Genomic DNA, 101,907 nt, shown 5'->3' with positions numbered 1-101,907 from the left:
ATTACTGTTTTTTTTTTCTAATCGCGAGTCAAGCTTCTTACAGTCTGTCTAAACTAACACCATTGTAAATCTATTGTCATTCAAAAAATAATTACCTCAATATATCAATCCGTCAAGAAAAAATGCGATAAAATAAATTTCTTTACAGCAAACTGTCAATTCTTAGTACCCAAACATGGTAAAAGTAATTCAAAAAATAGCAATGAACAAGAATAATTAGATTTGGAAACGTTATGTGTTAATGTATGGCAATTATTGGCAAGATAGGTTGAGTGTAAGATTATCACTGTAGCAAGTGACCTAATCTTTTTTAATCAAACACAAACAACTGGGCTATAAAAAAATAATCGGTGACAGCGCATGACCGTTTTTGCTGAATAAGTTACAGACAGGCATACTCAGTGAGATATACTCTACATATCCTGGGATATATAGACATACTCGAGGAGATACTCGTAAAGCACTTTCGAGGGAGGAATATATGGCAAGCCGTTTTTATATTTATTCAATTTCAAGATTTCTTATAAAGTAAATAAGATATCTTATAAAGTATATAAGATATCTTCTAATGTTTATAAGATATCTTATTTAATTTGAATCTAATAAGATATTTTATTTATTTTATAAGATATCTTATTTATTTTATAAGATATCTTATTTATTTTATAAGATATCTTATTAACTTTTAAAGATATCTTGTATAGTTTATAAGATATCTTATATCTTTTTAGAGATATCTTTTAAACAAATACTTTATGAGATATCTTGTATAGTTTATAAGATATCTGTAAAAGTATATAAGATATCTTATTTACTTTATAAGATATCTTATTAACTATATAAGATATCTTATTAGTTATACAAGATATCTTATATGATTTATTTATCAGATATCTTATTTAGTTAATGAGATATCTTATTTAGTTTATCAGATATCTTATTAACTATATAAGATATCTTATTTTAAATAGCATTAGTAAATAAATTCAACAATGAACGCTCCCTCTTGAACTACGAGGCAGTAAATAGATCATGTGATCGCACTTTCAAAATGGCAGTTGAGAAGAGTCGGTTATTAATAAATATTCGAGATGTTAATATCCAGAAAGCATATGGGTGTATTAGAAATGACAAACTGCGACCTGAATTAATTCTTGGCCTTGAGATTAATCGCGCTACAGACACGTTAGCTGTTTCAAAAAGTGTATATTAACTTTTGCAATCAGAATAAAAACGATTTTTTGGCGTCCTAAGGTATGGTTCTTGAGCTCTCTTGTATAGTTTATGTTTGATGTGTTTGAGCTTTTGATTTTGCCCTTTTGATTAAAGGGACTTTCCGTTTTGAATTTTCCTCGGACTTCGGTATTTTTATGATTTGGCTTTTTTTCAAGCTATTTGAAATGTGGCATATTATCTAAAAAAAAAAAACCAGTTACTGTATATAAAATCTGTTGACTTTGATGCAAGTGATAATTAAGGAAAGATCGTGATGAAAAACACCATCAAAATATAATAACCGTAAGCTTACAAAACGTTTTTTTTGGTCATATTTGGATAGAATAAAAGAGAGGTATGGTTAAAAGTATATAAAGTATGTTTATAAAAAATGTAGATCAAATATGACCATGCCAGCTCAAGTGACTGCTTTAAAGAATTTGAAATATCCCCTATTTTTTGTATCATTTCAGTTTTGTGGACTAAGTCTCATTCCTTTTACTATTCCTGGCTGCCGAATTCTGAAAGGAAGAGCATTTTGAATTTATCAAAGAAATACCCCCCCCCCCCCCCAAATAAAACCAAAAAAAAAACAACTGGAATTTCATCAAATATTTTAATTCCTGATAATAATTTCGTAAATTCTTATTTCTAGATAAACAGAAAACAGATTGAAATGAGATTGGCAATACATTTTAAGTGAGACTTATATAGATATATTTCATTTTAAATAAAATATCTTTTACAGTAATTAAGATATCTTATATATTAAATAAGATATCTCATTCATTAAATAAGATATCTTAATTATTAAATAAGATATCTCTCTTATTAAATAAGATATCTTAATTATTAAATAAGATATCTTAATTATTAAATAAGATATCTTAATTTTTAGATAAGATATCTTATATATCAAATAAGATATCTTATATATTAAATAAGATATCTTATATATTAAATAAGATATCTTATATATTAAATAAGATATCTCATTTATTAAATAAGATATCTTAATTATTAAATAAGATATCTTAATTATTAAATAAGATATCTTATATATTAAATAAGATATCTTATTTAACAAATAAGATATCTAATATATCAAATAAGATATCGTATATATTAAATAAGATATCTGATAAACTAAACAAGATATCTTATATATATTTCATATATTAAATAAGAATCTACAAAACAATAAACAATTATAATTCACTCTTTATGATATTAAAAGCAGGATTACCTAGAAAAAAATCCCTGTTTTCCTATTGGGATTTTCTTTGCTGGTAGTAAACTGTTATTTTCATATCATTGCAATTTTTCCTGCTTGAAGCACATTAAACAAATTTCATTCATATTGATAGGGAGCAATGAATTGTATGTCAACAACAAGCACTTCCATTTCATACAGCCGTGAATAAATGTTTGCCAATAAAATTTAAGGCTAAATTGATAACAAAAATGGAGAAAACAAGTATTGAAATAAAGCTTAAGTGCACAGTAATTATAAACATAATGCAGATGATCAGGGTTGGAATATCCACAGGTATCATCAGTTGTAATCAAATCAAATAGACCGTTGTTAACCAATAAGAAATTTTGGTTATTATATGGGTGCATGCGAATTAAAATGAAAGATAATTTTCTCTTTTTATTGTGAAATTAAATATTAGTTTTACATAACGGTGGCGAAACAGAAGTCATTTTTATTGATATATTATTGTCTAGTGAGCGGTGAAGGACACTTAATTTTTTAGTCTACTCCATTGGAGGTGTGCCTACACTGGCAGAATCTATAATACAGATACAGATACAAATTAGCAATCTCGATCTGAATTGCTATTGATTTTATGATTGGTCAATCATTTTTCCAACATAAAGGGATACTTTATTTCAATCTTAAAAAGAAAGGAAGATATCTTATTTAGTTTAAAAGATATCTTATTAAGTTTATAAGATATCTTTATAAGAAACTATATAAAAGATATTTTATATAGTTTATAAGATATCTTATAAACTTAATAAGATATCTTTTAAACTAAATAAGATATCTTATTAACTAAATAAGATATCTTATATGTTAAATAAGATATCTTTATAACCAGTTTAATAAGATATCTTTTTTAATTATCAAGATATCTCAATTCATTTATAAGATATCTTATCTAATTATAAAGATATCTGATTTAACTTAATAAGATATCTTGAAAGTGAATAAATATAAAAACGGCTTGCCATAGGAATAGACTTTGGAATGCATGTAAACAAATATAAACAAGAACAGGTCGGTAGGAAAATGTGGAAACTCAGTTTCGTAAGGAATTACAATTCTTTAAGGCCACAAGAAGCTTAAAACATATCGATTGCCCCGTGGAAGCGGACTGGTCTCGAGTAAAGGGGGTCGTGAGCTCGATCCCTGGCCTGGTCTTTACAACTAGTATTTTTTTATAGGCCATGGAGCTCGTGGAATTAATTGTAAGAGCAACTACTTTTGAAGTAATGTTTCAGTAGAGTGTCACGTTTCTCTGTGGACTGTTAACTTGTAAGTTACCATGTTTAAAAGTCTGGCTAATCATACCCTTCAATCCAAAGCAGGTTGTAGTCATATGTTAATATGTTATTGTGTTTCGGGTAATGAATACGATGTAATATTGGCCGATGGACGTTGAGCATTCGTTAATCAGTCTATTGCAGGAGTTTTTATTGCTCATCTGACTTCTGTACAACTGTATTGACATCCTATAAGTTCATCTAAAAAGGAAATGTCCAAAATACCATTATTCATATTCTTGTTAATTTATATTTGCAATACAGGTTGTAAGAAAAAATGTAAATATATCCATAGGCTTGCTGTCCAAATTTGACTGTGACATCATAAAAATTGGTGATATGAGAAAATATACTAAACTTTTGAAAACCACGGGTTTATCTAGAGACATTTTACAATAAAAAATTAACAATGAACGCAAGCATCACCCAATAATATATTTTAAGCAGCGAGGAGATCCATAAAAAAGTGTAATAAGATCCAGAAGTTTCACATGCTATGGTAATTTCTTTTTAAGGTTTGCGATCTAAATGTTTTTATATTGAGATTTGGTGTAATTTCGCCATTTTTACTGTAATTTTATGGTTCTATAACAGACAAAATGGAACTATTTTAACAAAGCAGTATTGTTTTATTGAACGATAGTATGGAACTACTTTAATCTAAAATGGGAATGATATTGATGTATAAATTTGATGGAATTCTATATAAAACATAGTATATCTTTCCGATTATATTTACCGATAAAAATAGCAGTTTGATAATACCAACTTCTTTTTAAAACGCAGACAAATAAAAAAAAGAACTATTTTCCTAGTTGATATACCATAAATTCTCGTTATATGTACCAGCTACACTTTAAATGAAATGAATTTTAGAAAGTTTGCATTTGCGTAAATAGAAAATGGAAACTATCATGACGTTACAAGGTCACTAGATATTAATCGAACCTGTCGGATGCAGTTTGCTAATTCTAACAATATCATCTTTTAATACAACCATGATATCGTTCGATATGCCTATATGCTGTAAAAAATGGAATACAGTCATTAATTTACCTTTTCAAGATTCTACTATATCAGTTTCACATTGAAAACTCTATACAAAAATAAACGAAAAAAGAAAAATTTGTCGTTCCCCATTGATTAAGTTTTATTTTTTGACGGCAATATTCCTTTGGTGCCTTCTTACGATGTGTATTCTAGTATTTTATATCAATCGCTATGACTTTTTAGATTGCAATGAATGTAATAATTATAATCTATGTTTAACTGATAATTTATTAGGCTGGGGATTTAGTTATCACAGATGACAAAAAACATTTACTAAATATTTTCATAGAAAGAAAGAATTGGTTTGAAAGTGAGGTTGTAGGAACCATATCACAAACGGGAAATGACATCATTTTTTTACGGGGATGTTGTTTATAGAGCCCGTAAATTAAGAGACGATCCAAGTAAACGTATTTTCCTTCGAATAAGATTTTTTCTAAACGTTATCAATTTAACTCTTTAGTAAGAGTTTTGAAAATTGTCTTTTATCAGTACTAATATTGATTTTGTTTTTAATGAATTAAAATAAAACGAAATATGTTTTGTGGTATACAGATAAGGACATGTATGGCCGCACATCCTGTCGATTCTTATATTTTGGCATTGCACAAAGTCATGCTTTTCTCAGACTGCTTATTCCTACCGAAGGTCGGTGGTTCTCTCCGGGCACTCCGGCTTCCTCCACCAATAAAAAACTGACCGCCACGAAATAGCACAAGTGTTGAAAGTGGCGTTAAACACCAATCAATCAATCAGACTGTTTATGACGTCTTTACACTAAATCCGTTCGATGTGTAATATGATTAATATTGTAGTCTGTGGAACATGATATTTTAATTGGTTGTAATTTGTTTTGAACTTTCTTTCAGTAACTGCGAGTACTCTCAGTTCGGTACTTTGTGTCTTTTGTCTTTTTGTTAGTTGTTTTGTGCTTCGTGTCGATCTGATGAGTCAAGCTCTTTTAAAGTTAATTTTACAGTTTGTTTTGTTGTTTTGTAACATCACTATCCCAGGTTAGGGATTGTTTGAGTGCTCACATATATGCGATATTGTTGGATTGAACACGTTCTCGTCTAAATTTCATGCTTCAAGTTTCAAGTTTTTAATTTCTCAAGACCCTTAACCAGGGTATGTGAATACAATTGAACATAAATTAACACAATTTAACAAAATAGGTTGATTCAATGATAATATACATGATAGGCATTTCCAAACATATGGAAGACGGACATATAATATAAACATAAACATCATATTTGAATAAATGTATGAATATACAAACTTCAATCATTTTACTAAAGAATGTATGATTTTACAAAATTTTGCAGCTTTGAAAATAACATTATAATTGTCTGAGTTGAATAAAGCATGAAATTTATCAACATTTTGATTTGAAGTGAATTCTTTTGGCAATAACATTTTCCTCTCGTTTTTTAAATAAGAACATTGGAATAAATAATGAGCTACAGTCACAAATATCACAAATTCTATCATCTCTTGCTATTGCCCAAAACCTGCCCTTTTCAACTGGCAGTTTATTATCAACACATTTAAAATTACATAAAGATTTCCTAAAATCTGTAGGAAGTTCTATTTAATATTTTTCAAAACAATGGTTTCTTTTAAAAATTCTATAATTGAGACAGTGGTCACATAACCTTTGCTATAGAATCTTAGCTAGGTTGACAGATTTAGACACATTTTGAGTTAACCAATAATCAGAACAACCACATTCATTTAGAGTATTTTCAACACAACTTATCCATTCTGAATGGTTCATATTTCTGTTATGCATGGTGTATAACAATTTATACAAAATAGATGAAATCGTATCTTGCTTACTGCACATGAATCTTTTCCATAGACCAATCATCTTACTTTTAATAAATACATCAATAGGATATCTACCTAGTTCTCCATATATAATACAATTTGGAGTTGACTTCTTAACATATAAAATAATCTAATAAAACTGCAAGAATAAAGATTCAACAGTATTATTGTTACTATAACCCCACACTTCATACCCATATAACAATATAGGTGCTACCATTGTGTCAGACATTTGTAATTGCAAATCAGTAGGTAAATCCTAGACTTCTACATTTTCGTAACATACCATACATGGCTTTTCTGCCTTGTTCTAACAGTTTATTCTGATTATTTTGAAAGGAACCGTTATACATAGATATAATACCCAAATAAGCAAATTCATCAACAATATTCGAAACCTTCCCATTCAGTGTAAATAAAGGTTTATCAGGGGATTTACGTTTACTAAATACAACAACTTTTGTTTTTGTATCATTAATTTCAAGTTTCTATGTCTTACGATATAAATACATGGAATTAAGTGCAGCTTGTAACTCAGCCTAAGATTCAGCAAGTATAACAGTGTCATCAGCATATAATAATAGAAACAATCTCAAATAAACAGAAATTTCATTAGTATCAAGAGCAGTATGAACAGCATTACAAACATCTGACATTAATCCATCATATGCATTAGATACAAACTGGTCTAAATCATTAAGAAACAGTGAAAAAGCATAGGAGACAAGGTTTTCTCACTATCTATCAGCATCATTACTTTGAAAATAATCTGACATTTGACTACCCTTTAGTACACAAGATTTAGCATTTTCATACATAGCATGTACAATATTAAACATTTACCATCAATACAGTTTTGCAGTCACTTATTCCATAAAGCTGTTCTATTAATGGAATCAAAAAGCCTTGCGATAATCAATAAAGACACAATATAATGGTTTATTCTTGTGTAAGTACAAATCTATTAAACATTTAAAATTGAATATATGATCATAAGTTCCATAATTCTTTCTAAAACCTGCCTGTTCTTCACAGAGAACATTCATATTTTCAAGATAAAAATTAAGTCTGTTATTTTGTACAGCAGTAAAAAGTTTACCATAACAACTAAGTATTGCAATCCCCTAGTAATTAGCAGGGTTAGTGACATCACCTTTGTTTTTATAAATAGGACATTTAACACCGACCATAAGTCTGGTATAATACCAGCTTCAAAACTTATATTAAACAGCTTTACAAATATAGGAATCATTTTATGACTTGAATGCTTTAAAAACTCATTCAAAGTTAAATCTGTACCACGTGATTTGTTATTTTTCAGACTCTTAAATGCATTTACAACCTCTTGTTCAGTGATAACAGCATTTACATTATTATTCAGATTAGTAACAGTATTTCTATCTACCTCTACAAAATCACAATCACGATCCTCTTGTGCATTGCTTAACATCTTAAAATGCTCAAAAAACATTCATTCAACACTTTTTCAAGTACCTTATTTTAATCATTACAATTTCCTGACCTATTTATCAATGTCCGGTAAGACTTTGGATCATTCCGACTAAGATTTCGGAGTTTCTTGACAAAGTTTTGTCTTTACTCATTATATTGACAATTCAATACCTTTTTACAATAACTACATCTGACTAAGTTATTCATACAATCAGCAGTTTTGAAACGCCAATTATAACATTTGGCTTTGTGATAACCACCCCTATTTCTTTTACAATCTCCCTTAAACCATGGTTTATTAACCTTACACTTTTAGGTTTTTTTCTACATTTTTTCTCAGAAACATTTATTTCTTTTAACATATTACTATCAGTAGCAGCAGGAATAATAATATCATTACATTCAACAACAAGATCATTAATCATATCTTTGGTAACAGATGTAACATCAAGTGAATCAAGTCGCTCATACAAGTCATTGATACTATCAGCATTTAAAGCATCATTAAACCGTTGATAGTTATTATTATCCCATTTAGGTTTAACAATATTGTTTTCATCAATATTTTCAATGTCACATGTAACAATTGGATTACATAACAATTCAATATGTAAAGCATTATGCACATCACTGATCATATGATCAAAAGGTAAAATATGAAAGTCAGAAACAAAAGAAAACAAATTAGGTGATAAAACACAATAATCACAGTAGAACATTTTTTTCCTCACAAATACAATAGTCCCCCCAGATTTACATTTTGCATTTGACGATTCAAAGGAGGCAATGTCTTAAAATTTTCAATTTCAATGACAGCATACTGATCCAATTTTGATTCACAAACGCACAATACATCATAATTTGCACACAATTCCTCTAGATCTGGTGCTTTTAATCTGGATTTGATATGATACCGCACACATTCAAAGACCAGATTTTTATAACACTTTGGGAATTTACATTATCAGAGAATGACCCACTTGCATTTTCCACACTATTTCCATCAAGAATACTAGGAATTACAAGCACATAATTTTCCTCTGAAATTTGACAGGAATGCTTTGACACAGAATTTATAATATCGATATTTTCATTACTAAATTATAAAGACACACTTGCACTTCCTTCATCTCAAAAACTAGAATTGACTGATATTTCACTATATTTCCGGGCTTTCGAGCCCAGCGCTACTTAAAGCCTTCCATGCCTGTACTAATCGTTAAGATCTCCCATTCCAACAATACTTTAATCCACGTTGTCCACGCCGATCTCGAAAAGATCGTCAGGTGATTCGATAAGAAACTTAGAGTTGTTTTTCATCAAGCAATGCATTTTTCCGTCGCGCGAAAATACGGATTTCACTGTTTTCATCATCTTAACAAACTGGAACAACTTGAATCGCATTGTAGTTAGATCTTCATTTATTGATATCGACTTATAAACAGGGTTATCCTTCAAAAGTTTTTTGTTAGTGAACATGTTAACTTTAAAGTCACGCCTTGACCGTAACATAATTATACGTTGTTTACTGCTGGGCCCTTGCCCTTTAGAGCCTACGCAGTGACAAATTACAATTTCTGAGTCTTTTAAAGTTACTTTCATGGCTTTACATAAGTCTTTGATAATGTCAATTAAATTCTCACCTTCATTTAAAGGTATGCCGAAAATTCTGATATTCTCTCGTCGACTGTACTGATTTTGATCATTAATCGCATAACGATTAAGTCGCACAGATGCTGATACTTTATCACTTTTCACATTTTGCGCTTCAGAGGTCTTGTTGACCATCCTCGAAGATAAAACACTTAAGGCCGGTAAAAGAACTTTGATAACTTTAACTGCAGTAATGTCCGACTCGTTTAAACCCTGGTTACCTTCGATGGTTGCGCGGAGCAAATTTAGCAAGTCCGTTGTAGGGTCACTAGCTTTCATTTTATCTCTAAGGCCAGAGCAGGCCTCTGTAAAATTGTTACAAACTTCGTTGAACGATTTATTCTTGGGCGGCATTATTTGATTTTCGTTTCAAAAGCTTTACGATAATAATCCTGAATTAAAGTCATTTTCCAACTGACAAGTATTGTCCTAGAAGTTCATTAATTATGTTTTCAATGTTTTATTTCAACATATGATGGCGATGATACTCGATTTAAAACCCATGTCCAATATTTTCGTCTGCCATTGCCTTTCATCAACCGGATTTATAAATTCTCATATGCCACATGTCTCATTTTTTTGGTGAAAAAGCTACAAATTTTGGCCTGACTGTCATATTTCGCTTTAAGAAAGTCTCTGTATAGCATTATTTATTTTTGCTTGTCATTTTCTTGCAAGCGTTTGGGTCTTTTTTGTTAATGCAAATTCCAAACAACATTATTTTAGCGAATATAATTTTTCCTAGGATGCTAGAATGAATTTTTTTCACCACTCAGGAAAAAATTGAAGAGATAAAACCTTCAATATACAAGATTCACGATATTCAACTGTTTGATAAAAAATGAAAACATATTTTCCTTTGTTTTTCTCGTACATGTATTTGCATACGTTTGTCTTATTGACAATAAATCGGCCTATTTGAGTATGAATTATGACAAATGACCGTTAATGAGAATTTCTAATTTTAGATAAGAACGTATGATTGAAATTATAACTGCTACAAAATTTAGAAAATCATTTGATAAAAAAGAATAAATCTACCTCATGAAAAGTTCAGATTCTTTGTCCAGATTTGGCTATACTTTAAATCCTTTTTTGTTTGATCAGCTCTTCAACAACTGCATCAGTTTTATTTTTCTTTTTTTTTCTTTTTTAATTTTTTGCCTCGAGCATCACTGAAGATACATTTATTATCGACATGCGCAATAAGTTAAATCGGTACCGGTAGTGTTATTACACATGGAACCCTATTAAATTTGTTCATGTGTCTTTCCCCAAGTCAAAAGCCTGTAATTCAGTGATTGTCGTTGGTTGCTGTCTGCCATATTTGTTTTCCGTTTATTGTGTTAGCGTTTATTAGGCTGTTGAATTTCTCGTTTTAATTTGTGTGCACATTTTGTCATGTCGAGGCCTATTGTGGCTTACTATACAGTCGTGCTTTTGCTAAGTTTTGATGGCCGATAGGTACCATAACACTCTTAAATCCACGTCATGTGGTCTCTGGTGAATAGTTGTCTCATCGGCAATCATACCACATCTTTTTTTATTTTTATATCAATTGATTGTCTGGCATTCCCTACATTCTGTTTATTGATGCAATGATTTATATCACAAAAGAAATGGATAATGACTAACATTGCATTTATATTGCATCTCTTTTAAAATAAAAGCTATCTTTCTGCATACAAAATTATTTTGATATCATCAAGACAGAATTGTTTATTTACTAATAGCATGCACACTGAAATATATCTGCAACTCTCAAAATATAACGAATGGTCAAATATTTTGAATTTATCAATAAAATCTAATTAAATCCTACGTGATGTAAATACATCACAGGAAAAATTGCATCATTTTGATAAATAATTAATGACAACAAACTTTCAAATCTTCGATCATTTGTTAATACACATTGTCACGCAAAACTCTGAACATAATGATGCACTTGAGGAATGAATGACTTTCATTGCAATTAATTTATATTGCAGGAAAATAGAAATAAAAGCGGCGTTTATTACCTGTATAAATTTAAATCAAGTGCGTATAAAATTTTACTGTTACTTTTAACAAGCAATGATTTTATTTTCACAAATAAAGAACTAAGTTTTTTTCATTTATATTTTATACATATAAGGGAAGGGGAAATATGATGATAGGAAGTTTCAGGAGTCAATTCGAAAGTCAGACGACAAAGAAGACAAGACAACACCATATCAACAAGAGGGGAAAAAATACACAAACAGATAGACAAGACCACAAAACAGTACATAGAAAACTAAAGATCGAGCAAAGATCTGTGGTTGAACTCATGTGCTTTAGAAAGATAAAGATTTCCTGCTCCTTAGTAATGGTAGGAAATTTTCCCTAATTGTAATAAACGAAGAAAAGAGGACTGAATCGCAGTTAAAACAATATCATTGGTCATATGTGAAAAAGATATTAATCCAGTTCTTTTGTGTCAAAGTAATAATTTCACCTTTACCATGTAAAAAACCGTGATTCAGTTGGTTCCTTGTAAGCAGGATCCCATTTAAAAAGATAGATGATAGAAACCACAAGTTCTTAAATACTGTATCAACTGGAAGATATGTTGAAGAATCAAATATATGTCCAGCCTCATATATGTAATAAAAATATGTGGTCCCTTTTATATTGAATTTACATCTGTGACTTTAGGTTTCACCTCAAATCTATCTGAGCATTTAGCCATCAATGCTGCATTTCTTATTCAACCATCATACAAAATGTGTAGGAATAGTGCTGAAATCTCATACTCTAGTGTACTGCCATTGTTCAATTCTGTCCTCTTTCCCTGGTGCCATTTAGATCTTACTTGATGGTTTCAGTAGCTGTATTAATCAGTTTAGGCCATTCAAATTACGATATATAGAATGACTTGGTTTTACACGTCTTCTACCCTGTGAAAGTTACCAGACATAAACATATTCTTATAACGAGGCAAAACTTTAAGAGGCGAAAGATACGAAAGAGACATTCAAACACAAGAGTTGAAATAAACTGACAACGCCATGGCTAAAAAAGAAAAAGACCAACAGACAAACAACAGTTCACAAAACACAACATAGAAAAACCAAAGACTAAGCAACACGAACACTACCAAAAACTGGGGGTGATTTCAGGTGCTCCGAAGGGTAAGCAGATCCTGATCCAGATGTGGCACCCGTCGTGTAGCTCCTGTAAGAACAAGCGCGGTGATAAGTCTAATTCGGTAAGTCACATTCGGGTAAAAGAGGATGGGATTGTAGATACGACAGTTGGAACTTATTAATTTACGAAGGGATGGTTTCAACTTCACCACTTGGAACTCTTGGTTTAGTAGCTTCCTTGTGAGCTGCATTCCTCTATCAAGATATCATGATGAGAAATACAAGCCCTGGAATATCGTTTCAACTGGGAGAAATATACTCCGTATCCAGTCGCTGCTGGAATGTTGCTACATAGAAATGAAAAGTTCACAATTGGGAAGATAAAATCATCTCTTTTGTCGTTAAGTTTTGTTTTCAACCGACCCTCATTGTCAATTTCTAGATGTAAGTCAAGATATGACGCAGACTTAATTGTAGCTGTTGTATCCTTTATCTCAAGTTCGATAGGGAAGATGCGTTCAAATTTCGAATTATTTATTGAGAGAACATCATCTATATAACAGAAAGTAAAGTTAAATGATACTGATAACTTCTTTTCTTTCTTCCTAAGAAGTTCATGTATGAAGTCAGCCTCAAATGAGTAAAGGAACAAGTCGGCAAGAAGATGAGCACAGTAGGTTCCCATGAGAATGCCGTTTGTTTGTTGAAAAACACGTCCTCCAAACGTAACAAATATGTTGTCAACCAAGAAATCAAGCATCTTGATTGTGTCAGTTTCATAGAATTTTTGTTTGAATCAGTACGATTTATTCCTCCCTAAGACAAAATACTTGTATCTATGTTGGCCATTCTTTTTTAAGGAAACAAAGCAGGACCAACTCTTTCAATTTGTCTTTTAGTTTGGAATGAGAAATACTTGTGTGAGGTGTAGATAAGTCAAATGTTTTAATACTATTGCAAGATGAAAGAGCCTTAGATTGTATGTACACTAAAAGATCTTTGGAATTTTTTAGTATCCACATCTGATTCACGCACTCTAGAATAGGTAGTTTAACCATTACCTGATTGAAAAAATGCTATACTCTTTAAGAAAAAAAAATATAACCTTGAGTTGAGCAAATATACAAATGCATGGCAACAAAGGGTACAAACAAATGTGTATTTCCGATATTTGTGACACAATACACGACAGTGTATGACCTGGCGAAAAGGACACAGATTTGAGAAGAAAAAGGACGAAGAATCGTGAGGTCTATGACGCAATATCGGAAAGGACATAGATTTGATAAAAGCACACGAATTTGAGGCTAGACATAGAAGTGACTCTTACATAATATTCCATGTTCATGTGCTGCCTGAATGTTGCTACACAGAAATGAAAAGTTCAATATCAGATAATTGAAATTCAATCCTTTGTCGTAAAAGTAAGTTTTTAACTGATCCTCAATGTCGATTAATAGGTGCAAGTCATAGTATCATAGCTAGTTCTATCTGTGTTATTCGTTATTTCAAATATAACGGGATGGATGAGATCAACATAGGTCAGACTTTGATTTTTTCTGTGAACAGACAGCATCTGCCCAGCGAAACTTGAAATTGACAGATAATGCTACAGTAGCTTCTTTTTATTCTTTTTTTTTTGCCACACAGGACGAAGGGAACAAACTTACATATTATCTGTAAATAATCCATACTTTTCGAAATAAACCAATGACATTTATCCACATTCAGTCCGCTAACCAAAATCTAAAGTAAGATGTGATCGTCATCTTATTTTCTATTCTCAGTATTGATTTAATTGATTGTTGTTTGCTCATCAGTGGCAAATATTTTATGCATGTTCAGAATGAGAACCAATTGTTGGTAAAGATCGCTGCTTCGAATGCATACATTCTGCACAGCCAAACTGACGCCCCGATTTGGCAAGGGTTTTACTGCTGGTAGGAAGAAGACCAAGGGAAGACCATACTTCTTTACCCCAGTCATCCTTGTCTAGTCTCAATATCATATTTTCCCGTAATCTGTTTACCAAAAATCTAAGCGCTTTCCTTTCCAGTTGTTTGTTTTTTACAGCATTGAATCGTATACTCCATTGGCTTCTTCATATGTAATTTATTATTTATGTTGTTTCGATAAGAATGTTTACAGATGTCATTGAATGTACTTTTTATATCACTAAATTAAGTAAAGTTTACAACAGTGACTTGTTTAAATCTTTACTGAATATTATCACCAATATAGAGAATTGTTAGGGAGGTATGATTTAATTAAATTAATTAAAAGTGACACTTCACTTACAGCTTTGTACGGGAATATTAATTAAAAAGGAACACAGTTAGAAGTTATTCTTTAAATATTTCTGTTTGGCATAATAGGCTTAAGTTATCAATAAAGTTAAAAATGATAGTATTGTTCAATAATTGCGTTCTGTATTCTCTGAGGTTCAACATCAAATGGCTAATTTATTGTAAGAAACAAGACTCAAGTGTCTATTTTCTTTTTTCCAGTAGTGAAATATGTTCAGATGCATTCTGATCATTGCACAAGATCACATCTTCCTGAAATCATTATGCCGCTCCTGTATCTTATCATTTCCGATTTACAACCAACGATTTCAGGATGGCATAACTTTATATCAAAACATTAAGTTTTAATGCAACTAAATATAGAGAGAGAGTTTAATTGTTAGTATGTACTCTAGAAGATATTTCGAATTATTCGATTATCTTATTTAAACCACTAAGAGTAACTTGTAATTGTGAAGCTTGGTTTTGATTGCTGATAATAAAAGATGTTAGTGTTTTGGAAAGAGGTGTCCTGAAGTTGTTGGTAGACTTAGACGGTGCTCGTATATAGTATCTAGCTCTTCATCTTCAGTCGTTCCGAAAATAATGGTTTCATCAAGTGATTTGATCCTGTCGATAAATAAACACGTTGGTTTTTTTTTTGGTTTTTTGTTTTTTTTTTTTTTGCTTGTTCTATTTTATTTTCCTGAAAATGTCTGGTTAAAGGGGCATTCATTAGCTACGAGATATAAAAAAAGTGAAATATGATTTTTTTTTTTTTTCAATCCTTAATGATAGTGAAATAGTGAAATAATAATTCGCTTTTAACAACCAGTTTGGTGCAGTTTTGTCAAAATAAGCAAATAAACATCGCAAATGAATTATTCACTTGCAAGTGAATAGTTCGACCTCATTGAATCCGTATTCATGTGAACTTTAATTAATTTCTATAGCTAGAGATGGGTTACGCATGAACTAGGCGTGTTCAGTTATTTAATGGAAAAGAATGTAAACATTGGAAGTGAAACAAGGATAAACCATTTATTTGACTGATTCGATCTAGAAAAACTCATTCTTATACAGGTAAAAACGATTATTAACACATTTTTTAACCTATAATATGAAATCAAACAGACTTAGAAAAATCCAATTGCACGAGTTCGCAATCTATTTATATCTATGTTTATGTTTATATCGGGTTATATGACCGTCGGCAGTCTTCGGAGATCACCTCGATGGTCAATTAGATGACGTCTAGACTAAAATACACACGAAATGCTGATACATACTATTGATGCTATGCATCGTAAATTGTTTATTTTAGACCTTTTATAATTTGAATATCCGTTTTAGTATGTTGTAAGTCGAATATGAGAATTTGAGTCAAATCGGTGAACATGAATTTGACAGCTAATGCCCCTTTAAACGCAGGAAATTTTGTTTTGTTAAAAAAAAATAAAAAAAAAATAGAGAGGCTCATTGAACAGAGGTTGTCAAATAGCATTTTTTATGGTTCAATTGAGAATCTGTGTTGTCGTAGTCCATTTCACGGTCCAAAATGGTTGTAGTTCTTTTCATGGTTATTGTAAAACTGCATTTTTTTATATGAAACTCATTGTCAGATAAATGCTTAAAACAGTTTTTGACAGTTATGCTTTCTTTACACATTATATGATCAATATTATTATCTTATTAAACAGAATTGTTTTCATCAGATAAAAAGTTTTTCGGCAAATCAGAAAATGATTATATATGCGTGTTCGTTGCAACTTGATACAAAACCTTACAATAATTCCTAATACGACACCAAATATATGATTACAATAATTTTATTGACTTTGTTGATATAGACGGCCAATCAGCAAAACTGGTCAGGGACAAGCTAATCGTCAACAGAAAACTGATATGTCCTTAGACAAATGAATATAAGCACTTAAAAATGCTTAATCAATTAACTGAATACGCGTAAACGGGACTTCCACCTTTACCATGGCGCTACTACTAACAAAACTAAGTCGATTCAGGCAAGTCATGAAAGAATTCCATCGCAAACTACCATTTAGAAAACCCTACGGTTCATGACAAAACTTATTTTTATATTTGAATTTAAGTTACTATACTATGTGAAGAAGCTGGTCCACAGGTAAATTTTGTTATCGCAGTGGACGTATTTTGTGGTTTGTGTGTACTTTCTTTTAGCTAGACCTCATCTATTAATGTTGTTAACGTCATCGATGTATTTTGTATCGTGTGCATCCTTTTATATTTGTTTGTGAAGAAGCTGGTCCTAAGGTAAACTGAATTTGCGACAGTATACTACCGATGGACGTCCGCAAAGCTTCAAATACAATACAGTCATATCTTAATTAATTAATGAGTAGGAGGGCTGGTTTTCGTGTCTTAGATCATTCTTTTATACTGTGTCTATCATTTTAATTTTTGTTGTCTGCGTCCTTTCGTTTGTCATACAAAATTTTCGATTTGCGTTTTTTTTTTCTCGTTTTTTTTTTATTGTAAATTTTTCTTCTCTGTTATCTTACTATTAAAAGTACCCTGATTCAAATATCAGAAGACATCAGTGGTTAATGGTTTTTTTTCTAATTATTATGTTCATTTTCATCAGGTATCCATGTTTAGAATTTCAATACAGAAAAAGAAATAATTAAAGTAGCGTTTCAAATTGACTATAAGCGAATCGATATTAATGAAAATAAATACTAGCTAAGGCCGTGTTTTCACAACAGTTTAAATTAAAAGATTGATTAAACGTTGGTTTAATTCTCCCCTGCAGCAGTAAAGAGCTATATTAAGGCAACAATAGTTTACCGATGTTCAAATCTCGTCAATCGCAAATTGAATAAACAAACACTGTGTGAATAATATGATCTGCCAAAACAACGAGACTGGGTGCGTCGACAGGGTAAGCGTCTCCTGCTCTGCATGCAACACTTGGCATGCAAATCCGTACTCAGGCCAAATTTCAAGATCGGGAATAGGACAAAATCGGTAAAATTACAGATCAGACAACTATTCTGGAAATTAAAGATCTAAAACCGCAAAAAACATGTCGATAGTGAGTTGAGGCACATTCGCAACGTATAGGTTGATCAATTTGTTATGAAGACCGTAAAATGTATGTAGTGTCGATTTTATTCGTTCTTCTTATAACTCTTTTGGTGCAGTTTTTGTGTAAGAATCACACCCTTGTTAATGAACTCCGTATAGTATCAAAATCGAGGAAAAAGATCAAGATATGAAGCACGCCATTCTAGTTTCGGTAGTATCCTTAGTCTCAAATTCACTTTGATATATGAGATGTAAGCTCTAAGGGAAATATGGGTTACTGAGTGACAAGACATCATCAATATATCTGAAAGTGAAATTAACGAGCTTTCCTAGATGCACCTTTTTCTTGTCTTTAAGGCATTTCCGTATGAATTCAGCTTTATACGAGTACAAAACAAGTCGGCCAGTAGAGATGCACAATTAGTATTCATTTGAATACAGACTTTCTGTTGAAACATCAATTTAGCAATCACAACAAATATGTTGTTGATCAAAAAGTCCAGCATTGTGATGATATCATCTTCGGTGTATTTGTTGTTGGAATCAGTGTGGTTCTTCACAACGTAAGACCTTTCATGACGTTAAACATTTTTGCAGATAAAGTGCTGTTTTAATGGGACGATATAGTCGATCTTTCAATTGAGCATATGGAATAAAAGCGTAAAGCGTAGAGAATCATTTTGATATTACTTCAAAATTGTAAAAATAGCGTTTGAAGATTTTGGAGTAAATTCTTTGATTTATTAAGAATCTACATCTGATTGACACCGCTGGTTGAATATATATTATCACAATATTTTCAAAAGTCATCTTTTATTGTAGAAATACTAGTGGTAGAAAAATATTAAGTCGAACATCTTGACATCGCGGCTTTATATCGCGGAGATGAACATTGAATGAATAATATGAAATGAACATCAAATTGGTGATATAAAATGAACATGAATGTTTACAGATTGATATTTGAGTCTTGGAAACATAATATATTTATTAGTTGTAATTAGCTTTAAATTTGAACTAGCTTTCATGAACTGCAAGTGCTGTTAGTAGATAAAGGCAACAGTAGTATACCGCAGTTCGAAATTCATATATCGATAGAGAAAAAACAAATCCGGGTTACAAACTAAAACTGAGGGAAACACATCAAATATAAGAGGAGAACAAAGACACAACAGAAAAACTAAAATGCAACACACACACAGAAACGAACTATAAGATAACAATAGCCATTTTTCTGACTTGGTACAGGACATTTTAAGACAAATGGTGGGTTGAACCTGGTTTTGTGGCTAGCCAAACCTCCCGCTTTAATGGCAATGTTAAATATAACACTAAAATGACAACATTACATGACAGGACTACAATACAAATAAATGGAAGAACATACAGGACAGAGAAACACACAAATAAACAATACAATAGAACATTACGACAAGCTAATAGTTATCAAAGGTGCCAGGCCTAAAGATGAAGAGTAGGTTTGTTTTGTGATTTTGATGAGTCAAGCCTTTCAAGCTGATTTTTTATAGTTTGGTCTTATTTTACACCACTAACTCCGCCACAATTTAAATGTGCCTGTTTCAAGTCAGGAGCCTATAATTCAGTCGTTTTCGTTGGTTAGTTTGTCGTATATGTTTTTCGTTTACTGGTTTATCATATAGCACAGTCCGCTATAAAAGAACCTGACATGAAAATGTGAAAAATTCAAACGATAAAACCAAACAGTCTGATTTAAGACAAAAAAGTAAACAAATAAGAAATATACCAGACAGAAACCAACAACAACCTCTAAATAACATGCTCGTGACATCGAACAAGCACATATAATATGTGGCAGGGTTGAACTAATATACATTATTTTAGGGAGCAGCTGAAGCCCGCCTCACGGTGCGGGATTTTCTATTAGCGTTGAAGACCCATTGGTTGCCTTGGGCTATTTTCTGCTCTGTGGTCGGCTTTTGTTCCCCGTTTTCGTTTTGTTGTAAGCGTGCAACAATCCCCCTTACATAAGAAAGTGGTTTTAGTATCACAATTTAAGAACAAACAATAAAATCAGTTGAAAATGGCTTGACTCATCAGATTAGTTCGGAGCGAGAAAAAAAAAACTCAACTAAAATAAAGACAAAAGACACAAAGATTGATCTTGGAGTTCTCGCAGTTACTAAACGGTAGTTCAAAACCTATAACAACTAACACATAAATCATGTTCTCCCAGACTAAAGTACCAATCAGTACATATCCAACAGATTTGGTGGTATTTAAGCTTTATTTATAAATAGTAATCTCATAAAAAGCCTGTTTTTATTAACTTCAAATTAGTGGAATTTATACTTTCAAACATGACTTTTACCTTGGTTTTGTTTATTATATATCAACACCCATATGCTTGATTTGAATACAATTTATAGGACAAATGAGGGCTTTATCGATTGTGCCATTAAATATAAATGTGTGCGTAATTGTGATGATGCGAGTTCTTAATAATTCCGTAAGAGATCTGTACAATCAAATAGTGTTATTAATCCGACTAGGTGGTTTCTAACGTTGAACACAGACGTACAATATCCTTCTTATTTGGAAACCGTTAGATAATTACGCTAGACCACAGCACAAATAGTTTGCGCTGATGTTAGGTTGTTCGAACCTGACACTTCTCAGTTTCACATTGATATTTTTCAATGCAACTTGACGTTTCTCAGTTCGAAGTTGACATTTTTTCAGTTCCAAGTTTACATTCCACACAATTTGGAACTTGAAAAGGTCAAATTTGAATTTGGAAATGTAAAGTTGGAACTGAGAAATGTGAACTTGGAATTGAGAAATGTCGACATTGAAGTAAAAAATGTCAACTTTGATTCGAAAAGTGTCGTGTTTGAAATGAGAAATTTTGTATCCGTGTAAACAAGCCAACACTCCCACCCTTAATATCTGTAGAATAAAGGGATGGCAGAAATTAAGAAGGTTTGTTCTAACAATAGAGCTAGAAAGAAGACTGTCATACTAGTAATCGAATGATACTGAATGATCATCGTGTTTTCTCTTTAGTCACTTTGACATAATATGTATATCGCTAATTAATTGCCAGGTGAGCTATACAATTTTTATTTGTTTGTACTTTTGAAGTCTAATTGTAGTTTTTATTATTAACTCAGTTTGACGCAATAACACTTGATGATTGAAAGCTGAATTAATTGTTATTAAAAATATGATAAAAGCTACAAGGACTTTCTTTAATAACTGATGTTGAAATCAGTTTACAGTATTATGAAGAATGGCACATCTGAAACACCAGCTGTGGATGACAACATTATTACTGACACAGTCAAGTGAATGGCTCCTCTAGTTGGCCAGCTCAGTATAACAATGTATCCTTAAATTAATTTACTGACTTTTACCTTGGTTTTGCTTATTATATATTAACATCCATATGCTTGATTTGAATACAATTTATAGGACAAATGGGGGCTTTATCGATTGTGCCATTAAATATAAATATGTGCGTAATTGTGATGATGCGAGTTCTTAATCATTCCGTAAGAGATCTGTACAATCAAATAGTGTTATTAATCCGACTAGGTTGTATCTAACGTTGAACACAGACGTACAATATCCTTATTATTTGGAAACCGTTTGCTAATTACGCTAGACCACACCGGATATAGTTTGCGCTGATGTTAGTTTGTTCATCAATCCAACCCTTATGGTAGTGTTCTGTTCTATAGAAAAGCATTAAGGAAATATCTATTTTTTTCTAGATTCATCAGAAAAAGTGACCAATTTATCACAACATTACAAACGGTTTGATTTCCACTATCTTACTTCGCGGTATATGGACTTATTGATAATAACGAAAGGAAAATAATTGATTTAACCTCACTAACAGAAATAGTGAAAAGCGCTACACGCTTGTTTAAACACTTTCTGCTCGGAAAGATATTATAAGAGTTCCCTCTACGACAGCCAATTAACCAAAGTAAACATGATTTCATTTGTTTTAAATTTCACAGATAAAACAATAATCTGACATACGAGGATAGATGCGAGCAAAAAATCAATTGGCAATGCAGAGAGTGTTGGAAACCTTGTCTTTTCCCGGAGTTTTATTGAGACACTGAATTGTTGGTTATCTATTAGATTTTGATGAATTCATGACCTGGACGATATACATCTTCCTCTGGGTATTGTTTTCTTATCGTGATAATATGAATGGATATTTAACGTGGCACGCAGGAATGAATCAGTGGACACGACTAACTTTTCAAAGGATTTAACCATGAACAAAACTCAGTTTCTTATTTTTATATTTTTAATTCATGAATGTGGAACTACTAGACAAAATGTTACTATTGCAGCAATTTTTGATATACAATATTATGACCATTTTAGTAGAATATTCTTTGAATATGTCACGGAAAATGTCACCCAGGAAGTATATTTACATGGAATTGCAACTGACTCGAGGAATAACATAGACGGAACGTTAAGAGGAATTTGTTCTTTATTTAAAGACAACAATATAGTATCATTTATAGTGATAGGATCAACACAGACTATACAGTCTGTAAGTCTAGTGACAACACCATTAAATATCCCAGTTCTGAGTTACAACACTGATAAAAACATGTTCATGCCTAAGGTAAGTACAAACAGATCATTAAACAATGTATGCTATCCCGGTATCGCTCCTCTTGGAGTTCATACGATTTTCCCAGTTTGTGTTTGTACCTTGATTTGTCTTTTTAATCGATTTTTTGAGTGTCGGTAAATTACTGTTGCCTTTATTCAATGTGTGTAATTAGAGATAGTAATATCATGCGCAGATTAATTAAAAATCAGCGTTTAATAAAATTTTACTGCAACAGCTGTTTTCGATGCTCAACAAAAAATATCTTGACGTGTGTTGTAACTCCACAAACAAAAAACGTGCACTGATTTAATTGCAGTGTCAACAGAGTATGTCACAAAATATCAACATATGTTCCCCCTTTGCTGATCGAAATGGTTTTAATCTATTTCAAAATATGTAAATATAGTCAAAACTATAGAGGAAGTTCATACTTTATTCGATATTGGACGAACATGATATATTGCTATTACAACATTTTGTAAATGATTAAAAATTATACTATAGTCCTTTATTGGTGTGACAGATTTGAACTTTTTCTCTAAAGTGTACTACAACAACTATAATTGGAATTCTACAGGCCTTTTGGAAGTAATAATGACAACATTGCCATGCTTCAGCTGCAGATGATGTTATACATGACAGCATATAGATTTATAATGTCATGCTGTTTTTCATTGACTTTCTTTTCCTGGTATAACTCTCAGATGCAAATTAATCTAGACCCGCTTGCCCTCGTCGATAAAAAGCCAGTAATGTTTAAGTGCTTGCCAAAGAGATCTCTATAATCATTAAGCTAATTCTTATAGACATAATTACGTAGAGTGCACAATTTGCCAATACCAGTTTCAGAAACTAAATGCTTTTATTTGAAATTAATGTAAATTTTCAATCGTACGAAGTGCGTAAAAATGTAAAGTTTGTTCATTATAGCTGAATCTGTTTTACGTCTATATGTTCCTTTTTTTTAAAAAAACACTTTTTTTTCCTCAATACAATTAAATATCTGTATACATTTTTAAGCATATATTCTTGAAACATTGCACAACATCCATTGCGCCTGGTATAATTTGATAAGGTTTACAACCACTGTGTCAATGCCACTGTTGTGGGCGTTTCGTTCATAAGGATATAAATAGGCCAGTCAACACTTCTCTGTAAATTAACTGTTTATAAAACTTAACGAGAAAACGAAACATTTAAATTTGTTCACCCTCTTGTATAGATGACCATAAACAGATTTTGCACAGTTTTTTTTAATGTTTGCTGTACAATGCTCTTCAATTGATTTGGCCTTCCAATTGTTTTGATTCGAGTGCCTTTAATGAGTCTTTCGTAGACAAAAACGCGCGTCTGGGGAACTGAATTATCAGCCTGGTATATTTCATGATTTTATACAACACGTTTGACGCTACTGCTGTTGAAAGTTTCGTCCCCATGGGTATAACCAGCTTAGAATTCAGCACTGTTGTGCTGACAGGCAACTCATTGATGGTGTAACTTTCTGTAAATCCACTGTTCCTTAAACTTCAATATTCTTCGAAACACTGAGGTTTTAATTTTCTAACCTAGGCAAAGATGACTTTACCAAAGTTTTGCACAAATTGTTCATTATTTCAAACATCGTCTAGCTTTGTTTTCTGTCGAATTTGTTTATCATCTCCCGTCGTCAAACTTTGTTTCTGTCAGATTTTATCACTATCTCGCCCGACGTCAAGCTTTGTTTCTGTCTGATTTTATCACTATCTCGCCAGTCGTCAAGCATTGTTTCAGTCGGATCTGTGCATTATCTAGCCAATCGTAAAGCTTTCTTTCTGTCAGATTTCTTCATTATCTCTCCCGTCGTCAAGCTTTGCTTCTGTCGGATTTGTTCATGATCTCACCTGTCGTCAAGCTTTGCTTCTGTCGGATTTGTTCATTATCTCACCCGCCGTCAAAATTGTTTTATGTCAGATTTGTTCATTATCTCACCCTTTGTCAAGCTTTGTTTCTATCGGATTTGTTCATTATCTGACTCATCGTTTAGCTTTGTTTGTGTCAGATTTGTTCATTATCTCGCCCATCGTCTAGCTTGGTTTTTGTTGGATTGTTCATTATTTCACCTATCGTCTTGTTTTGTTTCTGTCGGATTTGTTTATTATCTCCTTCGTCGTCTAGCTTTTTTTGTGTCAGATTTGTCGTTCGGTGAAATGATTAAACTCCCACAATGTTTTGAGATAACATCTGAAAAGAAATCAGTGGTATAAGTGAAAACAACAAAACTTTCCAAACGATAAAACTTGTCTTAGGTCTAGTAAAATGTGTATTGGTGTCCTGGAATAATATAAACAAATGCACTCTAAGTTAATTTTTAATTCAAGTGTTTCAGATACGTATAATGTCAAGGGAATTCATTGGCTTTTACTGTGCGTATTGCTATGTGTTTCATTATTCTACATTGGCTAGAGGTATAGGGGAAGGTTGAGATCTCACAAAACATGTTTAACCCCTCCGCATTTTTGCGCCTGTCCCAAGTCAGGAGCATCTGGCATTTGTTAGTCTTGTATGTTTTTTAATTTTATTCATTTATATGTTTTGGAGTTTAGTATGACGTCCATTTTCACTGAACTAGTACACAATTTTATTTAGAGGCAAGCTGAGGACCACCTCCGGATGCGGGATTTTCTCGCTGCGTTGAAGACCCATTGACGGCCTTCGGCTGTTGTCTACGCTTTGGTCGGGTTGTTGTCTCTTTGACATGTTCCCCATTTCCATTCTCAATTTTATCATTGTACGATTAGTTCCTATTTGATTTGTTACTTGGTAGGTTTTGAGAGATGAGTTATTGCTGGTTAAAATGGGGATATTATCTGCATGTACAAATCTCGCTTAAATAAATTCTTTATCAATTAATTTGATGATTTGATGTCTCAATTAAATCTCTTAGTACTAGTATTAAGCACATTTAAAACAGTTGTATACGCCATGGCTGTAATTCATAGAATATTTGGGAACAATTAGCATGTGATAGAACTTTTATGACTTAATGAAAGTGGTAATTTACAAGAACGGGCATAATTTCCTGTTTTATGTTTAAAAAAAAATACAATAATGTAACCAACTTAATAACGAGTTTATACACAGTGCAATTTGTTCTGGGAAATATGACTGCATCATATGTTGCGATGTCTAAGTGAGTCGATGCTATTAAATAATGGCTAGGGTGTAATAGAGAAGTTAAACTACTTCGAATCTTATTCTTTTAGTCCCACGGACAAATGTCTTAACTCTCTTTGATCGGTTCTAGTTCCCTTTTAGATGCTACAGTGTACTTTCAGCAGCATTTTACGGTGTTAGACGTAGAGGTCTTGTATATAATTTCATGTTTTCCAGTTTTAAAGATGGAAACTATAAATACTCGTTTTGAATAATGAAATCTATTAAAAATAGTTATTCATGCGTTTAGTTGTAGATGATACGATAAAAAAATATAGTTATTCTTTTTTAATATTACATACTTTTATTAACTTTTGTTCATAAAAGAAAATGATTAAGTTTTGAAAAAATAATGATATGAAGACTTCTTTTTTTTCCAAGACTTATTTTTTTAACAGTATACTTTACATACATATTTCATATTTGCACTAAATTTGACATAAGAAATGATGTTTAGCAAATTCCCAGGAGACTGTAATCCAGTCAGTGCCATAATGTTTTTATTATTAATCAGACCGTTCGTTTTCTTTTTTGAACTGTTTCACAATTTGCAGGGAATCTTTTATAGCTTGCTTTTTTAGTCGAGCGTCACTGATGAGTCTTGTGTAGACGACACGTGCATCTGGCGTACACAACTTTAATCCTGGCACCTATGATGAGTCTATTTACTTATAGTATACGGTATACATGATATACGTACGACAATCTAGTGTACGGTATACGTACGGCAACCTACTATAGTTTATCACATCCTTGTTCATTGGTCTTTTATATCAGTGGTATGAAAAACAAATAGAATTCTTGGCTAAAACATTGCTCTGTCGTAGTACATTATCTATTTATTATTGGTAAGGTAACCATGGACACATTTTCTTCTTTTTGCAAAAGTTAAGAATATTTTGTCACCATATGGCAGGTGTGTAGAAATGTCTTTACGTTTAACATGTAAACAGGAGATGGACATTACATTTTCATTATGTATATTTCTGCACTTCTGGTGAAGTCATTCAACTTTAACCTTCAATTTGTATCAAATTAATCGTACAAAATCCTCAAATGAAATTCTTAATGGCCATTTTATTGGATTATTCCTTACTTACTTAGCGCATGGTCTAAAATTTGTGATTGTAATGGGTTTAAAAATAAAAACATAATTGCTAATGGTGTATACAACTTTGCGTTTTAAATGACACAGAGTATGTATATACGTTGATTAAACGTCAGTTAGACGGCAGTCTGCCAATACAAACCAAAAAGGCATTTAGAGGTCAACATATTATCTATACTGATAGACAGTTATGTCACATTAAGAACTATCTAAACGGAAACACATGAAACCACACACTTTTCCTGTCTGGACCATGCAGTGATACATTTAGTTTGCAATCGTCTGTCAGTTAGCTTGACTAGAAATATCTGAAATCAAAGTTTTTTTTTACTATTTCCTGTTAGGAATTTAGCCGATCTATCCATAACCTAACCTCAGCTAGACGATCAATTATTGATTCGTTTGACTTTGGTTTGTGCTTTCAATTTACCGTAAGCGTACTTCATTATAATGTTTATACTAGCATTTGTACACGGATGATCATGCAATTGACTTTTCCATCACGTTTTTATTTTATGTGCTGTTAACTGAAGTTCCCACAGAAAAGGTGTTCATATTTATCAGCAAAGCAATGTTACCCTTGTCCTATTGTTTTAAAGGATGCTGTATTTTTCTGTATATAAGGGTTCTTGAGAAATTTTTCTAACAGTTTAGATTTTTTGGATTTTTTCATCAAACTTATTATGTATGTCGGGGGTCAGCCATAATGTTGAGTCTGAGAGCATAGGTTCGGCGTGCCCTCTTTCAATTCAAAAATACTTGAAAATCCAAATGATGATAACTTGAAATTCTTTTCTCGGTTTAAATTGCAACTTATATTGATGGAAGATTTAGGGAAGGACACTTAAACAGCCCTATCTATTTTTAGGTCAAATGTCAAGGTCATAGCTGCTAAAAAGGACTGAAAATTATAGAAATATAAAGAGGATTTTTTGTTTCTGTGTCGATAATTTAAGGTACACTTCTTGGATTAAAAAAAAAGTTAAACAAGTGGTAAGTGTAAGGGATAACACCTATTGGTTCTGATTTCCATATTTTTCATCAACCTTATTTGGTATGTCGGGAACCATCCATCAATATATAGACTTGGAGCATAGCTTGGCCGTTCACACTTTAACCTAAAAAATATTTGAAAATCTAAAACGTAATACAAACTTTGAAGAGCTGATGTACCCGAAAAGGACCAAAACATATAGCCAACTCCGGATTAGGAATCAGAGCTATGCACGAGATATACACTTTGCTATTAAAAAGATTTCTTATAAGATTTACAACAGCAAAATTCAATAAAGAAATAGCCGTATTTTCATGCTGAATACAAAAAGAGGTAGTTCCCCTATATTTACTGTACACACAGGGTGAAATGAGAATGCTGTTGAGACTAAATGAAATACTAGTATTTAAAAGAATTTTCTTTATATAACATCTATCTACAACATCAAAGTGTTATCTAATGCTAAACATTGTTGTTTGTAGATAAAAGAAAAATCTGTCGCCTGGGTTTTAGGCTGAAAAGCGCTAATTTAAATGACTGAGGATTGTTTTTACGCAATAAAATCTTAAGAACTATGTAAAGCTGTAACTATTATCAAAAGTTTTACCTTTTAAAAAATTCATTCTTTGTGAAAATAAATTTTCACTTATATAGTTACTGACATTACAAAAAGTTTTACATGCTAATAAAATTGAGATATTTATTTATTTAATCAATGTGTCCTCAAATTATCGAATTTATCTTTTACCATAAAATCAATTTGTAAATTTTATAAGTTAAATAAGAAGTGATGTCCACTTTTTTCCCTGTCACGAATCGATTAGGAAGATACAAAAAAAGATAACAAACAAAAACTGGATGAATCGCATAAACTCCAAAATAAGCGAGACCGGTTGATTGAACAGGGTACTAAGTGTCTCCTGATATGCATGCACTACCCGTCATGCGAATCCATACTCAGTCAAAATGCCACCATTGGTAAAATTACAGGTCAGACAACCATTCTAGTATCTAAAGATGAAATATTCTTTGGATTTGGACAAATATGGAAAATGCTTAATCTTGCTCGAATCAAAATTTTAGTTTCAGACATTCCCATTACAGCGCAGTCATAATAATTTAGATGTAATCAGTTAGTCTGTATATGTCTGCTCGATTTAATGTTAACGTATTCGGTAGCCATACTTTCTTTCCCATTACTGAACCGTTTCCAATATGATAGAAGAGTCTAAATTGACAAAACATCCGAAAAATATAGGACTACAATACAGATTTCCGGAAAAAAAACAACAACTATTATATTAGCAAGCCAAAGCTGCAAAATATGTTTAGTCTATGCATGCGTAATTGAGATTGAAATATTCGTTTTAATATAAAATTTACTTACTAAAGTTCTGTTATGGGGAAATTACAGGGGTAATGTTATTTCACTGAATTATAACAGTTACAAGTTAACAGTCGTTTTAATTGGGGACAAATGATGGGGACAAAATCATTTGCCAAAAAACTTCCTCGTGTTAATTTATGGAAGGAACCTTCCATATCTAGATATGTATTTCCGCCTTGACTTTTTCAACATGATTTAAAACAATGACCTCTTTTGTCGATGTTTAGGTGCATTTTGTTTTTTTACATTGATACATAACTTTAGAAATAAGAAGATGTGGTATGATTGCCAATGAGACAACATTCCACAAAAGTTTGTCCAATTTTGAAACTTATATAACTCTGAAAGTATAGAAATACAAGTATTTTTCGATATTCGGATGCAGTCAATCGTCCTTCATGGTAAAAAAAAAAGAAAAAAGGGAAATAACAAATTGACATGCCTCTTCTTATAAAGCTGTAAAATTAATATATACTCTAGGTACTTTTTTCTCTATTTCTTAGTTTTGAAACTCAAAAATACAGATATAATACATGAATACTACTAAGTACAGACACAATACCTACTAGTAAGTCTTTGCGTTTTTCCTGGTAGAACCACAATATGGGCAATGGTTTGGAAAGCAAGTTTAGTATAAAACACAGTAGGATCAAAGGATTGAAAGTAAGACAATAGGCAAAAAGGTTAACGGGTTGAGCGTTCGCAAAAACGTTTAAACCCGCCACATTCTTTATGCGCCTGTCCCAATGTCAGTAGCCTGTAGTTCATTTGTTTTTGTTGGTTCATAACTGTCATATTTGTTTTTCGTAAATTATTTAGTAGCCTTTTATAGCCGACTATACGGTATGGGGTTTTCTCATTTGAAGGCCGTACGGTGGCCTATAATTGCTTACATCTACTTCATTTGAACTCTGGTGGATAGTTGTCTCATTGACAAGCATACCACATCTCTTAATTTTATAACGATTTATTAGCCTGATGGAGATAGAGCATTAATTCTAGTAAAACTAAGCCGTAAATGCATCTAAAAGTTATAATCAATCATTGGTGTTCGGTTTACATTAGTGTGAGGTTGAAAAAGTTGGAAAAGTATTCTATCAGGCTTTGTCTCCAACTTGTATGGAAATATATAGGTGTCAAAACGTTTATATTATGAAAGTTTCAAGTAGTTGGTTTTTTTATTATCATTAAGGACATTATAAAATTTTTAAGAAAACTTATTTTTGGTTGATAACTAGTTAAAACAAATGATTGTTTCATAATAATGTATATAAACTCAATGTTTTGTGTAACCCGAATAATTCAGTCCCTCCCCGTAATCGATCTCTCCTGCTAAATGTTAATAGTAGATCAGCGGAATATAACGACTGAATTATTCGGGTTATGTTTTGTGAAGACTATTTGAACTCGATACACAATTATGCCATTACAAAGACTAAAATTAATTCGATTATGTCCCTTAAACAAAGTAAATTATATTTGAAACTGAGGGCTAACCTATATTTGTATTTTGTGCCGTTATGAATTGACAATTTTACAGGAAAAACAATATGTTAGCGTGAAATTTTAATTTTATACTATGTTTTCCTTTTCAAATAAAATGGAGTTGTCTGTTTTGATGTTTCACACTTTGCTGTGGTTATGACCATATCAGAAAACGATTCAATAAGTCGTAAGTGTCTTTTCTGGTTAAATGTTAATATTTTCTGCTTATATAAGTGTTTTAATATTTTAAGTACTTGAAGACTTTAGTTATTATATACCTCTGAGGAAACATTTATAAAATTAAAGGGATGTGGTATTATTGCCAATGAAACAACTATCCACCAGAAACCAAATGATTTGTTCCATTCTGTTACTAAACAAATGCACATTATATATAAAAATAAATCTTTGACAATTAAAAACGTGCGCGAAATAATTTATTTTGGACAATCAAAATGTGATAAATGGCTAGACGATGACTATCTATGTAAACTTCGATATTCAATACGGTAAAGACGATAATGAAATAAAGAAAATCATAAGCCAGCAGACAGATTTCCGATAGAAACTGACCACAGTTAATATTCAATAGGACATGATGCTTGGTTAGGGTTTCTTCAGCCATTCCTGTCAATCTATGGTTTCTTTTGATCCTATCAGTTATGCTAGATTGCTCAAAATGGATGAAATCACGCTAACTAGTTATTTCTATCGCACTATAGAAATCCTAGAAAAAAATTAGTATCGCGTGAGATAACAAATCGGCGTTGAACTTCATATTTTTTAGGAAAATGTACAATAAATGCAGAAATAATATGTTTTATAGAAAATGTCTACAATATTTACATATATGCATAAACCATAAACAAGCATCTTTCTGTAGGTTAAAGAGAATTAGAAATTGTGTGTTTACACATACATGTATGATGTTTGTATGTAAAGTGCTGCAAACGTTGCGAATGTAATGTAGAAGCTTCTCGTATGTTGCTCCTGGTGAGTTCTTCTTACTTTTATTCGAATTGTAATTTTGCCAACCCAGCTTCTAATATGATGTAAAGCGCATCTGTATTTTCGTTCCCTGGCATTACTTGTTGAACAAAATCAGATGTTAACCAAACATAAGTAAACAATCTTCCTTAGCCCGTCTATTTTGAACACAAAAAGTCAATTTTACAGCTTTTAATCTGTTTTGGTGAAACAATTCGGGTTTCTGACATTCTATTTGAACTATAAATAAATGTTCCATGAGTTTGGACAGGAGATGATCGTACAGGTTTGAGAGAATAACCATCTATATTGTTGAAACAAGTGCAAGACCATACATGTACTTTCAAGTCTTTGCAACAACTTTCGCTGAAATGCGTCCGTTGGCTGAACTGGATGTATAAATACCCAGTAACTTGTATTCAAAGATGCTTACGTAATTAAGATGATTGATTGATGTTTGTTCAATATATAGCTACATTTTTCATAGGTGTTATAAGGACAAGAACAAAACAATAAATAAAAAAGGTAACTCCTCAAAGTGGGATGCCCGTGATAAAAGGTTGGAAGATAGACTCTCAACCAAATATAAATCGAATATAATTATGATGCGACATGATAGGAAGTTTTTCTTTCAATATGCCATTACAGACGCCGCAGAAATGATTATATTCGACGAAAGATATTCTTTTCAAAATCGGCATGGAAACCCGTGCTAAAAATGTGTGGTTCAGTACACGTACAACAGTTATTATGATTTTGTTTTTAATGAATCCTATATCAGTTTCAGAACAAAAACAATTTTATAATGCTGCTGTTTGAAAATTCGGTACTTCTGATAGTTTTGTAATGCTGCGTTCACACGTAATTCGAATTCGATTCGCATTAATTAGTTCGAATAAGTTTAATTCGTATTCGAAAAGTTTTACGTCCGAACGTAAATTTTGATACGAATTGCAATGCGCGTCAAATTAGCTTTACTGTCCGAACGACGTTAATTTTTAATTCGCATTAATAATTAATTTACTTTAATAATAAATTATAATTTAAAACAAAACAACCATGTTAGAGCCAATAACATCTCCAAACTTGCTCTTTTGATCTGATATGGCATTTATTGGAATCATTTTCCTTCTCATTTCAATAACAGGGCTAGGTTTTTCCTATTTTTTCCTAGAACATTTTTTTCCTGTTATTTTGCACAAAACATTGTTAAACGAAAAAAAAATGACATCATTATAGATTTCGCCTATGATATTTTCGCGGACACTAATTACTAGTGTGACGTTTTCAATTTTAAAGAATCAAGAAGTAATGATGATATTCTTTTAATTTGTCCGTCCAAGCACTTGTTCGGGTAATTCGAATTACAATGTCGAAAGTGTCCATACCATAGTTCAATTCGAATTGAAACGAATTAATTAATTCGCATTAACAAAAACGCATTTCTAATGCGAATTGGATAATGCGAATTAGCCAATTCGAATTCGATTCGAATTAAAAAAAAAAAGAAGAGTGTGTGAACGCGATTAACGAATTCGATTCGCATTCGATTCGAAGTCAATGCGGATTAAACGTACGTGTGAACGAGGCATAATAATCCATGATCATTTATTTGCAACTTGTCTTTACTGGTCTTTTTCATAACTTGTTATAAAACTATCTGGTTCTATATTGGTCCTAGTATAGATTCGAGGTCAGATGTATTAACCCTAACGGTTGACAGCTGAAACAACAGATAAAGAATTTATACATATATTTACAAGTTTGATCGTTTATATAAATATACATTGTTAATTTCCATTGTGTAATGCAATGTAGGCGTACATATAATAATAATTTTGCAACTGATATAATAGTTTTAGGTAAATAAATTGAAGAAAAACTACGGTTTCTTATTGGTGCATTCTGAATAAAATTCGGATCTATCATAACTTTCATTCGTATACACCTCTATGTCTTGCATTGTTCTGGACATAATATTCAATTTCATGTATGATAATATAGTATAACATATGCTAATCTTACTTCGAGCATACGGATTCATTTCATCTCTATGGGTAGCAGATTCTGCTGAACAAATTTTATTGGTTTTAAAAAATATGGGATGCCTATATAATTCTTTCATTACCTTTTGTAGTTGAGAGGTTGTTTTATACAATAAACAACTATTATTTTTGTATACAGGTTATTTAAAAATGTGTTGCGGATTATACAAAATAAATGGAGAATGTGTACTAATGGACACAGATGATGCCCCCGCTTGCATACAACATTATAAAGGGACATAACTCAAGAACAATAAAAGTGACGCTACCAAAATTTGTACTTGATCTTAGTTTTGTGGTAATAAGTATTGTGTATAGGTTTCATGTTTAGTTGGGGCAAACTTAAGTCACAGAACGGAAACTAAAAATTTTGCAATTTTTCGATTTATAAAGGGGCATCACTCAATAATGGTTAAAGTGACACTACCCAAATTTAACTTGAACTGTGTTTTATCAGTGAAGGCAAAATTAAACATTGCATTGTATAAAGCATTGATTGTAGTTAATTCAACTATAATCATGGACAAAGGAAGAAAACTCCAATTTTAATAAAATGCTCCGCTGGGCGCAGCTTGATACGACCACAGAGGTCGAAACCTGAACAGTTGGGGCAAGTATGGACACAACATTCAAGCTTGATACAGCACTGAATTTGGATTGTGATTAAATATTTGACACAGCATAGGTTTCTGACACAGAATGAATGTGGTCTAAGAACTTAAAAAATTTTAATTTACCTATTCAAACCAAATCATTATTATTTGCTTTTATATATAAATCAGAAATAACCAATTTCAAATGGAAAATTTTAAAGAAAAAAAAGGGAAAAAAGGAGAACCCCCCCCCCCCCCCCCCCCCCAATTTTTTGAACCCCCTTATGATTCATCACCCCCAAACTCAATCCCAGCCTTCCCTTCCCTTTGTGGTATGGTACCTTGCAGTACAATTTCAGAGAGATCCATACACTTGAACACAAGTTATTGTCTTGAAACTAGAAAAATGCTTATTTTTGGCCCCTTATTCCTAAACGTTTTGGGCAATTACCCCCAAACTCAATTCCAGCTTTTCCTTTGTGATTTGGAACCTTGTGGTACAATTTCAGAAAGATCCATACACTTACATACAAGTTATTGTCATGAAACTAGAAACATGCTTGTTTTTTGCCCATATTTTGGCCCCCAGTTCCTACACTTTTATGGCAATTACCCCCAAAATCAATCTCAGCATTCCCTTTGTGATATGGAACCTTGTAGTACAAGGTCAGAGAGATCCATACACTAACACACAAGTTATGTCTGGAAGTTACAAAAATGCTTTTTTTTGGCCCCTAATTCCTTAACTGTTAATACCATAACCCCCAAAATCAATCCCAACCTTCCTTTTGTGGTATTGAACCTTATGGTAAAATTTCATAGAGATCCATTCGCACAAACTAAAGTTAGAGTGCGAAAACTAATGTGTCTTCGGACGACGACGACGACAACCCCAACGTCATACCAATATACGACCGCAAAATTTTTTTGCAGTCGTATAAAATTTACTTGAACAATGGCATCATTGATATTTTTAGAAAAAAAATGAAAAATTTAGCAATTTTTCCATTTGTAAAGGGGCATAACTCTAGAACAGTAAAAGTGACGCCACCATAATTCACACTTGATCTGTGTATTGTGGTGATAAGCATTGTGTATAAGTTTCATAACATTTGGTTGAGGGAAACTTAAGTCAGAGAACGGAAATGAAAATTTTTGCAATCTTTCCATTTATAAAGGGGCATAACTCTAGAAAGGTTAAAGTGACGCCACCAAAATTCAAACTTGATCTGTGTTTTGTGGTAATAAGCATTGTGTATAAGTTTGGTTGAGGCAAAATTAAGTTAGAGAACGGAAACCAATTTTGGGACGTACGGACAAGGGTAAAACTTAATGCCCCCTCCGCTTCGGCGGGGGCATAAAAATATGGAAATAGCATCTTCATCTTTGCAGGATGCTGATATGGCTTTATAAAGTTCCATATTGAACACACCAGCATTTGGATGCTGGCATCTAATATATATATAGACTTTGATATACCTTTTGTTTGGATGCTGTTTATTATAAGGTTAAATCCTAACTATCCTACTGCCTGTCGATACTTTTAGTTTGGCATTGCACAAGTCATGTCTTCTTTGACTGTCCATGGCGTTAAAACACTAAATCCCTGGGATGTGTTTTAATTGATTTTAGTCTCTGATGCATGATTTTTTTATTATTAATTGTTTTTGGCTTTTAACTAGCTTTCAGTAACTGCGGGTACTCTCAAATCGTACTTTCGTGTTAATTTGACCTGTTGACACAATTTTTAATGCATTTTTGTTATTCAATGTTTACTTATTTGGTGTTATATCTCGTCTCATTATTTTTAATATGTACCACCTTTGATAGGTATTTAGCATGACGATAAATTATCACTTCTGTACTCGTACTGTGAACAACAAATTTATTTATTTTGAAAAAAATATTTCCGTACTACTAACAGCAAAATTATTATATTTAAATTTACCTGTGTACGTTATTTTATTTAACGCCATTTTGTCCCAGGTTAGAGTTGTCTTTTTGACATTGTTCTACATCTTTTTTTTATTAATATTGTATTTATATTGTGCCATAGATCAAACTTATTCGTTCAGTTTATGTTTACGTGTATTTGTTTATATGTCTTTTTGATCGAGTTAAGCCATTTCAATTGATATTTTATAGTGTGTCTTTTTATGTTGTAATGTTACACAGTAACTGCAATAGGGTGAAGGTTGGCGCCTGTTAAAACGTTTAAACCCGCTGCATTTGTATGCATCTGTCCTAAGTCAGGAGCCTTTTGTTCAGTGGTTGTCGTTTATTGATGTGGTTCATAAGTGTTTCTCGTTTCTCGTTTTTTATATAGATTAGACAGTTGGTTTTCCTGTTTGAATTGCTTCACACTAGTCATTTTGGGGCCCTTTATAGCTTGCTGTTCGGTGTGAGCCAAGGCTCCGTGTTGAAGGCCGTACTTTGACCTATAATTGTTTACTTTTTAAATATTGTGACTTGGATGGAGAGTTGCCTCATATTACTCTAAACTCTGAGTTTTTACTTTTTTGGGGGTTATTCATTGAAATGAAACAAAATGTCACACGGGAAAGCTGTGGAATCCATTTAAAATCATACAACGGAATATATATTCATATCATATTTAGGAAAACAATATGCTAAAAGATATTCAATGCACCAAAAACACAACTGAAGTTTGATGAGGCGTAGATCAGACGGAACCAATTGTGAGGTATTCTGTTTTGCACAGGGTTTTTTCTGTATTGGCCTTAGGGCGATAAAGTTGATTAATTTCAACAGAGAAGCGTCATTAGAATTGTCGATATTAAACGTTTACGTGATCGTATCGTGTTATAGATTTACATTATATATTTGAAAAAACTTTAAGAATAAAAATAAGCAACGTTTTGTATTTTCAATGAGGTAAATTTCCCATGGCGAAAACGAAGAATAGAGAACATTTGTGTATTTCACCCAAAGGAAAAACCCTTGGTGACTTAGGTAAATTAATTGAAAACGGCATCAAACTAAGTACATCATTTACTGTATTCGTATATAGTGATTGATCCGGCGAACAAAAAATATGTGTCGCATAACAACCTCATAAATTTAAAGAATCAGGATGAAAAAAAAAACACAAATGAAAAAAGAAGGAAAAATAAGGAATAATTTTATTTCGATTCGGAGTAAGCAATGTTGTTTTTCTTTTCCCATCAATTTTGCATATGTTTTCACTTGAATGGAGTTGAATGAATATTTGTTAATCAAAATGCTTTCCCAAGGTCAAGTTTAGGTAAGTGGATCGTTGTATACAGTACTTCATTATTTATATTAGTAGTGATCCGGATAATTCCCTAGCAGCTTTCCAATATACAGTCTGAGAAATCATTCATTGTTTTTCATGGTTCAAATTCGCAAATATCCATTGGCTATAAATCTGGGTTTTTTTCTATTCCTTATTTTCTCTGCAAAGTTTAAGGTTCTTGTAACATGGACATTTTTCGGTTTGTTAATTCTTTTTTTTTTTTATTTCAATGTTTATACTTGTCGCACGGGGCTTTAATTTGCTCATTTAGATTCATGTAAATATCCTACAATTCGCTTTTTAGATGACGTAATTTTGATTTCTTCTCTGTTAACGGCATAAGCATTACTTTATACACACAAGAGGGGGCTTTGATAGTAAGCACTGTCGTTGGTTGTTTCAAGCTATGCCCATTGTAAACCCACACAACAAAAAGAGATTTATAGGATAGAGTGTATAGTTGCATTCATTTCAAATTGAAAAGAATAGTTCATATGGGTTACTTCGATATCTAAGATAAAAAAGTACATGTATTAATTCTATTTCATTTTAATCCGACAAGTTATAAGTTTGACATAGAAACATTTTTCATCGTAGGAGAACCTTTCTATGTAAATAGAAATCTACTTTTCTGACTCATTGATACAAGTTATAACTAAACTATTGTTTTTCATTTATTGCGTCTAGTATGTTCAAGATGATAAGTTATAGATTGAAACAATAATGAATATTTCTTTTGTTTTCATTTCCTGCATTCATATTCTGAACAGATTTACTCCGAGAAAGATCTTGTCTTGTACTTTTATGACAATTATGTATGAAACTTACTACTGAGTATGGTCGCCCATATTACAGTTTAATATAAAAATAAGAAGAGATGGTATGATTGGTAAGAAGAAACTATGATCCACTAGCGTCAAAACGACGTAAATATAAGCAACTAAGACGATATTTTATACCTGCAGGTAATATAGGTTAAGTCCTCTGAACTTGCTTTCAGTAGCTGCAAGCATTTTTAATATCACATTAGAAATAAGAAGATGTGGTATGATTGCCAATGAGACTACTCTCCATCCAAGTCACAATGTTTAAAAAGTAAACAATTATAGGTCAAAGTACGGCCTTCAACACGGAGCCTGCGCTCACACCGAACAGCAAGCTATAAAGGGCCCCAAAATGACTAGTGTAAAACAATTCAAACAGGAAAACCAACTGTCTAATCTATATAAAAATTGTAAAGTGCTACTCCTGTACTAATTTTATTTTATTTTAAGAATAGGTCACGTTTTGATCCTTAAAAAAAAAGATTGGACATAATTATCCATCAGATAACATCTTTCCGATTTTCACAAGACATTAGTTTTTCCTCTGTAAGCTCCCATACGTGTCGTTCGAGGATCACCAGGCATTTAAAATCACTACAGTATACGCAAATTTTTCATATTTTTGTACCTATAAAAATAAGGAGATGTGGTATGATTGCCAATGAGACAACTATCCATCCATATTTTCATGTTGCCTAGTCGTCAAATAAATATGGTTCAATTTCTATCCAAATTTAGCAAGCACATACACTTTCGACCCATTTAACATTTCTACATCCTTTACACATGATACCAATTTATTAAAATAAAAAGTGTACGCATATCATGAGATTCAGCCAGTTGACAAAAAAATTAATATCCTCTAAGAATGGCAGAAAATAATGTTTTATGAATTTTTAGGTCAAATTTCCTATCGCTGAATATAGCCATCATTTGGGTGTCATAGTATGTCTTTTATGTCTTTTTATGCAAGACTTGTATAAATTCGAAATGTCGGGTCATATTAACTGTCTCTGTCTGCCCATTTGGAGACATACTTAAGCTTTTTGTTATCTCAACTTTTTGTCTTATTTTGTCTAATTAAATATGAATAAACAGAGTGATTAAAATACATGTAGTAACCCAATGACACAAAAAAATCCGAAAAATGTAAAGATTTACTTATCTATCATGTGTATGTATAGTTACAGTTGCATACTATTTCTTAAATCTTTGAATGAGACGAATTACTATATATCTATTATTTACATACTTGGTGGTGATAAATGTTTTTTAATTATTTTTTTTTAAATCAAAGGATTAGAGCAGTATATACTTTTCTGAGACGTACGTCCTGTAGAACAGGCAGTCGTCAGTCACCTATTATGTTAAATGAAACTCCATTAGGGAACAATTTACTAGTAACTTCCATACTGTTTTGAATATCAGTCGATTTATTATCCCATCATCTTGAGAATAAAAGCTAATTATGATTGAACATATGTCATCAGCTGAGTTCCTCAGAGGGTAGCTTTTAGTTTAACGGAATCTTTAAATTGACATTATATATGCAAGTATTTTTCCTATCACGAATAGCAGATCATGCTGATTACATTACACAAAATATGATTCATTTCACTGAAGGTACTGTCATGCGCAGTTTCATATTAAAACTTATATAAAATTCATGACTTGTTAAGGACAGCAAACTGCCGTTCTAGAACTGACGCATTGTATGGTTGATAGTTGTTTGTTTAAAGTCCATTGCCAAATACTTTATTCATATCCAGGTCGACAGAAGGGTAGTACTAGGGAACTTTCTTATAAGTACACCAAACTGAAAATAACTTTATATATTTGGTCTAATATCTATTGTGTAGGACGATTTTAACCGATCACAACATTTTCGTTTAAAATCTTTTAACAATGTATTAAATTCTGAGACGGCGAATTAACACATCACACAGAACTAAACCCTGGTATTCTTCAGTCTTGATCTATTTTCTTGTCAGTGATATAATAACTACTTCTAGGAGTTTTAACTGACAGAAACAATCTTCGTCTGTGCTAGAAAGAAATACAATTTCACTTTGCAATCAATTTAGCACGATTCAATTTTACTGTCTTTTATTTTTCCCTAGATCATCGTGGTCGTTATTCAATCAAGACACCATGAATTGAAAATGTGCTTAATTTAATTAAAATTCGCTTCTATACTATTCTTGGATTTCAAAATGTTGTATTGTATTTATTCTGCAATGAAACCATCTTCCATTTGACACTTTTAGTATTACTATGCAAATATAACTGTATTACACGATTTAACGAAATTTAAAAGTTTTCAATGAAAACGGTATCATTAATATGCCATAAAGGTTCAAAACTCTACTGAAAAACCAACTATCAGTTAGGAAATAAATTACAAATGAATAATAAAATCACAAATATATTTTATTTTAATAATAAAGTGTGGGGGGGGGGGGGGGGGGGGGTATTGTGAATGAATATCATTTTGTCTGGTATTGTAAGTAACATTAATATATCTATGATGTTTTACTGATAAGAAGTAAGTGCCTGCTATTATATATAACTATGTCAGGTATGTACACATCGGTTGAGCAGTTTCATTTGATAATGGCACAATCAAGGACAGGATTGTGGTTGTTACAATAATTTGTTAACATACCCGCGATGATCCTATATGACATAGATATTCCGGTCAACCAACTGGTGGTGGCGTCCGTAAAACTGTCGAAGGATGACTCCAACTTTACCACTTGGAACCATTGGTTCAATAACTTTCTTGTAAGCAGCAATCCCCAAGGAAATCATGATAGGAAATGCAAACTCTGGAATATCGTATCAACTGGGATACTCAATATGCAAGCGCTTTTGAAATGTTACTACACAGCAATGGAATCACCCCTTTTGTAGGAAGAGTTTGCAATGTTCATACCTTTGTCTGTTATTGTAAATGGTTTACACGCTAAATTTGACATATTAAAATATTATACCACTGTTTGTACTGTTGAATAGCTGGTATTGTCTAGTACTTTTCTTGATATTGTTATTGTTATATAGTTTTTCTTTGTGTAATACTTAACTTTATATTGTTATTGACTTTGCATGGTACGTTGTTTAGTACTTTATTGTATATTGTTGTTGTTTAGTACTTTACTGTATATTGTTATTGACTTTGCTTGGTATATTGTATAGGAATATTATACAATTACTGTCTTTTGATGAGGTAAATGTGTGGTTTTATTGACTTTTGAAAAACTGATATTCACTGAGGCCAACGGCCGCAGTGAATGTCACTAGGTTTTTCAAAAGTCAATTAAACCACATATTTACCGAAACAAAAGACAGTAATTGTTTTATTCCATGTTCCGAGCGAGAAAAATATGTATAAAATAACAGTTATTTACCAAAACCAACTAAACGTCAAACATTGTATCGTTATTATACACGTAAAAGCACGCGACGTTTTGCGCGGTGAATATACTTTTTCCGCAGGTGAATATGCTTATTTATTCAAAATCCCATTCATATAGAAAAACCTACTAAAGTTCTATCAATATGGAATATAAATGGTACATGGTATTTTTCGAGCTTTCCTGTTGAAGGTAACCATGGTAACGGCATTCTATGATGATTGTGTTCATGTCACTGCTGGTACATTGATAACAAGGACACAAGAGTACTCATATTATTTCATATTTGGTATATTTTATTTTGATTTTCTATGCATTCTGAGTATTCTGTGTAAGGCTTTAATTCGTATTATTACTGACTCTACCTTGCATAACTAAGATAGGGTTTACTTAGCTTTAATATCATTATTGATGTTTAAATTGTTAAATGTTTTAATAATCGTTCTTTATAAAAGATGAATTGAATATCAAAGTACAAATTTAGGGAAAAGAAAATATGCGGTGTATCAATTTATGACACAAAATCACTGGGCAAATGTGAAAAAAAAGTCAAAAATCAAAGGAACTATGCTTTTATTGCTGTTCCTCAGCATTATAAGTTGTCCCGACTTTGATCACTTCAACTCATTGTCTATAGCTTTGAGCAATAATAAAAAAAAAAAAGATAAAAGAGCTGACCAAGACTGAACAAGAACTATCCTCACCTGCTATGTCTACATGTAACAAGGTCCTGACAGAAGACACCTCTGTAAATGTCACATGTCAAGATGATCAATGTAGCAGTTTTTACAACTTTTTTTTCGTCATTTTATCGTAACTACAGTAAATTGTAATGGCATATTAGCCACTGTACCTGCTTTTAGTTTGTGTAACGTATTTGTTTGTCTTTGTCATTTACATGGCTGTTCGTAGCCAGGTATTTGTAGTAACTTGTTTGTCATTTTTGTTCATTAGATCAGAACTTCGAAAGCCAGCTGCGTATACTAGCATAAGTAATAATTGGTTATGATTTACATGTAACCTTGCGGTCCTATGAACCCTCTGTCTTGCTTTAAAATTATATGCTTATATTCTGCTAAATGTCATTTAGGTATGTTTTGCTTGCAAAAAAATAAGTTTGCACACGTCATCAGTACGTAAAAGCTTTGTAGGTTTCTGTTTTTACTAAATCATAAACAAATGTAGATTTTTACCGTCTTATTTAATTTCACTGAGGATAATTACTAATGCTCATTTCATATACGTTTAAAATATGTTAATTATAAAACCGTTTCCTGTGCAAAGCCCTATGAGAATAAATCAGATTTAACCGACAACAAAGTTCACTCCAAATGAATTAAAACGTAATATTATACATGTGCGCTGGTGTTTATTTCATGTTAATTCTGTATAATGTTTTACGCCAAGATAGTTGCCTCTTGTAGGGGAAGGATTCATTTCACGGAATTAAGTTCTCTTAACGATTTTCGAATGACTGGATGTAAAAAGTTGATTGAAATTCAAATGTTTGATGAATTAATTCTGGATCGATTGACTCGTATATTAGGCAAAACAGATCAATTACTTTATTACTTTTCGATAAATTCATGATTCAAAATAGATTGTATGTCCTGCTTTGAGTTTTCCTTTCATTCTTTATAGATCATTATAGACATCTTTTAACGTTTGCCTTATTTTATTATTTCTATTCTTAGATAATTATCATAGATCATCTTATGCAAGCGACATAGTTAAGATTTAATAAAGTACATATAATCAATATGAATTATTACATAATGTCATTTTTCACACTTTTTTAATACTGGTTCACACACTTATTGGATTATTATAGTCTTTGAATATTTTTAACCTTTACTGTTTAATCCATTTTTGGTAATATACTTTTGGCGTGGCTCGGTACTTATACATCCCGTCCTTGTGTTATTGAGCTTGATCATTTTTTGTATTCTTGTCTTTCATTTTTGCTTATGTACTTTGTCTATAGAGTGTCTATACGCCAGTTTGTTTTTCTTTGTTGAAATAGTAATTTGTTTTATAATGATCAAGATTATAACATAATGTGGACTGCTGTACCCCAATTTTTGACATTTTTACCTATTATGTCTGTTTCTTTTTCTCTCACATGGTTGTCAGCAAAATAAAATTCTATGCGACTGTCATACAAGTGAGAGGTTTAGCTAGCTATAAAACCAGGTTTAATAAACCATTTTATATATATATAAGGAAATGCCTGTACCAAGTCAGGAATATGACAGTTGTTTTCCATTCGTTTGGTGAGGATGAGCTTTTGATTTTGCCATTTGATAAAGGACTTTCCATTTTGAATTTTCATTGGAGTTCGGTATTTTTGTTATTCAACTTTTTTCAATATTTCACGTTTATTTAAATAAATACACGTACTATCGGGACAATGAATAAGTTAATTAATTGGATTTAACTTTTCTAACATTTTTGATATAATGCCAATCTAGTTTTGAATCATAGTTGAGACCGTATACTCCAACAAAGTCCATCATTTGTCCTTTCAAACAAATTATTTCTGTTCGAAAGATTCATTGGTTTTTTTTGTACGGATGCTTTTTTACGCATGGTTTACGGGTATCTCATGTGGAACAGGATTTGCCTACTCTTCCAGAACACCTGAGATCCCCCCGTTTTTTATGAGATTCGTGTTGCTCAGTCTTTAGTTTCCAATGTTGCGTTTTGTATACTGTTGGTTGTCCTTTGATTGTTTTTTTTGTCATGGTATTGTCATAAAAAACAAAGGATATGGGGTATCCATCCATGACACAAAATCAGTAGATGCACAACAAAAACACACACAACGCAAAGGAACAGCGCTTTTATTGCTGTTCTTCATCTCAAAGTCACTGTGAGGCCTTCAACATGAAGCAAAAACTCTCATTTAACTGCAAGTTTAAGACGGCCCCAAGCACCAATTTGAAAGGAATTCTTTGAAAAAATAATTCGGATAGACTTTGTAAGAAGTATAAATACCACCAAATCAGGTCCGGTCAGTTCATTTTCGAATGATGAGTTTGAATGTCCCTTTGGTATCTTTCACCTCTCTCCTAGGAAACAAAATTTCAAAGATTTGTCGTGTGTAGAACTTTGATAACTCTATAGCCATTCTATAATCCTGAACATATTGGTTGTTTTGATATGCTTCATTTTAACATCTTTCATATAAACTCTTATAGTGTCTAACTATTGGCACGGGAGCAGGATCTGCTTACCCTTCCAGAGCACCTGAGATCACCCCGGTTTTAGTTGGGTTCGTGTTGCTCAGTCTTAAGTTTTCTATGTTTTGTTTTGTTTACTGTTGTTTGTGTTTATGTCTTTTTCGTTTTTGCCATGTCGTTGTCAATTTGTTTTCGACTTTTGAGTTTGAATGTCCCTTTGGTATCTTTCGTCTCTATATTGTAATGATTCTTATGTTTCTTCCAATTTTATCCTAATTTAAATTCATACCTGTTTTTGGCAGTTCTGCAATTAGTGGAATATATTTCAAGTTTTAAAAACAGAATAATGTTTTAATGCATATCCTTCAAGTAAAATTGACTGAAAAGAAAGGTACTTTGAATTAAAGTTGCTGTCAAGCGTCAGTAAGAACTTAAACTGTAACATGAGATTAACGACAATTCTGACAATTGATCTTTAAAAAAAAGTTGTAACATAAGACAATATAAAAAACCAATACTATTATTAAAATCACCATGAAAACAGCAAGGAAATGTAACGTAATTGATTAAATGTAAATGACATGTAGAAAGCAGTTGGAACTTCCGTTTCTTTATAGATCAGCGATCATGTTGGCTTTGATTCAAAATGTACTATTATCAAAGTAAATCTTATTTTACTGATCATGCTGAAAATGTGTCTCGACGCCAATTTTCTTGACAACTTATAACTTAAATTTGGTAGAATAATTGGAATTTTGTATTTTCTGTAAACGAAACGAAAAAATTAAGGAAATTTTTCTAGTAACTGCGTTCCACAATTGTTGGCATTATGTATAAGATATGATATCACTTTATTAAGTAGTGTCAAAGACCGTATTAGATTGATTTGAAAAATTGTTTGAAAATGTGTGTGTGTGTAAGTATTTATCATTTTCATAGAAAAAAACATCCTCAATGAACGCTTAACAGTCAAATACTTTTAGTTAACAAGAAAAAAATCATTAATAGTCTCGGTTTTAACAGATTTATTTTTTTAGAGGCTTAAAATGTGCAAAGATCGTCGATTATTTCTTTCCTATTTCGTGGCAAAACAATTCGGATATAATACTTGGATGAACATTTCAAATTTTGTATATAAAGCGGACAATTCTTAAAACTCAAGAAGCATGTACTCCACTGAACTGACATGAATAGTCAAGTTTGACTGAAGGGTATAGCAATTTTAGGTACAATTATAGGAATTATAACGTCATATATTTATGAAGGGCAGTTCGGGTCATAATTTATTTTGTTACACGTACGCTAGAGGTACGCGTAACATGTCGTTCACGTACCCTAGAGGTACACGTAACAGTTTGTTCACGTACCCTGGAGTTACGCGTAACTGTTTGTTCACGTACCCTAGAGGTAAGCATATCCTGCTTCACATGTGACACCCATCGTGTTCCTCGTGGTCAGAACAAATCCTGTGATAAGATTCATTTGCTAATGTCACAATCTAGGAAAAGAGGACGGGATGGTAGTTACGACGATTTGAAATTATTCGTGGCCATCTTTGACACATATATTACGGTAAGCCAACTCGATTGTGTCAATCTCATTTTTGATTGGGATGACTTTAACTTTACCACTTGAAACCCTTGGTTCAAAAAAAATTTCAAATCAACCTACAGACTAACACTTTTTCTATATACATATAATATGCTTTTCTAGAATTTTTTTTCAATCAAAACTCTTTAGATAATGAACTCATCATAGACATCGTCTACAAATGGCTCATCAGTGACGCTCGAATAACAAAAATGTTTACAAAATGCCAAATAAAGTACTATGTTGAAGAGCATTGAGGACCTAAATTCAGAAAGGTTTTGCCAAATACTGGTAAAGTAATCTTTCATGTGATAACAAATCTTTAGTATTTCGAAAAAATTGGTAAACAGTCAATTTATAATTATGCCCATATTAATGAAAATTCATGTCAACACAGATGTCCTGACTACTGGACTGGTGAGAGCTCTTTAACTATACTTTTTCAGTAAAGGTAATCCGTTTTTTCGGTATTTGAAAAAAGGACAAACCTAACTTTGAAGACTTGTGATCAAAAACAATTGTAAGGGATAAATCAGAGCCAATGACATGAACCTATTTCTAAATATGATGCAAAAGAGAGAAAAATCGGTAACTCACATTAATTTTGTTTGCGCCAAATACTATATTAGTGAGTAATCATTTTGTATTTATGTTTAAGAGTTCGCATGTAAAAATATATTGTAAAACATTTTTGTTTACAATAAAACTGTTCGATCTTTTATTTACCCATTCGTACTTTGCATCATCAAATTTTTAATCCTGACTTATTCCTCTTATTTTGGATCTTGTCCCTCTTATACGTTAAAAGGTTACCTATTATAAAAAAAAAATACTACAACATCTAACCCTGTCATATCATTTATTTAATTTGATTTGATTCCAAAATGGTCAATATATTTCTTCGGTAAACAAATTTCTGTCCAAACCCACCATCCATTTAGACTAAGTAATAACTGAAATTTCAACGTCAATGTTTCTTTTTTTAATTGTTTTTGTAGTCACAATGGTATTAAAACACCATACACAGTTAGGGCATTTGTCGTCAGTATTTCATATTAATGAGATTGAACAACGTCTAGGTAGTCTGCTAGGGGCATATAAATTCAAAGAACAGTAATGTGTATTTGATCTGATGTATAATGTCTATATTATATCTATGTGTTCTGTTGCAAGCTTTATTTTCTTAAATTAATCTAATAAAGGCAACACTTCTCTTTGCAAAGTGGAATCGATTTTACCAGAGTCATTTTTAAATAGAATGGTAAATATTGTCTCCATTACTGCAATATTCAAGGTCAAAATCCTCTGTTTATTCAAAGATTAAAATTAGAAGTGATTAGTTTATACTAATACAGCGTTTCATATACTATATAATACATTATACATAGATGTTTCGTGTTTTTCATACTTTTGTCAAACCAACATCATTAACAACATAAACGCTTCAGTCATAGCATTAGTAAGCGTACACGTATAAACGTTTTTACCCACATCTTTAATGAAAGGACTTAAGAAAATCGCTGATTCGTTCTTCTATTCTTAAGTATTAACATAAAACGCAACTCTCCCTTCCTTGTTTTGCTTACCTTAACTTCACAAAAGACCCTAATATAAAGAACGACATTTAACAGGCTCATGAAGTTGTTTTACTTAAAGTATTTCTAAGAGTAGTTCCTCCATTCTCTCAATATTAAAAGATGGCCTTCATAAATGTTATGTCAATCAGATCTGGATTTTTTGTATGATCTACTCTCAAATCTGCATACAAACAATGAACATTGCCACAGTCAAAATTCTATACCTCATACTCAATATACTCTTCTTGTTTAACCGTGTATTTCTTCAAATATGAAATTGTAGACGCAATTTCTTGTTTTAAGTTACGAAAACCTTTCGTTGAGGAAAACCAAAGTGATTCCAACAACACCCCTTCTGAATTTGTTTTATATTCATATTTAACGGAATGCATACACAACCTTCTAAAAAGAAGGAAAATTTTCTTGTCTGTAGATAATTCTTTAGTTTTACGGGCTGATATATTGACGATGTCATGTCACTCAAAAAACCACCAATTCAGCATTTCATCTCATGTATCCTAATGTTCATAAAGGATGCTACAAAAAACAAAAAGATCTGCTTCATATCTTAATCTTGTTCATGAAATTGACACAGATGGACGAATTCAAACTGTGATCTATGTGATTATGGCGACAATCTGATTTTTCCAACTGTCAACTTACCATTAATCATTTGCAACATACCCTCTACCCAGTATGTTAACTTTATATATCTTAATTAAACAGTAAAGTGACTTCATTGTCAGGGGTTTGCTCTAAACACGTAATTTCTAAAGAAGGATTATGAGGACGAACGACTGAGACTGACACTACACAAGTCGTGTGGTTGTCGTCACGAATTGTTGACTGATACAATGTGTCTGTGCCTCAACATGTTTTCGCAGTCTGAGATCTCAAGACTCCAGATTACTCGTCTTTTCTGAAAATTTACTGATTGTATCGTATTCTCTGTAGTGATATTTTAGAATGAGTCTTAACTCGCATGCTAAGAAGGAGACGTTTACCATGTCTAGCTCCGTTTGAAATTCTTGCGAATCTCACATTTATTTTCTTTTAGTTAGTATATTCCAAATGGATTTACAAGTTTTAAACATCGGTAAAATATAGCTGTCTCTATTTACGATCGCAATCACAAATAATTCGATCGTTTTAGTTGAGTGCGTTATTATCAAGTGATCGTAGATATTTCCTCAAATGTTTAACAGCCATTTGGATTCTTATCTAACTTGACTACAGGGAAAACATTATTTGGTCATTAAGGCTTTGAATTGTTTTCAATTTCAGCAATTTGGACAATATCTTGTTTTTTTAGCAAGTGCTTATCTTGATTATTTGTCTTCAACACTGCTTTTACATTTGTCTCTTTAGCACTAAACTGATTTTAGTCCGGCTTTAGCATGCATATGATTGTGTTTTGATGTATTATGATCTGAAGTGTCCTGCTTATCAACTATACTGGTCATGTAAATTCGTAACCACTAATTAAGCGAAAGTGCCAAATTTTTTCACAGACACCTGGGAAATCAGATGATCGCAACCCTCATAGGAACTAAATGTGTTCTTCCTTCTGGCTGATTTGTTTCTTTATTCATATAAGGCATAATTTTCAAGAAGAACGAAAAGACGTAAGCATTATCCTTTAAATCTAACCGCATGTTTCATTATGTAGATGATCTCTCACTGAATATTTCAAATTTTGATGACTGTTGATCAAACCAATCCCATTAAATTTGACAAAAACATAATAAATACAATTAGATCTTGTTCATACATTGACTAGAATCTATAAATTGACTGTGAGAGTCGGCTTAGAACTACAAAACGTCTGACTTCAATTTTCTGATTTGGAACTTTCCTATTTTACACAGTTACGTTCCAGCAGTATCTGCATATGGATTATTTACCTCTCAGATGAACACTTGTAATCAAGGCTCGCATTTCTGCTGCTTATAATATAATTAAAGCAAGAGTTCTTTATTATATTGTTTAAGTTGTCAGCGCTTCGAATTTTTCCCCAATTTTTGTGTCACAGATGATCATGAAGATATTTTGCTTGTCGTAGCCAAAATCGCACCTTCTTTAATTGATTCATTGCATCAGTGAGAAAGCGATTTTCACTGCCAAAGGAAACACAACGGAGCTGTTTTTCTGTTCGTCTGCTTTCTTTATTAAAAGAATGTTTTTCTTTGTTTTATATTTTCATATATCTTAATGATGGGTTTAACATGACGTATGCATGTGGTAATTGCTTTGAGTTCACATGAATGTTTTCGTTGCACTCATCATCTTTAAAAAAATGAATATAATGTTTAGTTTATTCCCCTAGTTTAAGATAAAACTAAGCAAATATACCAAAGATTTTTTTTCTGTTTGCTATGTTTAAGCATCATCGGACACTCAATGATATAAAGCTTACATGATGCGTTCTTAATTTATAAGAAACGTTAACCATACTTTCAGAAAACTTTCATCGGGAATGGCATTATGAATTGTGTTGTTATTGATTTTTTTGATTTATTAGAAATGGATTTTGTAATGTGATCCATCTTTAAATGAGAGGTGAAGGATACCAAAGGGAAATTCAAACTTTCAAGTCGAAATTAAACTAACAACGTCATGGTTAAAAAGAAAAAGACAAACACACAACAGTACTCAAAACACAACATAGAAAACCAAAGACTGAGCAACACGAACCCCATCAAAAACTGGGGGTGATCTCAGGTGCTCCGGAAGGGTAGGTAGATCCTGCTTTACATGAGGCACCAGTGGTGTTGCTCATGTTAGTACAAAACCGGTGATAAGTCTTATTCGGTAGGTCACATTCAGGGAAAATTGGACGGCATTATAGTTACGACAATTGTAACATATCCGTTGTAATCCATGTTCCTACGGTCACATGATGGCGTCCGTAAAATTTACGAAGGGACGATTTCAACTCAACTTCACCACTTGGAATTCTTTGTTTAATAGCTTCCTTGTGAGCAGCAACCCTCTATCAAGGAAATCATGATAGGAAATACAAGCCCTGGAATATCGTATCAACTGGGAGATATATACTCCGTATGCAGGTGCTGCTGGAATGTTGCTACATAGAAATGGAAAGTTTACAATTGGGAAGTGGAAATCTTCTTTTTTGTTGTAAAATTTTGTTTTCAACCGACCCTCATTGTCAATTTCTAGATGTAAGTCAAGATATTAGGCCGACTTAACTGTATCTGTTGTATCCTTTATCTCAAGTTTGATGGGATAGATGCGTTCAACATAATCACCAAATTTTGAATCATTTAGCGAGAGAACATCATCTATATAACGGAAAGTAAAGTTAAAGGATACTGATAATTTCTTTTCTTTCTTCCTAAGAAGTTCCTGTATGAAGTCAGCCTCATATGAATAAAGGAACAAGTCGGCAAGAAAAGGAATAAATTGGAAAATGAAACCAGAGCAATTTCAATGTTCTGCATTAGGGGATTAATTCTTTGTTGCTTAACATGTCTTGGAAATTGTGTATGTATCCCAAAATATTAGGAATTTATGAACCAATTTTATATACGCATTCGTTTAAGAGTCATCAATTTCATGTGGATTCTAAATTAATCTCAATACAAATGCATTCAAGAAATACGTGCAAAAACTGTGCAAATTATTATCCACCGTTTAATTTTCTCATTTATTCCTAGCTTTTGTGCAATGTGTTTCAATTAGAATCAAACATGCAACAAATGTAATCTCATGTGAAAATAAAATCTTTCAAATTCAGCAAATCCATTAAACTCTTTATTAGAATTGCATGAATAAAAATATCTGATGGTTTTATTATGTTTCCACAGATTACGAAGGATATCTTTTTTATGTAAAACATCCAACAATTATCCAGCTTTAATCTAATTTTTAGTTTTTTTCGCTGAACTTTTTTTTCTAAATATTTCTTTTTAAGAGAAATCCACAACACTGAATAATTAGCAATGTCAAAATTTAAATAAAAGAAGGAGTGAATTTGATAAGAATATTTTATATTTCAACAAAATAAAACTTCTTGTTTATCAATATACATGTATATCTTTTTTTAATGATACTGATGAAGTAAAATATTAGATAACTAATACATAAGTTTAGTATACCTTAAGTAAAAAATAGGAACATCGCTGAAATACTGAAGCGTTCCACAATAGAACTGTGGTATTTAAATAAAGACATGTCACTTTTTTTAATCCCAACCAACTACAGAAAGAAACAAAAGCACTAGTAAAATGAACAAGCCAAAATAGGTAGACGCAAAATGTTTATATCAAATCCATTCTTGGCCAATTTAACTTAAATATTAATATGTTGTTTTTAGAGGCAAATAATTATTTAGGACATACAAGGATCAAAGCTCAAAGTTCCCCTAAAATCAAAAGTTTCTTGATTTAAAAAAAATTCTGAAATACATTTTTTGTGTTTGTTCTTTTGACTTTAAACTATCTATTAGCAAGCGGGCGTAGAACAAGTAAAAACACATTTATGCCTCACAAGCAGTTGGAAAAACTAATGTGCACTAAGTTCAATGATGTGTTATATGTGAAAGTGTCCACGCGCAGGAAGTTCGCAAAGGTAAATGCATGCTGTGTCTGTGTCTACTTATCCATAAAAATGGTCTTACACAGTTTTGAAAATAAAACTTATCTAACATTTCAGACATTCAACATTGTCGTGAAAATCGTGACATCATGTGTATAAAGTGAAATAACAATAAATACCGAACTCCAAGGAAAATTTAAAACGGAAAGTCCCTTATTAAATGGCAAAATTATAAGTGTTTGATTTCTATGTCCGTTTTCGTCTATAATTGGTTGATGTTTCCTAACATATGTTTAAATCTTTAAATCTACAAAACCAGTGCTAGGGATAGTGATGAACTTGAATTTTGTGTAACGAATTATAACACTTCTTTTCCGTTTCAATATCAACAAATATCTTGTAAAATAGAACTGTTACTATGAATAAAATACTTTAAAAAATCGCATAAAATTTCGTGTTATGTACCAGGTGACGATGTCTATCAAAGATGTAACATGTCCGATTAGTATCAAAACATAGTCTTGTTGTCCTATTACGTATGAAAACAAAGATAGTCCGTGTATGCTGATCATAATTTACATATATGCTAAATGGTATTCAGCCCCGTCCCCAACCTTTCCATATTTTCTCTACTTATCCTTCATATTCAGTACTTACGGCATCTATGTGTTCCCATCCATGTTTGTTTGCAATACACGTAACTTCTAGTCTTACTAAAGCAAATAGTACCCGCTTTCCCAGACATAAAAATGTCTTTTTAATATAAACAATACCCGACACTGGAAATAAAACAAACTGTCTATAGTCTTGTTTCAGATGTCAATGAAGGTAATTTACATATAACTGATAAATTATTAAATCAAGGATTCGTTACCACAAATTAAATAAAATCGTTAACAAATTATTTCATAGATACACAGATTTGGAAGTTTGCTGCTTACATCCACTTCAATTGGAACTATGGTGGATAATTGGCACTCATATCACATCTCCTTATTTTATATGTATTTATAAACCAACTGTAATTATATTTTTCTTTAAAATCATCGATATGCACTTTGTTAAAACTGCATTTCAATGTATCCTGTAGAATCCAGTAATCAGCTGCACTGCTTTCTGAATGTATACAAATATGACATTGTCATTACGGTACAATGGATGTAACAGTATTGTTGTTGATGATTTGATGTTGTTACATGAAACAGCATTAGATATTTCTTTAGTATTTTCTAAACTGTGAACAGATATCAATCCAAGTACTAGTATCAGAAAATTCATTCACTACTTTGTCTAGATCTGGGGCAATTGTGAACTCCGGATTATCCTTCGTCAGGAAAACTTCCAATCCTTGTCAATCAAGGTAGGAGTCGAACGTACCTGCCACAAATGGACGTCGAATCCACAACCTCAGTATTGACAGGCTAGTCATCACTATAGAGGATTCATATGTGTTGACACTTGTATTTACGCGACTTTCACGTGCAGAAAAATTACGCTAATATGTCAAAATAAGAAGGGTAAGCTCTTGGCTTCTATTTTTTTAAACAACACATTAGAGTTAACCGGTCATTTTGAAAAAAAACAAATGTAAATTTCGACATGTTTATGACATCAAAATGATTTTATAGAAAAACAAACATAGACATAACAGACTTGACGAAATTTACTATACTTTTGCAATCTCAGGCGCCAAATAATGGCTTTTATACACGTACCTCCTCCTTTAACATGTTTCAAAATATACATTCACGCATATTTTTAAAAAAAAGATCTATTAATTTTTTCGTTGACAGTTATATCTATACTGCATATAAGATACATTTCTATATATGAATACTAATTAGACATTTTGTTATATAATTTACACCCTCTAATAACATAACGGTACCAAAATTACTGCACCAGCTGCGCATTTCGACAATAAAAGTCTCCTCAATAATGACCGCGGCCAGAATATTCAGAAAACTAATTTAAAAAATGAAGGACAAAAAGTATAGCGAAACCCGGGAAAGGAATCGGAGCTTTGCATGAGGGAGATATATTTATGTTGGGAAATCGCTAAAATAATCACCGTGAAATCGGATAGATAGGGCTTCATGCCAAAAATATAATCGCAAAAATAATAATAATTTGGTTTTCATGAGAAAGGAAATCAAAGTATTGGATGTTTCTGAAGTATTAAAATTGCAGTCTGATCATTTGTGGCTTAGCATTGAATTAATGTTACAAATCAATTTGTTTCTGTTTGTGTGACAACCCTTGTAGGTACCAAACAATGGCAACCGTATATATAATATTATAAAAATCTGTTTTTCTAGTGCAATCCCATACCGAATAAGTCATTTTATTTCAGTCATAAATGAACCGTTGATAGATGAGTATTGTTGTCAAACATAAACCACCAGAATGTTATGTAAATGATCCATTAAAACGGTCTAGACACTTACATTCATAGCTCTCAATTAAATCTCATTTTTGTGATATCACTGACCTTTCATCAGCAACATAATAACCGGATTGACTAACCAGCAACGTCGCAAATGAAAATAGCACTTCATACATTTTATGCGTCCGAATCGCTTCCATGAATATACCCCCATCTGGCAATGTTTGAACAGACGTGTTGGTCAACTTGTGTATGTCTCATCCCTTTCACAACTAAACTGGCGAGTGTTTTTTTAATTTTTAACCAAATTTATCAACTGCAGTAAGCTAGCTTGTAAAATAGAGAAACCAATATATGTTTGAGAACCAAAACAAAATCACGTAAATATATTAATCCGATTTTCTATTGATACAGTAAGCTATAATTTGCATGAAACTTTTTTGAGCAAAATTTCTTCGAAAAATCCAAATCTCGCCGCATCATGATAGAATATAGTGTGGATCAATAATATCACCAATAAATGATGACTTATGTACCTCTTTGTCTTCATTATAAGGTCAAAAGCTCCCCAAAACACTGAGTATGGCTTGCTTTTCCTACTCATATTCAAGGTATAGCCCCATTTCAAGGCGATTTCCCCTAAAATGTGTTTTTGAGAAGACTCAATCCAGTCAGAATATTTCAAGTTTGCTATATTTGATTGAAATAGCATGAAATTTAAAAAAAAAAAATGAGAGTTCATACAAGGTCAAAGGTGCATATGCCGCTTCCCATTTAGGAGTAATACCACCATTGATTTTCCCCTATTAGTCAATGTTAAATTGGCACTTTTCAAAAAAATGTGCAGAATTTATCTTTGTTTCAATTAAAGAAATACTTGGCATGAGTGAAGTTTAATCCTGTCCAGTACTATAGTGAAAATTTCACATAACATGTCATTGCATTTAAGATAATAACCATCACCGGAAGTAAACCAATCAAATTTTCACCCCTTTTTTTCCTGTACACAAGCTTTATTAACCGTGTCACCTGAAGTTTCCAAAATAGTTTATAGAACTAGCAAATAAAAAAGAATGGTGCTTTTAAACAAGCAAGATATATGTTTATGACTCAGAAATCTTGTTTCTGCAATGAACTGCAGGGTAAATTTCCTAAAACTGTCAAAATCAAGGGAATATTTCTTTGATCCTTTTTCGTATGAAACCGGATATGACGTACTATGATTTGGTGGTATTACACCTATACAAATTAGTTGAAAAGGGCTTAACTCATCAGATCGATACAAAGCAGAAAAACATCTGACAAAAACACAAACCGGACGTGACAGGGTATTTATACATCCCTTCAACAAAAAAGACACTAAGTACAGATCTGTGAGTACTCGCATTTATTGACAGCTAGTTCAGAGCCAAATTACAACTAATAAAACAATCATGCATCTAAGACTAAAATATCAAACAGTACACACCCAACATCCAATGGATTTAGTGTACATGTATATTGACTCTTACTCCTCATAGTAATAATACTTTCAATGGTAACGAAAACAAAAAGGATTCGGCTATTGAGTTATATTTAAAAATATTCCCACAATTCTACCTTGGTTTTTGTTGTTACTCAAACCTTTAATTTCAATACACATGGAACCCAAGTTTAAGTTTAGATGACTCGTTAATTTTTTTTAGATATTTTAAAACGAATCCTGAAAACTATGAAATGTTCCCAAACTTTATACTGAACTTCCTTTTTATAGTAGAATCCTTATTTCAGACGTAAGAATATTGCTGTATTTCTCAAATAATAATATCTTTTACTCAAATTGAAAATGTTCCCTCAAATGAATGATAAACAATGCTGAAATGACCTTAACTATACACAATGATTTTCATTTGACATGTAACCTTTGTTGTAATTCAAAATATAACTTGATATATTTAATTGATATAACTTGAAGAAGAATTGCATGCAATACCGACAAACTAAATATAAGATATAATTTTCATAGATAAACTTTCACTGTTATGATTAAATGATTATTTATGTTGTTTTTTAAGATGTTATTTGAGAAAATTTGAATTAATATGTTCCAAATAATTGCTATGAGAATTACAAGGTTTTACAGCGTAATGTAATTTTTATGAACAAAAGATGAACGAGTTGTTGGTGAGTTATTGGTATTCAAAGTATCATTTTATCAATATGTCTTCGGAGACATCATTTTAATACGCAAAATCTTGTTTCTAATTTCAATATTGTAATCCCGAAGTTAAATCAACGAAATTGATAATGTCATCTTTGATATCAAACTGCATAATGTAATGCTCTGCTGTGAAATTTTAGGCAACAGTAGTTTATTAATGTTTAAATCTCAGAAATCGATTAAACAGATACAAATCAACGTAACAAACAAAAACAGCGGGAACAGCGTGAACTCTTAAACGAGTGAGACCGGGTGCGTCGACAGGATTAGCGTCACCTGATAAACATGCATCAGCCGCCATGCAAATCCACACTCGGTTACAAATTGTAACAATTGGTAAATTCTAGTTTTGTTTTATTATTTACATGGATTAAATGGTAATGAGATAACAACGCCACAAAATGAAAACTAAAACAAACGCAGAAAAGATTCTTTCATTAGCGGCTGAAAAAGAGGAAGATATCAAAGGTGCAATCAGAAACCATTAGTAGGAGAAAAACAGGCAACACAAAGAAACCATTAGTAGGAGAAAAACAGGATACACTAAGACACTATTAGTAGGGGAAAAACTGGCTACTCAAAGACACCATTAGTAGGAGAAAAACTGGCTACTCAAAGACACCATTAGTATGAGAAAAACAGGCTACACCAAGAAACCATAACAAGGAAAAAAACAGGCTTCTCAAAGACACCATTAGTAGGAAAAAACGCGACTACACCAAGAAACCATTAGTAGGAGAAAAACAGGCTACACCAAGACACCATTAGTAGGAGAAAAACAGGCAACACAAAGAAACCATTAGTAGGAGAAAAACAAGCTACACCAAGAAACCATTAGTAGGAGAAAAACAGGATACTCAAAGACACCATTAGTAGGAGAAAAACAGGCTACACCAAGAAACCATTAGTAGGAGAAAAACAGGCTACTTAAAGACACCATTAGTAGGAAAAAACCCGACTACACAAAGAAACCATTAGTAGGAGAAAAACAGGCTACACCAAGACACCATTAGTAGGAGAAAAACAGGCTACACCAAGAAACCATTAGTAGGAGAAAAACAGGCAACACAAAGAAACCATTAGTAGGAGTAAAATAGGCTACACCAAGAAACCATTAGTAGGAGAAAAACAGGCTACTCAAAGAAACCAATAGTAGGAGAAAAACAGGCTACACAAAGAAACCATTAGTAGGAGAAAAACAGGGCCCACCATGATCAAATCCGAAACGACGAAAAGACAATAAGGTCCACAAATAACTTCACAGAAAACTAAGATTTAGCAATACGAAACCCACACAATTCCAGGGATTAACTCGGATGCTGCGGAAGGGTAGAGGATTCAGCTTCAGTAAAGGCATCGCCATTTTTCTCGTGATTACGGAAGTCTTATCTTAAGTTCTAATACATTGTCTGTTTGCATTATAGTTTTGTGCGCTTTCGCATTGGTCGTGAAATTTTTAGAGGGTTAACTTCTTTAAAGTTTACTTTTCGATTAAGTGCTGAAAATATTCATGGATTTCTAAGATGGTTCAGTTTCATATAGGTGAGCATTAAGTCTGATAGTAAAAAGAAAGGAAACATATCGTCATTTACAATTCAGTAAAAAAAAAATAACAAAAATACCGAATTCCAAGGAAAATTCAAAACGGAAAGTCCCTTATCAAATGGCAAAATCAAAAGCTCAAACACATCAAACGAATGGAAAACACCCTAATTGAAGGAAATTATCATAGTAACTAAATGCTTTCGTCAATCAAAGACAACAAAATATTGATTTCAGACCAATACAGCTATTTTTAACGATTTATCTGCGACTGTAAACTGCATTTCTCTTTTAAAGGTTTTATTCAAAGGTTTTATGTTCCTTTTAGAAACTATAAAACCCCGCTTTGACGACGCTTTGTTTGGAATTAGTAGAAATTTCATGTTTATGATCTCGTTATAGATTAATAGACGCCACCAACTTTCTTGGCGCTTCTTAGTCTACTGAGCTTTTCTGTGTTCAGCCATTATATAATAGGTTTGATATCAGAAATGACAATCTGTCGGATAACGAAATATAAGTTATTATTTACACTCAGTTCCAAGAGAATGTCCGGTATCCAAGAGGTATGATATGTATGCGGGATACAGGTTTCTTTCACTGAATAGAAGATGCTTATGAATAAAATTCAAGCGTTGTAATTGGAAGCAATGAATTAAACGATTTTGAAATAAAAATAAAAACCCAGATGATTGATTGTACAAGACATTTTGTACAAAAACATAACATATAACTAAGATAAGATATTTATGTAGCTGTAGAAATTGGACAAGATGAAGGTTATGGGGGCATAAACAACATTATAAAATTGAAAGCTTCTTACTGAAAATGTGATTGTCACTTTCTATCATGTCGTATAAATCTTCATAAACACAGTATTCAGTTCTTATATTTACAGATCTTGGAAATAAAAAATAGATATGTTTTTAACATTTTAATTCTGAATGTAAAACTTTAAACTTATAAGTTCTGCTGACATTGTCTAGTGAGATGAAGTCATATAGTGAAATTGGAATGAAGAAGATGTCGATTTCAAAGTAGATAGCTCGCTAAATATATATAAAATTTCAATAACTATCTAACATGTATATTATAGGATAATAATTTATTTTTACATATTTCTATAACTAATTTTCCAAATTAATAAAATTTGTGATGTTTTAAAATATTACTGTTTACACGACTTGAAAATAAGTTTTGATATATAAGGGGGGTGGGGCGAATAGTTCTATAATTGTGGGTTATTTTCATACAGTAATTTTGTAAATTGATAATATATGACGGAATCAAATGATTCGTCTTTCAGGCAATAAAACATAAGCATTTGTATGAATTGAACACCCAACTGCAAATATTGAAAAATTAAACTCAACACATCATCATATGGTTACTATCAAGTAAACTTTCATCTCATAAAGTATAAATACATGATCCACGAAAATAACGTGTAGTAAAATGTCAGTACTAAGCCAAGTAACATAACGTGTAGTAAAATGTCAGTACTAAGCCAAGTAACATAACGTGTAGTAAAATGTCAGTACTAAGCCAAGTAAAATAACGTGTAGTAAAATGTCAGTACTAACGCAAGTAAAATAACGTGTAGTAAAATGTCAGTACTAAGCCAAGTAAAATAACGTGTAGTAAAATGTCAGTACTAAGCCAAGTAACATAACGTGTAGTAAAATGTCAGTACTAAGCCAAGTAAAATAACGTGTAGTAAAATGTCAGTACTAAGCCAAGTAAAATGTCAGTACTAAGCCAAGTAAAATAACGTGTAGTAAAATGTCAGTACTAAGCCAACTAACATAACGTGTAGTAAAATGTCAGTACTAAGCCAAGTAAAATAACGTGTAGTAAAATGTCAGTACTAAGCCAAGTAAAATAACGTGTAGTAAAATGTCAGTACTAAGCCAAGTAACATAAAATTTCATTATCAAAACTCAGACCCTCTCCATCGAAAAAGACTAAATGAATAAACCAGATAGTCGTCTAAATCTTATTGGTAATGTTAGTTCTCCTGTAACGAATCATTGAAGACATCACTTCTTATATTATTAGTTACCACAAAGATGAAAAACAACAATAAAAGCATTTGATATATGATTATTTAGTTTAGTTTATCACGGTAATGTTGTCTCAGGTACATATATCTTTGTCCCCTTTTCTCCACTTCCGGAAAAAACAGGAACACCACAAGACAAATTCATTAATGAACCCACTAGCAAAACCAAGACTATCCAGACGTCATGAGCCTTTAATTAAGTCGTTGTCGTTGGTTGCTGATCGTTTTATTTGTTTTTCGTCCATTTGACATGAATCAGGCTTTGTTTTTTTCTGTTTTTTTTTAATTTTTATTGTTCTTTTATGATGTCGGGGCCTTTTACGGTATGGTTTTCTTTCTTCCTAGATTGATAACTTGGCCAAATTATACTGTCCACCAAAGACGAAATGACATAGAAGTAAAAAAACTATAGGTGATCGTACAACCTTCTCCTATGAATAAAACCCATACCGCATAGTCGGCTATAAAAGGTCAGAATTTGGCGGGGTTAAACTAGTTTACTGGCGACAAACGCTCCCTCTAACCAGGGACAGTGGTGTAACAGTACAACTTAAGAACAAACTATAAAAACCAGTTGAAAAGGGCTTAACTCATCAGATCAATACAAAGCAGAAAAACATTTAACAAAAACACAGACCGGACGTGGCAGGGTATTTATACATCCCAACAACAGAAAAGACGCTAAGTACAGATGATCTGATAGTACTCGCAGTTACTGATAGCTAGTTCAGAGCTAATAACAACTAATAAAAAAAATCATGCACCTAAGACTAAAATATCAATCAGTACACATCCAACATCCAATGGATTTTGTGTACATGTATATTGTCTCTTACACCTCATAGTAATAATACTTTCTATGGTAACGAAAAAAAAGGATTCTGCAGTTTTGAGTTATATTTAAAAATATTTCCACAATAAAACTAGATTAAAATTTCTTTCACTATTATTTTATAATTCAGGTTAGAAAAAGTCTACAATTACAGATGGAACCCACCATTTCACAGATAGCCAGAGGAGTAGCAAAATTTTTCTCGGCAAATTTCTGGTTCAAATTCGTGCTTTTAATTGAAAAAGAATATATTTCCGACGGATTTTACAGTGAGCTCAAATTACGTTTAAGTGAAAAGAAATGGAATATTACTGTTTATTTTATTTCCTCGAGGTGGCCATGTACCAATATATGCAATTTGATAGCAAATATATTCAGGAATGAACGCAAAATCGTTGTTTTACATACAAACCCCGATTTAGCAAAGGTGATATTTAGATGTACAAATTTTGTGATGAATTCTAGTATTTCCTGGTTCTTGACGGATAAAGTGTTTACACGCAAAAGGGCTTTGTTAAAATATTATCCCACTGGAGCTTTGGCTGTGACGATCAGTGAACAGACATATCTGGAGGATATACTTAAAGATAGTATTAACGTGGTTGTAGAGGCAATAATAAATATACCAAAAGATTTTAGAAGTTTTTCACTGCCAGTAACCCATGATTGTCGGACAGTTTCAAGTAGTGAACAATCACCAGGCCTCTTTTTTTACAAGTAAGTTACAATGTATAAAAAAAAGCTCATTTACTCTCTATGATTCACAGAAAGATATGTTTGTATGCAAATATATTATATACATTTATAATAACTAAACAAATAAAACGAATAATACATAAAAAGGAAAACAGAAAATGCCAACGACATGGACAGTATAACAGACCACACCAGCCATCAACAAACGACTACTCCCAAAAAATAAAATTACACACAAAGAAAAACAACATCGAACAACATTGTCCAGATACCCTGACTTGATACCGACACAGGTTAAACCAGTCAAGAAACCCTGACTTGGTACAGACACAGGTTAAACCAGTCCAGGTACCCTGGCTTGGTACAGACACAGGTTAAACCAGTCCAGGTACCCTGACTTGGTACAGACACAGGTTAAACCAGTCCAGGTACCCTGACTTGGTACAGACACAGGTTAAACCAGTCCAAGTACGTACAGACAGGCTAAACCAGTCCAGATACCCTGACTTGGTACAGACACAGGTTAAACCAGTCCAGGTACCCTGACTTGGTACAGACACAGGTTAAACCAGTCCAGGTACCCTGACTTGATACAGACACAGGTTAAACCAGTCCAGGTACGTACAGACAGGTTAAACCAGTCCAGATACCCTGACTTGGTACAGACACAGGTTAAACCAGTTTTACATTAGCACAAACATTCCCTTTTGTTTATCAAGACACAAGAAAAATAAAACACAATATAAAAGACCTGCACAGTGCAGCTACAAACATGAAGTTTTGTATGAAAATATGACAAACCTGGTTAATTTGAGAAACGTCAGTTCGCATTTTTTCTCTTACATTACCATATACTATTCTGTTGAAAAATAACAGGTATGTGTATATGGAAATGAATCCCTTAATGATAAATGATAGGTTTGAACGCGACAACTCATTTTTTTCAATTGTTTGCAGTTGACTGTTACATTCTAATTTAAGACGAGTGGTCTTCCCATCTGCTAAGAAAAAGATATTCTCATTGGATATTTATGTGATATTTGGTTGTTGGTTTTTTTCGATTCCGTAACTACGACCAACTTTAGTCTACTATTAGAGGAAGCTTTTAGAAATGATTTGCAAAGAACTACACATGACAAAGATAATTAATTAATTTTGAAGACTCTTTTTAAAGTCTTGAAGGGGCATTAGCTACCAGATATATAAAAAATAAAATATCATTTTTTTTTTGTTCAATCATTAATGAAAGTTAAATAATAATTCGCTTTTAGCAGCCAGTTTGGTTAAATTTTGTTAAAATAAGCTATAAAACATCGATGATGAATTATTCACTTGCAAGTTAATAATTCGACCTAATTGAATCCGTATTCATGTGACCTTCAATTTAACCCCTTAGCTGGAGATGGGTTGCGCATGTATTCATCTATTAAAAGAAAAAGAATGTCAACATTGAAAGTGAAACAAGGATGAACCATTTGGTTGACTGAATCGATCCACAAAAAAATCATTCTTATACAGGTAAAAACGATGATAAACATATTTTTAACCTACAATATGATATCAAACAGACCTACAAAAATTCCAATTGCACGTGGTCGCTATCTATTTATATTCATATTTTATGTTTATATCGGTGATCTCGATTGTTATAAATTAGATGGCGTCTAGACTAAAATACACACGAAATGCCGATACATATTATCGAGTCCATGCATTGTTGATTGTTTATTATAGACTTTTTGTTATTTGGATATACGTTTTAGTGTTATAAATCAAATATGAGAAATTTAGTCAAATCGGTGAACATGAATTTGACAGCTAATGCCCCTTTAATCAAAGATAGCATACTAACACTTGATTACTATTGTACAGATAATGGATAACAAAATAAGAAAGAATTTAGTCCCATGTGCACTCGTTTTCCATAATATGTTTAAACTAACTCGTTTTCCAGTGGTAGGTGAAATTCCCGCCCTTTATCGTAGTAAACCCACTTTGCAGAACCTACCTGGTGGATTAATTGTCAAATTGTTCTCGTCCTAAACATGCATGTAATATTTTCTACTGAATGTTAAGCAAAAATAATCAATAAATCCCAAAACAGTGCGAAAGCAAGTCACCGAATCGCAGACTAAACAACAAAACTTCTAGTTTGAATATAGCCATTCGATAAAATGTTGTCAATAAAGGAACTTGCACTTTTAAAGAAATCAACTCTTTCCTCGATATTTTGGTTTAATGAAATCAATGTGGTTCTTAACAACGCAGTTTACCAAAAAGAACGAACAAGGAAACATGCATTATTCAAGTCAATTACAGAAAATGAATATCTAGGTCCTGGTTTAGCTTAGATATAATTAAATTTGACAATGTAGAGTATGGTTAAAGATATCCTTTTTCGATAATTGCACTCAATGCATGTACACATGTACAGCACGTAGTTATTAAGCAATCCTTATGTTAATTGACGTTTTTTCTCGTCCTACACTGACAGTTAAATGGGACGTAGACATATCTATCCCAGTATTTCGCGTTGTTTTCCTCATTGCCTATTTGAGTTGACTTTAAGTTTTCTGGACATTGATATCGTGAAGTACCAGCTGCACACACATAAAGTGAATCTTTTTGACGAATGAGCGCAGCAAATGAACCAATAAGCTTTCCCTTGTGTCAAGCGGCAGATACATTACGATATCTATATGCCAAAAACTTAATAATCTTTTGATCGTTCTTATTCTTGTCCTTTTTGTCCCTTTATTCATATTTCCTATTGGCTGTTCAGAAAGAAGTAAGCTTGATAATTTCTGCTTTCATATTTTGAGGTCGCTGATAAGTTCTGTTCTAACATCACAACGCTCTGATACGAGAACTACGCAGCCATCGAGCAGGGTTATATAAGAGTAGGGAAGAACGATAAATATTGCTTACTTGTAAGGATTAGTTGTTTTCATTTCAGAAAAATGATGGAAGCGTCTATAGAAGGTGTGTCCGGTCCAATGAAATTTGATTCAAATGGAATATTACAAAGGAATACTATTGATGTTCGTCATCTCGTTAGAAAAGGAAGAAAAAGTACATGGCGTAGAATAGGCTATGTAAGGGGTGATGACGTACATCCTTTCGGTATTCTTTGGCCCGACGAACCAATAGAGACACATATTAGGAACAATAAAAAGCATTACCGGATCGTTACAAACCCTGTGAAACCATTTGTTATAAAAAATTCAGAGTATGGACTCGATTCTGATACGAGACAGTGTGCTATGTACACCACATGTTTGGAGCTAACAACAAAAGACAAAATAGCTACTATAAAAGCACTCAGGGATTTTGACAATGGAACTGTTAATGCTAGTAATCCTTATAATATAAGCTGTTGTCGGGGACTAACAGTTGATCTACTGGATAAACTTGCCGAGGATCTTAATTTTGAATACACTATGTATGTAGTTCAAGATACCGAATACGGAAAGAAAATAAATGGCTCATGGACGGGAATGGTATATGATCTGATGGAAGGCACAGCTCATATGGCCATTGGGGCATTCAGTATTACTAGACCGAGATTAGAAGTGATCGATTTTACATATCCCTATTTCTTTTCTGGATTTTCTGTGTTGTATCATGAAAAAATAGGATATAGCATTTTGCATGCCTTTCTGGAACCTTTTCATTCTTACGTATGGTATTCTATATTTATTTCTGCAACTATTAGTGGAATTTGCTCATCTATATTCGAATGGAATAGTCCTTTTGGTCTAAATCCTTGGGGCCGAAAACGTAAATCGAACTATTGTTTAGCATCGGGATTAACTATGGTTTACTCGTTATTATTTGGTCATACAGTTAAGACCAAATCACCAAAATCATGGCCGACCAAGGTTTTACAAAACTTTTGGGCTTGTGCGTGTATTTTCATCATGGCTTCATACACTGCCAACCTTGCCGCTTATATAGCTGGGAAGCATGCTGGGATTAATTACAATGACCTTCATGATCCACGGGTAAGTTTAATCAAGTAATTTTGGCTGGGATTAAAAAATCAAGAGTACGGTTTCCTAATGCAAATTAATTAAAACTTTTTTAATAGGATATGAGATATGTATACACCCTATATCAGGAACAGCGGAGGGTCCAAGATTTTCAAAAAGGACAGTCCATTATTAAACATTTTTTTTTTTTAATTGAAAAATAACAATACCGCATAGCAAGCAGCAAGCTATAAAAGGCCCCGGCATGACAAATGTAAAACAATTTAATCGAAAAAAACTCACAACCTGATTTATGTACAAAACATTATCGAAAAACAAATATGATATACAACAACAAATGACAACCTGCACTGTCCAGGTGTAATACCACCATTGATTTTCCCCTATTAGTCTTTGTTAAATTTGCACTTTTCAAAAAATTGTGCAGAATTTATCTTTGTTTCAAATAAAGAAATACTTGGCATGAGTTAAGTTTTATCCTGTCCAGTAGTATAGAAAAAATTTCACATAACATTTCATTGCATATAAGAAAATAACCATCACTGGAAGTAAACCAATCAAATTTTCCCCCTTTTTTAACCTGTGTACAAGCTTTAGTAACCATGTAACCTCAAGTTTCCAAAATATTCTATAGAAACCCCAAATAAAAATATAATGGTGCTTTGAAATACCCAAGATATATGTTTATGACCCAGAAATGTTTTACTGTAATGAAATGTAGGATCAATTACCTACAACTGTCAAATTCAAGGGAATATTTTTTTTCGACCTATTTTCGTATACAACCGGAAGTGACGTGACGTACTATGATTTGGTGGTATTACACCTCCAATGCATTACAGGCTCCTGAATATATATATTTATTTTGATGCAGTTGTCATTTCTGTTGCGTAACAAATTCCGTCCATTCTCTAGTTTATCAACCATATCTCATGCCATTGAAAAACGCCATTGAAGGTTAAACAGTGTGTTAAAAAATATCGTACTTTAATTTAATCTTCAAGGTAAAAAAAAGAATTATATTCAGCCTTAACATCAGACGTTTTATACGGCCGCCATCACAAATTTGTCGATTGTTATTATATCCAGTAGATAACAATTTGTGGCCTAAAAAGTGTGTTAGTGCATTACAAAATTTGTTCTGATCGAGTTTAATTCATTATTAACTAAGACTACGAGAGTAGTCAGATGCTAAATAAGATTCGCTGACCCTTTCGACCTGTTCGAAGCACCTGATATAGACACGTTTGTTTATGGTCCCCCCTCATGTTTAGAGGAAACAATATTGGTTGTGGTTTTAGTGGGGTTCGTGCTGCTCAGTCTTTTGTTTTATATGTTGTGTTTTGTATACTGCTGCTTGTCTTTTGGTCGTTTATTCGGAGTTTTTGACATGGCGTTGTCAGCTTGTCATCGACTTATAAATTTGATTATCCCTTTGTTATCTCCCCTCTCTCTTACATAAAACTGGAAAGGTCACGTACCCTCATTTATTATTTAATTATGATACAAAACAAAATGTTCATGAAACAAAAGAAAGCTTTATTTAAAACACTTTGGCTTTAATCACAATCACATGTAAAAACAATACCAAAAGCAGGACGTGGCTAAACTACAGATATTCTCCATTAAGGAAATGACAGTTTTTAATATTTGTATAAAATGTCCTCATAAATCAAGAACATGCTACTAAAATCAAATATTTTATACTGCTGTATAAATGCATTTCCGATAATGGAAATAAACACTTTAGGTAAGAGCAAAGAGCAACTGGGTGTATTAACAAATTGCCGAGGGCTCCATTGTTCCACGGAAGAATGTATTGGGAATTTACAGGTTTGATAAAAAAGTAGCAAAGTAAATTGGATTTTTAACTTTGCAAAGCACAATAATTTTTCTTGAATTAGATTTGGGAAAACAACTTTATAATGTTTCAGTTTATAGTTTTTGCAATTCAGAAGTGTTAGATTGATTGTTTTACTATTTTTAACCATCTGTCAAATCTTATTTAACATCAGATTGAAAAGTTAAAAAACAAAAGACTTTATTATTATACAGTTATGGATGTTTGAATGTCCCTTTATTATCTTTCGCCTACCCGATACGGAAGAAATGCAAGATTGTTTTGTATTTTCATTAATTTTAAAAGACTATGCTGGTAAGGTATACAATCTAAACAATAGAGAAATAATCAGTTAACATGTGTTTCCTTCTGTCACATAATGTAATTGTTATAACTTAAAAAGAAAATAATCAAGTGCTCCCCTAGATTTTTGTATGGTGTGATCAGTCAATTCCAATTAGTTTGCACACAGGGAACAATCATTACGACAAGTCTGAAGTTAAAATCACACATAAAACGTAATATCTTATGCTTACAGCCCATGTAAATGTGATGCTATACAATCTATAAAAAAAACTACATGACTCATTGAATAAACTTATTATCAAATTATGTCAAAAGACATCTTTCAACCGCCTTGGCTGTCTCCTGGTAGCGTGCTCGCCTTGCGGGAGTTCGTCTGTTCGCTACCCGGTCGGGTCAAACCAAAGAATTGGCATTTTCTGTTCCTTTGCTATGCAATTGGCGTTCAAGAGTAAGACAAAAGACTGGTCGGCTTAACAATGTGTACGGTTATGGTGACGAGTCTTCCTGTAGACTGTTGCCTTGTTAACTAGCACGTCAAAAGTCGGTCTAGTACAAAGCAGACTTTTAACAGCCTTAAATTCTTCCTCATAAATTCATTTCTTATCTATATACATGGCTAAGTAAGAGGCAAGTCATAAAGTAGGATTTGGTTTGCTCGCAGAAACTTACTATTTTCTGTATGATGACATTTAATAAAGATAACAAAATATTACAAATATCTCTATCGAAGCACAAATCTAGCTATACACTAAATCAATATAATATACTGTCAATGATGTACAATGCAGAACGTGTTGAATGTAGAAGTTACTGTGAGCACCTCGATACATACTATACAAGTATTGGACTTATATACTATCCAAAATAGCGCCAACGATTGTTGGTTGGTTGGCCGTTATGTAATATGTTTCGCAGATGACGGCGGATCGTAAGCGTAATCATGTCCTCCTTACCTCGAATGTGACCTACCGAATTAGACTTATCACCTGGTTTGTACTTACATGAGCAACACGACTGGGTGCCATATGCGGAGCATGATCTACTTAATACCATTCCGGAGCAACTAAGATCACCCCTAGTTTTGTTTTAAAAAGAGTTCTTGTTTGTCTTGCTTTATTTATTTATTTTTTTTTGTGCTTTTTAATTTTTCAATATATGTTTTGTTTATTAATACAGTCTTGTCTTTCCTTTGTCATTAAAAACGTGTTTCTATTTCATATTTTCACATTCGGTCAAGTTTTAGGGTCTGAAAATTTACACGATAGACGGTTTATTAATTTGGTGATGTCTTAGGATTAGATAAAAGTCATTTACCAATCCGCTATTGTGTAATGCCTAATCACTTCATATAACTTAAACTATTTTAAAAGAGTAACACGAAGGGCGTTGCATGTGGAGGAGGATCTGCTTAGCCTTTATGAGCACATATGAGATCACCACCTCACCCCGTTTTTGGTGGGGTTCGTGTTGCTCTTTGGTTTTCTATGTTTTGTTTTGTATACTGTGGTTTGTCTTTTAATCGTTTTAGTTTTTTGTCATGCCATTGTCAGTTAGTTCGACTAATGAGTTTGAAAGTTCCTTTGGTGTCTTTTGCCTTTCTTTTAAAATCATTTAAATGGAGTCCCATATTTGTGTCTTACATCAATTGGAAATGACAAAACTAAAAAATAATATAAAAACAAATTCCCTGCTACATTGCTAATCCTTAATATGCATGGTACATGTAGCTGTGTTAGGGAGAATCTGTGATCACGTAATTGTAGTTCGATATTTAATTCATTAAAATCAGTTAAAAAAAAGAACCAATCTCTAATATCGTTTGGAACACATATTGTAGTAGTAAGCTCCGCATATTGTGATGCAGATAGTAATTTCTTTCAAGTAATTTGATTTCCTTAGACATTTATGGAATCGTTCGATGTCAATGATTATTGGCCTTCAATGTCACAAATAATTAGTCTCCGTTAACTGTAACAATGGCCTAGAATGTCACTAATAATTAGTCTTCGGTAACTATAACAACTATTTTATCTATTAAGCTGGTGACATATCTTTTAGAAGTGGAAAACAAGACATATCAAAGATAATTATATACAACAGATCAATTATTGTAGAATTGATGAAGAAAAAGCCGATAAAACATTGTTTAAATCAAAGTCAGTCCGGTTCAACGGTATGCGATGTCTACATATACAAGGAAATATAAGAAATTGTGTCCCATCTTATTGCTTTTACTATGTTTAATATTAGATGCCCTATGTGTCTTCTGGCATAACAATGACTAGGTAGATAGGTAGGTAGAACAATACTAAATGTACGTATAAAGATATATGGGAATGGTTTATAGAATTTAGATTTTACTAATTATCAAAGACTTCTGTCAAAGCTTTGAATAAAGAAAAGCGATATTTGTGTCGTTCTTTTTTGGCATACGGCAGTGTTTCCTTTGTCCCATTGCATCTATAAACTCATGGTTGAAAAAAATTCTAGAAATATTCAGTTCCTCTTTTGTTTTTGGTTTTATTAACACAGATGTGTTTAGAATATAAAATGGCTACATCCTTACAAGGCCATTAACTAAAATAACAATGATTTTTTTTTTGTGTAACCATTTGATTGGGGAAGGCAAATTGATTTATCCACTCTTAAGGTGTTGGATATGTAATATAAAATCCTTTGGTCTGTCTAGTTGATAAATAGCAATTTCTCATTTGACGCTTTAGCTTTCGTAATATTCCATTTTCAATTCCTCTGTGAATAATTCTGCACAGACTTTAAACGAAATTATGCGAAATCAATTTACCTAAAGGTTCGATACAACTAGGTTGTTTATACAGATTATTTTAAGCGCATGACAGATGTTATTTTTGTATCTTCGCACCCAAAACCCACCCAAAACTCAACCAATAGTATCTGCGTGTCTAAATTAATTAACGTGTATGATATCAATCTCTTGTCGGTTTCATAATCTAATGATTTATATATTTCAGTTATTGAGCATTCGAGTTGGAACTTTGGGAGGCAGTGCTGTAGATACAACTTTGAGCAAATTGAACTCTAAACTGTACCATGTCAGTCACCGACATCTGGTGCCAAGTTCTGATGAAGGAATAAAAATGTTAATGTAAGATATAACCATTGTCAACTTTATTGAAATAGCAAACTTCCTTATGGATATCAGCACGAAATTTCTGTCTCTTTGATATGAAGATAGATTATTTTCAGTATGTGTACGCTTACTTTTCTACAGGAACAAATTTTTAAGCACACTCCAAGGATAGTTTATTGCAAATTGGTATCAATTCCTAATTTAAAGAACGATAATCGAAGGAATCCACCAGATAAAACTACTGCAGCATATATAATAAAACCCATGCTAGTAACCATTCGACACCTTTAAATGCCGGCATCTTGAAAATTGAAACATATAACTAAATATATATTTCTCTCTATATATTTAGACCCCTTTACCAATAAATTTGTTTTGCATGCACACGTATAAAAATTGCGGTTTTTATCCAACGCAATCATAGGTTTGAACGTTGTTTTCAATTTAGACTGGTTTATATTTTTTCGTTTGGGCTTGTATTATATTTGCCTTAGGGTTTATATGATCCGTTCATCCTATTTCGACTCTTCAAAATTCAATAGTCTATCCTAAATTGAGGTAAATTATATGGCCTTCCAAATACCGTTTCGATTCCTAACATCACTGAAGAGACATTAATTGTCGAAATCCGGATATGGTGTACTCATTTTTGCACCTTTTGTTTGCGGTTTACCATCTTTTTCGCAAGTTTATTGTTTTTCTGTTTGATATTAAATTAATATTTAAGATCCATTTTGTTACATCTGTTGATCATTTTATTTGGCAATCGCCAATTGCAGTCAGCAGGGTTTAAGAACATCCGTTGTTCGACCTGCTAGTCAAATGCGTTTTGTTAAAATATACTTTGTCACTTTTTGGTCTTTTGGAAAATGTTGTGTGTGCTGTATTTAGACCCCTTTACCAACAAATTTGTTTTGCATACACACGTATAAAAATTGCGGTTTTTATCCAACGCAACCATACTTTTAGGTTTGAACGTTGTTTTCAATTTAGACTGTTTTCTCTCTATATATATATAGTAACAGTTGTGAGTACTCATAATCCCACATCCTGTCGATACTGTTTACTTCTATTTTGGCATTGCACAAGGTCATGCGTTTCACAGACTGTTTATGACGTCTTTACAATAAATCCGTTGGATATGTACTGATTGATACTTTAGTCTTGGATTTATTTATTAGTTGTAATTGGCTTTGAACTAACTATCCTCTTATATCGGTGCTTTCGGTCTATTGTTTTTATGTTAGTTGTTTTTGTGCTTCTTATCGATACATTGAGTTAAGTCATTTGCAACTTATTTTTAGTTCGTTGTACTGTTATACCACTGTCTCGGGTTATGGGAGGGTTGAGCGCTGACAAACATGTTTAACCCCGCCACATTATTTATCTGCCTGTCCAAAGTCAGTAACTGCGAATACTCTTATATTGGGCATTTGCAAATACTTAGTAATCATTGGATTTTAAGATATTGAATATCAGTACAATTTATGTGTTATCAAAAGGAAACTGAAATTTCCTACATTTTCAATTTCAAAGTTAAGATTCAAAAATAAGGTCAAAAAGAGGTAAACAATTTTTTTAAATGATTAAACACGTGTGGTGTAGGAATTATTTCGGTTTGTACTAGGGTTACTGTTGTGTTCTATTTTTAATTTTATGCACTGGCGGTGTCTGTCTTTCTTCTTGCTCCGAATGTTTACTACACTCTTGATATCGTATTTTATTCTATTGCATCTCTAATTTTATGGAGTTCTAAATATCAACTCATTATCTACAGAAGAATACATTTTGCAGGTAATAAACTATAAATTAGAATCAAGCTTAGTTCGCAAATCCCTTGAACAATATAGATCATAGATTGTTATGACTGTTTTGTATATGTCCGCGTGGTTTTGGTCCTTCCAAACGATTGACATCGTTTGCATCGAACTGGTGAAGGTTCCACTAGAAACACGTTGTGTGCGTATTGAAATCGCTATAATACGTAAAATAGTATACATTCAAGAGGATGTAATAAGGTAAATGCTATAAAAGTCACTTAGCTCCTAAAATCGCACAAATTAGTTGAAGAACTTTCTTTCGTTCTAAAAATATGTTTTAAGTCTTTTAGAGTCTTATTATATTTCTATAATTCGCTTAGGATGTATTCTTCTGACGTTTCAGTCTCGTTGAAATCTCGTTCTGGAATTATTTCCAAAACATGTGATACAAGTGGAAAATAGCAATGAGTTTAATAAATATCATAATTAAACTTAACCCTGTGAAAAAATTGTGTATTTACAATAAGTAGTTTTTGAGTAATAAATTTTTCAAATTTTATTACCAATCAAGTCAGTCTTTTTAGCCAACATTATGAGAAAATGGGTGAGGGGTACAAGAAATGATTTTACCAGAAACATGTACATCCCATATCACTTTTTTCTTTTCAAATTTCTTAGATATATATTTTTTCAATCATTTATAACAAAGAAGTTGAAATAATATGCATTTTGTTCTTAAAACAGAGAAAAATCACAAATTTACAAAATTGACAGCAAGGTAAATTTGACACGAAAAAGCATCAAAATATGATAAAACTTTCTTATATTAACACCTACCTATAGTTTTTTTAAGTTAAATTTATTCAGATTGGTCCACTTTCATGATGTTTATTGAAAGTATGAAAAAGTTAAATTGTGGAACTGTGATTTTTTTCACGATAATAGCCCCAAAATGGGTAAAAATTGATGAAAAATGGGAAAATCATCAAAATTGGGTACTTTTAAAGGGCCGTAGCAAAAAAAAAAAAGTGCACCACCATATGATTTTTTCTTCACCAATTATTTTTTTTACAGTCATATAAACCCAAAAATCAGGTTAAGAAAAAAAGTTTAATTGTAGAAATTTTTGGCTCCTCAGAGGTGTACATCCTTAATTGTTCTGAAAGTTTTTTTTTATTAGTTAAAATGTACAACAGTTTGCACTCGATCAAGGGGTAGCGCCATATTGATGGCATTTAAGCTCACCAACACAGCTCTTTCAAAACTAAAACATCAATATAGTCATCACATTTGATCCTAAGAATGACTATTCTTTATGTCTAGGTGTATCATTTTTAACTTACATGTTTTACCCACTTTTTTCTAATTTAGATATGTACGTTTTATTTTTAATGATGACAGCCATGTTAGTTTTTTGACGAAAACATGAGAGACCATTTTAAAACTAAAAACCAAAATGAAAATTTTGAATAAGTTTGGTACAATTTTTTGAGTATTTGCTATAAGTTCATGGACGAATGGCATTGGGACAGATGGAAAGTATTGGCAACAGGAAACCGGATCTTTAGGCTATATTAACTGCATATGAATGGATGGTCTTTTACTTGCTTTCACAAACAACCAAAAAGATCGTGACCTTATTTTTACCCCTTTGGAAATAGATTACGTTATAGATAATGCATATTTTAAGCTTTTTCTTGTCGTATAACTCACAGAGGGAGGTCAGGATTGATCAAATAAAAGACCTTTTTTGGGGCAATTCTGACACCCTGAGGTGTGTTATACAAGAGAAACCTTAAAATATGTATTATCTGACTTATATACTGCTAAAAAATTATTTTGTTCAATGATTTATAGGATTTGCATCATATATCATAGACCAAAAAGTGGGATATTCTTTTTTGATGCGTTCAGGTTTTAATACGCCATACGGCTCATTTATAATGTGAAATAAAACTCGCTAATTAATCACAAACTTTAGAAATCATTATCTAGTTACAATAAAAATATATTGTCACTGCAAGAAGCAAGACACACGCCATGAATTGTTACGGTGTATGCAAAATACAGGTAACTTTGTAAGTAATTTATTGTATCACTGACTAACTTTTTGAAAGGGGAATGCTATTATTTTTTTTTCGCGGAAAGCAGATTAATTTTTCAACAATTTTTAAACGAACGATTGCGAATAATTGTTTTCTTTCTTTTGCTTGGCAATACATTTTTTTAAACTGAGAATTAAGATTAAATCTTATAACCCCCCCTTTCCAAACCCAATTATAAAGTATGTGGTTTTATTTCTGTAGAAAATTATGATTTTTGCTCATTTGATCATTTGATGGAGTAAAAGGTAATTTGTGTAGATGTAAAAAGTTATGAACTGGCACGAAGAGAACAACAAATCGTGGTATATGTACATATAACACAAAATTGAATATCCATAGGTCAAAGTATGATTTCCAATACAATGTGAATCAATAAGAATGTCAAAATCCTACTCTCGAATGTGTTAAATCTGGCTAGTTTTTAAAGTGTTATGAAAAGTTTTGCATTATTGAATTCATCTCACATAATGTCCCTTTATTGTAGCGATAAATTAACAAAATTTCACATAATTGTTTCGAAAGTTAAAAATGTGCGTCAACGACGATTTTTTGGTATCTCAGTCTAATAAACGAAGGAAAGGATTGTTTCTGCCTTAAACCCATTAAAGATGGAAAATTAAGAAGTATAACCCAAATTGGCAACAACACACGATAACTATCAAACGAATTACATGTTTAATAGATATAAGAAGATGTTGTATGAGTGCCAATGAGACAACTCTCCATCCAAGTAAAAATTTATAAAAAAACCAGTATATTACAGTTTGCATTTTAATCAGAGAAAATAATAAACTTACACAGGTCATTATTTTATGCCTTGAAGCAAATTTCATTGAAACTTGGTATCGTCCGGGTTTATTGTTCAAAAGAAAGACCTATCGTTCTGAAAGAAAATAACTCCATATAGGTATATAATGAAGGAATAGGGAAGGGGTTTATTCTTGATTTGCGTATAGAACGTTCCTCAATTTGTTAAAACATGTAAAAAGAAATACAATCTTTTATAGTTTCATTTGTAATTTTTTTCATGGTCGCCATTGGTATAGTTGACTGTCTCATTTGTATATTACTTTCATAGTAGCCATTGGTGTAGTTGGCTGTCTTATTTGTAAGTACTCTCATAATAGCCATTGGTATAGTTGACTGTCTCATTTGTAATTACTTTAATAGTAGCCATTGGTATAATTGGCTGTCTCATTTGTTAATACATTCATAGTAGCCATTGGTACAGTTAAGCTGTCTCATTTTTAACTACTGTAGATAGTAGCCATTGGTATAGCTTGCTGTTTCATTTGTAATTATTTTCATAGTCGCCAATGGTATAGTTGGCTGTCTCATTTGTAATTACTTTTATAGTAGCCATTGGTATAGTTAACCTGTCTCATTTGTCATTACTATAGTAGCCATTGTTTAAGTTGGCTGTCTCTTTTGCAATTACTTTCATAGTAGGTTTTGGTATAGTTGGCTGTTTCATTTGTTACTACTTTCATTGAAGCTATTTATAAAGTTGGCTGTTTCATTTATAATTACTTTCATATTAGCCATTGGTATTGTTTTGCGGTCTCATTTGTAATTATTTTCATAGTAGCCATCGGGTATATTTGGCTGCCTCATTTGTAATTACTTTCATAATAGCCAATGGTATAGTTGGCTGTTTTATTTATAATAACTTTCATATTAGCCATAGGTATTGTTGGCGGTCTCATTTGTAATTACTTTCATAGTAGCCATTGGTATATTTGACTGTTTCATTTGTTATTACTTTCATGGTAGACATTGGTATATTTGACTGTTTCATTTGTAATTACTTTCATGGTCGCCATTGCTATAGTTGGTTGTCTCATTTATAATTACTTTCATATTAGCCATTGGTATAGTTGGTTGTCTCTTTAGTACTTACTTTCATATTAGCCATTGGTATATTATCTCATTTATGATTAATTAACATCATTTTTGTTTATGAACCATAGGTTGATGTTGCATTACTTTGCCAATTAGCATCATTTCAAAATATAACCTGTTTAACTTCTCGTACTCCGTTCTGATAGACGGGCTTCCGATAAAATCATGTGTGGAACTAATTGACATGACTTTATATGGCAATCTGTCCTTTTATTCAGTGGTTTAATTTTCTTATATTGAAGATTGATTTAGAAAAATTCTTGTTTGAAAGGCAATTTCAGTCAGGATACAGACTAAATAATGATTAAAATGCTCTTATGTAATCTGTGCGATATAAACACATTTATTAGAAGTCGAAAATTTACAGATAAATACATATATTTTAGGTTTTAGATATAAACAAATAATATAAGATGTTTTATGCCAATGTTTATTGGTTTTTGCTGAAATCAAAGTATAACTTCTGTTTCCTTTTCCTTTGCAACGCTCGATACGAATTTTGTTTTATAGAGCCAAGCCAAACTTTTGTGTCTTATTCACGATTGTGACATTTTGACTGAGTATGGATTCGTGTGGCTTGTGACCTTTTGGAATTCTTTTGGGTACCTCAGTGTTTATTATTGTTTTACCTTTATTAGTATTATTTTAATGGATTTATGAGATATGAATATCGGTAAACTACTGTTGCCTCTAATATTTACTTCTTCTGGAATAAAACCGAGTATTTCATTGAACACTTCTTACATAGGTAAAGATGGTTCCTAAATGTTTTAATGAAATTTGTCTATCAATGTAGGTTTATTTTATTTTTTGTTCTAATGCAAGTAGACTTTCATAAACGTTTAGACTTTAATATATACTTAACATGTGGAATATATAAATATGTACATAACATTTCAATAACCAGAATTAGTCATGAGCCTGCAATTCATTGGTAGTCGTTTGTTCCTGTATATCATATTTGTTTTTGTATTAATTGTTTTGTACATAAAGCTGGCCTATCGTTTTCTCGTTTGAAATGTTTTGCATTCGTCATTTCGGGGCCTTTTATAGCTTGTTATGCGGAATGTTTATTTCTCATTGTCGGAGGTCGTACGGTGACCTATGGTTGCTAACTTTTACGTCATTTGGTCTCTGGTGGAGAGTTGGCACATCTTCTTATTTAAATATCAACTCATCAGATCGAATCAGAGCACAAAATACTAACAAAAAGACCTGTTGTAAGAATTCTCGCAGTTACTGAAAGGTAGTGCAAAACCACTTACAACTAATTATAAATATATATATTTCCCAGACTAAAATTGGTAATTCCTTTTTTTCTTGTACTATTGTTATATATTATTAATATTATTAATATTATTATCCTCTTTATGAAAATTGTCTAACAGAGAGACCGAAGCATGTCCGTTAGCTAAATATTCGAGCTTTAGAAGTTATAAGTCCTAACATTTAAAGAGTAATATTCATTAAATGTAATCAGTTGTATATAATTAAGTCGAATTGTTTATAATTGGTTAATACATTAAATGGGTACGATCTAAAAGACTTCAAAATAAACTCTGTATTTCGTGCGTTCGAAGCGCATTTCTATAATGTTTACCTTTATCAGGAACGTTCAACCTAAACATTTGAAAGCCAGAAATGCCTAACTACGCTGCAACGTTAGAAGCGCTGTAATAAAAAAAGTTTAAATTATGTAGTTTCGAAAGACGCTTATTCCAAGTATTTAGCTACTCATATCTTAGACATGTATTAAAACTGTGCAAAATTTCCTCGTCCGATATTATAATCTAAATTAATGGTCGATTGCAGTGTTTTTATCATAGGAATATAAGACTGCTCTGGTCGACAACGAACTGCCTTAGTGCAAATTATGCAATGAATTACACTACTTTGCTATATAGATAGCGTAAAAAAATCCTTTTAATTTAACTCTAGCTGGAGAAGACATAATCCTATAGCTTTTCAGTTTCCTCTCGCACATTAAATCATTTACAATCATGTCTTGTCTAGTATGACAACATTTCGGTAAATCAATTGTCCATTCTCAAATAGCTCTCAAACTTTCTACTCTAATAAGAAATAAGTAACTATAGAAAGGGGGAATATGTCATTGAGAAATCCAAGCTATAAGAACATTATATATATATATATATATATATATATATATATATAAGCTTATAAGTTTACTTAATTATTTGTTTATATAATGTCTTATGACTTCAAGAATGATGACTAGCAAAAACGTATTTTCCTCTTCCTGTTTTTGCTTAATGCGTTAAGTACATTTTTGTTGTTTTCATATTGAAACCACATCTGTACTTTTTTTTTGCTATATTAAGCCCCGATGCCTTAACATCAAATCTGATCAACTCTCTAACCATACTTGTATGACATTATGACATTATTGACATTTTTTTTTCAATCTATAAGATGGTTGTTGTGGCTTCTTAAATAAAAATCTTTTGTGTTTTCAGAAATAATGAATTGGATGCATATCTTGGAGATAACCCAATACTCGATTATGCCCGAGTAAAACTAGACCCAAAATGTCGACTTCGGTTGCTTTCTCAGACATTTGGGGAAGATGGATATGGAATAGGATTGCCAAAAGGTTCCCCCTTAAAGGTAAATATTACTTTCGTTTATCTCAGATAAATGATACCAATGAAGATCAAAAGATCAAGAGTTAGGTTGGGTTACCTTTTATCGTCATGCACAAAACAAGACCAATTTTACAGCAAATTATTTTGAAATCTAAAAAAAATTATATTAGGGACTTAGGGTTACATGATTAATTGATACGTTTGAGATACCTATTCATAATTCTGGTTTCGTTAACAATCTTCCACAAATATGACTGATATCGGTACCAAACTAGTGAGTTTGATGAAACGTATAATTCAATTGAAAAAAATGCGAAAAAATATAAGGTAGATCGGGTGTCTGTTCTGTGCATCCCTTCTGATAAAATTGAGAATGGAAATGGGGAATGTGTCAAAGAGACAACAACCCGACCATAGAGCAGACATCAGCCGAAGGCCACCAACGGGTCTTCAATGCAGCGAGAAACTCCCGCACCCGGAGGCGTCCTTCAGCTGGCCCCTAAACAAATATGTATACTAGTTCAGTGATAATGGACGTCAGACTAAACTCAAAATTATACACAAGAAATTAAATTAAAAATGATACAAGAATAACAAAGGCCAGAGGCTCCTGACTTGGGACAGGCGCAAAAATGCGGCGGGGTTAAACATGTTTTTTGAAATCTCAACCATCCCCCTATACCTCTAGCCAACGTAGAAAAAACAAGCATACAACAGTACACACAGTAAAACTCAGTTTAAGAGAAGTCCGAGTCCGATGTCAGAATAGGAAACAAAAAAAAAATAAACAAAATAACAATAATACATAAATAACAACAGACTACTAACAGTTACTGACATGTCAGCTCCAGACCTCAATTAAACTGATTGAAAGATTATGTCTTCATCATATGAATATCAGGCACAATCCCTCCTGTTAGGGGTTTAGTATTATACCATCATAAAATATATGAGAAGAACATAACCCGTGTCATGCCAACAACTGGTTTTAGAATAAATATGTTTAATTCCGATGCAAAGACCCTATAAGTGAATCAATATTAAAGCAAAAATATGCAATCTTTAATAACCTGACAACAGTATCGTAACTATATTCCTTCTTAATAAGTCTGGTTAAAGGTTTTGTTTGCTTTTGAGGTAAATACTGACATTTTTGTGCTTTGTAAAGAATATTACCATAAAAGATTGGATGTGAATAAAGGCAACAGTAGTATACCCGAACGTATAAGATGTCTGCATGTTGAGTTATATTTACGAATGATGTCCTTATACCGATGATAAAATTTAGTAAATGTTTTGACTAGTTTATGATATCGAAAACCCTGGTGTAATAATTTTTCAGTAATACATAAGTTTCTTTGCTAAAATCTATTACGTTGTTACATACACGAGCGAATCGTACAAGTTGAGATATATAAACACCATAAGATGGTGACAAGGGAACGTCACCATCTAAAAATGGATAGTTAACGATAGGAAATGAAAAATCATCTCTTTTATCATAAATTTTTGTATTTAGCTTCCCGTTAATGATATAGATATCAAGATCGAGGAAAGGACAGTGGTCATTGTTAGTATTAGCTTTATTTAAAGTAAGTTCAACAGGATAAATTTCTTTAGTATACATACTGAAGTCGTCATTATTGAGAGCCAATATATCATCCAAATATCTTAAAGTATTGTTAAATTTTTGTATCAGATGTTGTTTCGATGGGTCTTTGCTGATTTTAGTCATAAATTGTAACTCATAACAATACAAAAACAGGTCCGCAATAAGTGGTGCACAGTTAGTCACCATTGGAATTCCGATAACTTGACGATATACGGAATCTTCAAAACGAACAAAAATGTTATCAAGTAAAAATTCAGGGGTAGATATAGTATCAAAGCATGTCCAATTGACATAGCTCTTTTGTTTGTTGCTACTAAAAAATGACCTAAAAGAGTTTGAACATATTTATTCGCATTCCGACTTTTTAAATGCCCATTTAATTAGGTGTGTGATTTTTTTCTTGATAAGAATATGAGGCAAAGTGGTATATAGGGTAGAAAAATCAAAACTTTGAACAGATTCAAAATCACCAATATATGCATGCAATTTATCAAGTACTTCCAACGAGTTTTTGACACTCCAAAAGTAGTTAATTCCACTATTTTCAAAGGCCTTATTTGAACAATTTGTTATCAGGTTTTTGATTGTACCAAGTGTACTAGTAAGTAGAATAGACAATTTAGTAGTGGAACAATGACTTGAAGACGAAATAAATCTATATTTGTAAGGTGATTTGTGTAGCTTCGGAAGCCAGTACATAGTTGGGACTTTCATTGTATTTGGTTCTGTTTGTAAAGAAGTAGCTAATAGTTTATGTTTGTTACAGATATCGTTTTCTGAAAATGAAGTCAGTTGGAATGTTGGTGAATTCGTGATTTCCTTTTGCAGAACCTCAATGTAAAATTTACGTCAAACTATAATGATATTATTAGCAGCTTTATCAGCCGGGACAAAAACAAATTCCTTGGCTAGTTCTTTTAGTTTATGTTTGATACGAGAAATAGAATTTTTATGGTTGTTGTTAAGAGTAAAATGTTCTTTAAAATGTTAAAAAATACTTTTTGGTTTAAAAAATATTGTACCAAGCATCATTCAATAAACAACAGAAACATCTAAAACTTTAAAGAATAAACTATCAAAACTATCAAAACATTAAGTTTCGTTAAATGTATTTAAAACTTCCAGAAAAAATCTTTTTAAAATCAATGATAATTATATTAAATTTAATACGACAATTTGTGGGTTTTTTTAAATATATTTTCCAAGAAAATAAGGTCCGTTATTTATGAAAACATTTCTCTCGTTGAATGTTAACCAATTCTAACTTTTAATGTTTCCCCAGTAAGGAAAAAATAAGTTTCCCTTTTATAACCCATATGAAATAACTATGATTTCGGTAATTTCAATGTATTTTAACGATAAAAAAAATATCTGTGACCCAGAGTTTGTATATAAAAATTTGAAAGTTTGTTGACTCAGAAGTATTTTACAGAAGTTGAAGAATAACCTATCGTAGAATATCTAGACACCCCCAGCTACCATAAAACGCACATAATTGTGATTTTCTATAAATAATGCAACCGTGATAACTCTCAAAGTTTCAGTTGGAGTATTTTGCTTAAAATTCAATGAACATCTTGACAAATCCAGTTAAGAGTCATCAGCTACAAAAAGCGGGTATATATATCCTCATCTGAATTAAGATTTGTTTCTAAATGCGATTCATGCTACAGCTGAAAATAATAAAAAACGGTAGTTAAAATAAATGAACTATATCTTTATTTACAGGGTAAGTTAGGTCAATAAATACCAGGTGACAATCTCTCTTAACCCATTAGTCAAATATGTTTTTCAAAGAATTTCTGAGAAGTACACATGAGTTATGTGCATGTGTACTTGATTTTATCGTTCATTGTTATCATAAGCTTATACAGACGAATTTAGATAAAATAATACCATAAATGTCGTTGAAAAAATACAGTGCAAAACAATAGACAAACCGTGGTGCGACCAGTTAAACTGAGCATCAGAAAATAAATAATAAGGAAATTGCCTTTTTTATTTTAGATCATAAAAACAAAGGATCAATAGAAAAGTACTTTGATCTATTTTTACATCAAACCTTTCTGTTTTCAGTTAGGAATTATTTTTCAAGTGTAAACCAAACCTTTTTTCTTGAGATATAATTTTGTTATTCAAATATAGGGATTTATAGTGATTGGTAGCTGCTCAGTTCAGTGTTTCTTTTTCATTTTTGTCGGAGTCTTGTAAATAAGATTATAAATCATCTGATTTTGAATTAAGTTGTTATGTTTGGTTAACCTTATTTTTCTGTAGTAGAAAATTTAATAAGGAAGTTGCGATGTTGCCAGGAGAATGATATTTAATTACTTGAAATTTCAGCATGTTGCTTCTTATATGCATTTCCAGATTTCTGATGTAATGCTGTCATGACGATCGAATAATAAAATGTACTGAATGATTTTGAAATAAACTGCATTCATTGTATACTTTCATCTTCTCTCTGTACCAATACCTTTTGCTGTAGATATAATGGTTGGTTTTCCCTGGTAGATATGATTTTGTTTTATTCGGATACTTCGTTGTCTTGAGTAAGAAATTGGGGTGACAATGATCCAAAATCGGGCCAAACCTGTCACTTAAAAAGTACTCCCTTATTAAACATGCATAATTTTCTGGCTTAGAGTCAAACTAGTTGAAATGAGTCCTGATATGGGGGCATGGCTAATCCTGATCGTTGCATACAGAGCTACCATATTAAAATAAGTTTGTCCTTGTCGTCCGTAGGTTTAAATTAGAATCATACAATAACAGGTTCTCATACTTAATATGGTTGGTGTCTTGATTATGCATTAACTCTTTGCGATTAGACGTTGAATCATATATATCCTTATTTGATTTCCCCCTATACAATATTAAGCCTTACCTTTATCATTCCATCAATATAACTCTTAAATACTGATATCCGGATATATCTACGATTCTATATGATAGATGGACTTTATATTTTTAATTTTTGATTTTATTTTCGATTTTGGGAGGGATTATTAGGTTAGCTTTTCCATGTTTACCATATATCCTTGTTGAGTAAATTAGGGTTTTATAATCTTACCAGTAGACTGTTCAGACAAATCTTAAGTCCCTTCTTCTATAGAGTACTCCTTTATACCTATCATTACCACTGTCTTATAGTTTTAAGTTTTGTTCTTTTTTCTTCATTTACAAAAAAAAGTTCATCATACACCTTTTTCTAATTATCCACAAAAATCTGTCTTTTTCAACCTAAAAATACCACCTGACAGATCAATGGAAAGTGTCGTGTTAGGCCCTTTTTGTTTTTGTTTTCACTTGTCTATAACTTCTCGCTTACCAGAAAAGTTGAATGATTTTACAATTGTTGTTTCACATGATTAAAACTGCTCTACAAATAAAGAGATAGATACTTAACAACTATAGTGTCGCTTAACTTTGTAAATAATTTACCTTAAGAAAACAGATGCTTACTAGGTTCGTTGTTTTTTGGAGTGGCTTCATTCCTTTTCAACTTGATTTGCATATTCAGATTGGATTTACACGATTAGAACATCGGTAACATACTGTTGCCTATAATGTATAGACATTAACATAAGCAAGATTTGTCGTACAAAAAGAAGCATACTTCAATCGGCCAAATATATTGGGTGAAACTTAGTAAAACATTATGTAAAAATTGAACCAAATTACGTTCAGTCAAATCAAAGAGGCACTTCATTTCCGTTGATAACAAACCAATTAAGCTATATAAACTCAGTTTTATCCGGGCGTTGCTGATTCGAGCGCCTCTAGTAATTCTTATATAGAAAAAACGTGTGTCTAGCGTAACAAATTATTAGCCTGGTATCTCTAATTAATTTACAACCACTGGATCAATGTCACTACCGGTGGATGTTTCAATCGACCAGTAGTCAGTACTCATATCACTGTCATGTCGACATAAGATATCATTGATATGGTAATTTTCTGTTTATAAAATTTTGAATTATTCGAATCAATAAGGTTTTTCTACCCAAGCCATAGACGTATAATGCACAACGTTTTTGGCATATTTGGTTTGCACTGCTCTTTAATTTTGTGTTTGATTTAGACTTCAAACTTGTTTGGTTCGAGCGCCACTAAAGGGTCTTGTGTACACAAAACGCGCATATGGTGTAGCAAGGTAAAAGCTCAGTATATTTGATTGTTTTTGCACATTTTGTTTTGTTTTGTAGATTCCTCTGTCAAAAAAGATAAAAGAGTATCATGAAAATGGATATATAGATGACCTAATTGACATTCATTTTAAAGACAAACAGTGTTATAAACAGAGTATTTCACAAGAAGATTCAAGATTACAAGCTTCACATCATGCAGGATTGTTTGTTATGTTGTCATGTGGTTTAGTGCTAAGCATACTATTGCTTGTTTGTGAACACGGAATATTCCGATGGTTGGTTCCATACTTCAGAAACGTATCAGACACAAGTCGTTGGAAGAGTCCTCACATGCTATTTTTTAGTCCGGTAAGAACTATTTTAGGCAATAATAAATGCATATTAATATGAAACGGACCTTATAATCCTAACGTGTTCTGAAATGTCTTAACGTAAAACCGTAAAGTCTTGTTTGAAGTTATTGGACTTTTCAGATATTTTTTGGCGGAAAATCCAGTACTGTTCAGACATTTTGCCTGTAGTCAGTCTTGTACTGGTCAGTCGCTGTTGAGACATTATTCTGAAGGGAGACTAAGAAAATCTAATTTGACCGAAAGGGAATTGTCTGATTAGTTCTGATCGCGGTAAAGATCCTGAAATGTGTATTTATTGTTCAGCCTCCTACAAACAGTTTACATCAAATTGATTGTTGCGGTCAAATTTATTTACTAGTGAGTGGGAATTAATATATTATACATCCAAAGTATTGCTTTAAATATCCATATGAATACATGTTTAAATTGCATAAATTCATTCTTCTCAATACAAAATAATTACCGTAGCAATGAAATATTTGTTTATAATATCATTCTGAGTTGTAACGATATTTGTTGAAAAAAGGGTCAATATTCTTCATCACTTTCACAAGATTACTTGCCAAAATAATGAAATATATCAAGGCTTATTATTTGCAGTATTTATGCATTTAGATAAATTTAGCTTTTAAGTTTCTTTTGGTCATAAAGCTCCTATCTTTTCTACGTTTTTATACATTCCTGGCTTTCAAATTTTTGGGTTTGAGCGTTCACGATGAAGGTCAATCAAAAAGGCATTACTGAAGGGACATTTAAAATGTAAAATTTACTTTTTACATTTACATGTTTTAGAAGATGAATATGCATGTAAAGGGATTACAATTGTGTTTAAGTTCATTCATGATTTTAACGACAATATTAATCATAAAAGTAAAGGTCTACATAATAGAAAACTAGAGTAAAAGATGAGTTACCAGGATAAATTTGGCTCGTGAAAAGGGAACGTTAGTGTAATAAGTGATATGTTTCGTCTGGCGTACAAAATTCTAATCCTGATATCTATGATGAGTTTATTTACAACCTCTGGGTCGATGCCACTTCTGGTGGAAGTTTCTCCCCGAGGGTATCACTAGCCAAGTAGTCAGCACTTCTGTGTTGACATGGATGATCATTGATATGGTCATAATTATGAATTAACTGTTTACAAAACTTTGAATTGTTTGAAATTCTAAGGATTTTCTAATGTTTGGTTCTCAATGTTCTTCAACTGGTACTTTGTTTGATCTTTTTAAACTTTTTTGATTCGAGCGTTACTGATTTTGTAGATGAAACGCGCGTCGTGCGTACACAATTTTAATCCTGGTATCTCCAATCATTTTATTTCCCCTTTTATTAAGGCTCCTGTGAATTAAATCCTGGTATCTATTAACTGTTATGGAAATTAGGATACATGTTCTTCTGTGAGATATACTTCATAATGTGTCTTCCTCCTGTATCCCTGTAACGTTTTACGAAGTTTCAAAGGGAAATGTTATTACAGTATTCATAAACTCTAAAAATATAAGGTTAAATGTAATTATGTGTTCGTGTTTACCTAAGGTGTTGCAATGCTTTCTTTATTGTACAGCTTAGGTAGCAAATCCTTGTCTACTGTAATAAAACAACTTACAAATCAGACAGGGACATTAAAAGGAGTAATCAGAAATACCGAAATCAGAATACCCACCAAGATGTCAGTAAGAGAGCCAATGGAATTAAATTCTAGTATAACCTTCAAACAGAAGTTTGTAGCATTAATGCTTGTAGCTAATCGCTTTAATAAGCCTTTATCACGATTTAATCGCATTTATCTGACATGCCGTTGATTTGTATCGTTTGTGTATTGCTCCCTGCAACTCGAGTTTTGAACCCTCTAATATCATTATCAATTAAACTTATCTGGTTCTGTGTCGTCGTCCTGTTATTTTACGATTCCCACCAGGTTGATAAATTACTAGTTGACATATCTAAATTGAACCAAATATAGATCATTTTTCCTTAGTCATTTGTAGATATAAGACTTTCACTTCAGTGATGGTTACCTAGGGTCTCGGAATCTATTAATCACAGAGTATTTGAATCATTTTGATTCACTTAGGTATAGAACCACTAATTCGGCCAGGTCGGAAAGAACATACAAGAAAGTAGTACATATTTTAAACAAAATAGCTCTACGCATAGCTGTATCTTTGTCAATAAGTAAAATATGTGGGTGATGTTGGTACCAAATGAAAGCTTAATGACTTGGGACCACTGTAGAAACCTTGTTAAAAGTTTCTTTTGAATAATAAAAAATATATGAAATTAAGATAGGAGGGCATAATTGCCCTGTTGCTCAGATCGGGAGTACCTGTTTTTGTACTAGATATAAGAAGATGTGGTATGAGTGCCAATGAGACAACTCTCCATCCAAGTAAAAATTTATAAAAGTAAATCATTATAGGTCACAGTACGGTCTTCAACACGGAGCCCGACTTCCGGGAACCAGTACGCTCTAATATGCAATTATGTTGATTTTTTCAGCACAAGTCAGGATAAGGTATAGTTTTGACATGAAATGACTATCACTTTATTTAAACTTAATACAAAATAGCTATGAATGCATGAGGTAGCAGATTTTAACATAGAAAGCAAGGGGGTTATGAATTAGTGGTGTTATTCCTTACAAGAAGTGAAGAAATTTTACATGTTTGAAAGCTCAATATTGTGTAAAAATGAATATTAGATACTAAGTTGTTACTTTACATGCCCTCTCATCACAAACCGAATAACAATCTAAAAGACTACTAAACATGTACGTTTGTAAATTGGCTGTCCAGTTTTCGCACTTATAAAGTTAAAAAAAACGGGTGAGTATATGTGTGTATAAAGGTTGTCTTCTAATGACAAATTAAATAAAAAATAAAAACAAGAGACAAAAAAAATTACTAAAAATATCTTGCGTCATCAAAAATATCAAATTTAACTTCTTTTGATTAAGGTGGTTGATTTTTCGTTCGTGTACAGGGATGCATTCAGTAGACACATTTTGCGTAAAATCAGAATGAACAAGACAAGACAAATATCATCTTGTACAATATTGAAATGTAAGTGTGGACAAATATTAAATACACTCATGGTCTTTAAGCAGTTTGTAGCTGAATCGTTAAAAGATAGATTATGTTCATGTAACAAATATTGGAAGAATATTTCGCAGAGATCCGTGAAATAAAATTTGAGTTAAGGTAATACATATTATCGTTATCTGTCCATAATGTTCTGAGCATCGCAGACGATCCCGATTTTTAAGTCGCAACAAAAAATCTCTGACGCCATAACCCTAAAGTGATTGTTGTAAAACACAATTTTTAAAGTGTCGCGATTTCCAGTTGTTGAAGGCTGTTTATATATATTTTGGTATTATTTTGATGATTATTTCAGGTTTACCTCGTTTTCATTGATGGAAATGTTAGTCTTTAAATTGTTCAAGATTGAAAATATGCATTTCAATGTGTTCCACAATTGTTGAAAAAAAACTGATTAAATTTGAGTAGCATTCTACAATGCGATATATGTTATAAAATAATTCCCTTTATGGAGTTGCATAAGAACATATTCCGTCAAAAATCAATGCCATGTTAATCATAATGCATATTTATGTGATTAGAAAGCTCCTTTATACAACAATTTTCCTGTTATATGTTCCCAGGATAGTATATAAATTTGATGTATTGTATATGCAATTCGTAAATAATGAACAATTACCTCAAACTTTTCACCATCCAGTGTAACTTTATTACCCAAAACAGCTGCCATAGACCAATGTTTACATTAATTTTGAATAAGTCGATCAATACGGACAAATGTATGACGGTTTCCGGATTATTTATGCCATTCCTGCAAAAGACAATACAAACAGGAAAAGATAAAAACATTAACTTCTGTTCAGCATGGCACAGCTAAAGGAACCAGTTGAAGATAAAAGTACTATCAAACAATTGTATTAATGCACAAATGCATTTCCTGAATAAATGTGTTATCTTTTAGCAAGATAAATCTGAAATTACGTAAAATGTAAACGAGTCTGTTAAAGATGCATTCGAAATCTTCATTATCTTTATGGAACTTTTTTTTTTCAGTAGAATAACAAATACGGTTTTGAGTTTAACAAGCATTTAGAATGACAATGTATTTGAAGCAATAAGGTGAAGGATTGTTTTATCTAAAATCATAAACAATAAGCGAGAGAGGAATAAGAAATACAAAAAACAATCTTTTTCCCTCACCCAACTATAGTAGCTCTTTTAGAGAAAGTATATTGTCGGAACAATCCCTTGTAATAAATGTTTATACTTAACCTAGCCAATATTTGTTTGGCGATCACAAAAAGATAAGTTACTCTGTCGACGCACCCGGTCTCTGCAATTCTTGAAAATTGTTGGCCTAATGAATTAAACTTCATAATAGTAATGATTGAAATGTCTTCTAATTATGACTCCCATTTGCGTCATACTGGATTAAAAATATGGCCACAAGAGCCAATCTCTGATTCTGATTGGGCAATTTAAAAAGTCTGGCCATAAACTAAAAAGCATGTGTGAAGCTTTAGAAGTTAGTGATCGAGAAACCCTTTACAAACAGTCCTCATTGAATGTTCATTGGAAAGCCAAACATATAAATAACGGTATGTGGGTTACATAGTTTCCTTTGATACCCGAATGAAAATCACATTTGTATCATCTTCTCTTAAACAACCTGACAAATATAGCTTTCAGAAATGATGAATGGATGGAGCTTAAAAAAATAACTCTCGGATGGTTCCGATCAGATGTATACATAGCCCCACAATAATTCTTTACTTCTAATTGAGTATTTTTTTAAATCTCTCCAAATAAGTTTATTCATAGGAATCGAAAAAAATGTAACCGTATTGACGGGCTTTTCAGCATTTTTTTTTATTAAGAGACACACATAAACAAGCAAGGATGGGTATGAGAAATCTGTGTTTACACTATTTTAATGAAGTTTCAAAATAAGAATACTGTTATGTATAAAGGTACTTTCAGATAGAAATGAACAATGCTCTTTTTAACATCTTACAGGAACACAACTTAATGTTATAGATAGGTATCAGGTGAGCAATACAGGTTTCTTGAAGCCTCTAATTTTATACATATAAACTTTGATTGATTGATTGATTGATATTTTTGTCGTAAGTTTTCAACCATCCTTGTTTACCTAGGTAGAATGTTATGACTGGACCTGATGGAAAAGTATTAATTGAAACTCCTTTGATAAAACAGATGCATATCAAGCTTTTTATTAATTCGCTGTATAATAATATCCATGTGTGTTAAAGGCTATGTTGCAAGCACCCTATAAAACATGAAATGTAAAATAAATAAAGTACAATATCCAGTTAAGATCAGACATCAGATCGTAAATACATAGAGACAGTATATCAAAATTAAGTTTCAACCTACGCTTTTATAAATCATGTTACACCTGCTCACAACTTCAGACTAATAATTGACATCCCTATATGGTCAGCTTTCTAATCAAATTGTCGGAATCTAATTAATATTGCAACATGTTCTGCATATAATGAAGTATATTCAGTGATAAGAAACATTACAATAAAACATGAAAACAACACGTTGAATGATTTCATGCGTCCAAAGTGCTTTTCTAGGTTTACCTTCATCAGGAACGCTCAAAGCCGAATATTTGAAAGCCGAGAAAGTATAAGAACCGAAACAGTTTCTCATTGTTCTGTTTAAGTGATAGCAATTCAGTATTCTGCCCCACATCCTAAACCCCAACACACTCCACAGAAATTGATGCTAATTTTAAATCTGATGTTCAGATTTCAACAAAGATTAAAGTTACTTCATTTATTGATTGATTGAAGTTTGTTTTACCCTGCATCCGTGCAAAAAGGCTATTTTGTGGTGAAAAAAAAGATTATTTCCTAAAAGTATGGGCATGAATAAAAGACTGTGAGGGTTATGCGTTAATGATGCTGGCAACCCATCATCACAGACACATCCGAAGGTCAGGATACGACCTTCAACAGTTAGACAAGCTTCTGTGCAATATGTTAAGTCCTAATCATCAAGAGTCTTATAAATTGTGAATAAATTAATCAGAGACTATCACAGATTTGCAAGAAATATATAATAAAAAACTCATCAAAGATACCAGGTTTATGGTTCCGAACGCCAGACGCGTATTTCGTCTATAAAAGACTCATTATTGATGCTCGATCAAAAAATTTAAAAAGTCAAATAAAGTACGAAGTTGAAGAGCATTTGGGTCTAAAATTGTGAAAGGTTTTGCCAAATAACATGGATGACAAAACAACATAAGAATATTAGAATAAAACAACCACTGGCGACGTTCCTGACTAAGGATAGGCACATGAATATGTTTTTCGCTGGGCTATATTCGTTTTTTCATGTATCGCAACTCTTATCCTTTTAATCTCGATCATTTGATTAACCAAAGACGAATAAAAGAACTTCCATCAAAAATCAGTAACGGATACGCAATCGTCTGTTCAATAACGGTACATTAGATGACAAACCACAAGTTTAGGCAATAATACTATAGTATCGTAGATGCTCGCAGTTACAGAAAGTAAATTCAAAGAAATAAACTTCAACTTGTATCAACGACTGTACTTCAGAGTAAATATCATACAGCAACGTGATAACGACGTGATCTTATGCAATCCCAAAAAGTGTTTTAACGCATTGCATTGACAGAAAACTAAAAGAAACATTCAAATCCTACTTCAAACTAAAATTAGAGAACTGAAGTTCGTCCTCATAATATACCAGATGCAACAAATGAACAAAAAAAATATCAATATAACTTTATCAATAATTCGTTTTAACCCCCTTTAAACAGATTTAATGGACAATTAAAAAAATTCTGTAGTTTTATGAATAATATTATCGTTAAAAGCTGGTGAATACCATTTTAATCAAATTCCTTAAGTTTGAATCATTCTTCCACTCTCATCTCTTTATTTGTATGAAAATTGATATTTATATTTGGGAATTAGACAGTAAGTCTGTCTCCATTGGGCACTTTTCCAAAAAGCAAAGAGTTATCGTTATCACCGAAATATATGAGTCTAAGTCCTCATACATCTTATTTTTTTCTTAAGTGTTGTACGTTGTCCTGGCGTCGTCTATATCCTTGTCATTTGGTATATGGTAGATAAAAAAACTCATCAAACATACCGGGCTTATGGTTTTGTACGCCAGACGCGCATTCCGTCTACAAAAAATTCACCAGTTCGTTCGAATGAAAAAAGTTAAATATGGCCAATTAAAGTGAGAAGTTGAGGAGCATTGATGACCCAAATTTCCGAAAGGTTTTCCAAATGCAGCTAAGGATACTTATTCCTTGTGTATTCCTAGTTGTCTCATTGGCAATTAATTCATATCAGATTATTTTTATATTTAAAAAAAATAAATATCCGATTGTATGAGTGTTTTAGATTGAGAATACTGACATATTTCAAAGTTCTTTCACTAAGTTTGGTATTTAATAAACCCTTAACCATCTGCAGACAATTTCTGTCATTAATTGATATCTTTTCTTCTTCAAAAGATTCTGTTGACGATTCTAAAAATGGAACGCATTCCAGTACATCGGCTCATTCAAAAAATATAAAGCATTCCAGTACATCGACTCATATTTGTCTGTTTGGATTTTCGTCGTAAATAAAGATTTGGGTTTTTTTCAAATCTTAGAAGCCAGGTTATATTGACCTTGGATCATCTATTTGTGATGTAGACAACCCAGGTTATATTGACCTTGGATCATCTATTTGTGATGTAGACAACCCAGGTTATATTGACCTTGGATCATCTATTTGTGATGTAGACAACCCAGGTTATATTGACCTTGGATCATCTATTTGTGATGTAGACAACTCAGATGAACAGTAAATATTTAAGATTCAGTTTCGCAATGATAATGAAATGCTTAAATAAAGCTCTATAAATTCAAAGTTTCCCTTTCACATCCCCTTTATATATTTATGTGTAAAATATTTAAAGTAGATTGAAATTTAACTCATTCAATATCACAATACATCTATACTTTATAATTAAATGAGTAAGCCTTCGTCAATAAGCTTTTCTTGTAAAGGAAATATGTATTGTGTTTTTGTTTAATTTCAGAGACTGCACAGAATAATAACAAGCGCAGAACTCGTTTCAGCACACGAATCAGCAAGAGAAATGCTCGGGATAGTGAAAAACAGGGATTTCAGCAAACTTTTTATGAAAAGCACAATACGAGTAAGTTTCTTTTATCAACAGTGCCGATACAAATATTAACGGTTAATCTGATTATAGAATTCATTCTATGATATAATCTATGGGAAAAAAATCTAGTCTGCAATTTCACGAAATAATTATTTAAAATTATTTTAGTGTTTTGTGAAATATCCGAAAGTATGCTCTAATCAGAAACAGACAATAATTTTTACTATTTTAAAGGCAGAAATTACATCAAATAACGATGAAAATGTAAACAACACATTGATCTTTGAAATTATAAATTTCAATTAGCAAAGGATTGTATTAACAAAATGAGAATACAGATTTTCAGGAGCACTCATGATAGCATGTCATTTCTACAATCATGGGTTCATTTTTATTATTAAAGAAAAATCAAAACTTACTCGTCCTTTGGTCCTTGCCTTATTGACAATTATTTCAAATTTTATTTCTTAAGTATTGGCAATATATATAACTTGTTTATTCATCTAATGACTGCTGATTCTACCTTTTTACATAGTCACCATTACATTGGCCTTGTTTCAGACAAGGATGTATAACTAGAATAAACCTCCTTGGTTTAAGAATATAAACTGTACGAAACTCAACAATACTAATGTTATATTTTTATAACACAGTTTACATTTTGCAAAGGTGGATATGAAAAGTGTCAATATATTAGTCGATTATCTTTGTGCTCAATCTATTGTTGGTGATCAGAATTTAATAATCGTTTGGTATTTGCCGTTCAGATGTACAAACTCTGTATTTCATAATGCTGTCGTTCATTTGTATATATTTTTTTTAATATTTGAAATGAATTGTGCGTTCACCACAAAAAAAATACTAGATTATTTAACAGATATTTAACTGTATCCACATTAATGAACATGTTTCATCCTCTTTTTTTCAGAAAAATAGATTAGCAGAGTTAGCTAAAACTAAGCGACTGAATAGACACTTCTTAGACATAGTAGAAAAAGCAAAATGGTAATAAATATCAATTATAGTGTACCTTACAATATATTAAACACTACCGATCGTTAATCTTTTATTGCTTGATGTTAAGATTGATTTTCTGTTATTGGTAACATTAAGTGATTATGAAATTATAAATGATAACTTTGAATATCTAACAACTAATTTCAGAAGCGAATACTGGTATTAACTTTGAATAAAACTCTTAATTAAAATGAATTGGATCGAACACAATCATAGACGACAGAAATTCTAAGAATGTAGCAGATCTGTATGTCACTGCATCTCGTTATTCTAAATATTATTAAACATGCCTGCTAATGATTAACGATTTAAATCTAACTTTATTGAATTTTAGATATTAATGCCAAAAATCTACTTGTTGAAAATCAAAGACATTTTATGTTGAAAAGTGCATTGGCTTTTAGAAACTGTTGCTTTAATATCATATCTAAATACTCGCTATGTCATGAGATTCCGATTCTTTTTTTTTCAAATCTTGTCTATCTGTACATTGACTTGTTTCAGCTTACGATGCTCTATTATCTTCATATTTTAAAGAAATTTAATTTTTAGTTATTAAATAAATACTCTCAGAACACGCCATGTATTTTACCAGTTACATGTTAAAAGACAAGCGTATTCACCAACATAACATAATTCGGGGTTTAATCTGGTAAATTGGAGATAACTCAAATATAAAATATGTTCTCTTGCCATAATAATGTACGTGCATCTAATACGTCCGTTACTTAAGTAAGGTCAAAAGTGTTTCTCTTCACACGTCTCCATTAAGATATTTTAGAAATGTAATAAAATTTTATTTGGTACTTAAAATAACGAGGTTCAAAGTTAAAATCTTTTTATTTTTTCATCTATAGTTTTTACTTGAGTGAATCATCTAATGGCATTGCAACATTTGCTCAAAGGTATTGTTACATAGTTCTGTGTACTTATTGCAAATAACATTCATTAAGTTTTCAAGTTTACCTATAAAAATTTGAATATTATAAGTATTAGATTTTGTATCTTTTTGATATCGTCCAGAAGATACATTTAATTTTCCACTGGACGTTAACCAGTCATTTATCATCACCATCATCTTTTCGACATGATTTAGACATGAAAAAATATTACATTTGGAAAACAAACACTATTTAATTTGTTAATTGCAATTGGTGTCCATGTACAAACGCATATATCAGCTTTTGCATATCATGAAATGTTTTGATTTGATAAAATGATTACAGGATATATACATATTTGTAATATTATCACTGCGAATCGATGTATTTTGCACTCCACTGTAATGCATATGTTACTGCAATACATAATCTGAATGCACGAGTTTTTGAAATAATATTATTATTGATTAACTTACTCTTTTCCATAAAATATGCACAGATTTAGTTTAGAAAACTATATATATATATATGTACACATATATTGCATGGACCATTTACATCAGATATTGGGTAAAATTAATAAATAAACAAGAAAACTATGACCATATCTCACAAAAAATTGCAAAGTGTTTCGCATATAATTGATAAGATAAGAGATGCAGAGTGACATCAAGAGAGGCTTATCCCTTTTGTAATCTGTGGCAAAATCCATGTTTTACCATTGGAAACCGTTATAAATAAAGATTGGTGCGTCCTTATCGCTTTTCTAGATTTACCTTCGCAAGAAACGCTTAAAACAAGAACTTTGAAAGGCAAGAATGCATTCAAGAACTATATGCCCAAAACAGACCATTAATGATTGCTTGTAGCCAAATACATAAAAACAAATACTGAACTCGTCCGTTATTCCAAGTTAAAAGGTGATAGAAAGGTGTATAAAGTTAACGACATTTTTATGTTTATAAGCGGAACACACCAAAGGGAGATATTCACATTCGGAAGTAAATATTACTTTTGGAAAAGTTGAAATAGAATTACTTACTGCGACAATAAAATATGCATTTGGTTGCTTCAAATTCGAAATTTCATATTGGTCAAGAAGCTAATGTTGCAGACAATATCAATTCAGATATAGAATAATGAATGGAAACGGTGAATCTGATCAAAGAATCTTCAACGCAGCAAGATAATCCAGCACTCGAAGGCGGGCTTCAGCTGGCCCCAAAACAATAATGTATACTAGTTCAGCGAAATGAACGCTACAATAAACTCAGAAACATGCATTTAAACCAAAATTTTCAAAACACACAAGACAAACAAAGGCTAGAGGTTCCCGACATGGAACAGGCGCAAAAATGAGGCGATATTAATCATATTTTGTGAGATCTAAACCCTCCACCTATACCTCTAGCTAATGTGGAATAAACAAACACACAGCAAAACGCACAGTAAATAGAGTTCAGATTTTACTCTTTTGAAAGATGGTTGTGTCCGAATTTACTCTGCATTGTAACGATGAGTTATGTCTATTACGATGGACAATTCTTTTTTAAATATATGTCAGCTCAATCAAAACTTACTATAATATAACTGCGTTTTCATTCTAATTACAGGATGCAAGAAATGAAAGTGAATAATTTATTTGGAGATGATTCTCCCATTTCAGCCACACCTTGTATCACAGAAATTTCTCTCAAAGATTTGTGTTCACAAATAGATTTTGACGCGCTAAAAAGTCAAGCTTTGGACGATTACGAAATCCCAGAGGAAAACGAAAAAGAGGACAGTGATGAAGACGATACTGAATCTTCAAGTGATAAAAACTGTTCTTTCTTTTTACCCGAACCAACAAGGTCGAATAGGTCTTCATTGGCCAGCAATAAAAGACTTAGTGACGCATCAAGTGCAAAAAGAACAAGTGTCACATCAAGTATAAAAAGTAAGAGAACTAGTAGCGTCTGTCAAGATGTTCCGGAAATTCATGTCAATAGTGATAATATCATAAACGAGTATAATGAAATGTTTCCCAAAAATCGAAAGAAATCGTCTGTTCCGAATGGAAATTTACATTTTTCTAACAGTTATACAATAACAGATTGTAGACCTATTTATGATGATACAAATGAGGAAGAAACGTCACTTTTACGACATCATAACTTTCACAAATCACCATCAATGCCTTCAAAAAATCGATATCAATATAAAAATACTAAGCAGCGGAAATCCTGGCAGGAAACTAGCGTAGACGATATCGATATTTCCGATATACAATACGATGAAATAACTAAAGATGACCTATTATTAATGTGGAAAGCTTCAGAAATGGAACTGAATGCAAGACTTCAAAAAGCTCTCAGGGAAAAATCAAGGCTACAAAGACTTCTGGTTGACTTAGATACATCCCAAGAACCAACGCCAGTATAATGCATGCATGAATTCATTTCATCTTATAATTTAAACAAAATTATACGTGAATTCCATTTCTTTTGAATGTTAAGGTTGTATTTTTTGCAAACGTTTTTTGCAAATTAAAGAATACCTACTATTTATATCCTAACATAGTAAACATTTAGATAAAATACGTTACACCGATATCAAATATTCTTGGGCATTTAAGTATACGGGTAATATTTTGTAATACAAATTAATGCATATACCTTTTTAAGTCTTGTAATACAATGCTCAACTTAATTATACACTTTATTATGCGTATATACCTACATACCCCAATGCCTGAATGAATTATTCTTATGAAAAAGCTCATCTCAATTTATCATGCACTACGATTTTTTACACATTAGATTCAAATAATTGTAATTGGCAAGATATGTGTGAATAGTTTGACTGTCACATTCGTAAATAAGGACGGATCAACCGACCTTTGGACGTTAACATTCAGATAAATGTATATTATTGATCATGTTTGAATGAAGATAGACTTTTGTATTTTGTCTTTCATAAATTTCTTTGAACGATGTACCTCTTCAAGAACAAAATATATCATTTATTTTAAGTAGGCGGCTTTTCGATTGAAGTTGTTATCTATACGTTGAAAACTGTTTCCTTTTTTCCAGTTGACTTGAGAAAATATTAATCACTATTTGTAAATATTAAATATATGAAGTATGCAATCTTGTAATCAAACTATCCATGTAAATCTTTAAAATTAAATTATTGTATTGATTGCTGTAATATTTTCCGGAATAATGTCGTTGAAGGATATAAAATCAGACAGTGTAAACTATTATAGTTGTTTATTTTGACTAACTTATTTAGGCAACGGCCGCTTCTAGTAGATTTACTTTTCATTATAGGTTTATTGCTGTGCAGTTTTAATCAGAGTACTGATACTGCGCCAGATGTATTCAAATCAACACATTATCTATTCTAACTTTACGCCATTACACGTAGGACTCCGTCCAAATATGTTTATTACTCCGTTGCAAGAATATTGGTTAAAGAAATACAAATGATTATATTGCTCGGTATATGAATCAGAATTATCTTTCTTTGATTATTATCAAACAATACTTGAATTGAAAAACTACCAGATTGTATGATTGATGTCTCGTACTATTTTGACAAATCTTTTTGAAAAAAGTATGGCACCAATGACATCACTCCATAACTAGGTAAAAATGTTGTAGACACTGAGATACGTTTCGTGGTAGTTGTGTTTTTTCGATAATCTTTATCATTTTTTATGTTTCCTTTCTCTTTTTGAATCTTTAATAAATGAAAATTTAATAGATACTCCAAGCTTTTTTCATATAGATGAGTATGTATATAAGGTTCTTTTCAATTTTTTTGGGAAACATTTCATTATATTCGTTAATGATATTATCAACAGTAATGAGCAGCCTATGATATAGCATTATCTAGTATTGTTAATATGGCTGTTCTATTCTCGACTGTAATTCTAATACTATAAAGGTGAGTACTCTTTCGTAGTGTTTACTATTGTACGTTCTATTAACCTTCCAAATCACGATTAAACTCGGGGAGTATTAAGCAAAAGAAGAATTAGACCGCTACACGGTTACTAGTATATGAATGTCAGGACCCTAATTCATGATCTATAAGTATTCTAATTGTTTTTATATTTATGGTATGTAGTTTCTTCTAAATATATGTACAACTTGATATGACGCAGGACCACATGGTATAGACACATGTCTATGTTTACAGTTGAGGACTACGATTTAGAGTTTGAGGTACGGTGTTGAAAACGATATGATAATACCTAGTTGTTTGTATTGGCTTAACGTGTGTTGTTGAGTGTTATCTCTTTAACGTAAACTCCATATGTCCTTTTATTCATATTTAAGACATGGGTTCGAGACAATTGAAGGGGTGTTAACAATAGCAAACAATGGACATCACGGATAGTAATAAAAAAAATAACCAGTGCAAACTTAATGTAATTCAGCTATTAATGCCAAGCGTCAGCCTCAGATAAGTTTTGAGTCTGAAAAATAGAAACCATGGTTAATGAATAGACTTGCGTCACATCAACAGTTTTAACTTAACTAATATCGATTTTACATTTATCTCTCAATTGTCTTATGACCTCAAGTGAAGCGTACACAAATAATACGAATCAGATAAAATGAAGTCGTTTTTACACTTAAACCTACACTAAGTAACTTACTGCAAAACACGTTAAGGCGTTCTGTATAATGATGTAAACATGATTGTTTTATTTTTTTCCGTAGACAATAAATTTTTCATCTACAGGTTTAAGAAGTACAATTAAAGGTGAAGTAATATTCAGTGGTATTCAATTAAAGTTATATGAAGGTTTGCATTTAACTAATTTACGTCGGTTTGAATTTTACTGCTCGATGATTGTCTTCAATGTGAGATAAAACGAATTTTAGTTTGGCTGAATATCCAAACTAACCATCACGTCGCAATAAGTGTATGAAGAGCCATTTTTTTCGAAGTTATGTGCACGGCCCAACAAGGGTGAACAATGCAGATCGAAACAACCTCTTAAAGAACATTTCTACATCAATTGTCTCAACATAAGGGAGGAAAGTTGGAGTTTTGATTTGTCAGTAATATGTTACAGTGTAATATTAACGAGAAAATATCGCAAGATATTAGCATTTTCAAAAGCATTTGTTTATTCAGATAAATCTAGTAAATAAATAAGATATTCCTGCAAATAACAAATTGTTTTTATCGGAGATAACCTTGGTGGGACACAGCTAGTGAATGAGAAAGAACTTTTCAGACTGACGACTCTGGTAGT

At 32.0% G+C, this 101,907-nt stretch overlaps 1 protein-coding gene across 1 annotated transcript; it reads left to right on the top strand.

Annotated features, from left to right (window-relative positions):
* The first annotated feature begins 22,036 nt into the window (after window positions 1–22,036).
* On the top strand, window positions 22,037–99,894 carry LOC127699149 (glutamate receptor ionotropic, NMDA 3A-like). The gene is made up of 9 exons (XM_052202905.1): window positions 22,037–22,853; window positions 62,208–62,794; window positions 65,730–66,777; window positions 71,902–72,035; window positions 80,265–80,415; window positions 86,214–86,504; window positions 94,666–94,785; window positions 95,681–95,757; window positions 98,264–99,894. The coding sequence occupies exons 1-9, from the start codon at window positions 22,491–22,493 to the stop codon at window positions 99,072–99,074; spliced, it is 3,582 nt and encodes a 1,193-aa protein (XP_052058865.1). The 5' UTR covers window positions 22,037–22,490; the 3' UTR covers window positions 99,075–99,894.
* The last annotated feature ends 2,013 nt before the right edge of the window (window positions 99,895–101,907 follow it).

This window comes from Mytilus californianus, unplaced genomic scaffold (genome assembly GCF_021869535.1).
Source record: "Mytilus californianus isolate M0D057914Y unplaced genomic scaffold, xbMytCali1.0.p SCAF_1, whole genome shotgun sequence".
Taxonomy (NCBI): domain Eukaryota; kingdom Metazoa; phylum Mollusca; class Bivalvia; order Mytilida; family Mytilidae; genus Mytilus; species Mytilus californianus.
The sequence above is the reverse complement of the archived record's forward strand: the minus strand, read 5'-3'. Positions and strand labels throughout refer to the sequence as shown.

What these genes read in the sequence shown, in the direction of transcription:
- LOC127699149 (XM_052202905.1), top strand. Translation starts at nt 22,491, where the DNA reads ATGAACAAAACTCAGTTTCTTATTTTTATATTTTTAATTCATGAATGT. An exon ending in CCAGGCCTCTTTTTTTACAA is followed by an intron (nt 62,795 to 65,729) that starts GTAAGTTACAAT and finishes TTTTCATTTCAG; the next exon opens with AAAAATGATGGAAGCGTCTA. An exon ending in ATGACCTTCATGATCCACGG is followed by an intron (nt 66,778 to 71,901) that starts GTAAGTTTAATC and finishes TATATATTTCAG; the next exon opens with TTATTGAGCATTCGAGTTGG.